The sequence below is a fragment of the Uloborus diversus genome, unplaced genomic scaffold (assembly GCF_026930045.1).
Source record: "Uloborus diversus isolate 005 unplaced genomic scaffold, Udiv.v.3.1 scaffold_15, whole genome shotgun sequence".
NCBI classification, from domain to species: domain Eukaryota; kingdom Metazoa; phylum Arthropoda; class Arachnida; order Araneae; family Uloboridae; genus Uloborus; species Uloborus diversus.
This window is the reverse complement of record NW_026558209.1, coordinates 1,979,004-2,110,850: the sequence shown is the minus strand read 5'-3', so window position 1 is coordinate 2,110,850 and position 131,847 is coordinate 1,979,004. Positions and strand designations below refer to the sequence as shown.

At 32.1% G+C, this 131,847-nt stretch overlaps 2 protein-coding genes across 2 annotated transcripts in view; one reads left to right on the top strand and one right to left on the bottom strand.

Moving 5' to 3' along the window:
* Positions 1 to 10,939: 10,939 nt before the first annotated feature.
* Positions 10,940 to 106,647, top strand: LOC129233029 (F-box only protein 11-like). The gene is made up of 20 exons (XM_054867113.1): positions 10,940 to 11,145; positions 20,530 to 20,724; positions 24,605 to 24,755; positions 29,282 to 29,411; positions 37,756 to 37,836; positions 40,162 to 40,291; positions 42,111 to 42,217; positions 47,400 to 47,511; positions 54,484 to 54,590; positions 58,917 to 59,054; positions 65,288 to 65,505; positions 72,978 to 73,063; positions 75,538 to 75,632; positions 79,430 to 79,552; positions 82,089 to 82,174; positions 83,645 to 83,865; positions 86,125 to 86,343; positions 93,611 to 93,719; positions 98,879 to 98,977; positions 106,383 to 106,647. Exons 1-20 carry the CDS (start codon positions 11,049 to 11,051, stop codon positions 106,510 to 106,512), a joined length of 2,634 nt encoding a protein of 877 aa, XP_054723088.1. The 5' UTR covers positions 10,940 to 11,048; the 3' UTR covers positions 106,513 to 106,647.
* Positions 106,648 to 129,429: 22,782 nt separating this feature from the next.
* The window catches only part of LOC129233039 (zinc finger protein 345-like), a 5,005-nt gene continuing 2,587 nt past the window's right edge, over positions 129,430 to 131,847 (bottom strand). The window contains exons 2-3 of the mRNA XM_054867121.1: positions 130,505 to 130,582; positions 129,430 to 129,458 (exon numbers count right to left, since the gene is read on the bottom strand). Coding sequence (XP_054723096.1) covers positions 129,430 to 129,458; positions 130,505 to 130,582 — 107 coding nt within the window. The remainder of the gene's footprint in view (positions 129,459 to 130,504; positions 130,583 to 131,847) is intronic.

The following is a 131,847-nucleotide window of genomic DNA, read 5'->3' as shown; positions in this document are numbered from 1 at the left end:
GCATAAGTAAAGTTTTTCTCTCAGGTGTTTTCGTCCTGCCAGAATGTAGATGAGTTTTCTGGATTTGACGGGGTTATTAAGTATCAAGTTTTTGGAAAATCTAACATGTTAAAATTAGCGTAATGTTTTATAAGTCTCTGAATGCTGTAAGTTTTGCAACAATTAAATATGAATCCAAGTTAGCCAACTATTATGATGTGTAATTTTCACTAGTGCCGTACCAAGTAGCTCTTAGTTCGAGTTCAGAGCATCAACCTTGTTGACATACACTTTACCGAGCACTTAGAATGACACTAAATACTCATAATACAATATACAAATTATTCTTTTGCAAATATTTAATTATTTTATAGTATGAAAGAGAAAATAGAGAATGAGAAACATCCGGAGAGGAACATTTTACCGCGTTTACCTAATAAAATTGATGTAGTTTCTTTTTTACGTTCCTTCTCTGTCAAGCCAGTTTTTTTTTTTTTTTATTGCAGTATCCTGTGTTTGTCAAGTATGTAAATATATAATTCATAAATTGTTATGAAAAACAAGATAGCAAATATTTATTTCTTTATTTTAGCAGAGAAGAAAAAAACCAAGCGGAAAAATTACTGAGAAAAACATTCAGGAGGAACTATTTAAATTAATGTAGTTTCTCTTTTATGTTTGTTCTCTGTGTTTTCGACATCTTTTAAAATTATATCCTTTAACACTCAAACATATAAGGTAAGTATATCTTATAATTTAATAATTCCAAATGTGAAAACACATGCTTTATGCAGCATCAGTCCATTATTTTTGCAATTTCCTCATTTTTTGAATTAAAAAGTTTTCTTGGCTGTTTTTCAGAACAAAAATTAGAAAAGGGAGATGTTTAATTCAAATATTTTGGAACAGTTTGGACTTTTTGGTGAAAAGGTCTTCACGCCAGTTACATCTGCAATTGTGGTTATGGCTGCAATTTTCTTGAGTATTGTATACTCGACTGCAAGCTTACTTGACAATGGAGAAATAAGATGAGACCAAATGAAGGAAATAGTTCATTGTGTCTTTTCCGATATTCGGGTGAAATTACGCTGTACCGTTTAGCAATCAGATTTGTTCGTTAAACCCACGCATACTACCTTTTTTAGTCATAATTTCTGTCAATCTTTAAATATTTTCAATTTTACGAGCGAAGCAGCGCGGAACATTAAAACCATTTGAATCAAACACGCCAGCCAATAGCAGCTCATACACAGGTGGTGATCTCCTCTTATTTGTGAAGCAGGTAGGGTGAGGAAGCTAGTAAGTGTGACGTTTTATCTGTTAACACGGTTTTTCTTCTGTGTGTCGTGATGATGTCACTGTCCACTTGAGTTGCAGGCAAGTATAGTTCCAAATGTCATGATGTTATTGTAATTGAAATCCTAAATTTTTGCATTAAATTCTAAGTATTTTTTTCTGCTGTAATATGTATTAACAAAGTTCCAGATGTTGCATTGGCATTGCCAAAATAAGTATTTTTATAAATTGGTTTTCTCCCAGTATTAATCAAAATTAGGGCAACAGGTTCTGCCATGAAAGTTGTGGTTAAAAATTAGTTGCGGCACATCAAAACTTCACTAGATAAAATTAAATAAATAATAATAATAAACCTGAATTTTTGACATCTTGAATTAAAATTAAGCTTTTTGCAATCATGAGTGTGCATGTGCTGGTGCGTGTGTTTATGTGTATTTGTAAAGATATGTGAATGTTTGAAGGCGTGTGTGTGTGCGTAAAGATGTGTGTATGTTTGAAGGTGTGTGTGTAGGATACAGAAGCAACCGCACAGCAGGAGCGGATTCTGGTGGTCAGTGAATCTGGTGGTCAGAGAAGCAGGACCTGAGCCAGTCAACGGTGGTACTCCCGAGGCTCCTTTTCAAAAATCAAAGGACTAACATCATTCACCGGTGAAGTGAAAACAAGAAGCAATTCCTGATTGCTGAAAACAAACATAGATGTTTTGTCTCTGTCAAATGTTCATGCATTTGTGATGTTTTGTTTGTATGCATTTTTTTAAATGTTAGTCAATAAAAACATTTTACAGTAATTTTGATGACATTAAAGCTTTTTTCACTACGTAGAATTTAGTTAAAAAAAAAGTAGAGATTGCTGTGTGTAACTCATGTAAAGGGAAGGAGCATATAAAGGTAGGTCATTTTGCCTAGGAATATCAAAATTTTATTGAAGTTCAGTTTTCTGATTTGAAATTCGACATCTTTTAAGAGATATGAAACAAAATAAATATTTTCATATTTGTCTATTATTTTTTTCCAGATTATACATGCATTAATCACAATGCATCATAATATTTTAGTGTTATAGTTAATTCTTTTTGAACACTTATCAAATAAACTAAACTTTATTAAGTATTATGCTTTATTAAGTATAAAACTTCCAAAAAGAAAATGATACCTCAAAATTCAGAAAACTAGAATTTGGAAACTAAAATTAAATTTAATTCATTTTTTAGAGGAAATAGGAACCGTTTTGCGGAAAGGAGGGGGAAATACAGTCGAGCCCGCCTATTAGAATATCGGTTAACTGTATATCCTGCTTAATGTAATACATTTTCAATGTACAGAACCATTTATGTCTATTTTAATTCTGTTTAATAGAATATCCGGCATATTAGAGTAATTTTTGTGGAAGACTGGCTATTCCATTAGGCGAGCTTGACTGTATTTGGAAAAAATCGTAACACTGTGCAATAAAACATTTTATAGTGCACAAGTGATAAGAACTCATCCTTTGAGGATCATCAAGTCAATAGAACAAGCCTGTAAATAGAATGTTATTTTTATTAAAATTTTTGTGGCATATACTTTAAATCTATAGACAAACTTACACGTTTTAAGATTGTTTTTTTTTATCAGCAAATAAGTTATTTACAAATATTAACACTTTTATTCATAAGTATCAGGAACAGATCTTACTCATGGTGCCAAATAAGTTACTTAAAGTATTAAAGCTTTCGCACTTAACTACAGTTATTAACATTTTTCCGAATTATTATTAGCAGAGATGTTAAATTTAGGTGATTTATTCATCGACACCAAAGAGTTGCTACTTTTTAACTTGTAAAATTGGTTACAGCAAATTACTTGGAAAGTCTGAAACAGTATGCGAAAAAGTAAAAACTCCTTTTATAGGTACCCACAGGATGAAAACTCATCCTTTGATGATTATTGAAAAATGAAAAGTCTGTAAATAACTTATGAATCTAGACTTCATTTATTACTAAATTTTGTGGAATATATTTTAAAGCTGTAAACAGATTACAGGTTTAAAAATTACAATTTTTTATATCAATAAATTAATATATTTGCAAATATAACACTTATATTCATGACAATCGGTGAAAAAAATCTAGAACAGTGCAAAAAAAAATATTTTATAGGTAGGTATAGAATGAAAATTCCTCCTTTGAAGATTGAAAAAAAAAGAAGAAAAGTTTATAAATGACTTTTATGACTGAAGACTTTATTTAAAACTTATTACTAATTTTTCTGAAATATATTTTAAAGCTGTAAACAGATTACAGGTTTAAAAATTACAATTTTTTATATCAATAAATTAATATATTTGCAAATATAACACTTATATTCATGACAATCGGTGAAAAAAATCTAGAACAGTATGCAAAAAAAAATATTTTATAGGTAGGTATAGAATGAAAATTCCTCCTTTGAAGATTGAAAAAAAAAGAAGAAAAGTTTATAAATGACTTTTATGACCGAAGACTTTATTTAAAACTTATTACTAATTTTTCTGAAATATATTTTAAAGCTGTAGACAAGTTTACAGGTTTCAAAATCACAATTTTTGTGTATCAATAAATAAGTTATTTGCAAATATAACACTTTAATTCATATTTATCAGTAAAAAGGATCGTCACTGCATTGAGAAAGCAAATTTAAGATATTTTCCAAATAACTTACTTTTTAATACACAAAAAGTTGCGTGTTTTAAACCTGTAAATTTGTTTCCAGCTTTAAAATATATTTAAAAACATGAAATCTATAAAACATCGATTCTAATATCTCCTATACATCTATATGATCAAAAATCCATATCTATAAGCAGTTATAAAGACATCCAAAAGCTTTCTGGACATTACATCCTATGAATAGGAAAGAAATATCCTCTACATGTGCATGAGCTATCCAGAATATCCCCTTCATATCTCTGAGATCGCCGCAGAACGTCTGGATATTTTGGATGTCACTGGAAGTTAAAAATTTTCAACCTTTCGACCACTGGTGGATATTCAATTAGACATTCGGACATCCCATGCACATGTTTTGTATTTGGCTCATATCCAGTTCTATGGCTAGTGGATCTCTTGTAGATAACTTTTAAAGATAGGTGGTTGTCTGGGTTATTTATTGATACACAAAAATTGTGATTTTGAAACCTGTAAACTTGTCTACAGCTTTAAAATATATTTCAGAATAATTAGTAATAAGTTATAAATAAAGTCTTCAGTCATAAAAGTCATTTATAAACTTTTCTTCTTTTTTTTTCAATCTTCAAAGGAGGAATTTTCATTCTATACCTACCTATAATTTTTTTTTTTGCATACTGTTCTAGATTTTTTTCACCGATTGTCATGAATATAAGTGTTATATTTGCAAATAAATTAATTTATTGATATAAAAAATTGTAATTTTTAAACCTGTAATCTGTTTGCAGCTTTAAAATATATTCCACAAAATTTAGTAATAAATGAAGTCTAGATTCATAAGTTATTTACAGACTTTTAATTTTTCAATAATCATCAAAGGATGAGTTTTCATCCTGTGGGTACCTATAAAAGGAGTTTTTACTTTTTCGCATACTGTTTCAGACTTTCCAAGTAATTTGCTTTAACCAATTTTACAAGTTAAAAAGTAGCAACTCTTTGGTGTCGATGAATAAATCACCTATATTTAGCATCTCTGCTAATAATAATTCGGAAAAATGTTAATAACTGTAGTTAAGTGCGAAAGCTTTAATACTTTAAGTAACTTATTTGGCACCATGAGTAAGATCTGTTCCTGATACTTATGAATAAAAGTGTTAATATTTGTAAATAACTTATTTGCTGATAAAAAAAAAACAATCTTAAAACGTGTAAGTTTGTCTATAGATTTAAAGTATATGCCACAAAAATTTTAATAAAAATAACATTCTATTTACAGGCTTGTTCTATTGACTTGATGATCCTCAAAGGATGAGTTCTTATCACTTGTGCACTATAAAATGTTTTATTGCACAGTGTTACGATTTTTTCCAAATACAGTCAAGCTCGCCTAATGGAATAGCCAGTCTTCCACAAAAATTACTCTAATATGCCGGATATTCTATTAAACAGAATTAAAATAGACATAAATGGTTCTGTACATTGAAAATGTATTACATTAAGCAGGATATACAGTTAACCGATATTCTAATAGGCGGGCTCGACTGTATTTCCCCCTCCTTTCTGCAAAACGGTTCCTATTTCCTCTAAAAAATGAATTAAATTTAATCTTAGTTTGCAAATTCTAGTTTTCTGAATTTTGAAGTATCATTTTCTTTTTGGAAGTTTTATACTTAATAAAGCATAATACTTAATAAAGTTTAGTTTATTTGAAAAGTGTTCAAAAAGAATTAACTATAACACTAAAATATTATGATGCATTGTGATTAATGCATGTATAATCTGAAAAAAAATAATAGACAAATATGAAAATATTTATTTTGTTTCATATCTCTTAAAAGATGTCGAATTTCAAATCTGAAAACTGAACTTGAATAAAATTTTGATATTCCTAGGCAAAATGACCTACCTTTATATGTTCCTTCCTTTACATGAGTTACACACAGCAAATCTCTACTTTTTTTAACTAAATTCTACGTAGTGAAAAAAGCTTTAATGTCATCAAAATTACTGTAAAATGTTTTTATTGACTAACATTTAAAAAAATGCATACAAACAAAACATCACAATTGCATGAAAATTTGACAGGGACAAAACATCTATGTTTGTTTTCAGCAATCAGGAATTGCTTCTTGTTTTCACTTCACCGGTGAATGATGTTAGTCCTTTGATTTTTGAAAAGGAGTCTCGGGAGTACCACCGTTAACTGGCTCAAGTCCTGCTTCTCCAGCAAGCACGGTCTAAACCAGCAGCACTGACCACCAGAATCCGCTCCTGCTGTGCGGTTGCTTCTGTATCCTACACACACACCTTCAAACATACACACGTCTTTACGCACACACACGCCATCAAACATTCACATATCTTTACAAATACACATACACAAAAACACACGCACCAGTACATGCACACTCATGATTGCAAAAAGCTTAATTTTAATTCAAGATGTCAAAAATTCAGGTTTATTATTATTATTTATTTAATTTTATCTAGTCAGGTTTTGATGTGCCGCAACTAATTTTTAACCACAACTTTCATGGCAGAACCTGTTGCCCTAATTTTGATTAATACTGGGAGAAAACCAATTTATAAAAATACTTATTTTGGCAATGCCAATGCAACATCTGGAACTTTGTTAATACATATTACAGCAGGAAAAAATACTTAGAATTTAATGCAAAAATTTAGAATTTCAATTACAATAACATCATGACATTTGGAACTATACTTGCCTGCAACTCAAGTGGACAGTGACATCATCACGACACACAGAAGAAAAACCGTGTTAACAGATAAAACGTCACACTTACTAGCTTCCTCACCCTACCTGCTTCACAAATAAGAGGAGATCACCACCTGTGTATGAGCTGCTATTGGCTGGCGTGTTTGATTCAAATGGTTTTAATGTTCCGCGCTGCTTTGCTCGTAAAATTGAAAATATTTAAAGATTGACAGAAATTATGACTAAAAAAGGTAGTATGCGTGGGTTTAACGAACAAATCTGATTTCTAAACGGTAGAGCGTAATTTCACCCGAATATCGGAAAAGACGCATTGAACTATTTCCTTCATTTGGTCTCATCTTATTTCTCCATTGTCAAGTAAGCTTGCAGTCGAGTATACAATACTCAAGAAAATTGCAGCCATAACCACAATTGCAGATGTAACTGGCGTGAAGACCTTTTCACCAAAAAGTCCAAACTGTTCCAAAATATTTGAATTAAACACCTCCCTTTTCTAATTTTTGTTCTGAAAAACAGCCAAGAAAACCTTTTAATTCAAAAAATGAGAAAATTGCAAAAATAATGGACTGATGCTGCATAAAGCATGTGTTTTCACATTTGGAATTATTAAATTATAAGATATGCTTACCTTATATGTTTGAGTGTTAAAGGATATAATTTTAAAAGATGTCGAAAACACAGAGAACAAACATAAAAGAGAAACTACATTAATTTAAATAGTTCCTCCTGAATGTTTTTCTCAGTAATTTTTCCGCTTGGTTTTTTTCTTCTCTGCTAAAATAAAGAAATAAATATTTGCTATCTTGTTTTTCATAACAATTTATGAATTATATATTTACATACTTGACAAACACAGGATACTGCAATAAAAAAAAAAAAAAAACTGGCTTGACAGAGAAGGAACATAAAAAAGAAACTACATCAATTTTATTAGGTAGTCGCGGTAAAATGTTCCTCTCCGGATGTTTCTCACTCTCTATTTTCTCTTTCATACTATAAAATAATTAAATATTTGCAAAAGAATAATTTGTATATTGTATTATGAGTATTTAGTGTCATTCTAAGTGCTCGGTAAAGTGTATGTCAACAAGGTTGATGCTCTGAACTCGAACTAAGAGCTACCTGGTACGGCACTAGTGAAACCTACACATCAAATACATACAATGTGAATTTTGAAGCCAAACTTTTATGAGTAATAGTTGGCAAACTTGGATTCATATTTAATTGTTGCAAAATTTACAGCATTCAGAGACTTATAAAACATTACACTAATTTTAATATGTTAGATTTTCCAAAAACTTGATACTTAATAACCCCGTCAAATCCAGAAAACTCATCTACATTCTGGCAGGACAAAAACACCTGAGAGAAAAACTTTACATATGCACTCTCATTAACCTGGCATTTTTAAACAAAACCACTTTTTAGTCAACAGTGGGCTGAGTTTTCAAGCAAATATAATACCATTTGAATTTAAATAAAACAATCGGGAAATTGAAAAAAAAAATCATGCCAAAAAATGCTTATTATTATGGAGGAGAAGTGAGACACTTTTAATACATTGGTAAAACCAAAATTCCAGCATATGAGATTTCATAGCTTTTAGGGAGAAATAATATTAATAGTAGTGCTCATCTTGCTAATGTAAAAGTAGAGGTGCTAAAACATGAATGCAAATAATAAACTCAGCATTGGGCCTTTTTGTGCCATCCGACAACAAGGGGAAAGACTAAAATGCAATCTTTATCTTTATAATGCAAACACATATTCAAGCAATGTGCAATTGTAAAAATTAACAAACTGGATAGATGTTTTGGGGGAATGCATTCTTAAATCGAATGGTTAAACTGAACATTCATGAACATAAAAATTTCTAGAAAATAAGCCTTAAACATTTCCACAAAACAACTTTAGAGTTTTAATTCTTTCAGCAAAGTAACACAACACATGCAAAGAAATCTAAGTTAATACCTAGCCTACTTGCAAGATAGATTTTTATGTTTAAAAAAATGAAAAGTTAACATTGTGGAAGAAATGCAGATCGAACATACACGAACAGAAATCAAAGTTAGGGTACCTGTGAACTTAACTCCTCATTAGTGAAAAAATTATCATTGAGTAAAAAAAAAATACATTTACCAGAAACAAAGAAACATACCAATAAAGAAAAGAAAAACTTCAAAACAGTTTAATACTCCACTAAATTTTTAAAACAGCAAACAAAGTAGCAATGGCCGACATTCAAATCAAACGGAAAAGCGGTAGGTAACATACAAACACTTAACTTTTGCTGACCAACAAATGTTCTAAAATGTGAAAAACACAAAATCAGCAGCATCTGAAACACTTATCTGAGAAAAGAAAATAGCTATATTAATTAATGTAGTTACAGCAAAGAAAAGTATCCAGTACAAAATTGTTACCACCGAACTCACGCCGCATCGCGATCGCGATTTTGTTGATAAACAATGAAGTTTAGAAGAAGAAGTGTTAGTTTTCTTAGTTCAGCACATTTTAAAAGGAAATGAATTTAAGAAAAACTCACCTGAAATCAACAAAACTTTAAATTAAAAGAATTTTGCCACAGAGACCTGAATATAAACAAATCAAGTAATATCCAAAAGTCAAATATCTAGCAGATATCCATAAATGAGACTTAGATGGATATTTTTTTTAAACATTCAGGTTATTGAATAGCCATCCACAAGCTATCCAAATATCTATATCTAAAACATGTAGAAATCTGGATAGCTAGACGACTTGCGAAAATCCATATCCAAAACCTGGATATCCATAAGCTATCCGAATATCCACATCCAAAACATGTAACCGTTTGGATGTCTTGAAGATATACCAGAAATCCATATCCATAGACATAACCAGATATGGATATCCATCAGCTGTATGGCAAATCCAATGGATATTTGGATATGTCATGGACCTTTTTGGATGTCTAAGAGACATTTGTGGTTGTCTGGGATTAATTCCTCTGTTCTAATTTTGAATGGATTCACCCTCTTGCTCATAAAACGTAAACGAGGAACGCCATGGGTAGCTTTCACCTTGTATATCAATGACAATTTATGACCTTTGGTCACTTGTTCTACTTTGTGCGGAATATATTGTGGGAAAAAACAGGCCATTAGCCATTTTAGTTCCGTTGATCTTTCTGTGTCATTAAAATGGAACTCTTTTCCAGACTGATCTTTAAAAGCGAGCAGTCCTCCTTCGTATTCAGATTTTAAAGGTATAACTATAGTTCCGACTAGATACTGTTCATCCGTATCTAAATGCCAATCGAAAAAACAACCTTCTTCATATAAAACCAACTTGTATAACTGCAAAAAACCTTCATTAAATTCAATTTTACAGTCCAACTTGACATGCTTCGTTTCAAATGATTTCCTAACAGTTTCATCAAAAAGTCTTTGCTTTTTACAGCCGAAACTCGATTTCAACATGTGAGACTTGATTTCTGTACATGCTTCAAAATCAAAAAATTGAAACAAGTCAAATGTCAATGTGTTATTTATGACGAGAGGAACATGCTCTCCATCTGTCTGTGGTATCTCGAAAATTTCCATCTTATCATATAAAGCATTCCGATTGTTTATGTATTCTTTTAAAGCGTCCATAGTCGGTAAAATTCTAAGCACTGAAATTTATCGTGGAATACGAAACGAAGAAATAATGGACGCTCCTTCAGAGCCAACTCCTCACGTGGTTTTTGCACATGTCATTAGAGTTCACTAGGAACTCGGAAATACGCAAATCTGATTGGCTAGTTCATGGTCACGTGATAGTTTTCTGACGTCATATCACGTGGTCTTCTCGTTGTGTAGGGTTCCTTAGTTTGAACTTTTATCGCCAGAAAAAAATTTCTTGTCTTGAGTGCTTAGTGCTTGTAAAAAAAAATAACGATTCATTCACTAAGCATCGGACAGATCGGCGTTCACACCAAATCAGGTGTAAATAAATCCGTGATCAGTACTCCAAATAACGATTACCAGAGGTTGGCATAAATGCGGCGACGAGTTCGTTTTGGCGACTCTTTTGGCATGTTTCCTGTTCCTATTATCTGGAAAAATCACCCATGATTGGACTGTCAGTGCATCTTCACTTCACTTCCATCCCACCGCTTCGTTGCCACTTCATTCGAAGAAATGAAAGAAAAAAAATCCACTCCAAAAGCATGCCGCAAGCTTCTTTCGTCACGTGACCGGATCCCTCCCTCCCGATTGGCCCGAGCCCTTGTTTCCGTCTAAAGCCATCGCGATTGTTAAAAAGAATATGGCGGCCGTGCGAAATGCGCTCAAGGTTTAATGACAGCTCTTTGTCGGATCGGATATTTTAGCAACGAATTCCTCGAGCTGCAGAACTCCTAACATGTCAACGTCGTCCGCGCGATTGACCAGACAGAACGTTAGGAAAACGAGAAAAAAGAATTTCAAAAGGACTGTCTTTCCCCGTTCTAATAACCCAGGTATGTTATTATACTTCGCTGATGGAAGAAAGAAAGAAGAAAAAAAAAAAAAAGCTGTTCGATATATCGAGGTGTAGGCCTAATCTTGCTGCTAATCGTTGAAAATAAGTGTTTGATTGTCGATATATGCGTATTATTTGTCTGTGTTTGATGGTTTTTTGTTGGATTAAAATCATTTTCTGTGTTTTTTTTTATTGACATAATCGGAGGTCCCCGTTGGTAGCATTCATATTGACCCATTGTTTACATTTGTAATGATAGTTAGCATTTCTTATTTTAGTCTTTCAGAATGACTTTATATCGCCCATTAATCAACCATTTAAACGTCAAATTAAGTTAATGCATTGTTTATATTGTTATTCAACACATCTGTCATAAGCCCGTTAATTAACTTCGCTGAATTCGTTTTATTGTTGTTATTATTGTATGCGATGCTTTATATTTCATTATCAGGGTTGAAAGTAAATTATTTTCTGAAGTATGCGAACTATCCCATAGTTATATATATATATATATATATATATATATTTATTAATATTCACACAAACAGTCAAAATACAAATGAAAAAGCAAATGAAAAAAGCGAGAACATCAAAATGGAAAATGAAAAAGGTGAACTAATGCCTTTGATTTTTTTCAATTTCTTTGAATTTTTATTTTAAAATTGTCTTAAATCGTATCTCCTGTTTTATATATATATATATATATATATATATATATATATATATATATATATATATATATATATATATATGTGTGTATGTATATAAATATGTATATAAATATATATATATATATTCATATTATATGCATCGTATATAATATGATTTTCCAATATTTTCAATCAACAGTAAATTCTTTAAAAAAAAAGCTCCAATCAGTTTTTTACTTTACTACATTTTAATTGCAGTTATAGACTTGAAATTAATGTGTTTTTCATTATTGACCTGTAAATTTCATATAAAAAATTAAATAATTTTAAGGGATATTTTATGTATGATTGATATTTATAATATTGGGGAAATTGACAGTTTAGTGATTAAAACAGGGTTAAAAATAACTTTTTTTCTAAAATATGGGAACTATCCCACAGTTATATATATATTCATATTATATGCATCGTATAATATGATTTTCCGATATTTTCAATCAACACTAAATTCTTTAAAAAAAAAGCTCCAATCAGTTTCTTACTTTACTACATTTTAATTTGCAATTATAGACTTGAAATTATGTGTTTTTCATTATTAACCTGTAAATTTCATATAAAAATTAAATAATTTTAAGGGACATTTTATGTATGATTGATATTTATAATTTTTGGGAAATGTATGTGACAGTTTAGTGATTAAAAAGTAAAACAACCTTATTACTAATTACTAGTATTTCTCTTTTATTTTTTTCAACTTTAAATATTTATATGTCAATGAAAGTAACTCTATAATACTGATTGTTAAAAATACTTTTATTAATATAAATTTTTTCTTGTTTGTTTTATTGATAAGGTGAAACCAAATTTACAGTATGTGGTCAATTATTCTTATTTCACCAAAATATGGGAACTATCCAATAGTCTGATACATGCACCGTCCTATATAATATGATTTTCCGATATTTTCAATCTACATCAAAATCCTTAAAATAATGCTCCAATCACACTGTTTCTTATTTTACTACATTTTAATTGCAATTATAGACTTGAAATTAATGTGTTTTTCATTATTGACCTGTAAATTTCGTATAAAAAATTAAATAATTTTTAGGGACATAATTATGTATAATTGATTTTTATAATTTTTGGTTAATGTGACAGTTTAGTGATTAAAAAGTAAAACAACCTTATTACTAATTACTAGTATTTCTCTTTTACTTTTATCACCTTTAAATATTTATATGTCAATGAAAGTAACTCTATAATACTGATTGTTAATACTTTTATTAGTATAAAATTATTATTTTTTTGTTTTATTGATAAGGTGAAACCAAATTTACAGTATTTGGCCAATTATTCTTTATCTGACAAAATGTGGTATTCTCTGCATCCTTTATTGGTTGTGTAGCCCTTTTATGTGAAGCTTTGTTTTATTACACAATGCATAAAATTGTTGCAGCTAATATTGATCCATGAAACAAAAGTGTATGATAGGTTGTAGTAGCAATTAAATGGAGACTCAATAACATACATTAATGATGATGAACCTATTCAGAACTTTTCAGTTACTTCAATTTATTTTGTACCATTGCTATTTGATTTTCTTCGTTTATTTTCCACATGGTTAATGGTTAGTTTAGAAAAAAAAAAAAATCACCCATAATGTGCTAGAGTAAGAGAGCAAGGTTTGGAGAAGGTTTTTTTTTTTTTTTGAAAAAGCCCAGTCCTTTCTTAGTTTTTGATGAAAAACCCTAGACTTTTTTGAGGCCTTTTCCAAAAAAACTTTTAATGTTCCATGGAAGCAAAAGTTTGTACAATTTTCAGAAACTACTCATTTTTTTTATAGTGTAATAAAAGTTTAAATTAGTTCGTTTAAATTAGAATTATGGTGAAAAGATAAGTATAAATTACTACCACATCAAATGTAAAATTAGTCCTCAACTGATGTAAAATACCCGGGTATTTATTTTTAGGGGTAGATACCCAAAATGGGTATTTACCTGGGTATTTATTTCAAAAATGTATACAGTCGACGCTCGATATAACGACCATCTCTGTTCCAGAGAAAAAGGTCTTTATAACGAGTGGTCGTTATAAGAGGTATAAATTTAAAAAATGTATACCGTCATCATGCATGCCCAAGTAAATGCTCAAATTTTTTTATCATAGGAATTTTTAGAAAAGTCGTGTGCAAAATATTATGACAGAATATTAAACAAGTTTTAAAGTAGAAAATATAGGGAGGAAAATGTTACACACTTTCAAATCTGCTGCTACTACTACAACAATTTCTGAAGATAAAACCAGAAACAGAGGTCTGCCTTTTTAGCAGACGTGATGTTTGCAAAACATTATTTCCTGTTTCAGATATAGGTGATAAATTGTGTTTCACTTGCTTTCCAAAGAAACATTTAAAAGTCCCTCGAGAACCCCAAATCTTTAAAACCACTAAATTCAAACACCAAACTACAAATACATCTGTCAACTCCCTTTTCTTAGGAATCTGGAAATTTCTCGATTTTTCCTCCCATTATTTTTTCTGTGCTAGCTTTGGTGAATGGTAATCCCCCCCCCCTCTTAAAGTTGGATTTGACATTGAAAACTTCAGGCAGATGTCCATAAACAATAATCAGTGTCATTTTAGGCTACAAATTTGTTTTTTTGGAAAGAACACCGGAAATAGCGTCCGCTGAATTCGGTCGTTGTATTGGATTAGACGATACAGAACGGTCGTTATAACGAAAGCAAATTAACATAGAGTTTATAGGAACAAAGTTGGGACTTTAACCACTGGTCGTTATAATAGGACGGTCTGTATAATGTGTGGTCGTTATAATGAGTGTCGACTGTATTCAACTAAAATATTTTTCTGTATGTATAACCAACTACACTATGTATAACCAACCACATACAAAATAGTAAAATTTTGGTCAAAAATTGTATTTTGATCACATATTTAAAGAACTATTGTGTGAAACAATTTAGCAATCTAATATGATATTCACATTAAATGTGTTGGATATGCCTAATCAATGTTGATAGCCAAATTTTAGATATGAAAAGCTATTCTACAAAAAGTAAAAAGCTTAAGTGGTTACAAAAAAAAGAAAACATCAATTTTTTAAGATCCTGGTCTTTTATAACCCAGTAATATGTCCCTGCATGACATCAAAATGTCAATAAAAATAAGTTTGAAATAAATTTTCATCATGAAGTACGGGGGAGCAAATGCAAATGAGCAAGGCAACAGAAAACAATATTTTGATTTTTTTTTTGCTTATTAATGTGGAAACTGTTTCTATATTTGTCACGTTATCACTTAAACAGCAATAAAATAAATAAGATCATAGTCTTAATAACTTCTCAGTTTATTCTTCCAAACATCCCTCATGCTTCCTTTTTTTTTTTTTTTTCATTTTGGATATGACTAACCTAGATTGTGATTTTGAAATCCCGAAGTTCATCATTGAATTGCTTATACTTCTCCAATTATGACATTGAAAAGAAAGATTCTTTGGTTCACGATATGTTTCTTTCATAATTTTATCAAGTCTTTCAATAAAAAATATTATAAATTATGTAGTTATGTACCAGTTTTACCTATTATTTCATATTTAGATTTAAAAAAAAATCCCATTCCCTTTTTGCATTTTTTTTTGTAAAATACCCAGTTTTTGGGTATTTACCTACCCTCTGAGTATTCACCCGATCCACATCACTATCCTCAACACATATATAACCCCCCCTCCCCAGCAATATTATTCTCTATTTTTGTAGCCAAAGAATAGCTGTTGTACATATGATCTGTTTAGCATTGACACAAAAAATGTATTATGTAATGCACCGAGTATTCGGTTTGTGTTCAGTAAAATTGGTAAACTAGAAACATTTTTTAATACATTGAATGCAAGTTATTATAAAGTATACCACAGTATAAAATTAACTGAGATGGTTACTTATTAATTTTATCACATTTAAAGTACTTTTAATTTATTACAGATAACATTCAGAGATTAAATTTAAAATTGGTTGCTTTTTAGTTTTTGTTTAATCTTCCGCCATATTGTGGTAGCAAAAGCTATTTAAATATGATAGAGTAGCCAGAAAAAAATCATGATGTGTTAAGTAGTAATGTCAATTTATTACGACTTAACTTTAACTGCACTTGGATTGCTAAATTTACAGCCTACTTACACCATATGAAATATAGAATATTTTTAAAAATTATCTTAATTAAATAAATAATTATAATCAATCTTTTGCATTTAAAGAGGAAAAATAAAAAATATCTGCCAATGTTTGTATTTCATTGTTTAATTTTAATGCTGATACAAATGATCAGTTACCAAAAAGATGAACATAGCAGGAAATGTCTTGGATAAATTGTAATCTATAATTAAGCAACTTGGATTTGTATGTAAGGTGAATACAAGAATCTTTTTTTTATGACATGATGTTGCCATGATTATCAGCTGTCAAATCATATGTCAGAAGGGAAATTAATTCTCCATTTATGCAGAACTGCAGATAAACTTAAACCAAATTTCTCGTTTAAAATATTATTTTTTTGCTTTTGGAATGATTTGTTTTAAATTAATAATTGTATTTAATATATAAATTTATGATGTTAAATGGAAATGCATACTTAAATTTCCCAAAATCGATATTTTTAATTTTAAAATGGCATAACATTGAAATATTGCAGTTAGAATTTTTTAAACAAGTACTCGGTGTTCGTCCAAATGTTTGCTTCGGATCTCGACCGAATATTCAGTATTCTGAAAAATTTTTATTCGATCAACATTTTCTGTTTACTGTGTCTTTTTCAAATAAAATTTTCGTATTGTGCTTGCAGTACCAGAAAGGCAGATATTTCTCATGTTTTATTCGAGATAAGTGATATAAAGCATTATTTGGAATATTAAGAGCATCTCCTGAAGTTAACTGAAATGTTTCATAATAACCAAATGACAGCGTTCGTCAGTATATATCATGATATATATCCGATATTTATTTTAAAAATTTGATATTTTTGATATTTACAGTCGGACCTCCGTATATCGAAGTGGCAAATTGTCGGCCAAAATTTCGATATATAGAAATTTCGATATATGGAAACAATTTTATTTTATCATAAAAATCTCCTAAAACAGGGTTTGTACGCTCCTTCAAAACTCCTCCAATACTCCTTCATTTATAAAAAATTTTTGAAGGGCCCTTCAAGCTCCTTCATTTTGGTTTTAACTCCTTCAAAACTCCTTCTTTTTTAGTTGAATGCTACAGTCTTCTTCTATAACAAACTTAAAATACTTCGATTGACAACTAACTTCGTCTCTAAGGCGATTTTAATGTAGTCATTTCATGCATTTATTTTTTTAGATTTACAAATTGATCAGAGTTAATTCATAAAAGTTGAAGGTGAAATTTTTATTAGAAGACTAAGACGTTTCATAAGTGAAGTAAAACATGCTACAATGGTGCTTGGCTATTTTTTCAAGTTTTAGGATTATTGTTTTTTCCTCCTCCACCACACTCTCAGCAGCAAAAGTCAAGTTGTCTAATTATTATTTAAATATTTAAAACTGCATGAGTAAATGTACTGCATTAAGTGATTGCGTTAAGAAAAAACAATTGTTTAGTTAATTGCAGTTATGACATTGTAAAAAGAGTCATCCACAAGGGATGTCATGCATTGAGGAGGAGACGAGCTCATGACATTGTGACAAGGGGAAGAGAGAAGGTGACAAAAAGTGACATCACACAGTTATTGTAATAATGTTAGTAGAAAATATGGCATGTGACAAGAGGAGGAGTTTGGTGAAGTGTGACACTAAGTGATAAAGGGGGAAGGGGGTGTAATATGCTGAAAAAAAGTATGACATCATTTGTAATGACAGTCCATTAGTACTCCTTCAAAACCTCATTTTACTCCTTCAAAACTCCTCCAAAACTCCTTGATTTTATTTCTGAAAATGAGTACGAACTCTGTAAAACATTAAAATTAAAGCTAATTTTTGTGAATGAAATCCTATTTCTAATTTATACGAGCATCGGATTAAATGAAAATTAAATAATTACAAAATTAACAAAAATTACATTTTGTGCGCTTTCATGCACCTTCATTCTTCTGCAATTCAGCTTGATGAGCAACATTAGGGGGATTTTTGTTTTGGCAATGTAATCGGATAAAAGTAAAAAATCATTCTACCTAACTTGAATGATTTTTACTGAAGCCGAAAAGACTAGGAATGAGAATCAACAGACAAAAGGGATAACTTGAAACAGATTTTACAGTGCTACTGGTTAAAACTAAGATTTGAAATGAACTTGCGGGAATTTAAGAACTCCAGAACGAAACAACGACCTTTCTACACACCCCTCAACCCCCGATTCCTTATGAGTTTCGTAACAACCTTTAATATGCATAATTTTCTCCCCTAACCTTCGTTTTTCATGAGACAAAGTCTATAGTGGAAAAAAAAATCTACGAATGTCTCTAAAAAAAAATCGATATATAGAGATTTTTTCGATATATAGAAATACTTATTCTAAGTAATGAACATATAAATTTGCTGGATTTCGATATATAGAAAATTTTAATATGTGGAAGTTCGATAAATGGAGGTTCGACTGTATATCATTACAATTTATTCAAGTGATTTTCTGCTACATTAAACTATTCAGAAACTGATTGAGACACGAAATTCAGGGGCCACTCTAAGGATTTCGAATTGTTAGCCAGTAAATTAGCCAAATTTTAAAAGGTTAGCCAAATTTCAAAAGTCTAAGCCAAAGACTAACTTTAACTGATTTTAATGTATTTTTGTCTAGAAATATTTAATCAGAGAATGAAGTATTTCCCTATTTTCGACAATCTTTTGAGGATAAGGCAGAGAGGAGATATTTTTCAACAGAAATTTTAGAGAATTTTCTGCTTGCTGAATCAGGATATTTTTTGACGAATTTACGATTTGGGCCATTCCACCGTCATCTGCGGGACAAAAATATGCTTAAATTTCATTAACATTTCGTCATATCTTTTAATATTTTAATGAAACGTGGGTAAGCCATTTTTTTAATCTTTACATTGGATACGACGATACTCCTGACATAATTATATTTTTATTAAACAATTTTGTTATTTAAAATAAAATTCATTTACATGCATCACATGCGGGACATCCAAAGTCAACCTCTGGTCACTTGCTTATGAATAACTTGCTTATAATTGCTAAGCTCATGTTTTTGCTCTATTAATACAGCAATGTCGAAACAAATTGTAGATTTTGAAAGCTATGGCTCCAATGTAAAGGAAACATATCTCATTAGTTTAGAAATAAATATTTAAACCATTGAAAAAAAAATTCCCATTCTATTGAAAATGGTCATTTCGTCCCGCACGTGACGGTTCCTATATTTCATGAAAAAGAAATAATTTTTGAAGAAAGTTTTAGCTTAAGAAGTCACACATGCGTTTGTGATGTCTTAAGCAACAAAATTTTGTTCATCATCCTTTTAAATTATTATTTTTTATGAAATATATGAAGCGTCACGTGCGGGACAAAATTACCGTTTTCCGTGGAATGGCCCATTTTATCACATTTGGCGTAGTGGCGAATTCTTAACATGGTCCCTGAAAGTCAAACACCGTCATATACTTTATTGTATTTTCTTTAAGTGCAAAGGATTATTGAACTGCAATTGCTATGATTCATTTCAATTAGGTTGTTTTTAAACACTCTCTCCTATAGTGTAAAACTTCAGAAAGCAAAGTTTTGCGAAGTTTGATGAAGAAATTAAAGTACTGCAAATTAAATTTTAAAACTGAAACTGAGCCTTTTTGTTTGCTCGTCGGTCTACCCAAAACTATCCAATGGTTGTGCAGGGTTCGTACGCTCCTTCAAAACTCCTCCAATACTCCTTCATTTAGGAAATTTTTTTGAAGGGCCCTTCAAACTCCTTCATTTTGGTTTTAACTCCTTCATTTTTAGAGTTCAAGACTACATAATCTTCCTCTATGACAGTAACTTAAAATGCTTCGATTGGCAACTAACTTCGTCACAAAGGCGATCTTAATGTAGTTATTTCCTGCATTTATTTTTTTCGATTTACAAATTGATCGTAGTTAATTCATAAAAGTTGAAGGTGAAAATTTATTAGAAGACTAATACATTTCATAAGTGAAGTAAAACAAGGTTTAAATGGTGTTTGGCTATTTTTTCAAGTGTTATGATTACTGATTTTCCCTCCACCACTCTCAGCAGCAAAAGTCAGGTTGTCTAATTATTATTTAAATATTTAAAAATACATAAGTAGATGTACTATATTAAGTGATTGTTTAAAAAACAATTGTTTAGTTAATCGCAGTTATGATATTGTAAAAAAAGTCATCCACAAGGGATGTCGTGCCTTGAGGAGGAGACGGGCTCATGACATTGTGACAAGGGGAAGAGAGAGGGTGACAAAAAGTGACACCACACAGTTATTGTAACAATATGTTTGCAAAAAATATGACATGTGACAAGAGGAGGAGTTAGGTGAAGCATGATAGTTTGTGATAAAGGAGGCAAAGGGTCAAATATGTTGAAAAAAAAGTGACATCATTTAATGACAATCTATTAGTACTCCTTCCAAATATCATGTTACTCCTTCAAAACTCCTCCAAAATTCCTTCATTTTATGTCTGAAATTGAGTACGAACCCTGGTTGTGATGTGGTCCTGTCTCTTGCAGTGGCCCTCCTGGACGAGCCGCCCCTGCCGAGCTATGCCGCCCTCCCGGGGGGCTCCTCCCCCCACCAGTCGCCTTATGCCCTGAGGAGGAAGCTGCCCTCCCCCCAGGAGCCGGGGAGCCCAGGAGCCGAGGGGGCCCAGGCCCTCACGCGCAAGAGGCAGAGGAGGGTCTTCTCCTCCAACCACACCACAGACGGTGAGTTCCTTTCCAGTCACTGTCCATTTTCACCTTCCGCATGTTGGGTGAAGGAACATAAAAAGTAAATAAATTTAATCAAGAAAAACACAAAAATAAGTCGGTGAGTCACCGGACTTGAAGCCACGAGACTTCTTTTTGAGTAGTTCGTTTCCTTGGAGCATCACGTTTTGTAAAGCTGACGTAGAATGCAGTATTTGTAGAAATGAGTTTTTGAGATAATTGAAAAAACGCATTATGGATTTCCCACTAATTAGGAACTGTTGGAATTCGGGCCTTTTTTGCATACTTTATTTTTGGTGGAAATTGAAAAGCAAACCCTCCCAAAAATGTTTTAAAAACTAAAAAATAATAAACAGCAAATGAATGTATTTCCTGCTAATTTTCATTACTATGTTGTTCATTTAAATTCTATTATTAATGACACGCAATTTCAGCTTTTAAATTGGCCTGCTGCCCAATCTGACATAGTTTTCTTTATTATGTAATTCAGATTCTGTTTACAGGCCTACATTAACAATTAAATGACTTTGCCTCCAAACAAGAATGCATTTTGGTGTGCAATATCGCTGCAAATGTTTAAGTTTCTGAATCATACTTGATGCATTTTCTGTTGTATGGAACTGGAATGTAAATTAGCTGTAGCATCTTAGAATGTTTTCAGTCAGTTTTATTACTTAAACTTTAATGGGGAAGTTATCTACAAAATATAATTCAAGTAACATTTCTCTTCATTAAGACTTTCTTCTAAATATGTTAGCTTGGATTTCTAGTGTTGAATTTATGTTCAGCAGTATACTTCTTGCTTTATCTAGTCTTCACAAAGAAGAGTGATTCTTTAAATAAAGATTTTTTTTTTTTTTTTAAAGAAGACCTTTGAAAAAGATCTTCTTTATATAGACAGAAACATATACATTTTAAGTTAGTGGAGTAATTCTACAGTCTAAATATTTAAAATTAATTTAATGTGTTTATTTATTCAATGTTTTCGAAATGAAAATTAGTATTAACTTAAGTTTCAAAAAAGAAAAAAAAAGCACAGTCATTTTTAAATTGTTAAGCTAGTCACCTATAAACTGTTATGTTAGTCACAGCTCAACGGCCATGTCAGCACATCAGTTTTTTTTTTCTGTATCTCCCACTTTTGAAATACATATTTTGTATTTTTTAAGTAACAATTTTGATGTAAGAAAATAAAAAAGTTTTAAACAGTCTAGTTTATTTGTTTAGTGTTAAAATAAAAAACTGTTTTAAATATGTTTCCGCTGCAAAAATTGCGAAAAACCTTTTAGAGGTTTTTAATGAACATCTTCGTTAATGGGCAGTTCTCAAAAGGTGGGAACAAAAAAGTTAATTCTGAGCAATTTTTTAAAATTTTGAAATTTGACATCAATTTTGTTTTTATTGCATAGTATGTACACCTAGAACATCATATACAAACATTAAAAAACAGCAGGTATTTAAAAAAATTAATAAATAGCAAATTTAATGATCGGTCTGTAGGTAACAGATTTTGGACATCGTTGTCCAGTAGGTAACAGATTTTGGACATCATCATAATAAAAGTTTCACAATTTTTGAACTTTTGCAATGAAAATTTTATCTAGTTTTTACATTCTGCAATGAAAAATAAAGGATTTAAAGTACTTGAATGACTTTAAGTACTGGCCTTTAAATAATAAAAATTTGTCATGGTTTCGTAGAATCCGAAAAAAAAACCAACCATTTTGCCAGCGCAGGTGATGAAGTCGCCAAAACTGATGATGTTGGCGAAAACCGGTATTCTCACTGGTAACCCTTCGCTTATCGTACGCTGTGAGTTGTCGCTAATCGGAATTTGCTTGCCGATTTTTGTGCTGTTTTGTTTACTTAAATGTGTTCTGTTACGATCATAACTTGTGTTTCTACTGTTATTAATGTAATGTTCAATGCATAACGTATTAATTGTGCAAAATGTCAATGGATTGAAGGAATTAACGTTATATTAGCCTTCTTTATTAATGTTACAAGACAGAAGAGCATATTATAATATTGAATAAATGGACAGAATTATCGGCGTCTAGATCGTAACGCAATTTGGACATCTCACATGTATGTTTAAGAAAAGTGATTTTACTTCAAAGATACTGCATAAAAATATATGAAAACACTTTAAAATAATTCACAATTGATTTTGAGGATCGAAAAATACCTTTAGAACATATAAATCATATATTTAGTTCTCAAATAATAGCATTGTCCAGATCTTAACTTTTGGACATGCATCAAACTTCCAACTTCCATTTTTTCTAAAATTGTTTACAACATAAATAATCGGTCTTTAATTTTTTAATTTGTAGAAAATATTATTTAAAAAATATTCAGTTTGAGATCCATGGCCTTAATTTTTTTTTGAAACATATGGAAATAATTAAAAAAAAATTTTTTTTTTGTAATGGTACATTTGCTCGTTTAACGTTTTGGTATGTCCAAAATTGTGCCTTTTAGCAAAGAAAATATTTTTTTAAGGATATTTGAAGAGCATTTTTTCCATAATTTATGTCAATTCTTGTCTCTATACAGTATTATTATTCAGCTCAAAAATTTTTGAGCCTATTAAAATGAAAGTTATTTGGTGTTGAAGCTTCAAAGTTGAGGTCTGTGTTTGCTCCCACCTTTTGAGAACTGCCCTAATAAACTAAGATCTCTTGATCAACTCTTTTTCCGAACAAATTTTTTTTTTTTCAAAATTGGTCCATCTTTTAGGCACCAGAGTGCCATAGACGGATATGTAGACACGTCAAATTTATAACCCCCTTCCTCTGTGTGTCGGGGGGGGGGGGGGAGTAAAAATAGCCTTAGATGTAAATGTATGTAAGAAATGGAATCTTCACGAACCGTCTCTTGTTGATGTCGGGGGAAAAAAAACATTAAACTCGCAAAAGATGGAATGGTCGAAAAAGTTTAAACAAAAGCTGTTCAAAAATTTAAACAGTAAGTCGTATTCAATATCAATAGCTGTCACTTTGTTTAAATTTTGTATAAGAATATTTTTTGTGTGTAAATAAACAGATTTTTCAAAAGTTCCAGTTGTAAGTCATAATTTTCGTTTGAGTTTTTTTTACTATACATTATGGTTGATTGAAATCATTGATAATAAGAGCAAGAAGAAAAAGTGTGCATACTTGCCAACTCTACTGCTTTTACGGGAGACTCCCGTTTTTTGCTTCCATTTCCCGATTTCCCGTTTTTTACGGTTTTCTCCCGTTTTTGCAGTTTTTCTGTCAATCATCAAAAAGTTTTTTGATGAAATTTCAAAAGTCAAAAGAACAAGATTTTTTTCAATTAATAACTCATTTATTAAAATTTTTTTTTTTTTTTGGAAGCTATCCTCATTGCATGTTCAACGAAGCACGCACTTTGCCAAAAATTGCAGCAGATTTCAATCCTTTTGCATCTTGAAAATATTTCAACTATTTTGAAAGTTTGAAGTTGTTTTAACATGTGCTACGCTATACCTACTTATTTACTATTTTATTTTTATGCATTGATTTTTTTTTCGAATTTTAGTCATTAAATTTTTGTGGCTGCTTTTTTGGTAGAGACAGGGAGTGTATCATACTTTAAGCAAATTCTCCTGATCATTTGGTTTTTCTTTTGCAGTGTATTTTTCTTGCTGCTACCAATTAGCTTACATCTGCGAAAAATCCCCATTTTATTTTAATTCTGTTCTTAAATTAATTCTGTTGTGAAGATATGTCGCTGGTGAATCATCTATATACCTCTAGGGGAAATTCCTGTTTTTTTTTCTTCGAAGGTTGGTAAGTATGAGCGTGCTTTTTTTTTCATGGGAAATGTCGTACGTGTGTGTGTTGATCAGTGTTTTGCAAATGTGTTGCAGAGTGTGGGGGCGAGGCTGCCCACTACCTGCTCTACGAGCTTCCCGACGAAGTGCTGCTGAGCGTCTTCTCCTACCTCCTGGAACAGGACCTGTGCAGGGTTGCCCAGGTCTGCAAGCGCTTCCACATCATCTCCTCAGACACAGAGCTGTGGTGAGTTCTCCCGCACTGGCTTCCTATGGGGCCCTTAGGGCCCTCGGCACAGTAGACCCTCGTTCTGTTTGGTTTCCATTGTACGCGTTTTAAGATTCGACACCTTTATTTTATTTTACGCGGATGAGTTTCGGTTGTACAGGGATGTGGCAATGCAAACAGATAAAATAAATATTCCCCTCTTTCAAAATCTGAACTCCTAAAGATTGCAGATGACGCGTAATCAACTGCATTTTGGCGTGCTAATCATCGAGCTTGGGCCCCTGGAGACATTTTATACAATGGGTGCCAGAGCTCTTTCCAGAAGTAAAGTTATTAAACTCACACAGTTCAGAACTCACTGGACAAAAAGCTTTTAGGTGTGACAAAGGAGACCAAAACCAACGAGGATACCGACATCGATGACACACAACCAATAACATTCAGGTTGAAAATTTTGAAGCATTCCCAGACAATAGAAATGATCTTTCTGATTTGTTAGTAAAGGAAGATTCTATCACGGAAATGATCATGGATGCGTTAATGCTCTGCAAAGAATGACGGAGAAAAATTCTCAATGACTGCCAAAAGACGATCATTGCCAGCTACTCTTTATAAACAGAACAAGAAATTTATGTTTTCTTTATGCATGTTTTTGCATCAAAGTCTATATGAGTACACATTAAACTTATTACACAATGAGTCATCACTAGAATGAAGTAGTTTTTTTTATCTACGGAACCCAACACCTATTTTAACACCGCTATTGAGTCTCGATTTATGCGGCATTTCCGTGAAACGTATTCCTCGCGTAAAACAAGGGTCTACTGTAGATAAGTAAAGGTACTTTGGTGGGTGTGAAGGAAAATATTGGCAATTGTGGCCACAGTGTATGCATATTTATTTAAAACAAAAACAGGAAACTTAAAATTAAATGTTATTTCAACCATCAGTTCTGATAAAATAACTTCAAGTATCCAAATTTAAAAAATATACCCATATTTACATAAACTGCATATACAGATACTTTCACAAGAAAGAGCGTAAATAGAAATGAGGAACTGTCTGATTTTAAAATATCACATGAAATGGTAATACTTTTTAAAAATCTAATTAAATACGTTAAAACATGATTTTGATCCAAAAAATTAATATATACTTAGTTTTTTCTTTGTTGATCTCAAAGTTGATTTTAATGTCGTGTAACGCTGTCCAGTTTAGTCCCCCCCCCCTATTTTTCTACTTACAGTTTTGATTAGTTTGCACTAGGTATTAAATTTGACTCGACTCTTGTGCATTTATATTAAACTAGCAAAAATACCCGGCGTTGCCTGGGTTAGCAATAATTATGAGAAACAATCGTTACTTGCATTTGTTTTCTGTTTTAAGTGAAAGAACTTAAAACTCACCTTTTTGACGTGACTTAAAATCTAGCTTCTTCCTTACTCATAAAACTAAAGTAGCAGTAAGTAAAAAGAGCAAAATAGTATTCATTTAGAAACGAAAACACGAAATTTAAGCGTATACAAATTTGAAGAATTTCCGAAATATGAAATTAAACTTCACATGTTTAAAAAGATTTATCAGTTAATACTTTTTTTTTTTACATTGAGTCTTAGCTTCTCTGTATGTCTATTGAAGAACGAACTGTTTAAAAAAATGTAGCCGAGCTCCTGTAATCCCCTTAAACTTGCTTTAGTTATTTTGGAAAATCTCAATTATTGTGGGTTCTTGGTGAGATTTAAAATATTACCTAAAGTCTCAATTTATGCGGCATTTCCTCGGAACGTATTCCCCACGTAAAACGAGGGTCTACTGCAGATCTTTTTTTTTTCTTTGGTGAAATTCTTTTCATTCTAATGTTATTAGCAGTCTTGTTCGAAAGAATGTTTTATTTAAAAGCTAAATTTTGAATTTTGGCCATGTCAATTCTGACAGCATCGACCATTTGGCTGAAATTTTTTTAAATGACCCAATTGTTTCATGCAACGATTATTATTTCAAAAGCACAGTATACTTCCATTGGGATTACAGGAATCGATCGACACCATAAAATGGACGATATGATTAGAAACTAGTATGTTGTGGCCATCATGAAACTTTCTTCTATATCTTTCTTGTGAATTCTGATCAATCCCTATGCTTGAAGAGAATGCAATATTCCCAGCAAAGAAAAAAAAAAAACCTGACGGCCGTTCGAATTCCTGAATTCCCACAACGACTTGAAAGTTATTTTAAAAGCCTTGCTTGAGTTAATTAGATGTTTTATTTGTTAACAAACATAAAATGGCAACAGTTATTAATTTTAAATCATTGCAATAACATTTCTGATTATTTCCCAAAAATTAAAATCACGTGAAATAAGCAGACGACAGTATTACAATTTATCTTTCTTATTGTTGCATTTATAAAGCTATTTTTCTTTACACAAAAAGAAAATCAGCCCCCCATGGAGCGATTGGGGCCAAAATTGAAACAACGCCTGTTTACATATGGATTGACATTTATTCCAAATTTCATCCAGAATGTAGCATTACTTCTTGAGATATGGCACTTACAATGAAAAAAAAGAACATTCGATTGCGCCACCCCCTTTTCAGCTTTTGACACCGAAATAAAATCAGCTCTTCTACCCACTAAGGGCTACTTGCCGATAAATTTTTCTTTCATTCCGTTCATTATTTCTTGAGATACAGCAGTCACAATTAACGACAAAAAACGTTCTATAGCTCAACCCCCGTTTGAGTTATTGACACCAAAATTGAATCAGCACCTGTTCCTGTTAATACCAACATATGGACCAAATTTTGTTTGATTCCGCCAGTTACTTCCTGAGGAATAGCAAACAAGCGTTACTCAAAAAACGTCCCATTGCTCCACCCCCCTTGATGGAATTCGCGCCAAAAACCAATGGGCACAAGTCCACATAGGGGCACATATGTGTACCAAATTACGTTCGATTTCATGCGGTAGTTTTTGCTGTAGAGTGGCCACAAAAAACTGGCCACACACAGATGTGACACACATACACACAGACACAGACATTTTCCAAAAATAGTCGAAATGGACTCAGCACACCTCGAAACGTTCGAGTCCGTCAAAATTCGAAATTCAAAAATTTGCACAAATCCAATACTTTCTTCTATATATTAGATATAGAAGAAAGTAAAAATGAGTTTAAACTGAGAGAAGATAATTACGTTCATCGTTGAATCCATCGTGACCCTTATCCATGCTTTTGTAGACGGCCAAAATTCATATTCTCTTCCACCGAAATTGACCCTTTTGCCGTAATACAATACTATTTGCAAAGACTAAAAATACTTATGTGATAAGATGCATTAAGAATTTGCATTTAGAAAGTTTTTCAAGTTGCTACTATTCCCGATAGCAGAATACTGCTAAATTTGTGACGTACCTCGCAGCATGGATGCCTGAACTGCAGAACAGTTGCATTCAAATGTGCTGCAGAAGTTCCACAGATTTTTTTTTCCAATTAAATGTAGCTCTACAACTTCTGCTAATGACGATTGTTCAGTTGAAAACTCGTGTTGAGTTTTATGCATCACTAGCGGTACCCACACAGCTTTGCCTGCAGTAGAAAATGAAATGGTCATTTTGTTCGCCTGTCTATTTACAAATAATGGATGGTGAATGTCTCGCCGATTGACTTGTACCCATGCGTCGTGATAACTTGGTCATCGACTCGTTCATCTCATGATAATTTTGCTTGGTAAAATGTTCTTGAAATTGGAATAGAAAAAGAACAAAATCGAATTTTCGAAACATCTCTTCGATGTGCTCACCCCCATGCTAAGAACTAATTTTGTGCTTAATTTCATGAAAATCGGCCAAACGGTCTAGGCGCTCTTATGCATTTGTATTAAATTAGTTTTACGTCACGTTTTCTTATTGAGTATATAACAGTTATGCAGTTTTTAAATATATCATTTTCAAGTTCCGTTATGTTTATGAATGTAAATTAATTAATCCTTAGAGTTTCTTAAGTCTCAATTAAAAAAATGTGTAAGATGTCTGATTTAAATGTAAAAAAACATGATTTTTTCGTACCCTTATTAATGTCCTCACTCAATCTTTAGCGTAAATAGAAATGAGGAACTGTCTGATTTGAAATGGTAATACTTTTTAAAAATCTGATTTAATACGTTAAAACATGATTTTGATAAAAAAATGAACTTTATATATATACTTAGTTTTTTCTTCGTTGATCTCAAAGTTGATTTTAATGTAGTGCCCCCTATTTTTCTACTTACAGTTTTGATTAGTTTGCACTAGGTATTAAATTTGACTCGACTCTTATGCATTTGTATTAAATTAGTTTCACGTCACATTTTCTTATTGAGTATATAACAGTTTTGCAGTTTTTAAATATATCAATTTCAAGTTCCGTTATGCTTAGGAATGTAAATTAATTAATCCTTAGAGTTTTTTAAGTCTCAATTAAAAAAATGTGTAAGATGTCCGATTTAAATGTAAAAAAACATGATTTTTTTGCACCCTGGTTAATGTTTTCATGCAATCTGTAGGAAAACGCTGTACCAGAATGTGTACGAGTACGATCTTCCACTGTTCAACCCCTCTCCGACCAAGTTCGAGTTCGCCCAATCGGAAGACTGCAAGTGCGAGAACCCCTGGAAGGAGAGCTTCAAGCAGCTGGTGAGTTTTTTTTTTGAAAAAGCGAAAGAGGTTTTAACATTGGCGTGAATGTTTTACGCTTTTAATTTGTAAATGGATATCTGTTCGAAATTGTAAAATAAGAGTTGAGATATTTTGTGTTCGTATTTTCGACATACCAGAAATTTTCCCACTAATTAACAGGGTTGGCAAGTTTTTGCCGGAGGCGGAAAAAACCATGGGAAAAACCACGGTTTTTACTGCCCGGCAAAAATAGGTTTTTGCCAAAGCGGCGGAAAAAACCATGGAAAAAACCATGGTTTTTACTGCCCGGCAAAAATAGGTTTTTGCCAAAGCGGCGGAAAAAACCATGGAAAAAACCACGGTTTTTACTGCCCGGCAAAAATAGGTTTTTGCCAAAGCGGCAAAAATAGATTTTGTGTTAACGACTTACGGGCAGTTTTTTTTCCTTTTACATAAAAGTCAAAGCATGAAAAGATTTTGATAAAAGGCTTTGCCATTTTCTGTAGAGTGAGCTAGAATCACTAAAAAGTAGAGTGAATATAGAATGCACATATTGATCAGCTTTTTTTTTCTTCTTTTTAAATTCTTCTCTTGGCTATCCATTTTCCCAGTAAGTGAGAAAAAATGCATTATTTCTTTAGTGAGGAAAAGTTAATATTTTTCTATATTCAAGTAAATATTCCGTTATTAATTAAATAGCTTAAAAATCTTAGTGGGATAAAAAAAAAGTGATTAATTAAATATATATATATATATATATAATTAGAATTCAAACTTTTTATTAATTTACTAAGCTTAAGTAAACATTCTTTGTTTTAGCATCGAAGGAATTGGCTCATTCTGAAAAAATTGTTTTAGCAAACATTTAAAATCTTAAGTTATGCAATCCCAACATTTGTTTTTTATTTATTTTTCACCTTATAAATTAGAAGTAACATGGAGAGACATAACTAAAATATTAAAGTGCATTATTTATATTATATTGTCACTATTTCTTGATTAACACTATAATGCTACTTTATTTGCAATTAGGTTTTTGCCGTTTTTCCCATTTTTGCCGGTTTTTTTCCATTTTTGCCATGGTTTTTTCCACTGGCCCGGCAAAAATACCTTTTTGCCGGCAAAAAACCCAACCCTGTTAATTAACATAATTCTTTTTTTTTTTTTTTTTGTAGTTTAAGGTGTCACAGTACCTTTTAAGCATTTTTTTTTAAATTTAAATAAATTTTATAATTCTTTGAAACCATAATATGCATACTTATTTCTTAATCAATAATTTAATTTCAAAATTTAAAAATATTGCCTCCTTTTTTTAAAATTCAAAAAATTAAGGAACATTTCAATTTTTTAAAATCCCTAAGGTTTTTTTATTTTTTCAGTAATTTAAAAAAAAGTTTTTTGCTAAACAATTACTATAATCATCTCTAAAAATCTGTGCATTCATTTGCCTATGAGTTTATTAGAAAATTTTCTGTGATTAATTATGTAAAAAACATCTGTTTTTTTATGACGTCAAGCAGCTGGTGAGTTTTTTTTTTAGAAAAAAAGGAAGAAAACAGGATTTAATATTGGTGTGAATGTTTTACACTTTTATCCAAAATCTTATATAATTAAAAACTGAGCGTATCTAAGCTGTATGTCCAAGCTTCTTCTCCCGAAAGACAGTGAACCGACCATCGAACCAGGTATCGATGGATTCGTCATCTTCCCGTCTTCATGTTTGCATACTTGCCAACTCTACTGTTTTTAACGGGAGACTCCCGTTTTTTGCTTTCATCTCCCGATTTCCCGTTTTTTACAATTTTCTCCCGTTTTTGCAGTTTTTTTCAATCAATCATCAGAAAGTTTCACTTTTTTCTCAATAGATTGCGTCCTTTTCTAGTCTACCAATGTCAGGGAATGAGAAATTTTCCAATTAATAACTCATTTAGTAAAAATTAATTTTTTAGAAGCTTTTTGCATTGCATGTTCAACAAAGCGCATACTTTGCCGAAAATGGCAGCAGATTTCAATCCTTTTGCATCTCGAAATTATTTCAATTATTTTCAATATTTGAAATTATTTTAACATGTGCTACCCTAAACTTAATTATTTTATATCGTATTTTCATTATATATTGATTTACTTTTTTTTTTCGGATTTTAGTAATTAAATGTTTGTAGCTACTTTGCTGGAAGAGACTGGAAAATGTACGAAACTTTAGGCAAAATCACTCCTTATTATTTAGTTTTCCTTTGCAGTATATTTTTCTTGCTGCTACCAATTTGCTTACATCTGAAAAAAAACTCCCCATTTCACTTTAAATTTAGTATTCATGTTATTTAAAAGCATAATTTAATAATTCTGTAGTGAGGGTATGTCAATGTTGAACCACCTATATACCTCTAGTAAAATCTCCTGTTTTTTTTCCTTCGAAGATTGGCAAGTATGTGTTTGGCTATTTAGCATAATCCTCCTATAATAATGAGCGGAGATATCTATTAAAAACTATTAAAATTATGACTCTTAGATTTCAAAATGAAATCCCTATTTTTCGAAGGCTTTCCTCCATTCAAATCATTATCCAGTGCTTCATCTCCACTTTCAGCAAAATGCTTTTATTAAAATTCGTAGTTGTAGCGCGAAGAAAATCGTTAAATGTGAAAGATTTGTTGCCATTTTTTTTTCTCGAATATAAACAAAAAAAATTTTTTTTTTTTTTGTTTTGAGGCTTTTTCTGCAATCGGGGGTTTTAAAATGTTCACTTTTTGGTTATTTTCCCGCAATCTGCCGCAAGATTTTACTGATTTTTTTTTTTGTTCGAGCCTGAGTGTTGAACTTGCGTCACTAGACATAACTATTATTTTCCAGGTGGACCGTGCAATGCCGGGCGACGCAGCTAGTTGTAAAGTAATAGTCGAGATATTTTGTGTTCGTAGTTTCGACATATACCAGTAATTTTTCCACTAATTAGCAGATTTTTTTTTTTTGTAATTTGAAGAAGAATATAGAAATTAAAAGAAAAGAAAAAAAAAACCCTCATGCTTGAAAAAAAAACTATTCTTGTTCAACACTTATATGTGTTCAAAAAAATATAATTTAAGAAACTTTTTTAGTCAATAATGAGTTCAGCAGAGTCTCAAAAATCTGAGCCTCGAGAGTCCTAGGTTCCGTTTTCTTCGAATTGCTGTATTTATGTTTTAAAGTACATTAATTAATAAGTGAAAAATGATGTGCCTTAAAATAAGATAATAGAAATCTTTTGCTATTGTAAAACTTCCTTAGCTACATGTAATAAAGTAATAAACTCAGGTAGCTGTGCGCACTCAGCTGGTGGTATGAAATATTCATAGACTACTAGAGATGGATTAATGAATGACCTTGTAATGAAAGACCTTGGAGATAATAATTTGGAGTGAAAAAGGACTTTTTTTTGAACATTCCTTTGCCTTGAAGAACAAATAATGTCGAGATGTTTTAGTAAAATTTTTTACTATATTTTCATTTAATGTATGTGTGTATACATGCGCATACATGTATAAATGCGTGAACAAGTTTGAAAGCGTAACAAATATTTCGGTTTAAAATTTGACGATTGCTTAAAAATGTCACTTTTCCAATTTCCGTTAAAAAAATTCAACGCACTATTTTCAACAATCACATTTTATTCGAAATGAACGGTTGAATGACGATCAGAACAACTTGAATTGTTTTCAGTGTTTTGAACAAAGGAAGCAACATGTAAAATTTTTAAATGCGTTAAAAATTTTCCTGTACATTTCTGTTTAAAAAAAAAAAATACAGATTGCATATATGTTTTGAAATATATGTTTTCTAATGTAATTTTTGATGTTTTCTATGGAAGTATAATTTGGGGCCTGCTCTGGCGATTTCCAATGGGGTGGTTTCCTTCGGGGCGGTTTCCAATGGGTTTTTTTGAAAAAACCCATTTAAAAAAAACCATTATTTAGCCCACTTTTGGGTTTTTTTAAATTTTCTGAGAATTTAAAAAAAAAAATAATTAATTTAAATACTTTCACAATTTAAACTTCTTTCTTATTTGTTCTTTACCGCAGACAATGAACATAAAAAATGAATTTTGAACTTTAATAGTATTTCTTAACTCTTAACGGCATTAAAAAAATACTTCAAAGATTTTAAATAAATGTATTTAACTTTTTTCTTGAACTGGTCAATAAATAACTCAAATTATCTCGACTAACTCCTGTCACATCTGATTTTCTCAATATGTGTACAGAGGGAACTAATCTAGTTAAAAGGCTTTCATGTGAATTATTTTCTGCTAACCAACACGTCACAAATCTCGAATAAACACGAGGTATATTTTTTAGAAATAAACAGATTTTTTAAACAGTCGGACAGAAAACAGAATAGGATGTGCAGTATTTTCATTATCTTACGAAGAAGTTTAATATTTCTTACTCTGTACGCAGAAACAGAAAAACAGGCAACATAAAATTCAAAGAAATGTCTTGATTAAGCTGGAATTCAGTAAAAAGGAACTTAAACTACTTGAGGTTCTAGAGTAGTTTTGCATTACAAAATAAATACAATAAAGTAAAATGCAAAAAAAAAAAAAAACGTAGTAATTAAAAACGAACAATAGATTTTATCACTCGAGAAGTAACTTTGCCTTAACTGTTGGTAATAATGAAAATTAAAAAACCCGAAACTTCACCATACTTAGGTTTTTTCGTCTTTCATACTTTTCTTCAGAAAATGCTGAATTTTAACTAGTTTTCCAGCTTTTTTTCCCCGAAGACAATTTTTCCACCTTGTCCATATACTTACGCTACAATATGCTGCAAGTACCCCACATTTTCCCTAAAAAAAGACAAAAAAAAAACCACATTTCTTTTAAAAAACCCAACTTTAGTTGGTTTTTTTTGGGTTTTATTTAAAAAAACCCAAAAAAGCCTGGGTCCATGGGCTTTTTTTTAAAAAAAACCCGGGTTTTTGCCAACCCTGGCCCCCACAGTAAATTTTTATAAAATATACGAACTTTCTTGGGTTGAATATATCGGAAATATACATAGTCCGATTTTGAAAACAAGGCGTGGTCTTTATGACGTCACGAATGATGCATCTTTCTACCACGGTTCCGCGTTATGATAATCAAGCAGCCAATTAAAATTGCGCTCTACGCTTGCTATCAACCCCATCGTTGCCAATACACGCGAGTAAAGATGCGAATAAAATATTTCGTTCTGTGAATGGCAACATTGAGTGGCGTTTCATCATTTGTGATGTCACACGACAGAAGGGTGAACAACGAAAGCACACAGATTTCAGTAATTTTTTTTTTAATATCAGGGCCCAATACAGGCTGATTTTGCTACCGTTTTTTGGTACCTTCACAAAAATCTTGTTTTGAAATCGGTACTTTCACAAAAATCAAGTAATCAGGTAGCTTCACAAAAACATCAAAAATTTCAAAAATTCACATTTTAAAATATAAAATTTATTTCTCTGTTTAAAACAAAATTTACTCATAAAATTCTAAGCTGGTTTATATGAACAATCGCTTAAATAGAAACCTTTTTGTAGTATTTTAACTCATTTTTAGCTGTTTCTCGCCAAATTGTATTTATGCAATAGTATCGCAATCTTTCAACATCTGTTTTGGAAAACCGTTTTTCTCATCATTTCCTGTATTGTACACAGTACATAGACCATTAAGCTGAAACTACGATATCATTTTTTGTACTTCTTATGTTTTTAGCTCCCTCCCCCCCCCCCCCAAAAAAAAGAAACCTGTTAAAAATAATACTAGGTGACATTTACACTTTTGGAACTAAAATTTCACTTGTTCTACTTCTCTTTTACAAAAATGAGGATACCTCTTTCTAAAATTTCACAAAAACAGTGCAAATGATAAAAAAAAAACTTTCACAAAAATAGAATGATGCAATACTTTCACAAAAATAGGTAGCGAGAAAAAAATCCTGGATTGGCCCCTGAATATTAAGCTCAAACAAATTATTTGAAAAATGGTCATCCTATGTTTTTAAGCATGCTCTTTCAGAAAAAAAATACTTTTAAAATTTTGGAAACAACCCTATTTTTGGTCAGTAAATCCGCCAAACTTTTAAAATATTTGCTAGATTTCAAAAGTGTTAGTCAAAAACTAATTTTAACAAATCAGAGGAGAAAGAATTATTTTAGAGAGTATAACATGGACTTGTATGTTTTAAACAGGCAGCATACTCATGTTTTAAGATAATTAAGACACTTGCGTAGTGGGGGTTACTTAACAATCTCATGACGTGAATTTCCTTTGGAATTTCCTCCCGGCCAATACTTTAGCCAAATCGAAGTCTGTTCTGTCGAATTTACGATTCTATCGTGTTTGGCAGCGTGGCCAATGGGCCATGTTGTTATTAAATTACTTCATAAGGTAAGGCACCATTAGTGGCCACTTTAAGTTTACTTTTGTACTTTGAAGAAAGAAGTGAACAATAATAATGTGATTTTTTTCGTTGATACACAATGTAACTATCCTATTGAATCTATTTCGTTCATCCGTTATTTGAATTTAAAGCGAGTCATGTAAATGCTTTGAATGGGAAAATGTCAGGTGGCCACGACTGAAATTTTCAGATTTTGGAGTAGCCACTGTCGGATCCGATTTGAGGTTTGAGAAAAAATTGAAAAAGTTGAAATTCTGGCATTTTTGGAAAGTGTGACGATTAAAAAAGAGTTGGGCTCTGATACGCTCATTGAGGGGCAATTAATATTGTAGACCCACAGTCAGTGGCGGCTCATGCCTTGTAAAAGTGAGGGGGGCCGGATCATGGGTGCACTTGCACCCCCCCTCCCCCGGTTTTTGAAAAAAAAAATTATAATAATATTTTTTTAAATATTAAAACTTTCTTAAATTATTTTTTGTGTTAAATTAATAAAATCAAAAGTAACTCACAGAAGATATTAACCTCATGTTTATGCCCATGATTGTCTGACTCAAAAATAAAATTTAGTTAATCAGATAGGGAAAAGCTACAAAATATACCACGAAATTTATTAATCTAAGGTTTATGTCCAGTACACTTTCCGTCGCTGCAGTAAGGGACCGGTAAGGGACTGCAAGGGAGGGCCTCTCACTCCCTGACTTTTCAAAATAAATAAATTTTAAAAAGCAATATTAATCTTATATTTTTAATAGCAATGTTATTTTTAATCTTTTAATAACTAATTATTTTGAATGAGTAAAAAAATTTTTTTTTAATTTTAAACAAGACCAGATTACAAAAGTGCAAAAATATTGTGATCAGAGGAATATGTAAAAATTATGAATTAATTAACTTTAACGAAGATGAAAATACGTCTCAGTATTCTCTTTAAAATAAATGAAATAAAAATAGATAAGCTAAATAAAAAAAAAAAAACTAAAAATAAATAAATTAAAAAACGTGGTAAAAAAAATTCTTAGTGATCTACATGCGGGTGTACCCCTTCTGCATATGAATCTGCTATCAGGCAGAGAAAGAAGAAAAAAAAAACGAACTCTTTTTATCTGCCTCAAATTATTGATAACTTGTCACATTTTCTTTAAAACTACATGAGCAGTAATTTAAAACAAGTAATAATTTCTGTGTAACAATGGGAAGACAATTTTTGAATAAAAAAAATAATCTTGTAACGATATATGCACACACATACATACAATACAGCAGACAACAGTGGCTCAACTTAAAAATAATTTTTTAGGAGGATGGCATGGTAGGAAAAAAGTTTCATCAATTTGATTGGTCATCATCAAATCTATCCATTTTGAAACTTGTAGTTTTAAAAAAAGATTTTATTTTTAGTGCGAAACCTCACACTACCAAACCTCACCCACGAAAATTTTCTAAAGTAATTAATTTTCCATACCTCCTGAGGTATTCTTGGATTGCTGGCCATTCTTTCTCTTTTTCGACAGTGAAGCTTGGGAAAAATTGTAGTCTATGTAATGTGAAAATTATAGCAACAAACAGCATGATTTGATGAAAAATATTTTCTGAAGGGGATTTTTTTGATGAATAAAACCTTCTGAAGGGGATTTTTTGACCAAAAATATCTTCTGAAGGGGATTTTTTGATCAAAAATGTCTTCTGAAGGGGATTTTTTGATCAAAAATATCTTCTGAAGGGGATTTTTGGATGCAAAAACCTTCTGAAGGGGATTTTGTGATTAAAAATACCTTCAGAAGGTTATTTTTTGATCATAACAGCCGTTTCATATGCATAAACTACCGTATTATAATTTGCACTTATGTTAAAACCAATGGCTCTGGGGGGATGTTTTCACCCCCCCCCCCCCCATGATGTGTTTGTTCTAATGTGTGTTGTGTGGTGGCGTTCTAATGATGTGTGTTTTTCAGTACCGAGGTCTTCACGTTCGCCCAGGGTTCCAGGAACAGTATGAGAGCAACCCAGACCACTTCAGGGGGAGGAACGTCTCGGTAAGTCACCCCTCCTTCACCCAAGTTTTCCAAAAATTATTTTTATAAATATGTTTGCAATAGAAAAATTAGATCTTGATAAGTTTATTCATTTAACATGAAAAAAATTAAAAACTTTAAAGGGAAAAAAAAACTAAAGCTGTGAGCTTACTGCTGTGATAAACACAACAGTATTAAACACAGTTAAGAAAGATATTAATGTATTGGAAAGGGTTCAAAGGCGGGCTACAAGGCTACAAGTGGACTTTCCCACTTAGATTATGATTCCAGGCTCAGAAGGCTAAAAATGTACAGTCTCGAGCAAAGAAGAGACCGAGGGGACGTGATTCAGTTGTTTAAATTTATTGAAACGAAAGATGTTACGGGGCTGAAGTTCAGCACTGAAAACAGGACGAGGGGTCACTGTTTTAAGCTATTTAAATCTCAGGTTAACATCTACGTTAGGAAAAATGATCATTTTAGCAGGGTAGTGGAACCTGGGAACAGCTTACTGGAAGAGGTGGTCATGAGCAAGGGAGTAGATAGTTTTAGGAGGGCCATTGATCTTCACTGGGGATTGTAAACTGGCTAGGACCAGCCTAGCTGGGCCCAGAGCCTGTTGCTGGTCGTCACTTTTGTATTTGTATTTATTTGTATTTGCTGCTCAACTCAAAAAAAAAAGATTGATTTTTAAAGTTTTACGCCTGCCTCCATATTTTTATCTACTGCTAAGTCGTTAATAATTTTGTGTCGACCATTATTTTCGACTCTTCCTTTATTTTATCTTTTGCTGAGGACTCGCACGCTCATCGTTTTGCCACACGTGTCTAAAAATGTGTGGCCAATTATATACTAGTCATGGATAAAGTGAAAAAGGGGGAAGAAAAGGTTTCACTTATAGGGGGGTATTCTAGTCTACAGCCTCATATTTTATCAGTTTTTCATTGATACTTGAAAAGTATAAAAATCTATAATAGTTGAAAAAAAAATCAAAATTGAAATTGATAGAGGCGGGCAAAGTGGGGACTAAAAAAGGGTATCTCCTATTTGACGATGTTCCAATCCTCCTATTGATCTGAAAAATAAAATTAAGGTTTTTTCTGATTAAACAAGGATATAGAATTATCTGCACTTAGCCGATCTGAAAAAAAAGCACAAAATGCTCTCTTTCGAAAAAAAAAAAAAAAAAAGTGGGTCATGTTATGGCGTCCTTTTTTCAACATAGGTAATTTTTTAAAAATTGTTTTTAAAAAAAATTACAAAAATATTGATAGTATTAATTGAGTTTGTGCCAAATTTCAAGTAAACCGGTGCATTTGAACATGAGATATATTGTGAGTCGTATCGAATAAAGTAGTTTCAAGAAAAACAGGTTTGAAGTTTGCAATCTCATTTCGTGGTTTGATAGTATGTTATGCTTACATATTTTCTATCAGCCATCCCTGCCTCATTCAATGTGCCTTCCTCCACATCAAGAGCAACATTTTCGGCAGATCTTTTAGCCCCCCATGGAAACCGATTTCAATACAGATCAGAGACATTAAAATTTGACATTTTCAATAACTTATTCATTAATGGCTATAAAAGGAATTTTTATACATTTTTGCAAAGAGAAAAGCACTAAAAAAAAAAAGGAAGTTCTCATTTCTAAGGCGGTCTTGAGCCCCCCCCCCCCTTGCCCCCCTGTATGGGCGCCCTTGGTACTACACAGTTAAAGCAATACCAGATAGGTGGAGCTAAAAGCTGAGTAAATATTTTCCTTTTTTTTTAAAAGGTTTTTCGGCAGTTTTCGAGATATATATGATCCTGTCGAGAAATTGTGCCATTAATTAAAATAAAGTTTCATTATTTCAAAGTCATATGAATAAAAAAATTAATTTATTTCGGCGACATGCCAGCATCAAATAGGTGCATCCCCGAAAATGACTCGCCGTGTTTGCGGGATTCAATCCTTTAACATCCCGCAAATATTTCATTTCTTCTCAGAGTTGCAAGCTATTTTACAATACGCTACCTTTAATAATCTCAATTGAATATTTATTTTAGGAATTTATTAATTTTTTTTTAAATTAAATAGTAGCTGTCTTAATAATTCATTATATTGTGTCCTTTAAAGTATTTTGTACTATATTTCATGATGTCCTAATGCGGGGTTGCCATGCCACAGGGAAACTTGAAGAAACAGGGACTTCAAAAATCAACACAGGGAAAATCCAGGGAATTTTGAAATTTTGCATGTTCCCCTACATATTTTTTGATAATAATGCTGGAAAACAAACTGTGATTTGTGAGCTTGTATAAAGAGTTTGGTTTATGTGGGAATATATTGTGACATGTCTGTTTCAGTACTTTGACACCATCGAGTCTGCCTTCAACTACTCAGAGGAGCTGGAGAACCCCCTCATCTTCATCCATGCGGGGCTCTACAAGGGGGAGTTCCTCATCATAGACACAAACGTTGCCCTGGTGGGCGCAGGTGAGTTGCAAACAAACAATGGAGCTTTTATCTTTATCTTATATAATTAAAAACTGAGCGTATGTATCTATGTATGTCCAAGCTTCTTCTCCCGAACGACAGTCATGCATGTCTATAAGGGAATGCAAAGCATCTTATATAATTAAAAACTGCGCGTATGTATCTATGTATGTACCTATGTAGTCATCTATGTCCAAGCTTCTTCTCCCGAACGACAGTGAACTGACCATCGAAGCAGGTATCGATGGATTCGTCATCTTCCCGTCTTCATGTTTGGCTGTTTAACATCATCCTCCGATAATAATGAGCGGAGATATCCATTAAAAACTATTTATTATGACGCTTGGATTTGGGTATATAATCCCTATTTTTCGAAGGCTTTCCTCCATTCAAATGATTATTCAGTGCTTCATCTCCACTTTCCTCAACAACGCTTTTATTATAATTCATAGCGGTGAAGAAAATCATGGAGATGAAAGATCTGTTGCCATTTTTTTTTCTCAAATATAAACAGGTTAAATTCCTGTTTTGAGGCTTTTCCTGTGATCATGGGATTTAAAATGTTTACTTTTTGGGGGTTTTTCGCAATCTGCCGAAAAATGTCACTGACTTTTTTTTTTGGTTCAAGCCTGAGTGTTGAACTCGCGTCACTTGACCTAACTTTTATTTTCGAGGTGGACCGTGCAAAGCCGGGCGACGCAGCTAGTAATAAATAAAAGTACAGCTTCAAAGAAATTCTGGAAGGAAGTCTGTAGCGGGCCTGCACCCAGAAGACCCCATAGCACCTACAACCATGAAATTTTGTACAAAATGACTTCGAGCCCCAGGGGTGTGCACCTGGGGTTTTATTTTTTAGAATTCGAATTAGTTTTCTTGTGATTCATTTATTAAGCTCAAATTTTGCACCTGTCATTGCCCATTAAAGGAATGAAAAATTACTTGCATACGTTAATATGATATAACGTTGGAAAGGGTAGAATTTTCCGCATTCTACCCCATTTGTTTCAATGCTCTAACTTAAATACAGCGGGAGTTATTTAAAGGTCAAGATTCAGTTAGGCGTTCAGTTAGTTTATTCATTTTCGAGTACAGTCGGACCTCCATATATCGAAGCAGCAAATTGCCGGGAAAAAATTCGATACGTAGAAACTTCGATATATTGAAACAATCTTATTTTATCAATAAAAATCTCCTAACAGATTAAAATTAATTTTCGTACATGAAACCCAATTTCTAATTTAAATGAGCATCGAATCAAGCGTTAGTTAATAATTAAAAAAATTACATTTTTGTGCCTTCATACATCTTCATTCTTCGGCAATTCAACTCGATCCGCAACATTTTTGATTTTCGTTTCGACAATGTAATCGAGGGAAACGTAAAAAGTCAATCTAAACTTGAATGATTTTTATTGAAGCTAAAAAGACTAGGAATGATAACCGACGGACAAAAGGGATGACTTGAAACTGATTTCACTGTATAACTGTTTGCAAATAAGATTTGAAATAAACTTGAGGGAATCTAAGAAATCCGGAACGTAACGACCTATCTGCACATCCCTCAACCCCTGATCCCTTGTGAGTGAGTTTCGTAGTAACCCTTAGTGAACATGATTTTCTCCCCTAACCTTCATTTTTCATGAGACAAACAGTTAAAAGTGGAAAAAAACTCGAGAAAAATTTCGATATATGGAGATTTTTTCGATATATAGAAACAATTTTTCTATGTAATGGACAAGTAAGTCTGCTGGGATTTGGATATATAGAAAATTTCGATATGTGGAGGCTCGACTGTAATGTCATTCTTTCTCTCTTTCCAGCTGCGGGCAATGTGGCGGAGAACGTTGTCCTGGAAAGGGACACAGAGTCCACCATCACCTTCGTGGAAGGAGCCAGGGAAGCCTACCTGGGACACATCACCCTCAAGGTGAGAGACAGCATCCAAGGGCGCCCATATGGGGGGGCTCCCCCCTTGGAAATTAGAACTTCCTTGCTTTTAGTACTTTGTTCTTTGCAAAAATGTAAAAGTACAGTAGAAGACCATTATAAGGATCTCCTTGGGACCAGAGTTTTTGCGTTATACAGGTTTTTGTGTTAGACCATTTCACAAATTTTGAAACTTATATTCAAAATATATCTATATATTAGCACTTCAGAATAAGTTTTATCTGCACTGAGTATTAAAGCACCAACATTACAATGAGTCATTCGCAAATAAATATGTTTCACATTCAGAATCCTGCACGTCTGCTAGCTTCATGGTTTGCATAACAGTTGCCTACCTGGGGTAAAGACCCTATACCTGTACTGTACAGTAAACTGTAGGGTAAACAGTATAACCAGTATACTCCATATAGGGGGGGGGCTCGAGGCCCCCCCCCCTGGAAATTAAAACTTCCTTGCTTTTAGTACTTTTTTCCTTGCAAAAATATAAAAATATTTCTTCTCCAGCCATTAATAAATAAATAATTAAAAGTGTCAAAATTTAATGACTCTAATCTGTCCTGAAATCTGCCTCCATGGGGAAAATATCCTGCTAAACCGTAGTTAAACTTTCTGAGCCCCCCCCCCCCTTACAATTTTGCATATGGGCGCCCATGGACACAGCGGCTACCTCAGGGTTTCAAATGACCTGTTTTTTTCCCCTTATTCCTACTATTACAGGACTGCCACTGCCGACTAAAAAAGTGACTATTACAACTATTTTGAAGAGTTGCAGACTATGACGACTATTTTAGTCTAAACTAAGACAAAAACGACTATTTTGTAAAAAAAAAATAACAGCTACTATTTCAGCAGAAAAGCGACTAAAATATAAAAAACATGACTGATGTAAAAAAACTTTTTAAAAAAAGATGCTTTAGCTTTAAGTATCATCTGCTGAACTAACTTTGAACTCACTTAGGGCTTCCAAATTACGGCAAAAGTCGCTAATTAATAACCATTACAATTATATCCAAGGGCGCCCATATAGGGGGGCTCCAGGCCCCCCCCCCCTGGAAATTAAAACTTCCTTGCTTTTAGTACTTTTTTCCTTGCAAAAATATAAAAATATTTCTTCTCCAGCCAGCCATTAATGAATGAATAATTAAAAGTGTCAAAATTTAATGACTCTAATCTGTCCTGAAATCTGCCTCCATGGGGAAAATATCCTGCTAAACCGTAGTTAAACTTTCTGAGCCCCCCCCCCCCCTTACAATTTTGCATATGGGCGCCCATGGACACAGCGGCTACCTCAGGGTTTCAAATGACCTGTTTTTTTCCCCTTATTCCTACTATTACAGGACTGCCACTGCCGACTAAAAAAGTGACTATTACAACTATTTTGAAGAGTTGCAGACTATGACGACTATTTTAGTCTAAACTAAGACAAAAACGACTATTTTGTAAAAAAAAAATAACAGCTACTATTTCAGCAGAAAAGCGACTAAAATATAAAAAACATGACTGATGTAAAAAAACTTTTTAAAAAAAGATGCTTTAGCTTTAAGTATCATCTGCTGAACTAACTTTGAACTCACTTAGGGCTTCCAAATTACGGCAAAAGTCGCTAATTAATAACCATTACAATTATATCCAAGGGCGCCCATATAGGGGGGCTCCAGGCCCCCCCCCTGGAAATTAAAACTTCCTTGCTTTTAGTACTTTTTTCCTTGCAAAAATATAAAAATATTTCTTCTCCAGCCAGCCATTAATGAATGAATAATTAAAAGTGTCAAAATTTAATGACTCTAATCTGTCCTGAAATCTGCCTCCATGGGGAAAATATCCTGCTAAACCGTAGTTAAACTTTCTGAGCCCCCCCCCCCCTTACAATTTTGCATATGGGCGCCCATGGACACAGCGGCTACCTCAGGGTTTCAAATGACCTGTTTTTTTCCCCTTATTCCTACTATTACAGGACTGCCACTGCCGACTAAAAAAGTGACTATTACAACTATTTTGAAGAGTTGCAGACTATGACGACTATTTTAGTCTAAACTAAGACAAAAACGACTATTTTGTAAAAAAAAAATAACAGCTACTATTTCAGCAGAAAAGCGACTAAAATATAAAAAACATGACTGATGTAAAAAAACTTTTTAAAAAAAGATGCTTTAGCTTTAAGTATCATCTGCTGAACTAACTTTGAACTCACTTAGGGCTTCCAAATTACGGCAAAAGTCGCTAATTAATAACCATTACAATTATATCCAAGGGCGCCCATATAGGGGGGCTCCAGGCCCCCCCCCCTGGAAATTAAAACTTCCTTGCTTTTAGTACTTTTTTCCTTGCAAAAATATAAAAATATTTCTTCTCCAGCCAGCCATTAATGAATGAATAATTAAAAGTGTCAAAATTTAATGACTCTAATCTGTCCTGAAATCTGCCTCCATGGGGAAAATATCCTGCTAAACCGTAGTTAAACTTTCTGAGCCCCCCCCCCCTTACAATTTTGCATATGGGCGCCCATGGACACAGCGGCTACCTCAGGGTTTCAAATGACCTGTTTTTTTCCCCTTATTCCTACTATTACAGGACTGCCACTGCCGACTAAAAAAGTGACTATTACAACTATTTTGAAGAGTTGCAGACTATGACGACTATTTTAGTCTAAACTAAGACAAAAACGACTATTTTGTAAAAAAAAAATAACAGCTACTATTTCAGCAGAAAAGCGACTAAAATATAAAAAACATGACTGATGTAAAAAAACTTTTTAAAAAAAGATGCTTTAGCTTTAAGTATCATCTGCTGAACTAACTTTGAACTCACTTAGGGCTTCCAAATTACGGCAAAAGTCGCTAATTAATAACCATTACAATTATATCCAAGGGCGCCCATATAGGGGGGCTCCAGGCCCCCCCCCCTGGAAATTAAAACTTCCTTGCTTTTAGTACTTTTTTCCTTGCAAAAATATAAAAATATTTCTTCTCCAGCCAGCCATTAATGAATGAATAATTAAAAGTGTCAAAATTTAATGACTCTAATCTGTCCTGAAATCTGCCTCCATGGGGAAAATATCCTGCTAAACCGTAGTTAAACTTTCTGAGCCCCCCCCCCCTTACAATTTTGCATATGGGCGCCCATGGACACAGCGGCTACCTCAGGGTTTCAAATGACCTGTTTTTTTCCCTAATTCCTACTATTCGACTAAAAAAGTGACTATTACGACTATTTTGAAGAGTTGCAGACTATGACGACTATTTTAGCCTAAACTAAGATGAAAACGACTGTTTTGTATTTAAAAAAAAAACGCTACTATTTCAGCCGAACTAAAATATAAAAAAATATGACTGATGTAAAAAAAAAACTTTAAAAAGAAAGATGCTTTAGCTTTAAGTATCATCTGCTGAACTTATCTAACTTCAAACTCAATTAGGTCTTCCAAATTACGGCAGAAGTTGCTAATCAATAACCATTACAATTATATGGGTAATAATTAGGGATCCAAATACCAATTAATCGGCTGTCTATAATCAGCCGAATGATCCTAATGATTATTTATAATACTTCCAATTTCTCCGTCCTATTTTTCTCAAACAATTTCGATTTCAGAAATGATTAAATCATTTCTCAGAAAAAAACTATTATTTTTCCCCAGTTTCCTAATTTTCCGAAAATAATTTTAAAATGTCATTCAATTTTTTTTGAGCGACTTTTCATATTATTGCTCACTAAATTACATTATGTTAACGAAACATGAAAATTTAGAAGCAGGCTAATTTAGAAGCACCTTTAATTTAAAATTATTTTTTAACTAGGGGGAGGCCCAAACGGGTAGGTCTTCGAAGAACGCTCGAAAATTGTAGTTTTAGGATTTTTATCAATTTTAACAATTTTGGTTTTATTTCCTAGCAGGGCTCTCTTGAACTTAAAAATAAAATGTGATTTTTTTATTATTTCAAACCCAATATTTATTTATTATCAATTTTTTCAAACATTTAGGGTCATGGGGATAAGCGTACAAGTTATCATTTACAGGGTTCAATCATTAGGATACTTGCCAACTCCACTGTTTTTAACGGGAGACTCCCGTTTTTTGCTTTCATCTCCCGATTTCCCATTTTTTACAATTTTCTCCCGTTTTTCCAGTTTTCAGTCATTTATCAAAAAGTTTCACTTTCTTCTCAATAGATGGCGCCTTTTTCTATTCTACCAATGTCAGGGAATAAGAATTTTTCCAATTAATAACTCATTTATTAAAAATTAATTTTTTGGAAGCTTTCCACATTGCACTTTAAACGAAGCACGTGCTTTGCCGAAAATTGCAGCAGATTTCAATCCTTTTGCATCTTGAAATTATTTCAATTATTTTTAATGTTTGAAGTTATTTTAACATGTGCTACCCTATACCTACTTATTTTATATTTTATTTTCATCACATATTGATTTTTTTTTTCGGATATTAGTAATTAAATTTTTGTAGCAACTTTTTTGGTAGAGACTGGGGAATGTACAAAACTTGAAGCAAATTCATTCCTTATTATTTGGTTTTTCCTTTACAGTATGTTTGTCTTGCAACTTGCACACATCTGCAAAAAGTTCCCATTTCACTTTAAATTTTGTATTCATGTCATTTAAAAGCATGATTTAATAATTCTGTAGCGAGGATAAGTCGATGGTGAATCACCTATATACCTCTAGTAAAATCTCCTGTTTTTTTTTTCCTTCGAAAGTTGGCAAGTATAGTCAGGCAGAAAATGTTATTGATCTGGGTGTATTAATAAATCAGGACTTCAAGTTTAGTCAACAGTGCAGTATTGCTAGTAACAAAGCCAACAAAATGTTTGGGTTTATCAATAGATCTATTTCAAACAAATCCCAGAAGGTGCTTCTGCCTTTATATAGAAGTTTGGTAAGAGCCCATTTGGAGTATGCTGTTCAGTTTTGGTCGCCTCATCTGAGGAAAGATATTTCTGTGTTGGAAAGGGGATTCAAAGAAGGGTAACTAGACTAGTACTGTCTGACCATCTATTGCATGGAAAGGCTAATATCCGGTTTATAGGCAGAAATGGACGTATCTATTAGTTTATAGGGCTGTTAACCCTGGGGGACTAGCTGCTGGTTGTTACATTAGTATTTGAAAATGTTGACTGTTTGAGTGTCATATTTTTTCTGTGTTTCAGTTCACGCCGGACATCACGTCTTCTGTGCCCCACCACAAACACTACTGCCTCGAAGTGACGGAGAACTGTTCGCCCACCATCGACCACTGTATCATACGCAGCACATCTGTCGGTACGTTTGTACTTTTTTTTTGGTCTGTACCTGTACAGTTGGACAAAAATTTGGCTGACATTTTCCGCCTAAAGTTACCATGATATTCGAAATTTTTGTCTTTATGGTAGGGTAACACCCCCAGTAATTGGCAGGTCACCAGTGATTGGCACTTCCGACAAAAATGTTCTTAAAATAAGATTCGTATCCTATCTTTAAAAAATAGAAGGCTATGTACGAACTGAATGTACATTTCATAGACTAATAGTAAGAGTAGACCGAGCTTTCTCATTCTTGCTGATGAAGAAAATTGGTTCATAGATGTATCATGTGACTAGTGGAAGGGCTTGGCGAAGACTTTGGCAGCATGGTTGCTAGATGGCAACATTATCTATAGTTTGGCACTCGACATGTATTTTAAGACAATGTGTTTTCATTAAAAAAAAAACTTCCAGGTGCAGAGATTGAACTGTTTTTCATTTAGTTATGCATTATTTTGACATTAGTAATAGTTTTTGATCAGTTTTCGGCAACTTTTATTTCATTTGAGCCGTCAGCGTTGGCGTGAACGAAATGGCGTAAACGTTTTGCGTTAACGCAGAAATGTACTAATCGGTGTCTTAAATTGAAATTGTAGGTAAAAAATCTTACCGTTTGCCGATTCTTTTTGGGCGCTCGCATCTTTAATTGCTTAGAGAGTTATTGAAATTGACTAAAGAAAATGCACAATACTATCTAAACGAAAAACTCACTATATTAACAAAATATTTACCACTTAGAATAACAAATTTACAACTCGGACTCCATAAAAGATCATTCTTAAGTGTTCCATCAATTCTATTTATTTTATTTCTCGCGGGCATTGATCGTCTGCTACGATCAACGTCCGCTGTTGCTGGGATATCCGCCAGTCACATGGTTTGGTTCATGAGCAGCAAAAGGGTTGCCATAGCTCGGTCTACTCTTATTATTAGTCTATGGTACATTTACTTTAAAGATTATATCTTCAATTCATGTTACTAAATGGTAGCAGTGTATAGGAAAGAGAAACAATTGTGGCTTGTGTCAAATCAGCCATTTTTGTTGCAAAAGCTTCTTCTCTGGCTTGAGGGAAGCATGCGCATCAATCCATTAAAATCCGACTTAAAATATATTTTAAAATTTTCGTCGTCAAAAGTTTTGTTTAGTTGAAATGTGTTACTTTGAGTGAGTAGAAATATAATTTTGTCCCTTTTTGGATTTTTGAAATAATGATGGGTGCCATTTACAGGGTGGCGACAGATCAGGGAGATCAGGGAAAAGTCAGGGAACTCTATTAATCAGGGAAATATCAGGGAATTTTTAAAAAATTACACAAAATCAGGGAAAATTGATTTTATGAAGATTTTTTTTTTTTTTTGCTTTGCAAAGTTAAGTACTCTAAATTCCCTATGCATTTTCCGCCAATTATCTAGCTGGTGCAGTCCTCGGATGGAATAACTGAGCTGGTGGTGTATTTTAATTATTATACTGTTTGAAAATTTAGTTCAAAATAATTTCAATTACTTTTTAGTTCGATCATAAATACACATATGTTTTTAAGAGTGATTTTAATAGTTTCTTAAAATTCTTATGCCAAGTGGTTTCTGGAAGTATTTTTTTTAAAATAATTTTTCTGTAATCTTTCCATGTAGAAAAATTTAATTTAGTTCAACAACTGTACACAACTTAAAACGTTTAAAATACTGCATTTTATACAAACATACAATGGATTTCATGTAGAGCGAAGAAAGAAAACTATTATCATTGGTAACGTAAATCAGGGAAATTTGGTGAACTTAATCAGGGAAATCAGGGAAAAGTCAGGGAACTTTTTTTCACAGTTTCTGTCGCCACCCTGATTTAGTGGTGCTTCAGTTTCGCTAGTCTCCAGTCATTGGCACATGTGCCTTTAAACACTAATGTGTTGTGTAACATGTCACTAGTTTGATTTCTGATAATTTTACAGCAGCTATATTATATGGGTTCTACTATTGATTTGAATTCTGTTAAATTTTTAAGAGAAACAAAAAAAAAAAGTATGTTTGGCCATCAGTCAGATATTGCGACTGTAGAGAATCGGTGAATTTTTTATGATCCTTTAGAATTATAGGGTCAATGTTCCCTTTTCTATGGAAACATATATAATTCGTAACATCGAAACTGCATACCGACTAATAAAACAGCAATAATCTCGATATTTTTTCTCCATGCAGCACTCCAAATTTATTTTTATTTCTCTAAAATACTTTTCAACGTCAAGATGTGTGATTTAACGTTAATTTATGTAAAATTACCTACTTTAAATTAGCATTGATTATGTTTCCTATGATGATAAAATTTGTATGTAATGTAAATTGAAAATAAAGGGATTTTCCAATTCTATTAACATGTGCCAATTACTGGATCCTTAAAGTGTCATATGCTTGTGTGTCAGGTGCCAATGACTGGTGATTTTGGTAACTTTTGACACATATATTTTTATAAAAATATCAATTCAAATATTTTTGATTTTAGTGAACTAAATAGATGCACAGATGTGCATTCTTGAATACAAAAATATTTTTTTTTTTTTTTGTGAAGATTTAAGAGAGTGATTTAAGATTTTGTGAAGATTTTTAAGTGAATATTTTTTTTTTTTGTAAGTAATGGAAACAGAGGTAAGTTTAGGGAAAAATTTTTTCCAATAGCATGGGCAAATTACGCATTGTATTTATGTACAATTTAGCTTTGAATAATATTTATTTAAAAACTAAATCATTTTTTTAATGGTTTTCTTTATGTTTTTTCTGTGGTATGATAGTATTTTTGATCTAAAAATTATTTTTTAAGTTTTTTTTTTTACTTAGCAGTCGGTTTTTCACGGACTTAGTTCAAAAAAAAATTTTGGCTTAAAAAATATTTAAATTTGTTTAAACGCAAGAGTATGAAAAAAAAATCACATTTTAATTTTTTTTTCCATATGGTTCCACCTTTGCAAAAAAATTCAAGAAGATTCCTGAGTGTTTTTTTTTACAACAGAAAGCAAAATTTAAATTTCAATCATCCTGATATTATTTCAATTTTAAAGAATCCTTTATTTCCTCTTATTTTTATTTATTTGTCCCCCCCCCCCCCCCCCCCCCCCCCCCCCGTGATGAATCATATAATAAAAAATTAGGCGTATGTATTATCTATGTATGTCTAACTTCTCTGAACGTCGTACGGGAAATAATCTTTAATTTAAGATTGTCATCGTCTATGTTTACCATATAAGCGCCATATATTACCATATACAAGAGAATAAAAAAGGAATTAGAAACATACAATGCATTTAAGTGTATTTCTAACGTGAGTACATGCGTACACACGCCCATTCCTTTTTATATTTCGAAAAATGTAGTGGTACAAATTTTGTAACTATTTGTCATTTCTATGTTTTTACATGATTCGTTAGTTGCAATCGCGCTCAATTTGGCGTTTATTCCGTTATTTTTATTCAAAATTACGCTAGTTTATAATACCTTACCTGTTAGCAATGTGACAAGTTGTCTGAGCATTTAACACTAAAGCCTACGGGCTTGGCGAGAAATGAACGAAATATCGCCAAGTTGGCATCGTTTTTGGCAACTCATTTCAGGCGCCAAATTTGACGGGAAACTTAAATGTCGACAAACTTGGCGAGGTTTGGCGACTTTTTGAACATAGATCGTCATGGATATTTCTGGAAACTTCCAATGCAAGAAAATCTATTATAATTAAAAACTGAGTGTATCTATGTATGTACATATGTATCTAAGTCCGAGTTATTTCTCCCGAACGCCAGTGAACTGGTATCGATAGATTCCTAATTTTACCGTCTTTATGTTTGGCTATTTAACATAATCCTCTGATAATGATTATCGGAGACGTCAACTAAGAACTATTCATTAGGACATTTAGATTCCGACACAGAATCCCTACTTTTCGAAGGCTTTCCTCCATTCAAATTACTATTTAGTGCTTCATCTCAACTTTCCGTAACAGTGCTTTTGTTAAACTTTGTAGCCTGAAGAAAATCATGGAGAAGAAAGATCTGTTGCCATTTTTTTTCTCGAATGTGAGCCTATGAAATTATGGCTTTTGTTTTAAAGGCTCAAAATCGAGGGATTTAAAATGTATACTTTTTGGTTGTAATTCTGCAACCTACCTCAAATTGTTAGTTTTTTTAAAATTTTTTAAAATTCAAGCCTGATTGTTGAAGAGGCGTCACTTGACATAACTTTTATTTTCGAGATGGACCGTGCAAAGCCGGGCGACGCAGCTAGTCAGGATATTAATGTCCTCATGCAGATATAGGTGTTTGCTCGTTTGTGATGCTGCATATTCATGCAGGGAATTTTCCCCCAGAATTGTTTGCTGCGCCCTGATGTAGTTCTGTGTCAGCCCTGGCTTTAAGGCGTAGCTTATTCCTTTTTATCGTTTGGTTTCTTTGTCAGGTTGTTTTTTTTTTTTTTAATTGAAGTGTCATCAACCAGTTTTCAGGGATGAGATTTTTCTGGCTTTTTCCGCAATTCCGGCTTTTTCTGCTGGCTTTTTAAACCTTTCCTTCTTTTCCTCCTTTTTTTGCCTCTTTCAGGCCTTATTTTTCTCGAATATCGAAGAAAAAAAAACGATTTTTTAAAAGTTTAGTCCCCGATTTCTTATTCTTTCTATTCTTTCCCCTCGAATCTTCATCCTCCGCGATATCTGCCAAAAACGTACGTTTTGGAATCGTGCCAATGACGTCAAACACATGCTGCGCCAAAAGTTGCATGCCTCGTTTGAGATTTCAATCTTTTTGCATCCTGCAAGTATTTCAATTATTTTTAATATTGGGTGGTTTTTTACTATTTGCTACCTTATATCTGCTTATTTTATTCGTCATTTTAATAATATTTTCATTACTTCAATTTATTTTAGAAAAAATGCAAAAGTTATTATGCAGCTGCAAGTTGTTCTCTTGATTCCGAAATTTTATTTGGATGTTTTAAAAAAAATTTCGGGTTCCAATGCAAGGAAAAAGATAACCAATCGTTTCTATGCATATATATTCATTTATTTTCAATTCTTACTATGAAAAGTATGTTCTACCACATAAAGAAATTTTAGATTTTTCTCTCTGTTGTAAATTTTTACTTTATTAACTACTAGCTGCGTTGCCCGGCTTTGTCCGGCCTATTTTGAAAACAAAAATTGTGTCAAGTGACGTATATTCAACAATCAGGCATAAATAAAAGAAAAAAAAATCATCATGCAAAATTTCAACTCCAAACAATGACGACTGATATTAAAATACTTTTAAGAAATTAAAATAAAATGAGAAAGATGGATTTAAAAAGGGTAACCATGGAAACACAAAATAAAATAAGTTTCAGAGTTGAAAATGAGAAAGATAGAAACAATGGATTTAAAAAGCGTTACCGTGGAAACGCAAAATAAAATGGTTAAAAACTTGAATAGAGAACAGATTTTTGAACTTCATTTCATTCGCTTGTAACTTTTTTCCTAATGGAGATAGAGAATTAAACTTCCGACCCTGGGTCGCGTTAGATCTGGAGTAAAAAAGGTAGCTCTTTTCAATGGTGTCAAAAAGAAAACTGTAGGACAATTCCTTTACTTTTTATTGATGGATTTAATTAAGAAAGTATTGCCTAAATTTCAGCTAAGCCTAAACAAATTCGAGCTAAAAACGTAAATAACTCCCGCCGCAATTAAGTTAGAGCGTTGGAACAAATTGCGTAGAACGCGGAAAATGCTACCCTTTCGAACGATATGTAATACTATTATTTGCGAGTCATTTTTCACCCCATATTTGAGAATTTATGTGAAAATTGGGCCTAAATTGGAATAAAAAAAGAACTATTCATCGAATTGTTTTCGAACTGGTCTGCAAACCTTTTCAGGACTTAAAGGAACAAATTAAAAATTTCAGCGCAATCGGCCGGGTAGTTCTCGAGTTTTGCGAGTTCAAACAAACAGACGCTTTTTGGACACTTCATTTTATACTATGTAGAGATTACTAAGTACTAATTTTAAAATTTATTTCTCACTCGTTTAACACTATAAACTCAAATGTTTTTTTTTTAAAAATGTATTTTTCTCTAAAAAAAATATGAAAAGTTGACAGTATTGTGTAATGCAGCCAAGATTGACCTCTGGCTCCCCCAACCCTTTGTTCAAGCACTCAGGGGTTAGAAATTGTTGCCTCATTTTCAAAATTTAGATTTATTTGGGAATAAATACTCGTACAAGAAATGGTACGATGCAGCAAATTGTACATAATTATTACTTATACAGTAGAAGACCGTTATAACGCACACTTTGGGACCAGAGCTTTTGCGTTATACAGGTTTTTGCGTTATATAGATCATTTCACAAATTTTGAAACTAATATTCACAATATATCTATATATTAGCACTTCAGAATGAGTTTTATCTGCAATGAGTATTAAAGCACCAATATTACAATGAGTCGTTCACAAGTAAATATGTTTCACAATCAAAATCCTGCACTTCTGCTAGCTTCATGGTTTGCATAACAGCTGCATTTTCAAGAGCCATCTGGCATTTTCTGTTTACTATGAGTACAAATTTAAAATTTAAAAGCTTTGAATTAAGATGGAAAGATGAAAAACTGTTTAAAAATTTAATTTGCCTAACAATTTTTATGTTTGCAAATCAAAACAGAGGGATTTTTCAAACTTCAAAACCTATTGTTTCACTTCTGAAAAGTGGTGCGGTTTTAGAGAGTTGCGTTATATAGGTCGGCGTTATAAAGGTATTCTACTGTACTTAATTGAATACGTATTACCGTTAAAACTGGTAAATTAGCCATTTTTTGTTGAATTTTTGAATATCATGGCTTCCAGGTTCTATTTTGATGTAGTTTTAGGTATCGTCCCTTTTACGAAATTTTTTTGAATTTACTCCTTTTTGCTCTCTGACTACTCTCAACAGTTTTGATCTGTGTTTCAGTGGGTGCAGCGGTCTGCGTTAGTGGGAAAGCAGCAGAGCCTGTGGTCAGGCACTGTGATATCAGCGACTGCGAAAACGTCGGACTGTACATCACAGACTATGCACAGGTGAGTCAATCCTTCCTAAAAAAAAGATGCAGAGGAATGTGGGGCAAAGTGCAATGGCAAAATAAATTTCACCGTCTGCAACGCCACCTATCCGTGAATATGTTAACTATGTTCTTAGTCATATAGTTGATTCAAAAATAAAGAGCTCTGAAGACCAAGGGAAATAATAATGAAAGTCATTTTAAAAATTTGATGCACGTAATGTAAAATTTTGTAGCTTATTGAAAATATTTTATGTTATTATAAAATGATCAAGTTTTTGAAAGTTACATTTTTTTAAGTATTAATTGAAATCTACTGATGTCTAATTTAGCTAATATTAGACATGTTTTCATTTTATATGTTTAATGGGTCATTCTAACTTGTAGATTTCTAATTTTTTTATGTCAAAATATTTTTTTTTTTTTTGTCATAATTTTTGCCTTATGTTAAACCTGTTTTTGTGTGGTCTTTTTTTTTTTTTTTTTTTTTTTTTTTTGTGTGTGTGTGTGATTTTTTTATGCAAATTTCTTAAGTGTGGTATATGAAAATCTCAATCAGATTGGGACTGAATTGATGCAATTATTTATAAAACGAACGGGATTTTTCATGCATTTTTTTTTAAAATGTGGTCCCTATCCACCGCACAAAAACAGGTTTGAGTGTATAATGTTTCAAGTTTAATAAATAGATAGCAGCAGAGCTTAATGTTTAGTAGTTAAAGCAGAAAAATGTGTAAATGAGAGAATTTTTAACCTCTGTTACAAGACTAAATGTTGAATTTTCTCATATGTAAAGACAAGTTACAAAAATAACTTCGACTCGCAAAAGTATTGAATAACTTTCTAAAAATCCTTTTCGTCTCCAAGTTCTGCTGTCGATAAAGATCCATGAGATTCGACAGAGATAGTGAAGTCGTGAATTTGAGACGTGGAGGTTTTCGGGAAAATTTATTTCAGATGAACATGGAAAGATGCATTGAAGTTATGCTATTAAGCGCAGGGCTATCGGTTTTCTGTAGTACATTGCAGATGATTTAGCTGACGGCCCATCCCCCCTCCAAAGCGATGGCAGCCCCCCCAAAAAAGAATTAAAATGTGAATTAAAAGTAGTACTACAGGGGTGATTGTGTTCCGGTATTTTACCGAATTTCCGGTATTTTCGGAGGTATTTCCGGTATTTTTATGTCCGAAAATACCGGAATTATGTTTGTTTTTTTTTGTTATGCTTTTATCTTCCTACCTCCGCAATTTTTTTAAATTACATAATACTCATCAAATATATCTGCAAGAGCCTTAAGATGGACACCTATCCCTGAAGATGGACAAATGTCAAGATAATTTGTATAACACCAGCTCAAAAGTAACTTTGTAACCCCATTAAAAATTTAATCACATGTACACACACTATTTTGACTCAGAACTATTTAATACTATGGCAAAGGTGCACTTAAGTAATAGGGGTCAAAGATTACCCCCCCCCCCCCCCGTTCTCGCTTTGAAACTTTCAGGTTTTTTTTGATGAACTCACAATCACCCCTGGTTACAGTACCTCAAAAATGATCAAACGATGGAAAAAAATTTTATTGCTTATTTCAAAACTAAAAACCACTCCAAACACAAGGAAAAAGTTTCATTGCTTTAGTTCACATATTTTAAAAGTTATGAGTGGTTTTAGGCTAAGCTCGCTCTGTGTTCTTATGCAAAAGAAAAACTTTAAGCTGCTTTTTCTCGACGATCATTTTTTTTGTGTTTTCATGTTATAAGAATCCCTAAGGCTTTTTTTTCTATTGAAGATACAGCTTTAAAGTAATACTCTTTGCAATTGGGATAACACATTTGACAAAACTGTGCATGGGATTAGCATTTTATAAATTAATCAAGTGTTTACAGCATGTTAAATCTTTAAAAACCATATTTTTATTTATTTTTAAATACGATTTTTTACATAATGAATCACAGAAAATTTTCTGATAAACACAAAAGCAAATGAATGCACAGATTTTTAGAGATGGTGATTGTGATCGTTTAGCAAAAAGTTTTTTTAATATTAGTTTAAAAACAAAAAAGCCTTAAAGATTTTTAAAAATTGAAATTTTCCTCAATTTTTTGAATTTTCACAAAAAAAGTAGGCAATATTTTAAAATTTTGAAAGTAAATTATTGATTAAGAAACAATATGCATGTTATGGTTTCAAACAAAAATAAAATTTACTTAAATTTAAAAAAAATGTTTGAAAGCTACTGTGACCCCTTAATGCAGGGAAATTGAAAATTTTTGACGTAGAGAGGTTTTTGAGGTGGACAGGTTTGACTGTCGTATTTCTCGGCATTGCCGCCGCTCATCGGAAGAGTCTAAAATATCGAATTTGTAGGAACTATTTCCCGTAGTTGGAAACAGTTTTGAATTTGAATGTTCAGCCAACAAAGAGAGTTCATCTTTTAGTAAGAAAAGTAACTAAATCAGGGTTCGTACGCTCCTTACAAACTCCTTATAAACTCCTGCTTTTTAAGAAAAGAAAATAAGGGCCCTTAAAACTTCTGACTTTTGCTATTATCTCCTTACAAACTCCTTATTTTTTTATTCTACATGAACTTAAAGATGTTTTTCTATCGCCAATCTGATAGGAGTGATTACGTTGTACCTAATTTTACCAAAATTCCGCTATTTATTCGTCTGCTAATACCGGAAATCTGATTTTTTCATTAGACAAATTCTTCCCCACATCCGAATTTTTTTTTTCAAATTTATGACGATTATGTAGATAGTTATTTGTAAAATAACATCTTGTAGATTTGTTAAAGTACCATTCTAAAGTTCTTTTTTTTTTTTTGCTTCTATAAATTCTTTTAGTACCCCCCCCCCCCCCCCCCCCCTTGCATTTAAATTTGATACCGAGGCGGCTCACGTCAAAGAGAATGCAGTAAATGCATATTTTACTATAATTTTAATATGTTTGTGCGTTCAATGTTTTGTATGAAAACAATAATAAATAATATTAGAGTTGTACATATTTTTTCTGAAATAAGTTTTAAAAAATACATCTTTAACCAGGAAACTAGTCCTTAAAAAATAAAATGAACTCCTGCGAAACTCCTTAAAAACTCCTTACTTTTGATTTTCAAAGTTGAGTATGAACCCTGTAAATACTGTAACGTCACGTGCTGTATTGCATGTTATGTACATAAAACCACTTTTTACTTTCTTCTATATCCAATATATAGAAGAAAATATTGGATTCGTGCAAATTGTGTATGTGTGTGTCTGTGTGTCGCACCAGTTTTTTGTGGCCGCTCTACAGCAAAAACTACCGCATGAAATCGAAAGAAATTCAGTACACGCATGTGCCCCTATGTGAACTTGTGCCCATTGGTTTTTGGCGCTAATTCCTCCTAGGGGGGTGGAACAATGGGACAGTTTTTGAGTTACGTGTGCATGCTATTCCTCATTAAGTAACTGGTGGAATCAAACAAAATTTCGTCCATACATTACCCTTAACAGGTACAGGTGCTGATTCAATTTTAGTGTCAATAGTTCAAAGGGGGGTAGAGCTATAGATCGTTTTTTTTTTTTTTGTCGTCAATTGTGACTGCTATATCTCAAGAAATAATGAACGTAATCAAACAAAAATTTATCGACACGTAGCCCTTAGAGGGTATAAAAGTTGATTCTATTTTGGCGCCAATAGCTGAAAAGGGGGGGTGGCGCCATCGAACGTTCTTTTTTTTTCATTGTGAGTGCCATATCTCAAGAAGTAATACTACGTTCTGGATGAAATTTTGAATAAATAGGAATCTATATGTAAACAGGCATTGGTTCAATTTTAGCACCAATCGCTCCATGGGGGGCTGATTTTTTTTTTTATTTGTGTGAATAAAAAGATTTACAATTGCAACAATAAGAGAGATAAATCGTAATGGACTGTCGTCTGCGTATTTCTCGTGATTTTAATTGCATCGGAAATATTATCTCAATGATTAAAAATTTTTAACTGTTACCATCCTGTGTTTGTTAACGAATAAATGTTTGTAATTATTTTAAACAAGGCTTTTAAAATAATTTTTTAATTTTCATTCTTTGCTTTGGAGATAAATCAGGAATTGGGATGGTCGTCAAATTTTGGCATGTGTAATGTTGTTTTTGGTTGGGAATAGTGCTTCCTCGTTAAGCATGGGGGGGGGGGGGGGTCAGAGTTATAAGAAAGATATAGAAGTAAGTTTCGTGATGGCCACAACATACTAGTTTTTATCAAACGTCATTCTGTTTTCCCAAACAATATTTTCAAAGATTCCAACTACCCGTATTTTGATTGGCTGTTAGTTAAAGTATAGTGTGTCTCTCTCCGCAGGGCATCTACGAGGAGAACGAGATCAGCCGCAACGCCTTGGCGGGGGTGTGGGTGAAGAATCAAGCCAACCCCATCATGCGCCGAAATCACATCCACCACGGCAGAGACGTGGGGGTCTTCACCTTCGACAACGGACTCGTGAGTATTTTTCAGATGCCATCCTAACCTGGCAGCATCAATTTCCCGTTTTTTTTCAATCAATCATCAAAAAGTTTCACTTTCTTCTCAATAGATGGCGCTCTTTACTAGTCTACCAATATCACGGAAATAATGTCAAATTTATTACCTTGTCATACTTGCCAACTTTACAAGTTTTGGCGATAGACTCCCGCTTCCAGCTCCCGATTTCCCGTTTTTTACGATTTTCTCCCGTTTTTGCAGTTTTTTCAGTCAATCATCAAAAAGTTTCACTTTCTTCTCAATAGATGGCGCTCTTTTTTAGTTTACCAATGTCAGGGAAATAATGTCAATTTTAATACCTTGTCATACTTGCCAACTTTACAAGTTTTGGCGATAGACTCCCGCTTCCAGCTCCCGATTTCCCGTTTTTTACGATTTTCTCCCGTTTTTGCAGTTTTTTCAGTCAATCATCAAAAAGTTTCACTTTCTTCTCAATAGATGGCGCTCTTTACTAGTCTACCAATATCACGGAAATAATGTCAAATTTATTACCTTGTCACACTTGCCAACTTTACAAGTTTTTTGCGATAGACTCCCGCTTCCAGCTCCGGATTTCCCGTTTTTTAAGATTTTCTCCCGTTTTTGCAGTTTTTTCAATCAATCATCAAAAAGTTTCACTTTCTTCTAGATAGATGGCGCTCTTTTCTAGTCTACCAATGTCACGGAAATAATGTCAAATTTATTACCTTGTCATACTTGCCAACTAAACAGTTTTTGATGGGAGGCTCCCATTTTTTGCCTCCATCTCCCGATTTTCCGTTACCCACCATTTTTGCAGTTTTTTTCAATCAATCATCAATAAGTTTCACTTTCTTCTCAATAGATGGCGCCCTTTTCTAGTCGTCCACCAATGTCAGGGGGAAAGAATTTTTCCAATTAATAACTCACATTTAGCAAAAATGTATTTTTGGAAGCTTTCCACATTGCATGTTAGACGAAACGCGTGCTTTGCCGAAAATGGCAGCAGATTTCAATCCTTTTGCATCTTGAAAATATTTTAATTATTTGGAAAGTTTGAAGTTATTTTAACATGTGCTACCCTATACCTACTTATTTTATGTTTTATTTTCATAAAATCTTGATTTTTTTGGGGGGTATTAGTAATTAAATTTTTGTAGTGACTTTTTTGGTAGAGACTTAGCTTACATCTGCGAAAAATCTCTATTTCGCTCTAAATTTAGTATTTATGTTATTTAAAAGCATGATTTAATAATTTTGTTGTGAAATATGTATCTGGTGGATCAACTATATATCTTTAGTGGAATCTCCTGTTTTTTTTTTCCTTCAAAAGTTGGCAAGTATGGGATCTGACACTTTTGGACTCTTTTTAGGGTGTCTTGTGCAACAAATGACGAATCTATTAAAATAGGAACTGAGCAACTATTCAGGATTGAAAATTTTCCTCACTTTTGCAGAACTCTGCTTTTTTTTAAAGGTTTTTCGGCAGTTTTCAAGATATATATGATCCTGTCGAGAAATTGTGCCATTAGCATACTTGCCAACTCTACTGTTATTAACGGGAGACTCCCGTTTTTTGCTTCCATCTCCCAATTTCCTGTTTTTTAAGATTTTCTCCTGTTTTTTCAGTCAATAATCAAAAAGTTTTACTTTCTTAATAGATGGCGCCCCTTTCTAGTCTATCAATGTCAGGGAATAAGAATTTTTCCAATTAAGTTAGTTTAACTCCGTTAGTAAAAATTAATTTTTTGGAAGCTTTCCACATTGCATGTGCAACGAAGCACATGCTCTGCCGAAAATTGCAGCAGATTTCAATCTTTTTGCATCTTGAAAGTATTTCAACTATTTTGAAAGTTAGAAGATATATTAGCATGTACTACCCTATACCTACTTATTATATACATTATTTTCATTATATATTGATTTTTTTTTTCGGATTTTAGAAATTAAATTTCGGTAGCTACTTTTCTGGAAGAGACTGGGGAATGTACAAAACTTTAAGCAAGTTCACTAATTATTATTAGATTTTTCCTTTTCAGTATGTTTTTCTTGCCACTACCAATTAGCTTACATCTGCCAAAAATCCCCATTTCACTTTAAATTTAGTATTCGTGTTATGTAAAAGCACAATTAATAATCCTGTTGTGAAGATATGTCGCTGGTGAATAACCTATATACCTCTAGTAGAATCTCCTGTTTTTTTTTTCTTCGAAGGTTGGCTAGTATGCATTAGTTTAAATAAAGTTTCATTATTTCAAAGACATGTGAATGAAAAAATTAATTTATTTCGGTGACATGCCAGCATCAAATAGGTGCATCCCCGAAAATGACTCGCCGTGTTTGCAGGATTCAATCCTTTAACATCCCGCAAACATTTCATTTCTTCTCACAGTTGCAAGCTATTTTACAATATGCTACCTTTAATGATCTCAATTGAATATTTATTTTATGAATTAATCAATTATTTTTACAAATTAAATAGTAACTGTCTTAATAATTGTGTCCTTTAAAGTATTATTTACTACATTTCATGATGTCCTAATGCAGGGTTGCCACACTACAGGGAAACTTGAAGAAACAGGGACTTAAAATCAACAAAACACAGGGAAAATCCAGGGAATTTTGAACTTTGCTCAAAAACCTGGAAAATACAGGGAAAATAATAATTTTTTTAATTGAAGTGGCAAAAATCAATGCCCAAATATGTCAAGTACCAAAAAATATATCGATTAATTAATAGTAATGATGATATTAATGAAGTTCAGAAATAAAGTAATTTTTTTTTTTAAAGTGAATATTAAAATGTTGATAACAAATCGGAATCTTTTTATTGTTTTACTTAACATGTAGCTTGAATTTCATGATAATTTTATTTAATTCAAAGTGTATGAAATGAGTTCTCAATATTCATTGTTATGGTTAAGAAAAATCTTTTTTTAATTAACTTGCATGAAAACTTAAATATATTCAGTCACCATGCTATTATATTTCAGTTATTAGGAATTCTTATTTGTTTCCCCTTATTTATTTTTTGTTTCGATTTTATGCTCTGTGGGGAAATTATCAAGATATATATCCTTATTTTCAAGCATCAGTATTTGCTCGTTTTTTATGTTACATTTTCATACAGGGAAAAAACACGGGGAATATTTTTCCAAAATCGTGTGGCAACCCTGTAGTGTTTGCTCATCCTTTTCGTTGTTGATCTCTGCTTCTTTCAGGGGTGATTGTGTTTCGGTATTTTACCGAATTTTCGGTATTTTCGGGCGTATTTCCGGTATTTTTATGTCCGAAAATACCGGAATTATGTTTTTTTTTTTGTTATGCTTTTATCTCCCTACCTCCGCAATTTTTAAAAATTATATAATACTCATCAAATATATCTGCAAGAGCCTTAAGATGGACACCTATCCCTTAAGATGGACAAATAAATGTCAAGATAATTTGTATAACACCAGCTCAAAAGTAACTTTGTAACACATTAAACATTTAATCACATGTACGCACGATATTTTGTTTCAGAACTATTTAATACTATGGCAAAGGTGCACTTAAGTAATAAGGGTCAAAGATCCCCCCCCCCCCCCCGTTCTCGCTTTGAAAACTTTCAGGTATTTTTTGATGAACACACAATCACCCCTGTATTAATGAAGTTGATAGTAAAATAAAAAATGTTATTCTTTTTTCCCTAAAGTAAATATTAAAATTTTGATCATAAAAACAAAAAAAATGTTATTCTTTTTTCCCTAAAGTAAATATTAAAATTTTTGATCATAAAAACAATCTTTTTATTGATTTATTTAACATGTATCTTGAATTTCATGATAATTTAATTAAGAGTGTATGAAATTAGCCCTCAATATTCATTGTTCTGCCTAACTTATACACTTTTAGGTCCAAATAATGAATGTTTATGAGAAGTCTTTTTTTTTTAACTTGCATAAAAAATTAAATATATTCAGTCATCATGCTATTATTTCATTATTATGAATTCTTATTTAATTCCCCTTATTTATTTTTTGTTTCGATTTTATGCCCTGTGAAGAAATTATCAAGATATTAGTGTTCTTTTTCAAACATCAGTATTTGTTCGTTTTTAATGTTTTATTTTCATACAGGCAGGGGTAGAAGTAGTCCTATATTTCCTATATTTTCAAAAAAAGCATCAAAAGTGTCCTGTATTTCCTGTATTTTTGCCAATTGTCCTATATGTCCTATATTCCCATAGTTTGTTATAATGATTTATAGAAAATGACTATTGAAAAGCCTTTAGGTTACTTGACTTGCACTTTATCTCGCAAGTTGACAAAAGATAATTCAAGACTGCTTAAAAACAAGATATATTAGTATCATTTTTTTTTTTTAAATGTCTGCCGGTAAATGTCTGTTTAAATTTTGTCGTAAGTGTCGAGTATTTTTGACAAAATTTAAAAATTGTTTTAAGAGAAAGCTTCAGTTAACCATATTTGGTGACAAGCTCTCCAAACTTTTGATAAAGCACTTTGTTAAAGAATCTTCACTAACACCAAAATGCAGTGAAGATTCAGCCATTATTGACAAAAAAATAAATAAATAAAAAGAAGATCTATTTAAAATATTTAAATGTAGGTAATTATTAAAAAAAATAGAGAGAGATTAATGTATATATGTTTGAGGAATGGGGATTTGATGTACTTGGCAAAAGATGAAATGCAGAAAAATGTTTGGAAAAAGCTTTTCCAAAGTATAAATAATTAATGATTGTAAATAGTTGTATTAAATGTAAATAGATTTCAGATTGTCTAAATTTGTTTTAAAATATTTTCGTATATAAGTAAACTTATTTTCGTATTACATTATTCTTTCAGGAAACTCATTCTAAGTATCATTTTTATTTGAGTTTTTAAACTATATGCAGTATGATTCATTGATAATAATTGATGCGAAAATAATTAGAAAAAATAAACTATGTATTGTTTATTTTTTCACATCAAAATCATTCATAAAACATGCGTCCTATATTTGTCCTATATTTTTCGTGGAAAATGTCCTATATGTTACAAGTCGACCACTTCTACCCCTGTACAGGGAAAAACCACGGGGAATATTTTTTCCAAAATGGAGAGGCAACCCTGTAGTGTTAGCTCATCCCTTATGTGGTTGATCTCTCAGGGTTCGTACGCTCCTTCAAAACTCCTCCAATACTCCTTCATTTAGGAAATTTTTTGAAGAGCCCTTCAAACTCCTTCATTTTGGTTGTAACTCCTATAAAACTCCTTCTTTTTTAGTTCAAATACTTCGATTGACAACTAACTTCGTCACAAATGTGATTTTAATGTAGTCATTTCGTGCATTTATTTTTTTTTTTTTCGATTTACAAATCGATTTACAATAGTTAATTCATAAAAGTTGAAGGTGAGAATTTTATTAGAAGACTAAGACATTTCGTAAGTGAAGTAAAACAAGGTTTAAATGGTGCTTGGCTGTTTTTTCAAGTTTTATGATTACTGTTTTTTCCTCCACCACCCTCTCGGCAGCAAAAGTCAAGTTGTCTAATTATTATTTAAATATTTAAAAATACATAAGTAGATGTACTATATTAAGTGATTGCGTTAAAAAAAAAACAATTGTTTAGTTAACTGTAGCTATGATATTGTAAAAACGGTCATCAACAAGTGATGTCATGCCTTGAGGAGGAGACGGGCTCATGACATTCTGACGAGGGGAAGAGAGAGGGTGACAAAAAGTGACATCTCAAAGTTATTGTAACAATATGTTTGTGAAAAATATGACGTGACAAGAGGAGGAGTTTGGGGTGAAGTGTGACACTTTGCAATAAGGGTACAGATGGTCAAATATATTGAAAAAGAGTGTGACATCATTAAATGACACTCCATTAGTACTCCCTCAAAATCTCATTTTATTCCTTCAAAACTCCATCATTTTATTTCTGAAACTGAGTACCAGTTCTGAACGGGCTGTCTGGTATACTGTATGTCGTTCTGCCTTAGCCTTAGGAGTGGTAACTCACTGCTAAATACTGTTGATTTATTTCTTATATTGTTAACATAATCTAGAGATTTAAAATTAGGTTTTTTTAAATATTAATGCATGAATACAATTTTATATTTTTATGTAATATATATTTATGTAAAAATGGCATAACAGTATGGAGTGGCAACCCTGTAGTGTTAACTCATCCCTTTCGTTGTCGGTCTCTGCTTCTTTCCCCAACCGACTTGTTTCTGTTCCAGGGCTACTTCGAGACGAACGACATCCACGACAACCGCATCGCGGGGTTCGAGGTGAAGGCGGGGGCCAACCCCACGGTGGTGCGATGCGAGATCCACAACGGCCAGACGGGGGGCATCTACGTGCACGAGAACGGGAGGGGGCAGTTCATCGAGAACAAGATCCACTCCAACAACTTCGCTGGGGTCTGGATCACCTCCCACAGCAACCCCACCATCAGGTGAGAGAGAATGGAAAATTACGGGGATCATGCTGTGCCAGGTTGCATTTTTGCATGACTTTGAACATATACAGAGATGCATCGACACACTCATGCATTTTGCACCTTGGCAGAAACTAACTCTGTAACCACATGAAATACAGTAGAAGACCGTTATAACGCCGACCTATATAACGAAATTCTCTATAAACCGCAGTGCTTGTCAGAAGTAAACAGTAGGTTTTAAAGTCTAAAAAATCCCTCTGTTTTGCTTTGCAAGCATAAAAATGGTTAGGCAAATTAAATTTTGAAAGTTTTTCATCTTTCCATCTTATTTCAAAGCTTTTAGATGAAAATTAGTAAACAAAAGTAGTAAACAAAAAATACCAGATGGCTCTTGAAAATGCGGCTGTCACACAAATCATGAAGCTAGCAGCAGTGCAGGATAATTTACTTTTTTAGATTGTGAAACATATTTGTGAATGACTAATTATAATATTGGTGCTTTAATACTCGTTGTAGATAAAACTCATTCTGAAGTGCTAATATATAGATATGTTCTGAATATTGGTTTCAAAATGTGTGAAATGACCTATATAACGCAAAATCCTGTATAACGCAAAAGCTCTGGTCCCAAGGTGTGCGTTATAACGGTCTTCTACTGTAGTGTAATAATGGAATAAATTCCAATAGATTTTCCTTTTGACTCATAGACCATTTTCACCTCTCGAGGAATCTATTATATTAAAATCCGAGTGTATGTATGCATGTGGACCACTTTAAATACAGAGAAAATTCATAACAGGAGGGGTTTACTAGCATGAGAACGGGAGGACAGTTCATTGAGTCCATTGAGACTCAGTTCATTGGGAACAAAATACACTCCAACAACTTCTGGGTCACCTCCCACAGCAACCCCACCATCAGGTGAGAGAGACATTCATAGACTAATAATAAGAGTAGACCGAGCTATGGCAACCCTTTTGCTGCTCATGAACCAAACCATGTGACTGGTGGATATCCTAGCAACAGCAGGCTACGATCAACGATCGCGAGAAATAAAATAAATACAATGGATGAAACACGGAAGAATGATCTCTTATGGAGTCCGATTTGTAGATTTGTTATTCTAAGTTGTAAATATTTTGTTAATATAGCGAGTTTTTCGTTTACATAGTAGTGTGCATTTTCTTTAGTCAATTTCAATAACTCTCTAAGCAATGAAAGATGCGAGCGCCCCAAAAGAATCGGCAAACGGTCAGATTTTTACCTACACTTTCAATTTAAGATACCGATTAGTACATTTTTTGCGTAAACGCAAAACGTTTACTCCATTACGTTTACGCCAACGCTGACGTAGTAGTTCCGAATGAAATTAAAGTTCCTGAAAACTGCGATCAAAAACTAATTACTAATGTCAAAATAATGCATAACTGAGAGGAAAACAGTTCAATCATCTCTGCACCTGGGAAAAAAATTATAAAAAAAAATACATTGTCTTAAAATACATGTCGAGTGCCAAACTATAGATAATCCTGCCATCTAGCATCCATGCTGCCAAAGTCTTCGCCAAGCCTTCCACTAGTAACATGATGTATCTATGAACCAATTTTTTCATCAGCAAGTCTGGGAAAGCTCGGTCTGCTCTTATTATTAGTCTATGTGTCGAAGCTTTGAAATTTAAAGTATCGAAAATATTTTTCAAATCTAAAGATTATTTCTGCAAGCTTAGCTCGCACTAAAAATATTGAAGAAAATGAGCACATCATTTCTTGAATGTTGCAAGCCTTTGCTTTATTTTCCCGTCCTTTAAGAATTTGCACATTTTTGTATGGCAACAGTGGATATGTTTTGTTAGAACAGCCAAGTTTTGATTTGAAATGTTTTAAGCAAAGTTTTAAGAAATGTTATAAGAAATATTAAGAAATAAAAGTATATGAATGGACAAAGTGGTGTACACTTAATGTCGTGTCTAACATTGAATATAAAATTGCCGTTGCACTTGAAAATTGTCGTTAATATCTTGATATCTAGGCATTTAGTTATTTATTGTAAAAAACCAGTAAAATTTAAATAAAAAATTGAAAGAAGTATAGTACAGAGAAAGAATTTAGGAACTACTTTGATATACCCCCCCAAATCGGAAATTTGGCGACTTTTTTTCTCACTCATTGTACAAAATACAAGAAAATACTAAATTTTGGCAACAGCAAAAACCTAAAGGCTGAAAAAACCTAAATTTGCAACACAAAAATAAGAAACAGCAACCCTAAAATGTCCGTAGGGAATGCCCATAGACTAATAATAAGTGTAGACCGAGCTATGGCAACCCTTTTGCTGCTCATAAACCAAACCATGTGACTGGAGGATATCCTAGCAACAACGGGCATTGATCGTAGCAGACAATCAACGAGAAATAAAATAAATAGAATTGATGGAACACGGAAGAATGATCTTTTATGGAGGCCGATTCGTAAATTTGTTATTCTAAGTTGTAAATATTTTGTTAATATAGTGAGTTTTTCGTTTAGATAGTGATGTGCGTTTTCTTTAGTAAATTTCAATCACTCTCTAAGCCATTAAAGACGCAAGCGCCCAAAAAGAATCGGCAGACGGTAAGATTTTTACCTACAATTTCAATTTAAGACACCGATTTTTTTGCGTTAACGCAAAACGTTTACGCTATTACGTTCACGCCAGTTCCAAACAAAATAAAAGTGACTGAAAACTGTGAAAAAAAACTAATTACTAATGTCAAAATAATGCATCACTAAAAGAAAAACAGTTCAACCTCTGCACCTGGGAAAAAAATTATTATAGAAACACGTTGTCTTAAAATACAGGTCGAGTGCCAAACTAGAGATAATCCTGTCATCTAGCAACCTTGCCGCCAAAGTTTTCGCCAAGCCTCCCACCAGTCACATGATACATCTATGAACCAATTTTCTTCATCAGCAAGTCTGGGAAAACTCGGTCTACTCTTATTATTAGTCTATAGATATATTGCTTGAAGAACAGAGAATGAAAAATTACTGGGATCATGCTATGCCAGGTTGCATTTTTGCATGACTTTGAACATATACAGAGATTCGTCGACGACACATTTGTCCGTTTTGCACCTTGGCGGAAACTAACCCTGTGTAACCACATGAAATAGTGTAATAATGGAATAGTTTCCAATAGGTAGCAGTCAAAAGAGCAAAGTGATTTTTTTTTCGTTTGACACATAAATCATATTTTTTTCTAGTGTATTAAAATCCGACTGTTTGTATGCATGTCGACCGAAATTTTCAAGAGTGCCAGAGAATTGATGATCAAACCGTGTATCGAAAGTTTTGAAAATATCCGTGTCACGTTTAGGCTGGTTGCACTTTTATGTAACACATTAACTGTGGAGAAAATCCATGACAGGAGGAGCCTACTAGCTTGATAATAAGAGGGGCCAGTTCATCGAGAACAAGATGAAACTAATCGTATCCTGAAATCCAGAACTTTTTTCCTTAAATTTTTTTTTTTTAAAAATAAAGATTTAAAAAAAAAAAAAAAATTCCTTTTTTTTTCTGTTTTAAAAGTTCAAAATTGTTAACATTCGATAATTACTTGTTGAAAGCACTTAACCTTTCAGTTCTTTTTTTTTTAAACTTTTTTTTTTTTGATTCCACATGCTATGCCTAAATAAGCATTTTGCTGTTATTATGCGGCAATCTTTTAACATCCACTTTCGGTTAAGGATCATTCTTTTTTTCTTCTTATATGTATGCAATATTAAGTTTATTGGACAAAAATATAAAATTATTTTTTTTCTACAATATGATTATTTATCATATTGATTGTCACATTGCGTAATAATGAAACGTGACATCCGCGTTCTACACGCCGCAACAGATTATCTCTGACCTTTGTTTTAGAGTGATGGAGATACTTTCATTTTGATTGATAAAAAATTAATAATTAGTGAAATCGAAAAAAATTGTTAAGGACTTTTAAGTCCGAATGCAAAAACCGGAAAGGTCGCGGTCCCAAGTGTTCTGGTTTAGATGTTCCGTACTGTTCGTATGTTGCTCGAGCTTCTCGAGAACACCAGAGAATGGACGATTGAATCAAGTATCGAGACTTGAAAATTTAAAGGACCATGTTTAGCCAGGCAGGGTTCGTACGCTCCTTCAAAACTCCTCCAATACTCCTTCATTTAGGAAATGTTTTTTGAAGGGCCCTTCAAACTCCTTCATTTTGGTTTGAACTCCTTCAAAACTCCTTCTTTCTTAGTTCAAGACTACATAATCTTCCTCTATAACAGAAACTTGAAATATTTCGATCGACAACTAATCTTCGCCACAAAGGCGATTTTAATGTAGTCATTCCGTATATTTTTTTTCCTCACAAAGATGTGATTTACAAATTGATCATAGAAATTATAAAAGTTGAAGGTGAAAATATTATTACATGACTACGACACTTCATAAATGAAGCAAAACTTGCTAAATTGTGCTTGGCTATTTTTTCAAGTTAAATGATTATTGCTTTTCCCTCCACCCCACTCTCAGCGGCAAAAGTCAGTTTGTCTAATTATTATTTAAATATTTAAAAATACATACCGTAAAATCCCGAAAGTAACCCCCCTATCGATTATAGCCCCCCCCCCCTTGTTTTGTGGAAAGTGAAATCACTTTAAAATCCTGAATATACCCCCCCCCCCCCCTTCACCTGAAACTTTTCCGATCATCTTCATTTGCCACTCCCTGCAAAAAAAGGATAACATTTTCTGCTTTACTTGGAAAGCATTTACAAAGGTTTAGTTTCCCCCTCCATGTGCAGTTTTGCTTTTCTAAAAAAAAAAAAGAAAGAAAGAAAACACAATGATTTAAAGAAAACAAAAATGGTCTCCATAGTTTATTCCTTCCAAAATGTCTAGACTCCTTTTGATGCAAGGGAACCCTTTTTTTTTGTTCATAAGTATTACAAAAGAACTTTATACGGTTGTACTGCTTTTTATTCCATTTGGAAGGAGCATTTTTGTTCTGATTTGTGAAACTGAACGATCTTCAACACGGCGCCATTTTGAAAACGTGACGCCATTTTGGAAACGTGTTGCTTAAAAAGTAGCGCGAAACTTAAAAATAACCTTTTTTAAAGGAGAAATAATGTAATTGAACGAGTTTAGGATCATCATAAATGTAAACTTTACTAAATCGAGTAAGAGATTTGTCTGTGTTTGCGTTCGCGATTTTTGTAAAGCTCAGTTTTCGAAATTACAATCTTCGTGACGAATTTACGGCCGTGATTGCGATTTTCGCTTCTTTTCTGAAACAAGAACATTAAGATTTTAATTCTTTTAATGTAACCTTATTACTTTCAGTACATAATGAATTTTCAAGCGATAAATTATATGGGTTTTGCCAACTTAAGGTGCAAAATCCTTTCTTTCGAAAAAAAAAGTGCGCCCTCATGCAATTTATTACTACTAAAAAATTATGACAAGTTTTTATTAATTAATTTCTCTTTCTTCATTAATAGTAACTCTTATTTACTTATTATTTCTTTTCTGTACTCTAAAATTAATACTACTAAAAGCAATTATTTTCACTAATTTTTCTGAAAAATCTCGATTATAACCCCCCCTTCTGAAATCAACAAGTTTTGTTTTGAAAATAGGGGGGGGTTACTTTCGGGATTTTACGGTAAGCAGATGTACAATATTAAGTGATTGTGGTAAAAAAACAATTGTTTAGCAAATCGCGGTTATGATATTGTAAAATGAGTCATCCACAAAGATGTCATGCCTTGAGAGGGGAGACGAATTCATGAAATTGTGACAAGGGGAAGAGAGAGGGTGACAAAAAGTGACATCACGCAGTTATTATAATAATACGTTTTTAAAAATATGACATGTGACAAGAGGAGGAGTAAGATCGAGTGTGACACTTTGCGACAAAGGTGAAGGGGATTGAACATGTTGAAAAAAAAGTGTGACAACATTTAAGGACAGCCCATTAGTACTCCTTCAAAATCTCATTTCACTCCTTCAAAACTCCTTCATTTTATTTCTGAAATTTAGTACGAACCCTGCCAGGTTGTGCGTTTTGACTCCAGACAAATGACTTCGAGACCAGCAACATCCATGGAGATAAATGACAGTAAAAATTCATTTATTGTCGTTTTGAAAGAAAAAAAATTTATGCTTTCATATATTATTTGAGATGTTTAGTATCAAAAACAGCTCAATCCATGAATTTTCAAAAGTGAATTTTTTTCTACCATAATTTCATACTTTGTCCATTCCATCAGGCCGCTAAGCGATTTTTTGAATGAAGCCCTTTCTATCGAATCAAAATCTGCCTCCAAAACCGGTTCAATCTATTGCTACCATAAAAATTTAAGAGTAACAACGTCAATTTTTGTAATCAGTGGTGTAACCAACTTTTTTTTTTTTTTTTTTGATCACATAGGCTAGTACCTGGCACAAAAGAGGTTAACCGTGTGACTTGAATTTAAATTTAAACTTTAAAAAATAAAAATAATATAAGGCCGATCAGCTTTTAAACCCCCCCTCAGTATAAATTATTTTTATTTAAATTATGAGATGATATTAATCATTTTAAAAAGAAAAACATGCATGGAGTTGCATGCTGAATGTTTTCAAAAGAGAAAAAAAAACTTTTTGAAAATGAAGTTGGCTGAGCGTGTACGAGAAAGAACTTTTGGAAATCATTGCTTCAGGAATTTAACACATGTTTCTCGAGCCATTAAATCACTAGTATTCTTCGTTCCATTTTTGATTTAGAGACCGAAATAATTTTCAAGTACTTTTAAAAAGTATTTTTAGTACACGAAAAGAACTTTCATAGTTTCTAATACACATAAGTAAAACCATATTTTTTTGCAAACATGTGCTGCACAATGAACATAAGCTTCGCTAAAAATTCTGTACTGTGTTACAGATTTCAATCCTTTTGCATCCTGCAAATGTTTGAATTAATTTAATAGTTGCATGCTATGATCACTTGCGCTGCTTCAAAATAATTTGTTTTAATTTTTATTTTAATAATTTATTTATTTTTTCATCCTGATATTATTTATTACTAAATTAGTAACAGTTGCAAATTTTTGTGGAAATACCAAACTTTAAACAGATGTGTACTTTGTTGTATTTTTTCATTTGTTTTGAGAAAAAAAAAATGTTTTACGAAGTTGAAAGATTTTTTTGTACTTAAACTTGATTTCCATGATGTTATGCTCAAACTGAAATAATTATATCATGGAGGGTACAACTAGGTAACTACACATAATTAATTTTTTTTTCTTACTGCTTCAAAGAAAATGCAGTAGATTAATGTGTTTTCTGTATTTTTTTAAGAATTAGGACTTCACTTAAATGTTATTAAATTACCGTTACTAAGTTCATAATTTTGAGTTTCATTGTGACGCCTGAAACCATTTTAAAGGACCTCTCATCGACCAATCATATGGTTTCTGAACCTGACTTTGATTTTCAGGAGGAACGAAATCTACAATGGCCACCAGGGAGGCGTGTACATTTTCGGAGAAGGGAGGGGACTCATAGAGCACAATAACATTTACGGTAAGTAGCCTTTTCTCATTTATTTGTCATGCATGTCATTTTTTTTTCGCCGATATTGCAGTTCCGAATTTTCCATCTTTAGGATCGCAGAACTCCATTATTATTTTAATTTCGAGAAGGATAGAATTATGGAACTTTTGTTAACTCACAATAATTTCAAATTGCATGTTTGTTGTGTATTTTTTGTACTACAATAATCCACCTGAAAGTGCACCCCTTACTGGCACTTATGGCATGCTGTCCCTCGTATAACGCGATACTTGTACAACATAGTTTTAATGTTACAGGGTAGAAAAATTGAATTAAATACTACACGATTTTGAAAATGGGATCTGATTTTCATTCAATTGTATAATATTGAAAAAATTATGTAATACTAACTCTTAAAAGGTTTTTATTTTGTTCACGTGAAGCTGATACAAGATATTGTTGTTTCTGATACAGTGCAGAACCTTTTATCCGGAAACCAAAAAACCGGGAAACCAGAAAACCGGCAACTTTTTCCCAATTTTCCCGCCATTTTTTAAAAATACGCCATTTTGGCAATTTTTAAAAAACTAAGCATTTTTTCTGAAATACCAAAAAGAATATCAACGATTTCCTAATAAACACCATATTACCCACGGAAAACTCGAGAAAATATTTGCAAACACTAATTGCAAATGGTTCCCCTTTATGCGGGGCAAAATTTCTGAAATATTTTCTTGAATTAAAAAGTACATTCGTAAGTCTGAAATTTTCGTGTTTTATTCTTGCTGAAAGCTAAGGAAAGGATTATTGCCACATTCTAATGCAGTATTTTATTGAATGGGCTCTATTTAAAGGCGTTTGGCGTAAGTGACGTCGCAAAAGTGTGGAAAACGCCAAAAACCAGATTCGCGAATTTTCCGGATAGTTAGTTGATCGTGAAATCTAGAAATCCATTAAACGCAAGACTAATAACGCTGCAAGAACTCATAAATCAAATTTCTGTTAATATTAACGATATGCAAAAGCATTAGTTATCAATAACTACTGTAATCGAAAACACAAAACCTTTACAAAAAATTTAAATAAAAAAAAAAACGCGATCATGAAAGCGAATTCTTTTATACACTATAGTAGAAAAATCGCACATTTTGGTTCAAAAACTTATTTTTTGTCTTTCCCTTTATTTTCCTTCATCTTAAAACATAGAAAAGTGGTGGATTTTTTTTTTTTCTTTTCCTAACAGAATGTGAGGGTCTCAGGTATTATGAATAACTTAAGTTTTTTGGTGTTTAAATTATTCTCTCACTATTAGTTTTTAATCTTTCGATATTTATAAGCCTTTCTAAACTGTTTTCTTCTTATTTTAATATGCATAACTATTTATTGTAGTAATTTAAGTTTTACTAACAATCGGCCAATAGCGCTTTTTAGCGATCCAGAAAACCGGAAAATTCTGATATCCGGGACAGCGATGATCCCGAACTTCCCGGATAATTGGTTCTCTACTGTACAAAACATTATGCCTGTCTCTGGCTCCAAAGTTTGGTTTGCTTGTATAACACAATTTCCTTTTAACTTTTGAAAGCTTCATTTATTTTTCTTTTCAGTGCTCTAAATACAAAAAGATGAAACTAATTCGTTTTTAATACATACGGTATAACTTCAATTTGATGATTTCCCCAATTTGATAACCGGTCCTTTTCACTGGTCCCGATTTCACTGCATTAAATGTACAATTGGCTCTCTATTTAACGACTTTCAAGGGCCCACAAAAAATCGTCGAGTAGAAAGCGTCCTTAAATAGAATGCTTTTAACACTATAGTGGACCATCTGGGATCGTGAAAAGCCGTCGTTAAATAGAGCAAGTCGTTAAATAGCGCGTCGTTAAACAGAGAGCCAACTGTATATGCTTCTCGATTAGACGATAACCTTGATTTAAGGATAACTTTTTTTCAGTCCCTTGTCAATCGTTAAATCGAGGTTGTAATATATTATAGTAAGAAAATGACATGATTAAACATAAACATAATTTATTTTTACATTGGTGTTGCTCAGATGAATTTTATATAGTTTTTGTTGTATTTCAACAAATGATTTTTTTTTTTTGTCATGGAAATAAATAGCATGTTTTGTATGTTTTATTCGAACAAAATTTCAGCTATCATAAATTTTACATTTTTTGACTTGACTTGGATCTAACACATTACACAGCCTCGATTATAAAAATGTTTCTCATAAAACAGTTTTGATACAACACGGTACATATTGTCCAAAATAAGTAAAATGATAATTTTAATAAGTAAATAAAAAAGTCTCATATTACATGCTTTCAATATAGCAGGGGAGGAATGAACCGTGTTATATGGGGCTATAGCTGTAAATATTGGATACTTAAATTATTTTATTAGAAATTTGAGCCGTCAAATCAGCTTAAAGTGTAACAATAACTTTGATTTTTGCATCGAGTGACCGGGCATTTATGGAAATGTCTCTCTCGTCGCAGGCAACGCCTTAGCGGGAATCCAGATCCGGACCAACAGCGATCCCATTGTCAGGTACAACAAGATCCATCACGGTCAGCATGGGGGTATCTATGTGGTGAGTGATGATCTTTTAGTTACTTTTTACAGAGGCGATGATACTAAAAAGCATCTCGCAAAAAAAAAAAAAGAAAGAAAATGTGTGCACTACACTCATTTTGTGCTCTTTTATTTACGTTGGTTTTTCATTTTCTTCATGTTTTAGTGCAAAATATTTTTATAACCTTTTTTTTTTTGATAAAATATATTGTGATTCATAGACATGCAGAAATCCGGAAAATTTGAGGTGGCAGAAAGAAAAGTTTTTTTCTGTTTTTCTGGAAAAATTGGAAAAAATTAAAAATTGATTTTTTGCAAATTAAATGTAGTTTACTTGTTTTATATTCTTAAAAACATGAATGATGTTAAATATATGAAAATGTTGCAATTCATATTGTTCTTTCTTTTTAACACAAATATATGTACAATTTTTAAACCTGATAAAAAATTAGCATGTATCTTTCTTTGTTCAAAACACCAGAAATTATCCAAATGAATCGAAAGTATCAAACAACTGTTGTATTTAAATGAAATGTGATTTTTGAAGATAGTTCAATAAATTTTTTGACTGAAATGTGTTTTTTTTTTTTTTTGGAAATTGTAAGATTTTATATAGAAGTTTGCTTTTCTTTTATTTTATGAGTAAAAAGTATTAAAACATAAGTACAGTTGGCTCTGTTTAACGACTTTCATGGGACCACAAAAAATTGTCCTTAAATAGAAAGCGTCCTTAAATAGAATGCTTTTTACACTATAGTGGACCATCTGGGACCGTGAAAAGCCGTCGTTAAATAGAGCATCGTTAAACAGAAAGCCAACTGTATATTAAATTAAAATTACTTTTGTAAATAACAAAGTTGACTATACAGTTGGCTCTCTGTTTAACGACTTTCATGGGACCACAAAAAATTGTCCTTAAATAGAAAGCGTCCTTAAATAGAATGCTTTTTACACTATAGTGGACCATCTGGGACCGTGAAAAGCCGTCGTTAAATAGAGCATCGTTAAACAGAAAGCCAACTGTATATTCAATTAAAATTACTTTTGTAAATAACAAAGTTGACTATACAGTTGGCTCTCTGTTTAACGACTTTCATGGGACCCCCAAAAAATTGTCCTTAAATAGAAAGCGTCCTTAAATAGAATGCTTTTTACACTATAGTGGACCATCTGGGACCGTGAAAAGCCGTCGTTAAATAGAGCATCGTTAAACAGAAAGCCAACTGTATATTAAATTAAAATTACTTTTGTAAATAACAAAGTTGACTATACAGTTGGCTCTCTGTTTAACGACTTTCATGGGACCACAAAAAATTGTCCTTAAATAGAAAGCGTCCTTAAATAGAATGCTTTTTACACTATAGTGGACCATCTGGGACCGTGAAAAGCCGTCGTTAAATAGAGCATCGTTAAACAGAAAGCCAACTGTATATTAAATTAAAATTACTTTTGTAAATAACAAAGTTGACTATACAGTTGGCTCTCTGTTTAACGACTTTCATGGGACCACAAAAAATCGTCCTTAAATAGAAAGCGTCCTTAAATAGAATGCTTTTTACACTATAGTGAACCATCTGGGACCCTGAAAAGCCGTCGTTAAATAGAGATAGTCGTTAAATAGAGTGTCGTTAAACAGAGAGCCAACTGTATTGTGAATTTCTAAATGCATTATTTTGTGCTAAAACATTAAAATTTTTTACTGAGCAAAATAAACCCCTTTGGGGGGTGGAGGGGGGTGGGGAGTTCCCTCAAAATTTCTGGGTTTTTTCCTCGAAGAAAACAAGTTTTTTCTCCGTCTCAAGGAATTTTCGACTCATTTATAATAGTGAAAGGAGTGGATTTTAAATTGTTCCTTATCGAGTGCAATATGGGAAAAATTTAATACACATGTTGTTTTTTCAGATTAAATATATATATATATATTAGGGTGCGTCTTATTTTTAAAGGTGTTATTTTTTCATGAGGCACCCTCTCATTTTGTTCCTTTGGATGAAAAAAAAATTCTCATGTCTGAAAAATAAAAATTGAATAATATTTAGAAGGCGCTACCACTGCTGCAAAATTTGTCAAATCTCTCTCTCTCTTTTTTTTTTAAATTTATTTATTTAGTCTGGATAATAAGTAGCATTCAGTGAAAAGTTTGTATTGTCACAAAGAGAAAAATTACAATATTGCTGAATGTAAAAGACCGAAAGCGTAAACCTGTGATATAATTGGCATTACCGAACTTTCGGTTGTTTTTTTGACATTATTACATAAAATGACAACCGTGAAATGCTTATTGTTTTCTTGTATATATTAGAAATAGGTACTTGCGTTATGTTAAATCCAACCAACCTAATTTCATGTTGATTAAAAATGTGACAAGATATATTGGGAAGTTGATTTTTACACCATTTTTTTCACAATGAATGTAATTTTAATCACTGGTAGCACCCCCTAAATTATGATCAAATTCTATGAAACTTTTATGTGTGTATTTTTTCATCAAAAGGAAGCAATTAAAGGGGTGCCCCATAAGAAATTCAAAACTTTTTTAAAAAGTGCATTATAAGACACACCCTAATATATATATATATATTAACATTTTTAAAAAATTCAAAATCAAAATACAATTTTAATGAAATTGAAATATTAATATGATATAACCTTGCCAAGTGACATATCATGTGAAAACCTATTCAAAAATTAAAAAAATGACACCTAGTATAACACTCCAGCTCCCATAACAACTCAGGAAAAAGGATTTTTGTATGTACCGAAATGTTACTTTTTGTCATTTTCCCAGTACTTTGGGAGGTCTCACTCAAAAAATAACTAACTGTTAAAAAATCTAAAAAAAAAAACTATTTTCTTCAGTCATCTGGTGGGTAGGCTCAAACCCGTAAACTTTGTTGAACTCGATGATGGGTCAACTTCAGAGGCTCGTTGATTTGGTGTGGAACACAAATGTATAAAGAGCAGAATTAGGGTATCAATAATATCAATCAGTGAAAATATTTAAGTAAAATTTTTAACGTATCTTTATTTAATTTGTGTAAAAATGGCAACTTTCTGTAAAATCACACAATTTACAGAAAAAAAATTTGTCAAGACATGTGATTAACACTTTTCAAAAATCAGATCATACTCGAACTCAATAATTGATTGGTGATTTGACTAATTTAAATAATTTCTGGCGTTTTGAACAATGAAAGCTACTGGTTAAGTTTTTAAGTTTTATAGTTGTTAAATACATTTTAATATAAAAATTCAACTTTTCCAATTTTTCGAGAAAAAAATAGAAAAAAAAAATTTTTTTTTTGCTGCTGTTTCAAAATTTCCATGAATTTTTCTTCTCTATTAATTACACTAGGTCCATGCTGATGACCAAATAATTGATAATTCATAGTTACGTTCTTAAAGGTACAGCATATACTCGTTTGGCAAGAGTTTTTTTCTCTAACAGAAATTTTAACAATTTTATGACATAATTTTGAGGATAGTATTTTTTGTTTCTTTGGGAATGTTCGGTGAATTTTGATTTTCCCAGATCAGAGAGTTTGTTCCGTCGAATTCACATTTTTATTGCATTTGGTGTGGTGCTTGGTGTGGACTCTGATACATCGAATATGAAACTCTTATGATGTGCCATGAACCTGCAATTAATTCCTTAATTGTGATGCTGTAAGAGCGGAGAAATAATAATGAGCTTAAAAGTCCTTTATTTTGATTTCCGTTTTGGATCGGTAGCTCTGTAACTAGGTCTCTTTATGTCATAACCGCATTGCTCAGCGTATCCATCATCTGAACAATAATGGTATTTTCGATTTTCAGCACGAGAAGGGCCAGGGCCTGATAGAGGAGAATGAGGTGTATGCCAACACCCTGGCAGGTGTCTGGATAACCACCGGAAGCATTCCAGTGCTCAGGAGGAATCGGATACACAGCGGGAAGCAGGTGAGCATTTTTCCCGATAAAAATTCCAACTACGCCGATGGAAAAAATTAAAACAGATAGCAACGTACTTGCCAACTCTACTGTTTTGAGTCCATCTCCCGATTTCCCGTTTTTTACCATTTTCGCCCGTTTTTGCAGTCAATCATCAAAAAGTTTCACTTTCTTCTCAATAGATGGCGCCCCTTTCTAGTCTACCAACGTCATTGAAAAAGAATTTTTCCAATTAATGACTCCGTTAGTAAAAGTTAATTTTTTGGAAGCTTTCCACATTGCATGTTCAACAAAGCACGTGCTTTGCCGAAAATGGCGGCAGATTTCAATCCCTTTGCATCTTGAATATATTTCATTTATTTTGAAAGTTTGAATTTGTTTTTGCACGTGCTGCCCTATATCTAGTTATTTTATATTTTATTTTCATAAAATTTTTTTTTGGGGGGGTGGGGGGGATATTAGTAAGTTTTACGATACCCATGGCTCTGAGAGGAACCAAACCTAACTACATTGATGAAAAAAATTAAAATAGATAGCAACATACTTGCCAACTCTACTGTTTTTTACAGGAGACTCCCATTTTTTGCTTCCATTTCCCGATTTCCCTCTTTTTACTATTTGCTCCCGTTTTTGCCGTTTTTTCAGTCAATCATCAAAACGTTTCACTTTCTTCTCAATAGATGGCCCCTTTTTCTAGTCTACCAATGTCAGGGAATAAGAATTTTTCCTATTAATAACTCATTTGGTAAAAATTAATTTTTTAGAAGCTTTCCACATTGCATGTTCAACAAAGCGCGTGCTTTGCCGAAAATGGCAGCAGATTTCAATCCTTTTGCATCTTGAAATTATTTCGATTATTGTTAATGTTTTAAGTTATTTTAACATGTTCTACCCTATACCTATTTATATTATATTGTATTTTCATTATAAATTGATTTGCTTCTTTTTTTTTTCGGATTTTAGTAAACAAATTTTTGTAGCTACTTTACTGGTGGAGACTGGATAATATACGAAACTTTAAGCAAATTCACTCCTTATTATTTAGTTTTTCCCTTTGCTACAGCTGTATTTATTACAGCGGGAAGCAGGTGAGCATTTTCCCGATGTGCATGACTCCCAGAGGAACCGAATCCGACTACACTGATGAAAAAAATTAAAATAGATAGCAACGTACTCGCCAACTCTACTGTTTTTAAATATTACTGTTTTAAAATTACTGTTTTTAAATATTTATTCATAAATTTTTTTTTATTAGATCAAATACTTGTTAACAGGCTAGATAATAGTGCTAAAGGTGCAGATAATTAGTTTATCCATACATGTATATAACAAAAACAAATTAATACATTTTAGCTGACTTCCCTCTATTTAAATACTTTTAATGTGTATTCATTTATATACGTTATTCATTATTATATGTGTGTGTATATATATAGTATGTAGTTTGCTGTAGTATAGCATATTAAGGCTCTTGTCCCAAAAATCCAATTAAACCAACTATTATATATATATATATATATATATATATATATATATATATATATAGTCGGACCTCCATATATCGAAGTAGCAAATTGCCGGGAAAAAATTCGATGTATAGAAACGATCTTATTTTATACTAAAAATCTCCTAAAACATTAAAATTAAAGCTAATGAATGAACCCAATGTATTAATCTATGAAACCCAATTTCTAATTTATACGAGCATCGAATTAAATGAAAGTTAATAATTAAAAAAAAAACAGAAATGACATATTTTTGCGCCTTTATTCTTCGATAATTCAACTTTATCTGCAACATTAGGGGATTTTTGTTTTGACGATGTAATCGAGAGAAAAGTTAAAAAATCAATCTACTTAACTTGAATGATATTTACTGAAGCTAAGAAGACACTAGGAATGATAATCAATTGACAAAAGGGATAACTTGAAACTGATTTTACAGTGTTAGTGGTTACGGCTAAGATTTGAAATAAACTTGTGGGAATTTAAGAACCCCAGAGCAGAATAACGACCTATCTACACACCCCTCAACCCCAGATTCCTCATGAGTTTCGTGGCAACCTTTAGCGAACATAATTTTCTCCCCTAACCATCATGTTTCATGAGACAAAGTCTGAAGTGGAAAAAAAAAAATCTTCGAATGTCTTGAAAAAATTTCGATATATAGAGATTTTTTCAATACATAGAAACAATTTTCCTATGTAATGAACATAGAATTTGCTGGGATTTCGATATATAGAAAATTTCAATATGTAGAAGTTCAATATATGGAGGTTCGACTGTGTGTGTATATATATATATATATATATATATATATATATATATATATATATATATATATATATATATGCACACACACAGGTATGACATGTGTAATATGGATTAAAGCAACCGTATTTGCGGCAGATAAATTTTAGGTGACAAAAAGTTTTGCCACAGATCAATGAGGAATATTCTGCTACAGGCATATACTCCTCAATTTTTCCATGTAATCTTGCATGAAGCTGACTGAATCGTGTGTGTGTGTTTTTTTTTCATTCCAGGTGGGAGTGTACTTCTACGACAATGGCCACGGCAGGCTAGAAGACAACGATATCTTCAATCATCTGTACTCGGGGGTTCAAATCAGGTGAGAGCTTGTTACCGACAGTTGTATCTGTTACTGTACTGAGTTGTACTGATAGTTGTAGCTGTTGTTGTGGTAAAAAAACAATCGTTTGGCAAATCGCAGTTATGATATTGTAAAATGAGTCATCCACAAGTGATGTCATGCCTCGAGAGGGGAGACATGTTCATGAAATTGTGACAAGGGGAAGAGAGAGGGTGACAAAAAGTGACATCACGCAGTTATAACAATGTTTTTAAAAATATAACGTGACAAAAGGAGGAGAAAGATCAAGTGTGACACTTTGCGACAAAGGTAAAGGGGATCAAACATGTTGGAAAAAAAGTGTGACATTATTTACTCCTTCAAAATCTCATTTCACTCCTCCAAAACTCCTTCATTTTAATTCTAAAATTGAGTACGGACCCTGGTTATGTTTAAAAAAGGTGGAAATTCATTTTTGTTTAATACGTTCTGTTAATGGTTGATAACTCTAATTTGTTTTTACTTTGTTTTGATGAAACTTGGTTTCGATATTCCTCGATTCACATTATGTCTAAGTCTCGTATAACACGGTCTCGATATGACGCAATACATCTGAACCTGATTTTTTCTCATGCACAATTATTATTAAAAGTAAGTAAAAATTTTATTTTCAAAAAAGTCTCGTATAACACAGTTTCGATGAAACACGATCATGGCTGCCACACTTCCGTCCAAGGGACGGAATTCTGTCTTTTCAAAAGTTTCGGCCATCGTTGTTTTTTTTCCATGTTCAAAATGATTTTTATAGATGAAACATATCTTTACTTTTGAATCTCTCAAAAAAGGTCTTATTCTTCCGAGGACAAAAAACCGGCCCATCTGCTAAAGTTAAAAAGATAAGCTGTTTTTTTTTTCCAAAAAATAACTAAGATACTCAATGTGTTGATTTCAACCATTCTTATCTTAATCTGAAAAGTTTCGTTAAAGTTTTTATCACAATGCATCTTATAGCCAAGAATCTCATACCAGAATTTTTTTTAATTACTTTTTTTTGTATGAAATATGAACTATTTATGTAACATGAACTATACAATCTGAAGCTTTTTTTCTGCAGTAGCAAATAGCAAGTTTTTTTAATTGTATTTTATTATTAGTTTCTTTTTCAGCTTTTACCTCCTAAAAATCTTGGACAATGATATGTTATTTTTTTTATTTAGGTTTTAAGTTTTACTTAATCTTACAATTTGGTTTTACTATATAGTTACAGCATCAAAAATTAGCATTATATATGTCTGAAACATCAAACTAAGCGCTAACATTTTGGTGGCGAAATGGAGCCACGCGCTTTTCAGTCCTGGCCAATTTTTAGAGTGGCACCCATGAACACGATACATATTCACATTTTTACTCTGCACATGGAAGGAATTTAACCGTGTCTTACGAGGGACGCCTCTATACGCCATATCAAGTGTGACTGTGCTGAAGGATCGTTTGTTTCTCTCCCCCCAGGACGGGCAGCAACCCCATCATCTGCCGCAACAAGATCTGGGGGGGCCAGAACGGGGGCGTGCTGGTGTACAACGGGGGGCTGGGCATCCTGGAGCAGAACGAGATCTTCGACAACGCCATGGCCGGGGTGTGGATCAAGACAGACTCCAACCCCACCCTGCGCAGGAACAAGATCTACGACGGGAGGGACGGAGGGGTCTGCATATTCAACGGAGGGAAAGGTGAGACGCTCTTTTTCTTTTTTGAGATCGGAAATGTCGGATTTTTTTTATTTAAGCCAGATTTTCTATTTTAAATCGGAAAAGTCGGATTTTTTATATGATTTTTTTAAAAAATCAGAAAAGTCGATTTTTTATTTAAATCGGATTTTTTTAAATTATTTTTTTTAATCAAAAAAGTCAGATTTTTTTTATTTAAACTGTTTTTGATTTTATTTTTAATCAAAAAATCCGATTTTTTAATTTTTTTTTTTTGAAAAAATCAAAAAAGTCGGATTTTTTATATGATTTTTAAAAAAAAATTAGAAAAGTCAAATTTTTTTGATTTAAATCGGATTTTTTTATTATTTTTTTTAATCAAAAAAGTCAGATTTTTTAATTTAAAAAAATCAAAAAGTCTGATTTTTTAATTTAAAAAAATCAAAAAGTCTGATTTTTTATATAATTTAAAAAAAAATCAAAAAAGTCTTTTTTTTTTAAATTTAAATCAGATTTTATTCACTTAAATCAGATTTTTTAAATTATTTTTTTAAATCAAAAATTCGGATTTTTTAATTTTTTTTTAAATAAAAAAAATTTGGATTTTTTTTTTATTTAAAACATTTTTTTTATTAAAAAAAATTGAAAAAGTTGGATTTTTTTTATTTAATTCGGATTGTTTTAATTTGAATCAGATTTTTTAAAAAAAATTTTAATCAAAAAAGTCTGATTATTTTTTTTTAAATTTTGAATTGAAAAAAAAATTGGATTTTTTTTATTTAAATCAGATTTTTTTAAATTTAAATCAGATTTTTTTATTAAAAAAATCAGAAAAGTCTGATTTTTATATATATTTTTTTTAATGAAAGAAGTCTGGGTTTTTTTTTTATTTATTTAATTTAGATTTTTTAGATTTGACTCGGATTTTTTTAAATTATTTTTTTAATCAAAAAAGTCAATTTTTTTTTAAAATTTAATTTGGCTTATTTTTTAAATTTAAAAAAAAATTGGATTTTTTTGGTTTAAATCGGATTTAAAAGAAAATTAAATCAAAAAAGTCGGATTTTTTAAAATTTAAAGGGTTTTTCTTTATTTAATTCAGATTTTTTTTATGTTCAAAAATTTGTGGATATTAATTACTTTACATTTACAGTAAACTCCCGATTATCTGCGATTTTTTTTTTTTCAGTAACTAAATGCTTTTTAAACTTGATTGTTATTGTATTGATTGTTATTGATTTATTGTACATTTTTAGCTTTTACATATGTATATTTCTTGCATTCAATGATAGTAGATGGAATGTAGCAATGTTTTTAGCAAAATTGTAAATATATGTGCTTAACTATTATTCGGATTATCTGCAGTTACCATGCCACCCTATTCTGTGGATAATCGGGAGTTCACTGTATAAACATAATATATTTCATACAATAGATGAATCCATTCAACTTACTTTTTAAATTAAGATAAGTTCTCTATAACTATTCAGTAATGTTTTAAGATTTATCAATACATTATAATGCTTAGATAAGATGCGATTTTGTTCTATGCTTTGCTTAAAGATAAGGTTTCCATTATCATGTACGTTTTTAATGTAAAATAATATGCTGAGTAATTACTTTTCTGAACTCTATCAGTCATGGTGTGCCATAAAAACTGCAAAGTTTTATTTGGCTCTGAACAGAATTGAACTGTAATTTTGGAGTAACAGCAATATTGCAAGAGCGTGAAAACCTGTTAGACACACAGAAAGATAAATCTCTAGTTTTGCCAGTTGAAGTTAAGATTGTGTAATGCAGTGTAGTTAAATTTAGAGCAACACATTCTAAAAAGGCAAAATGAATTTATAAAAATAAAATCAACTGATTTCAATCAATGATTTTGTTATAAAAAAATTTAAAAAAAACTTGGTTCAAATCAATGATTTAAAAAAAAAAAAAAACTTGGTCCGAATCAATGATTAAAAAAAAATATGGTTCAAATCGATTCAAAAAACTATTTGGTTTTAAACTGTGATTTCGGAGTAAAAGCAATAGAGTGAAAATCTGTTACACGCACAGAAAGAGGGATATTTTGCTTGTTGAAGTTAAGATAGTATAATGCAGTATAGTTAAATGTAGAGCAATACATTCTAAAGAGGCCAAATGAATTTATACAAGTAAAATCAACTGATTTTAATTAATGTTTAAAAAATCACTTGATTCAGATCAATTGGTTTAAACCGATGATTTGAAAAAAAAAATGATGTCTTTAAACCCTGGCAAACTGTCCTTGTCCTGCAGGTGTCCTGGAGGAGAACGACATCTTCCGCAACGCCCAGGCCGGCGTCCTGATCAGCACCCAGAGCCACCCGGTGCTGCGGCGCAACCGCATCTTCGACGGGCTGGCGGCAGGGGTGGAGATCACCAACAACGCCAGCGCCACCCTGGAGTACAACCAGATCTTCAACAACCGCTTCGGGGGGCTCTGCCTCGCCTCGGGGGTCAACCCCATACTCAAAGGTACGCTCTTCCCCGTTTCTGCAGTCAATCATCAAAAAGTTTCACTCTCTTCTCAATAGATGGCGCTCTTTTCTAGTCTACCGATGTCACGGAAATAATGTCAAATTTGTTACCTTGTCGTACTTGCCAACTTTACAAGTTTTGACGAAAGACTCCCGATTTCCCGTTTTTGCAGTTTTTTCAGTCAATCATCAAAAAGTTTCCCTCTCTTCTCAATAGATGGCGCTCTTTTCTAGTCTACCAATATCACGGAAATAATGTCAAATTTATTACCTTGTCATACTTGCCAACTCTACAAGTTTTGACGATAGACTCCCGCTTCCAGCTCCCGATTTCCCGTTTTTTACGATTTTCTCCCGTTTTTGCAGTTTTTTCAGTCAATCATCAAAAAGTTTCACGTTCTTCTCAATAGATGGCGCTCTTTTCTAGTCTACCAGTGTCAGGGAAATAATGTCAAATTTATTACCTTGTCATACTTGCCAACTTTACAAGTTTTGATGATAGACTCCCGCTTCCAGCTCCCGATTTCCCGTTTTTGCAGTTTCTTCAGTCGATCATCAAAAAGTTTCACTTTCTTCCCAATAGATGGCGCTCTTTTCTAGTCTACCAATATCACGGAAATGTCAAATTTATTACCTTGTCATACTTGCCAACTTTACAAGTTTTGACGATAGACTCCCGCTTCCAGCTCCCGATTTCCCGTTTTTGCAGTTTTTTCAGTCAATCATCAAAAAGTTTCACTTTCTTCCCAACAGATGGCGCTCCTTTCTAGTCTACCAATGTCACGGAAATAATGTCAAATTTATTACCTTGTCATACTTGCCAACTTTACAAGTTTTGGCGATAGACTCCCAGCTCCAGCTTCCGATTTCTCCTTTTTTACGATTTTCTCCCATTTTTGCAGTTTTTTCAGTCAATCATCAAAAAGTTTCACTTTCTTCTCAATAGATGGCGCTCTTTTCTAGTCTACCAATATCAGGGAAATAATGCCAAATTTATTACCTTGTCATACTTGCCAACTTTACAAGTTTTGGCGATAGACTCCCGCTTCCAGCTCCCGATTTCCCGTTTTTTTACGATTTTCTCACGTTTTTGCAGTTTTTTCAGTCAATCATCAAAAAGTTTCACTCTCTTCTCAATAGATGGCGCTCTTTTCTAGTTTACTGATATCAGGGAAATAATGTCAGATTAATTGCCTTGTCGTACTTGCTAACTCTACAGTTTTTGACGGGAGACTCCCATTTTTTGCCCCCATCTCCCGATTTTCCTTTTTGCACCATTTTTGCAGTTCTTTTCAGTCAATCATCAAAAAGTTTCACTTTCTTCTCAATAGATGGCGCCCTTTTCTAGTCCTCCACCAACGTCAAGCGAAAATAATTTTTCCAATCAATAACTCATTAAGTAAAAGTTTTTTTTTGGAAGCTTTCCACGTTGCATGTTCAACAAAGCACATACTTTGCCGAAAATGGCAGCAGATTTCAATCTTTTTGCATCTCGGAAATATTTCAATTATTTTGGAAGTTTGAAGTTATTTTAACATGAGCTACCCTATACCTACTTATTTTATATTTTATTTTCATCACATATTGATTTTTTTTTTAGGGTTTTAGTAATTAAACTTTTGTAGCTACTTTTTTGGTGATTGGGGAATGTACGAAACTTTAAGCAAACCCACTCCTTATTATTTAGTTTTTCCTTTGCAGTTAATTTTTCTTGCTGCTAGCAATTAGCTTACATCTGTGAAAAATCCCCATTTCACTTTAAATTTAGAATTCATGTTATTTAAGAGTGCAATTTAATAATTCTGTTGTGAAGATATGTCGCTGGTGAATCAACTATGTACCTCTAGTGGAATCTCCGGACTTTTTTCTTCAAAAGCTGGCAAATATGTTGAAATTAAATGTTGTGGAAACCGAAAAAATTGTTATAACTTGCCAACTGTGCTGTTTGAATCGGTAGATTCCCGTTTTTCAGCACTTTTTTTCATTATCAATCTTTCAAAACATTTTACTTTCTTCACAATAGATGGCACCAATATGGAGTAGAACTCCATATAGTTTAAAAAATATGAACTGAAACCAATTTTCCTCCCCAGGGATAGGAATTTAACAGCTACTCCAAAATAGATCTGTAGCTACGCCAACTTGCAGCAAAACAACATTTATAGGCAATAACGTCACCATACTTTTTCTTTGAAAACATGGCAAAGTCCGAGTTTATTGGTGTCAAATTCAGTGTACCGAAGCAATTGGCTTGCTTAAGAATTTTACTTTTAATATTTTTTTTCCAATTAATAGCTTGTTTAATAAAAATTTATTTTTGGAAACTTTTCCACATTGCGTGTTCAACAAAGCACGTGCCTTGCCGAAAATTGCAGCCGATTTCAATCCTTTTGCATCTTGAAAATATTTCAATTATTTTTAATGTTTGAAGTTATTTTAACGTGTGCTACGCTACATCTACTTATTTTATATTTCATTTTCATTATATATTGATTTTTTTTTTCTTTTTGATTTTAATAATTTAATTTTTGTAGCTACTTTTTTGGTAGAAACTGGGAAATGTACAACACTTAAAGCAATTTCATTCATTAATTGGTTTTTCCTTTGCATTATTTTGACATATATGCTACCATGCCTACTTAATTTATATTTTATTTTGATAATTTATTTGTATTTTTATGCTTGATTTTAATTATTAGTTTTTTGGTAGAGATTGGGGTATAAACTAAATTTTAAGCTCTCTTCGTTATTTGATTTTTTATTTGCAGTCATTTGTATATTTTTCTTACTGCTACCAATTGCTTATATCTCAGCAATCGATATTTCCTATTAACTTTTTATTGCCTCTGAAATTTCTGTATGGATTCTCTCGTTTCGTTATTTTTTTGTTTATTTATGCCTTCATTTCGGTGGCGTATAATAGTGTATCGTAGATGTGTGTCTCAGTGCAGTAGTGTCCAACCTACGGCCATGTAAAGTCTGAAGCTATTCGATGTGGCCTGCTATGTTTAACGTAATGAATCGAAAACCATTTTCTGTAACGTTCCAAAACGATCGATCCTCTATTGATTGGATGCCTCACTTGCCAAATCGATTTTAACTCCTTAAAACAAAATGTCGAGAATAGCTATGAAGAAGACGGTGTTATCCACCGAAGGGTCAGAAATGTACCGAAAACTTTAATACAGTTGGCTCTCTGTTTAACGACACTCTATTTAACGACTTTCTCTATTTAACGACGGCTTTTCACAGTCCCAGATGGCCCACTGTAGTGTTAAAAGCATTCTATTTAAGGACGCTTTCTACTTTAGGACGATTTTTTGTGGTTCCTTGAAAGTCGTTAAACAGAGAGCCAACTGTATAAATTAACATGCTAAGCATAAATAAAGCTGTGTTGCCAGATGGTGAAATCCAGATTTCCCCAATTCCCTTCCAACTTTCCCCCAAAAAGCGATGTTTTCTGTCGAAATTCCCCAAATTCAAAAATTATTTTTCCACTAATATTTTCATAAAATGAATCGACTTCCTCTGATATTTTTGTCTCTTGAAAATTTATTTTCTCCCCAAATAGCCAAATTTTCTTATAAAATTCCCCAACTTTTTTTCCTTCCCATTTCTGCTTTTTTTTTTTTTGTCTTTATTTTTATCTTTTTTTATCTTTACTAATAATAAAGCTGAAAGTCTCTCTCTCCGGATCTCTCTCTCTCTCTGTCATTATCTCTGTGACGTTCATAGCACCAAGACCGTTCGACCGATTTTCATGAAATTTGGCAAAGAATCAGTTTGAAGCATGGGGGTGTGCACTTCTAAGTGATTTTTCACAAATTCGGTTTTGTTCTCTTTCTCTTCCAATTTTAAGAACATTTTTCCCAGCAAAATTATCATAAGATGGACGACTAAATGACCAAGTTATCATAATGTGGAACTATAACGTGGGCAAGCCAATCGGCGAGAAGTTCATCGTGCATTATTTGTAAACATACAGGGGAACCGAAACACCTTTTGATTTTCTACTACGGGCAAAGCCATGTGGGTGTCACTAGTCATAAATACCAGCGCCTGACTGAGAGATAAGAAATAACCAAATGTTTTTTTTTCTACTTGCATTTACTACTCTGCCTCTGTATGTGCATTTAAACTATGATTTTTGAATATATTTATCCAAGAACCTTCTTCATCACACTTATTTTTGCCTGTTTCACTTATCAACTAATAACTCACGCAAAACTATTGACGCAAATTCCGTAGCATACTATTCCACTTAATACGAAATGCTAACTCCATAAAGTTGAGCAAAGCTAAACCAACGCTGTTTGATACAAACAATGTAACTACCAGATTTCAAGACGCAAATTTGGTTAATTTTTTTTCTCCCGAGGTTTTTTTCCCCAGGTTTTCCCCAAGAAAAAAAAATTTCCCCAAAGAATTCCCCTCAAAACCCATTTCCCCGAAATGGGGAAAATTCCCCCAATCTGGCAACACTGAAATAAAGCACTGTTCAGGGGTGATTGTGTTTCGGTATTTTACCGAATTTCCGGTATTTTCGGACATATTTCCGGTATTTTTATGACCGAAAGTACCGGAATTATGTTTTTTTTGTTGTGCTTTTATCTCCCTACCTCCGCAATTTTTTAAAAATTATATAATACTCATCAAATATACCTGCAAGAGCCTTAAGATGGACACCTATCCCTTAAGATGGACAAATGTCAAGATAATTTTGTATAACACCAACTCGTAACTTTGTGATCCGTTAAAAAGTGAATCAAGTGTACACACACTATTTTGACTCAGAACTATTTAATACTATGGCAAAGGTGCACTTATGTAATAGGGGCCAAAGACTAACCCCCCCCCCCCCGGTCTCGCTTTGAAACTTTCAGGTATTTTTTGATGAGCTCACAATCACCCCTGACTGTTAAAGCAGAAATGAGGATTCTTTTTGAAAGTTTAGTTAATCGATTTGACAACTGAGGCATCCAATTAATGGTGACAACGGTTCTTGGTTCGGAAATATTCTCTCCTTTTTCACATTTTTCCATGCTATCTAGGAAAAATAAGTGCATTTGACTTTTGTATGGGTCTGGTCTTCAATATTCATCTTAATGTGAGATGCCAGGCGAAAAAGGTTGGACACCACTGTCTTTGTTGCTATGAATTTAAAAAAAACGAGCACATGACTACCTTTTACACCAATTTAATGTCATTTCCCCCATTATTGGTGATTTTAATGTGATTCAATAGTTAACTCTCTAAATATCACCGACAGTGGCCAAATTGAAACCAGATTTAAAAAAAAAAAATCCGCAAAATTTGTCGCCAAGTTGGCGACCAAAAGCCTGGCGATATATCGCCAAGCGTCCGCCAAAATATAACACCACTTGAGTTTGCATCGATATTAAAAATGATTTCCCACCAAAAAGGTGTTAAAAGACCCCCTTAGGAACATCTGAATGCAACCAAAAGGGGGAGGTGCGCAACTAGAACCCAACAGGAGTCTAAATATCAAATTTCAACTTTCTAGTACGCACTGTTCTTGAGTTATGTGACGGACATCACGAGAAAACTCGTTGTAATTAACTCGGGAATCGTCGAAATGTATGCTTCGGGCGTCTATAATTTCTTAGGCACCTATCCATGTGTGGTCGGGTCGAAAAAAAAAACACTCGACATTAAAGGGAAGTATTGTGTTTGCGAAAAAAATTTCACTCAAAAATCGACCTTCGTTTCCATTTTTCTCACCCCCCAATGAATGTTGAGTTTTATTTTCCACTCGACCACACGTGGATATATGCTAGTGATTTCCGGATATCCGTATCCGCGGATATCCGAGGAAAAATAAAGATCTGTATCCGTATCCGTTACTTTTTTGACGGATCTTAAACGGATCTTTTCTATTCTAAAAAATTTTAAATATTAGAATAAAAGACTCTTAAATTTCGTTTAAATTAGGTTTTATTCCCTATTTAAATTATAAGGTATCATTTCAGAAGCCAACCGCCATATGCGTTATTATTATTTTTTTTTTTTTTAATTTTTAGTTTAATATTAGTTTTTGTTATTGATGTGGGGTTTCTGTTTTTCTTCATTTTGGTTTTTCCCGGCATCCTTCAAAAAAAGTGAAACTAAATACTCTATTTGCTGTTTATAAAAGTGTTCCCGGCTCCGTTATTTCGTCGGTCGGAGTCATCTGGGTGGAATGGGTCAGCGCTGCATTTATGCTGAAATAAAATGCGAAAAATTATTTCTAGCCTATCTAGTAGCAGCTTTACATTCTTGCTCCTGTATCCTACACTACCAAGCAAGATAGAAATAATTTTTCACATTCTGTTTAAGCATTCAAGCATCGCTGACCCATTCCTTCCAGCTCTCCCTCAATTTTTACGGCAATTTCTTTAAAGAGTAAATTATAGTCATGACTACATTTTCGTCGTAGATGACATTTTTTGAAGAAACTGCCATTATTCTGACGGGAATACCTTCCGTAATAAAATTTACATTTGGATAGTTGAATTGGGCAAAAACATTTTGAGATCCGTATCCGTATCCGCGGATCTTGACACTAATGATCCGGATCCGGATCCGCGGATCTACTTTTTTACCGATCCGGCACATCACTAATATATGCCTAGGAACCTATAGACACCCGAAATATCCATTTCGACGACCCCCGAGTTAATTACAACGAGTTTTCTCGTGATGTACGTATGTATGTGCGTATGTGTGTCACATAACTCAAGAAAGGAATGTCCTAGAAAGTTTAAATTTGGTACGTAGACTTCCTATTGGGGTCTCGTTGTGCACCTCCCCTTTTGGTTGCATTCAGATGTTCCTAAGGGGGTCTTATGCACCTTTCTGGGGTAAAATCAGTGCTAATTTCAATGCAAACTCAAGTGCTGTTATAATTTGGCAAACACTTTGCAATAAACCGCCAAGCTTTTGGTCGCCAGCTTGGCGACAAACTTGGCGTTTTTTTTTTTTTTAATTTAGTTTCAATTTGGCCATATTTAGAGAGTTAACCGTCGAATCACATCAAAACTGCCAATATTGGGAAAACTTATCTGCATAAAACGCTTTCTTTGCTTCGGTTCGCGACAGACTCGGGGAGAAAACATTTAAAGTGTTTCTTTGCTCTCTCCGAGGCGATATTATCATTAAATTGGAGTCAAAGGAAGTCATGCGATGCACACATCGGCTTGTCGTAAGAGAAAGTGAAAAAGAGTCGGTATTTTTCGAGATGACAGGACTCTTTTGTTCCTTTGCAGGCAACAGAATCTTCGAGAACCACAACGCGGTGGAAAAGGCCGTGAACAGCGGCCAATGCCTGTACAAAATTTCTAGTTATACAAGTTTTCCAATGCACGACTTCTACAGGTGAGTAATATCCAAGACTATTGTGACTATTTTAGAGTGTTTTAATTTTAGCTTTGTTCATATTACAGGGTTCGTGTACAGGTCATCGAAATCCTGGAAAGTCATGGGGGAAAAAAATAAACAAATTTCAGAGCTGGAAAAGTCACGGAAAAATGACTTGGGCAGTAAGAAAGTAACCTTAGCTGAGAAAGAGCATTAGGAATTCCTGCGTGTAAAAGCTATTAATTCCAGAAAATTGAATGATCTTAAAATCAAATCTGAGTTTTGGAATCCCGTTGCATTCGCTTCTGCAGGGGTCGAAGTGGTCCTATATATTCTATATTTTCAAAAAAAGCATCAAAATCGTCCTATATTTCCTATATCCCTGTTTTTTTATCCAATTTATTTCTTTAAAACAACAGTAAATAAACTATCTGACTTCGGATTTTTCGTCGAAAGTACGTGTGCAAACGAATTTCAAGTTAAAAAACGCAACTGACTAAATCTTGCAACAATTTGCAACTTTCTCTCATTGGCTACAGCAATATGATGTCACTGTAGTGGGTGGAGTTTCGAGAACGAATCCTGAAGTCAGTATTAGAATTTTGTGTTTGGCAACAGCCATTTGTTTTGTTTTCCAGCGTGGTTTTCGTTTTCGCTGGTATATTTTTGTGTTCAGTGCATTTTCTGATCAAAATGTTCTAATATTCTTTTTGTAATCTTTTCTTTTTGTGAAATTTTATAGCACAAAATATCTGTATATTTGTACTACAAAGCATTGGTTATTTCCCGTTAGTTCTCAACACAAAGACGGTTTTTATTTATTAATATAAACTATATTTGTGTCACTTCTGTCCCTGCAAAACTTGTGAGTTGCTGCATTATCTATCAATAGATTTCACTTTGTTCACTTTTTTTTTTTTTTTGCCTATAAAGTACACTGTTTTTTCAAAAATTATTCTTTCAATTACAGGAAAGTTGTTTCCGGCATAAGTTATAATTTTATTTGAGGGTTTTTTTTTTAAACAAAATCATTGATAAGAATAACTAAATAACATATATATGTATGTATATATATATATATATATATATATATATATATATATATATATATATATATATATATATATATATATATAATTTCTTTTATCATTGCGAAACTATTCATATAATGTGTCCTATATTTGTCCTATATTTCTTGTGGAAAATGTCCTATATGCGACAAGTCGATCACTTCTACCCCTGCTTCTGTCACAGCCGTCCACCTTCTTTTGTAATTTGATTTCACTGCTGGGACATCACTCATTTTCAATTCATCAATATTTTCAGCTCTCCTTATATCTTATGTTCTATAGTAGTGGATTTGCGTGTTCTTGATTTTACCACACCCACTCAAAAAGTTTCATTCAATTGCAGGGTTGCCAACTGCTCCGAATTTTGCGGAGTTACTCCGCAAAAATAGCGAAACTCCGCGGCTCCGCAAAGAAGTTATTTTGCTCCAAAGTTTTCTAGCTGAAATTTTGCTATTTTATCATGCAAACATGTAAATATGGGAAATGAAAGATGCTTGTACTCAAAGATTGAAATAGTGTTTAAAGCTGTTTTATTAATTTAAAACTAATTATTTTTTTACTCGTGCTTAAAATGATTTATTAAAGCTGTGAAACAGTTTAGACAAGTGGTTTTAGTTATTTTTATTGATTTTTATACAAAATACCGAACTGCTCCGCAAAATTTTCAATTGCTCCTCAAAAATCACCACAGATGCTCCTCAATTTGTTTCTCTAAGGTTGGCAACCCTGCAATTGCTTCCAAGTTCGTTTCAACCACCCGTAAAAAAAATTAGCATTATTAAACTTAGCAGAGTTTATCTTTATCAGGCTTTAGAAAGTAAAGACTTCAGTCAGGTGACAAAACTTAGAAATAGGGGGGAAATTTGGATATCCAGTGCTTTCAAGCTTAAAATTTGCCATTTTATCATAACAAACATGGAAAGATAGGAAATTAAAGATGCTTATACTCAAAGATTGGAATAGTGTTTAAAGCTGTTTTATTAATTCAAAAATAGTTACTTTTATGCTATTGCTTAAAATGATTATTAAAGCTCTAAAACAATTCTAGATAAGTGGTTTTAGTTATTTTTATTGATTTTTATACAAAATATCAAAACTGCTCTTCAAAGTTTTTAATTGCTTCTCAAAATCAGCACAGATGCTCCTCAACTTGTCCCTCCAAGGTTAGCAACCCTGCACAGGAGAGAATTGTGACAATAAATTAGCGGAAATGTTCAAGTTAAATATATATATATATATATATATATATATATATATATATATATATATATATATATATATATATATATATATATTCCTTGTAATGTTGGCACATTGTTGGTGGTAATGTTGGTGTATGTGTGTGTACACATTTACGTACATGCATGCTGCAAACTATTTATAGGAAATGAAAAAAAGGCTCCTGTTTAAAAATCCCACAACTTACGAAAAAAGAAGAAAAAAAAACTGACAAAAATTTGATTTTCCAATTTATAACACCTTGCTCAAAATGAATGGCTGAATTATAATTTTACCAGTTTAGATAATGTTTAGTGTTTTCAAAGAATCACTGGCAGTCAGAAAACAGAAAATGTTTCTAATAGTAAAAGTTTGGCACACATTTCTAAGAAGTAAAAATAATATGCAGCAGAATCTAAATTAGCCGAGGTTTCTGTTTACGGAGCCGATAATCAAGTTCATGTTGAACAAAATAAATTTAATAAAATGGGCGATTCTCGAAAAAATGTCCAGTGTGTGACACTAAGTTTTTTTATTTTATTGAAGTAATTATTAATTAAATATGGGATTAACTGTTATGCTTTGATAGTATATCAAGGGGTTACAAGACCTTTTGAACATTTTTTTTTAAATTTAAGTAAATTTTATATTTCTTTGAAACCATAACATGCATGCTTATTTCGTAATCAATCATTTATTTTCAAAATTTAAAAATATTGCCTACTTTTTTTTAAAAATTCGAAAAATTGAGGAAAATTTCATTTTTTGGAAATCCCTAAGACTTTTATTTTTGCCCTAATTTAAAAAAAATTTTTTCGCTAAACGATCACTATAATCATCTCTAAAAATCTGTGCATTCATTTGCTTATGAGTTTATTAGAAAATTTTCTGTGATTAATTATGTAAAAATCAGTTTTTTTTTCTATATTTTGTTTTTAAAGGTTTAACATGCTCTAAACATTTGAGTCATTCATAAAATGCTTATCCAATGCACAGTTTTGTCAAATCTGTTATCCCAATTGCAAAAAGTATTACTTTAAAGCTGTATCTTTAATAGAAAAAGAATCCTTAGGGATTCTAATGACATGAAAACACAAAAAAAAACCATCATCGAGAAAAAGCAATTTAAAGTTTTTGTTTTGCATAAGAACACATAGCGTCACATAGTGGCCTAAAACCACTCATGACTATTTAAATATTTGAACTAAAGCAATGAAACTTTTTCCCCTGTGTTCAGATTAGTTTTTAGTTTTGAAATAAGCAGTAAAAATTTTTTTGATCCTTTCATCATTTTTGAGGTACTTAACCCCTTAAGGCATGTATTGTTCCCGAACAGCAGTATTTTTTGAAGATTTTCGTTAGCTGGAAAAAATTAAAAACTTGGCGTTACGCATTTTTTCGAGAATCGCCCAAATGATGAATTTTCAATTTGAAAATAAAGATATTTTCTAGAAACTTGCAATTTTTTAAATGCATCTTTCAATATTGAACTTAACATTGTAAACGATTCAATTGACGTTATTTTTCCTGTTTTAGTGTTTTAACTATAAGACATTACTTTTTGTATCTTTATTTTCATCTTTGAAAAATATTGCATTGTGTTTTTAATTAACACATTTTAAAAGTTTGCGATCCTGTCAAGTTTTACATAAATCAGATAATCAAAATTCTGCAGTAAACAGCAAATATTTTTTAATGCTTAGCACTGTGAGAAAATATAACTATTCATCTGCATTTTAATTCGTAAAATATTAATTTTTCCACATTTCTTTTCCATGGCTTTAAAATTTCTGGAAATTTATGACCCAAAGACATAGCTGCCAGCTTGTACGATTTAGCCATACATTGTAAGATTTTCGGACACTTTGTACGATTGTACAATCTTCTGGCAGATTTGTACGATTTGTGCGAGAACTGTGCATGTCTTAATCAAATAACAGCATGCAGAATATTTTAATCTGTAAGAACTTTTTTAAAAAAATGTTGTTTTGAACAAGTTTTTGATAGACAATTTTCGAAAGCTGTGAAGTCAGCAACTTTTTTAAAGTTTAAGTTCAAAGAAATGAAAGTTTATTTACTTAGTTTAAATTTATTTATTTATTTATTTGCTTATAAAAGTGCAGATCAAGTAAAAGTAAGGATTTGAAAATATTATAATACTTTAAATCTTAATGCTTTGCTTTATTATGGTCAAAAACGTATAGAAATATAGCCACCAAATACATTGTAAGATTTTTTAACACGGTTGGCAAGGTTTTGTACACTACGGTAAAAACCCTGGTTTTTACCGTCCTGTCCAAAACCCTTGTGTCCAAAACTGTCGAAAGTGTCCAAAACTATATTTTTAGAAAAATTGTATTTTGTGAAAAACATTAAAAACAGAATAAAATGTATCAAAGTAATGCTTTATATTGAACATTTATTCAACAAGAACATTCAACTTATTTGTGCAGCTGATTTAATCTAGTTACATAGAAGTTGAATAATTGATTACAATATCAATTTGTATGCATCAGTTTTTTTCTTATAAATTTATTTTATCATTATTATTATTATATTTTTAATAATAACCAAATTTCCCTATTTTTATGCATGTGTGCAAATGAAAGCAGGATTGGCAAGGTTTTTACCATCTTGTTTAAAACTCTTGGGTCTGAAAGAGTTCAAAACTATTATTTGAGAAACTATATTTTGTGAGAAAATATCAAAAATAGAACAAAATGTCAAAATTATTTTTTTTTTTTTTTGACTAATTAATATATTTATTCCACGTGAACAAACCAAAACCCAACCCTGTTTTTCAAGTTGGCATGTTGGCGGATGTGCAAAGAGCACTCGCTGTTGTCGTTTCTCTGTTTCGAGAGTGAACGTTTCTTTCTCTGTTCCCAGGTGTCGGACGTGCAACACAACCGACAGAAACGCCATTTGTGTAAATTGTATAAAGACTTGCCATGCTGGACATGATGTGGAATTTATCAGACACGATAGGTAAGCCCCCCCCCCCCTCTCTCTTTTCGCTTTCGAGACGATCGTTCTTCGTCTGAGGAACGAACAAGACTAGCCTACTTTCCCGTATACCCATACTACTTTCTAGTACCTGATCAATATTCTCAAAAATAGCTAAAATCGCAAATTTTTTCAAACAAATTTTTAAAATACTTTAAGCTGATTTCTAGGAATAAAATATTCCTCACTCACCTAAAAAAATTAGATGCGTAAAAATATTTTTAAAAAATAAATAAAAAAAAAAAGCAGCAACTTTTAAACAAAGCAGCTAATACACTTTTTTCCATTAAAAAAATCTTTAACAGCTTTCAAAATGAAAAAATAATAATTAAAATTAATAAGCTCATTAAAATAAATACATCATATCAAAAAAAAAAAATCGTTTCTTTTTCCCCTGTTGCCAAAAACAATTTTTTAAATGAATTAATGCACTTACCAAAAAAAATAAAAACAATAAAATGTCAACTTAAAGAAATAATTTTCATTGTCAAAAAAAAAATCGTCTCCGCATATCTTTATGTAGAAACATAAATGACTTCGAGTTTATTCGCCGAAAACTGAATACCTAAATTAAAACTCTAGCGTGAAAATTAAAACAAGTCATATCAACAATAATTATTTCACAGTTAAAACCATAGAAGAGTAGTCGGAGTCAATCTCATTTTCAGATAAAGGAGTCGGAGTCGAATATTTAAGAATCGGAGTCAGTCATTTGTCCTCCGTGTACAAATTTTTGCCAAAGCCACGAAGTCAGAGTCGAAGTCGGGGAGTCGGAGTCCGATGAATTGTCGGGCCCAGGAGTCGGAGTCAGAGTCAGGTGCCCCTCAATTCTCGGAGTCGAAGTCTGGAGTTTGGCGTCAACAGCTATTTCCAACAAAATTTGTTTGAAGTAAATCCGCCTTCAAGTACGGAATCTACATTGACTTTCAGTTTCCTCGTAGTCACTAATATTTAGGGATTTGAACTGTCCAAAATTGAACGGAAAATTGTTCAAATCAAAAAGATGTTTTATATACAAGTTTTTCATCAAAATCTTTTTCCTACAAAGTTTGTTTGAAGCAAATTCGCCTCACAGTTCGGAATTGCCTCGAATTTCCCCGTAGGCGCTAATTTATTTTTTTGAACTGTTCAAAATTGAACAAAAAATAGTTCAAATCAAAAAGTGAAATATGGGAATGAGGTGTCCTTGTTGAGATCTTTCGAACAAAAAAAAGTTTGTTCGAATCGGACTATTCATTCAAAAGTTATTAGGGGGGACAGACAGACATTTTTCCCCCGTCTCAATACCATTTTTTCCAATTTTTAATTTTTCGATATTTAATTATTTTATTTATTTTTGACTTTTTTTTTTTTTGTTTTTGTTTTTTGCAATATTTTTAAGATGCATTAAGCCTTCTTTCATGTTTTTTTTCTTCTTTTTCTGACTTTTACTGGGAAAGTAGGCTAAAAAGGCTGCCGTACGATGATGCACATGTCAAAGAAAATGTCGGACCCAAATCCAAAATGATTTATTAAGCTTTTTATATTTTCCCCTTTTTGCCTTGAATTTTATTTCCCGAGTGTCATTCTCAATTTGTTACGATATTTTTAAAAAAAAATCCACATTTTGTTTGTTTACTTTTTGATTATTTTTAGATGACATTTTTTGATTATTTTTAGATGACATTTTTATTCATTAAATTCATTGAAATGTGTACACTTTTTACAGGGCACTTAGAAGCTAATAAGTTTAGTTATTTGCTTATAAAAAGGACAGACTGATATTTATAATGAAGAAAATGTCTTTTCAGCTTTAGAAATTACATTGAATATTTATCTGAAATGGGGTTACACATTCCACGTGGTCACAGAAACTAGATCGAAATGATTAATTTGTGAAAAGTATTTTATTTTTATTAATTATAAAAATATATCAATAACACTTTAGTTTCTTGAGGCCTTTCTTGTGCAGAATATTCTTTCATAATGTGTTTAATTTATAATTTATTAGTCAATTATTTATTTAAAAAAAGGTAGATGTATAAAAAAATTGAATAATTTAAAATTATTTAGGCATCAATTATTCAGCGTTAAAAGAGGTCTTAACCTTAGCTAACATCTGATTGGCGGAGAGTGAGAAACGCATTTGCATAGGATGATTTCAGTGAACCAATCAGGTGTTGGCTGGAGATGTCTTTGTGATTTCCATTGATTGTCTTGAGTAACCATGTGCTCTAGTCTATTCTGTTCTGCAATGATCAGTTTGTTTTTTAGATACTTTATTGTTAAAGATATGTCACTTGGTGCATTTTCTATTTTTAGAGGGTTTTAATTTATTTTTTGCCAATTGCTTTAAACAGCTTTTCTATTGTCGTTGAGGCTAAACGAGTCGCCTAACCGAGTGACGTAACCCTGATGGAAAAGTATCGCGGAATTAAAATTGTTGCTCGAATTCAAAAGTAATAAGTGACTTTATTTTATTGTAAAATCAAAGTAACTTATCTGTTTTAAATCAGCAGAGTGTAGAACCTTTCTGTAAAAAGCTTTTATTCAACATAAAACACAGCTTGCTTCTTGCAAGATACAGCAACTGAACACATAGTGGAAAAGCAAAACATGTAGCTGAAAGCCAACGGTTGTCATTGCAATGACGTGTACAGCCGACAAACGGATGGGTCCATTGACATCATCCTATTTAAATTAGGTTTTAGCTCTTGACCTGTTGGCTACAGTTAATTAAGATACTGAATCCGTAATCTTTACTAATAATAAAGCTGAAAATCTCTCTGTCTGGATCTCTGTGACGCGCATAGCGCCTAGACCGTTTGGCCGATTTTCATGAAATTTGGCACAAAGTTAATTTACGGCATGGTGGTGTTCACCTTGAAGCGATTTTTTGAAAATTCGATTTTGTTCTTTTTCTATTCCAATTTTTAAAGATCATATTCTCGAGCAAAATTATCATAAGATGGATGAGTAAATTACAAAGTTATCACAACGTGGAGCCGTAACGTGGGCAAGCCGATTTGCGAGAAATTCACCAAACATTATTTGTAAATACTAGTCGACCCGTGCGGAATTCCGCACTATGCTTCGAATTGTTTCATAAGGCATTTCGCTTTTTAAAAATTTCAAAGGAAGAACATTATGAAGAAGAACCGAAAAAAAGTAGGCGCAGAAGAGAAGGCATGTAATTTAAAGGCATCAGTAACAAAACCTCGTTAAATACAACGCTGTGATAATTTTATCATCGCTCACCTTTTGGCCGTACATATTTTCAATGCAAACATAAATGTCATTAAAAGTGTGGCTGAGTATTGACTCGTGAAAAAGCAATATTTGTGCATGTGAAAAAACAGGTTGTGGCAAATTCAGTCCTGCCCATGTGAGCATCTGACAGGAAAAAAAAAAACATTAAAGAGATATTTTTTGGCACGGATTCGAATTGGCGCCATTCTGATTAACAGCCCGACACCCCAACAAACCTAGCCATTGCGCCTTCCTTTTCGAAAACTATTCATTGAAGGAATGCGTAGTAAAAAACAGCAAAATGCTTTTTTCCAAAAAAAAAAAAATAATAATAAGATCATGCTTTTTAAAATTATTCGTAAAGCATGGAATTTGATAAAAGAATGACGAAGATCTCACGTAGCGATTGAAATAAGCATTCTAGAGAAGTAATAATTTAGATTGAAAATACGTGTTTTTATCTTTGAATATTGAACTATTTCACATAGAAGATTGCTTTAACCGTTACGGCTTAAATGCCCGCACATGTTTCTCTTTTAATCGAACACTTAAAATTCAAAACCAAAACCAGTTGAACTGAGTCCGTTTTTTAAGTATAATTTTTCGAACGTAGACAAAATGTATTTTTTTTTTTCAGCAGAAAGCAGAGGAGTAGAAAATGATTTCTTGCTAATGAAGTTGATAATAATTTTAATGCTTTATATCGTATTTGCGCGAATAAAAAATTAAAGGTTTACTGGGTGAAACTCGTAGTTTTAATTTGGCGTAGTATTTTTTCATTTGTACAAAAGGTCGAACACTGCTATTAGAATCATCTACATTTCAGCATACAATGAAAATGTTTTTCTGCACAAAAAAGATTTCCTATAGTTAAATCTAATACTTTTTTATGCTTGCATTATGCTGAGTGATCTGGATGTAGTCAAAGCTTAAAAAAAAGGAAGAACACCCTTCGATTAACAGTCAACTTATCCGAATGATAACTGTAGCCTGCATAAAGGAGTCGAAACACCAAGTAGCATTCCCACTGCATTTATTTTATCACGTGTGTATGTTATGAGTACATGTATTGCGTAATACTAATATACATTTGATATTATGTCGGACAGCCCAAGCTTGCCCGAAGTTCAGATAGTTTATACCCGAACGCTCTACCGAAAAAAACTTATCAATTTAACCAAACAACTAATTCCAGTGCTTTTAAGCTTTATTAAAATATGAACGTACACACACACACAGGCTTTTTTTTTGCCGAAAGCGACGTAAAAAATTGGAAAACTGCATTAGAACTTTGCAAAAAAAAAAAAAAAATGCATAAGAACTACAGGCCGCATTAAGAATTTCAAACAGCAAGGTGCGTTTTCGAAAACTTGATTTTTCGACCGTAAGTCTATTTTTCGTCATTAGCCAGTCTGATAAGTTTTAAAATGAGAAGGGAATAATATATAAGATAAGATATTGAAGAGAAATGTTTTTATTTTTGAAAATTTTTACAATTCGTTACCGCAGGCTGCTTGAACCGTTATAACTTAGATGGCAGCACTTGTTCATCATTTAACAGCACGGTTAAAATACAAAATAAATTGAACTATGCTCTATTTTAAGCGTAGCTTTTCGAACGTAGTAAAACTGTGAAAAGCTTTTTTTTTTTTTTTTTGCAAAAAGAAGAAAAACTATATATTTTACCATTCAAATTGAGGTGGTAATTTTTTATTTGTACAAAGAGTAACTCATTAGAAGAATATATATTTCAATATACGATTTATTATTTTTTTCTGAACAAAAAATAATTCTATATTGTAGTCTGAAATCTTAAACCTGTTACTTATATTTTCGCTTACATTATGCTTTAATTTTCTTACCAGAGCCAAAGCTTAAAAAGAAAAACGTACAATTCCGAAGTAATTTAGCACAAAGTCACTTCAAGTTTTCATGTCAGCAAGGATCGTTTCCTTCTTACTTATTCTATTCCTCCATAGTTGTTATTCACTTAATTAAGGGTTCATGTAATTTTTTGCTGCAGATTGTCCGGACGTGGGCCCGAAAACGGATTCTCCTGGTTACGAAGAGAACGCTCTGCCGATCAAGCTACTCAGCTCTGTCGGTCATAGCGCAAATTAAATTTATAAGTTTGACCGAAAACCTCATTCTGGTTCTTTAAAACAGGTTTTTCGGCTAAAAGAAACAATTTTCAGACCTTGGGTCTATTTTTCGTCAGTAGCCAGCACCATAAGCTATAAAATAAGCCGTAAATCAAAGAAATCGATCAAGAATTGAGGGAAATTTGGCGTAGAAACCAAAAACAGGCTACAGAAATAATATATAAGGATACAGGCGAACCAAAAGACCTTTTCGTTTTCTACTACGAGCAATGCCGTGCAGGTACCACTAGTTTTAAATAACGAAATACTTTAATTTTATATCTATTATAATAGATATTAATTTATAATATATGTTTATTAATTAATATCTATTAAATATTAATAAATAATTATTAATATTTAATAGATATTATTATTTAATTATAAAAAATAAAAATAATATCTATTAAATAATATTATTAAAATTATTTTATTAAAAATTAATAATTTTAATAATATTATTAAATGCATATTATTACTATTTTTTATAATTAAACAATATATTTATATTTATTATTTATTAATAAAAAATAATTATATTATAAGTAAAAAATATATATTTATTAATAATTAATTATTAATATTTAATAGATATTATTATTATTTAATTATAAAAAATAATGATAATATCTAATAAATAATAATATTAAAATTATTTTATTAAAAATTAATAATTTTAATAATATTATTTAATACATATTATTATTATTTTTATAATTAAATAATATATTTATTATTTATTAATAAAAAAATAATTATATTATAATTAAAAAATATATATTTATTAATAATATATGTTTATTAATTAATATCCATTAAATATTAATAATTTATTATAAAAAATAATATCTATTAAATAATATTATTAAAAATTAATAATTTTAATAATATTATTTAATAGATATTATTATTATTATTTTTTATAATTAAATAATATATGTTTATTAATTAATATCTATTAAATAATATTAAAATTATTTTATTAAAAATTAATAATTTTAATTATATTATTTAATAGATATTATTATTATTTTTTATAATTAAATAATATATTTATATTTATTATTTATTAACAAAAAATAATTACATTATAATTAAAAAAAATGTATTTATTAATAATATATGTTTATTAATTAATATCTATTAAATATTAATAATTAATTATTAACATTTAATAAATATTATTATTATTTAATTATAAAAAATATTAACATCTATTAAATAATATTATTAAAATTATTTTATTAAAAATTAATAATTTTAATAATATTATTTAATAGATATTATTATTATTTTGTATAATTAAATAATATATTTATATTATTTATTAAATACATATTATTATTATTTTTTATAATTAAATAATATATTTATATTTATTATTTATTAATAAAAAATAATTATATTATAAGTAAAAAATATATATTTATTAATAATTAATTATTAATATTTAATAGATATTATTATTATTTAATTATAAAAAATAATGATAATATCTATTAAATAATATTATTAAAATTATTTTATTAAAAATTAATAATTTTAATAATATTATTTAATACATATTATTATTATTTTTTATAATTAAATAATATATTTATTATTTATTAATAAAAAAATAATTATATTATAATTAAAAATATATATTTATTAATAATATATGTTTATTAATTAATATCCATTAAATATTAATAATTAATTATAAAAAATAATAATATCTATTAAATAATATTATTAAAAATTAATAATTTTAATAATATTATTTAATAGATATTATTATTATTTTTTATGATTAAATTATATATGTTTATTAATTAATATCTATTAAATAATATTAAAATTATTTTATTAAAAATTAATAATTTTAATAATATTATTTAATAGATATTATTATTATTTTGTATAATTAAATAATATATTTATATTATTTATTAATGAAAAATAATTATAAGAAAAATATATTTATTAATAATATATTTATTGTTTATATCAACATGAAAGGACACTCTGTGTTTCAGGTTCTTCTGCGACTGTGGCGCAGGCACCCTGAGCAACCAGTGCCAACTCCAGGGGGAGCCCACCCAGGACACGGACACCCTGTACGACTCTGCGGCCCCCATGGAATCCCACACGCTCATGGTCAACTAGTCAGGACATCTAGTCAGTGCGCCCAGAGAACACTTTTATACACGCACCTCTTTTTATCACCAGCATTGTACATACTCACATATCAATCATGTCGATACAAATTGTATTTAAGAAAAAAAAAATGTAATTAACAAATTTTCCCAGTGAAGCCCCCCGTGTCCTCATTTCCCTTTCCATTCCGGGATTTTCCAACGACTGACGACTCTGATATTCATTCGTGTGCATACAGTAGAAGACCGTTATAACACACACCTTGGGATCAGAGCTTTTGCGTTATATAGACTATTTCACAAATTTTGAAACTGTTTGAGAATTATGCAAACCTTAATATTGTTCAATATCGTCAAATATCGTGCATAGAGATTCACTCGAGGGGATGGCACAGATTTGTTTTCCCAGGAAAAAACTTAAATACTAAGTACTAATAAATACTAATATATAATATATATAAAAATAATATATAATAATATATAATAAAAATAATAAATAATATATATAAAAATAATTATATATAATATATATAAAAACTTAAATACTAAGTACTTTAGTACTAATTTTCAATTTAAAAGCTTTGAATTGAGATGGAAAGATGGAAAAACTTCCAGTAGTCAAGACATCTAGTCAGTGCGCCAAGAGAACACTTTTATACATGCACCTCTTTTTATCACCGGCATTGTTCATACCCACATATCAATCATGTCGAGACAAATTGTATTTAAGAAAAAAAAATGTAATTAACAAATTTTCCCAGTGAAGCCCCCCGTGTCCTCATTTCCCTTTCCATTCCGTGATTTTCCAACGACTGATGACTCTGATATTCATTCGTGTGCATACAGTAGGAAAGGGTTATAACGCACACCTTGGGACGAGAGCTTTTGCGTTATACAGGTTTTTTTACAGCCTTGTATTAAGTTGCTGCTCCCTGCACAGTATATTAAATCCTTTCTCCTAAATCGGCAAAAAAAAAAACTTTGACGAGCTCTCACATTTTTCCTCGAATCTCGGAAAAACAACCTTGGTGTAATATTGACGAATGTTGTTGATCGACATTCAATCTCATCCTAATGTCTAATACAGTAGAAGACCCTTATAACGCACACCTTGGGACCAGAGCTTTCGCGTTTTACAGGTTTTTGCGTTATATAGACTATTTCACAAATTTTGAAACTAATGGTTGAGAATTATGCAAACCTTAATATTGTTCAATATCGTCAAATATCGTGCATAGAGATTCACTCAAGAGGGGATGGCACAGATTTGTTTTCCCAGGAAAAAACTTAAACATAGCTTTTACAGAAATCAAGGAAGCAGAGTCCGACGGTGAGTGTCTCATTTTTCGCAACTTTTCTCTTTTGGAGGCATTCAAGATTGACAATTGGTATACAGTAGAAGACCGTTATAATGCACACCTTGGGACCAGAGCTTTTGCGTTATATAGATCATTTCACAAATTTTGAAACTAATGGTTGAGAATTATGCAAACCTTAATATTGTTCAATATCGTCAAATATCGTGCATAGAGATTCACTCAAGAGGGGATGGCACAGATTTGTTTTCCCAGGAAAAAACTTAAACATAGCTTTTACAGAAATCAAGGAAGCCGAGTCCGACGGTGAGTGTCTCATTTTTCGCAACTTTTCTCTTTTGGAGGCATTCAAGATTGACAATTGGTATACAGTAGAAGACCGTTATAATGCACACCTTGGGACCAGAGCTTTTGCGTTATATAGATCATTTCACAAATTTTGAAACTAATGGTTGAGAATTATGCAAACCTTAATATTGTTCAATATCGTCAAATATCGTGCATAGAGATTCACTCAAGAGGGGATGGCACAGATTTGTTTTCCCAGGAAAAAACTTAAACATAGCTTTTACAGAAATCAAGGAAGCCGAGTCCGACGGTGAGTGTCTCATTTTTCGCAACTTTTCTCTTTTGGAGGCATTCAAGATTGACAATTGGTATACAGTAGAAGACCGTTATAATGCACACCTTGGGAACAGAGCTTTCGCTTTATACAGGTTTTTGCGTTACATAGATCATTTCACAAATTTTGAAACTAATGGTTGAGAATTATGCAAACCTTAATATTGTTCAATATCGTCAAATATCGTGCATAGAGATTCACTCAAGAGAGGATGGCACAGATTTGTTTTCCCAGGAAAAAACTTAAACATAGCTTTTACAGAAATTAAGGAAGCCGAGTCCGATGGTGAGTGTCTCATTTTTCGCAACTTTTCTGTTTTGGAGGCTTTCAAGATTGACAATTGGTGTACAGTAGAAGACCGTTATAATGCACACCTTGGGACCACAGCTTTCGTGTTATACGGGTTTTTGCGTAAAGTATTTATAAATCTTTAAAATTTATTGAATAGTTTGAGAACTTATCATAATTTTAAGAGAAAGCTGAATGGATTCAGCTTGTGTATGAAATATATTATGTTTGATAAAAAGTAAATACAGTAGAAGACTGTTATAACGCACACCTTGGGGCCAGAGCTTTTGCGTTATACAGGTTGTTGCATTATATAGATCATTTCGCAAATTTTGAAACTAATATTCAGAATATATCTATATGTTAGCACTTCAGAATGAGTTTTATCTCCAATGAGTGTTAACGCACCAATATTACAATTAGTTATTCAAAAATAAACATGTTTCACACACAATCAAAAGAAAGTGCATTATCCTGCACTTCTGCTAGCTTCATGGCTCGCATAACAGCTGCCTTTTCAAGAGCCATCTGGTATTTTCTGTTTACTATGAGTGCTCATTTTCAATTTAAAAGCTTTGAAATAAGATGGAAAACTTTCAAAATTTAATTTGCCTAACAAGTTTTATGTTTGCAAAGCAAAACAGTGGGATTTTTTAAGCTTCAAAACCTATTGTTTACTTCTGAAAAGTTGTGCGGTTTATAGAGAATTGCGTTACACAGGTCGGCATTATAACGGTCTTCTACTGTATTTACAATCATAAAAAACAGACTTCAGCTGTTCATTTCGTGTCGTCTTTTCGAAGACGCCAGGGAATGGATGATCAAACAGGTGATGGTAGGTTCTTAATTGCTGGGGATCATGTTTGGCCAAGTTGCACCGTAGTACAACTTTAATTTGAGGATATGTCAAAAACGTTTCTCCCAATCGTAAATCTTTGTTGGAAATCTCATTTCTGCTTACAGCGGAGTGGATGAGAGGAAAAAGTCGACCTTGGAAGTGATTCGAGCAAAAGTGGTTTAAGTAAGAGGTGCGTCATGCCAAAAACTAAAATACAGTCGACTCCCGCTACAACGCGATTCGACTTACGCGAAATGGCTATAACGAGAGTTTTTCCCGAGGAAGGAATTTTAGGGCTAACGGTAATTCCTCGTGTGCAACACGATTTCTTTTTTGGAAGGAAGTATCGGTTTCGTTATTGGGTCCTAAATATTGATTTCGTGAATATATTTTATCCCTGTTGCGTCACTGATAGCGAAAGTTCCCTTCACTATAGTAGTCCACGCATTGCTTTATTAGTGCATCAAGTAACCACTCGGCATATTTCTTTCTTTTTTTTCTTTCTAAATATTAAAGTTGATGAAATAAAATGGCACCTTAGTCCACTGCTTCATCTAAAGTTTGTAAAGATGTTGAACAACTAAAACGTAGCACGACATTAAGTATAAATGATGTACGTGCCATGTTGTTTTATTTTGTGCATCTTAACAGTTTTTTTATGTTGAATGAAGCAGCTTTTCTATTTTTTAAGTACAGGAAAAGTACAGTTCTTAATTATAAGAAACTTAAATGTTTTGTTGAGTTTAAAGCAGTTCGAGGGGTGTTTATAAGTGTCAAAAGAATTTGATATGTTTCAAAAAAAAATTGTTGACATACAATTTTCTACAACGCGAAATTTCAACTTACGCAAAGAGTCTTGGAACGTGTTATAAAATTCAAAATTACTTATCTGTTTCAAAGAGTAGAAACCTTTCTATAAAAATCCTTTATTTAACATGAACACCACTTGCTTCTTGCAAGAAAAAAAGGCAACTGAATACATGGTGAAAAATAAAAACATGTTGCTGAAAAACTAACAGTTGGAAAAGCAGTTACATGTGTACATACAGTTAGAAATGCAGTTACATGTGCATCACATGTGTGCCAACACCTGATTGGTCAACAGCCAGGAGCTAATTTGAATATCAATGGACCAATCACATGTTGGCTACAGTTAAGATACTAAAAAATTAATTTATATTCAATCTAATTTTATGTTAATTTTAATAAGTAATTAAATATATATTTTATTTATTTATTTATTTTTTTTTTTTTTTAACATGAAAGAATACTCTACAGAACGTATCCCTCGCGTAAGTCGGGACTCGACTGTACTGTTTTTTATTAATGCACCCTGGCAAGAAATTGGCCCTGAAATACATCTCTGTCAACAGTGTACGCCAAATCAGCATTTTAAAATGGATACCACTGCCAAAGTGCAGTGACGACTATACATCTAATGACTCAATCGCTGAGTGAGAAGAACAACTAATGCTTCTATTATCTTGGAAAATAAAGAAGAGACTTGAGTAAAGTAGCTCAGTTTATAAAACTTTTGAAAACATAAAATTGAAGGGGGCTCTGGCCAAGAATGTGATATGACACATGAGTTTTTTTCCAGTAGGCCAATTTCGAACTTTAAAAAAATTCTCTACACATATTTTATATAGATATTATACATTTTAAATTCTGCAATACTAAAACCAGATACGTTTTTCTGAAAAGGACATAATCCATTGTCCAGTTTATTTCAATTATCAAAGCAACATTTAGAACAAAAAACTTTTTTTTTTCAAAAATGTGGCTTATCACGTTCTTTCCCCGAGCCCTTCAATTGTAGAACTGAAAATTGTAAATGTAACAAGCTGATCACAATCACATGATTTCCTTTTGAACCAATTTAATGTCATTTCCCCATTACTGGCAATTTTAATGTGATTCAATAGTTAACTCTCTAAATATCACCAATGATGGCCAAATTGAAACCAGATTTTTAAAAAAAAATCGCCAGGTTGGCGACCAAAAGACTGGCGATATATATTGCAAGTGTCCTCCAAATTATAACATCACTTGAGTTTGCAACGAAATTAACAATGATTTCCCCCCAACAGTGACCCAATATCACCAACAGTGACCCAATCGAAACCAGATTTTAAAAAAAAATCGCCAGGTTGGCGACCAAAAGCTTGGCGATATATTACCAAGTGTTTGCATAGATTATAACACCACTTGAGTTTGTATTGAAATTAACATTGATTTCCCCTCAAAAAAGTGTAAAAGACCACCTTTGAAACATCTGAATGCAACCAAAAAGGGAGGTGCACAACGAGTCTGTGTACCAAATTTCAACTTAGGACATACTGCTCTTGAGTTATGAGACATACATCTGCACATACATACGGACATCACGAGAAAAGTCGTTGTAATTAACTCGGAGAATAATCAAAATGGATATTTCAAGTGTCTATACATTCTAAGGCACTTATCCATGGGGGGTCGAGTTGAAAAAAAAAACTCAACATTCATTTGGGGGTGAGCAAAATGGAAATGAAGGCCGAATTTTGAGTGAACATTTTTTCGCGAATACAATACTTCCTTTTTTGTGAAAGGAAGTAACAAAAAAAAAAAAAAAAAATTAAAGCCAAGGCTTAAAAGCTGCATACTAAAGTCATCTTGGGGTTAAATGCTGCTTTCTTCCAATGCCTGCAATGATGAAGTAGAGTTACTTATTTGGCTAATTTTAAATTTTATTTTGAGAAATTTGCAAAGAATTTTAGTTGGTTGATGGACAGGCCTATGTATGGTCTGTGGTCACCAGCATGGGGTGCATACCCACTAGGGTCATGACCCAATCAGGGGTTGATACTCATTGTTAAAGACTTCTGAGAAAGTCAAAATTAAGGCCTTTTTAAGAATTCTCAAAAAAAAAAAAAAAAAAAAAAAAACAGTTTAAGGAAACACCACAAAATAGTCGAAGAGTGCCTTTAGAAAATTCATGTTTATTATTGGATGCAAGAATTAAGTGTATTGCATATACAGTACAATCTCAAATCTCTCGTGGGGGGGATTTGCGATATCCGGTTGTCAAGGTTTAGAAAAAACTAGCTGCAAAACCCGGCGTTGCTCGGGTTAAAATACATTGCATGTTTAATGGTACATAAAATATTTAAGAATTCTCTTTTTAACGTAGATAATATAGATTTCTATTTTAAATATTGAGAGACTTAGTCGACCATTAAACATGCGATGTATAGAGAGTATAACATATTAACTAATTAATTAATTGAAATTAAAATAATTATAAGTTAAAATATGAAACATCTTAGTAAATTGAAAAGTTATGTTTTATTTTCATAATTATTTACATACTATATTGAACATACAACATAATGACAAATACATATATATATATATTACATACTATTATATGATCACTGTTCACTCTTGACTCAATTAATCTTTGCGCGACTGTAAACACGATTCAACTGACGAAAAATCACCGACTTTCGGTTTATATACCATCGAATATCGAAATTTCTACTACCAGAACAGTGTAGATGATTACAAACAGATCTTAGCAGTTCTCCACGTTTTAGAACTATCTAGATCATTCTAAATTTTTTTAGAACGTTCTAGATCATTCTGGATATTTCTAGAACATTCTAAGCCGGTTATAATGTTCACGGACGTTTTGGAACTTTCTAGATCATTCTACAACCTTTTAGAACTTTCTAGATCATTCTGGAAATTTCTAGAACATTCTTAATCGATTGTAGCGTTTGCGCATGCTTTGGAACTTTCTAGATCATTCTAGAAATATTGAGAATTTTCTAGAACAATCTAGATCGATTGTAACAGTTGCACACATTCTAGAGTTTTCTAGACTATTCCTAAAATTTTATGAACTTTCTCGTAGTTCTCATAAGTTAGAAAAGGACAGACATACTTTTTCACATTTTTGCCACCCACAACCACTCACTTCCACCCACCGCAACCAAACTCCCTTATTCCCACCAGGAGACCAAGGGGTGCTTACCACCCCAAGCAGAAGTTGATTGGAATTGGTGGTGATAGAGAAAACCCTGTCTTTACGTATGCACATTAGCATTTTATATATATATTAAGATAAGATTATACTAGTGTCTCTCACAATTACATATACATACGCTATATACATTTGGCAGTGAGAAGCCAAAGGATACAAATGGCAAAACTAAAAATTTCGAGATAACTACTAGTCCTAATGTTAGGTTCTCTGTTATGGGGCAAGAAATGGACTGATTTTCAGCAGGGCATTCGGGGCCCGGGGCACCAAAGGAAAGGGGGCACCAAATTTCTGTCGTCAAATTTTTTTTCAGGGACCAGTGTTCGGAGCCTCCAACTAAAGGGAATAAAAAATTTTTGTCATTTGACAATTTTTTTTAATTAAATGAAAGCATATCAGCCAATTGTTGCGGAGAACGATCATTTTCGCTATTGAAGAGAATTAAGTGTCCTTTGGCGTACTCTCATTTTTGATGGTAAATTATCTTTATTAGCTCTGTTATCAAGAGAAAGAAGTTTGACCTAAAACTTGATTGTGAGGACATTATAGATGAAGTTACTACAAGAAAACAAAGGAGAAAATATGTAAAGAATCATTGATGCGCAGAAAGCACATTATGATTTACCTTTACCATTTGTATCATAGTTTTTCCATCTGCGACTGTAAAAAATTTTCTAACATGAAAACCATAAAAGGGTCATTCCATGTCAAGTGATCCAAAATTTGGGAAATTTTTTCCCTCACCTTTTTGTATTTCTTTGAAATTTGGCTCATCGATTGTACCCTTCGAGGTAATCAAAAGTCCAAATTTTTAGATTTTTATCTCTTTTATTTTTTTATTTATGACACTTTGATTTTTCGAAAAACCCGCTTTTTTTCATGGATGCTTGAACATAAAATGAACGATAACTCAGCACCAAATATAGATAGAAAGATTTGGTAAAAAGCATTTTAAAGTACATTAGTTGCTGTTTATTGGGATATAAAACATGACTAATTTCAAAAAAATTTTAATTTTTAAAAATTGAAATTGAAATTTTAAATTTAATTTTCTTAGAAAAGGTATAATGAATTTTTTTTTTAAATTCTCAAAAAATTGTGAGTATTTTATCTTTATTTGTACAAAGTTTCAAGTTGGGATCTCAATGGGATCATATTTTTATGAATTTTTAAATAAAATTTGACTTATGAAATAATGGACATTTTTCAGATTCTAACTAGTTAAATATGGGGTTCCCTTACTGGGGATGGTCTAGTAAGTAGTAATTGATAATGACTATGCTTGAAATGAACTGACATGAATTTGTAAATTGGTAAGCTCCCCCCCCCCTCCCAACACTTTTAATTTTTTTTTTTTTCCTTCTTTTTTTTTTCAAAACTTTTCAAAATGTAAAAAAAAAAAAAAAAAAACAAATAAATAAATAAAAAACCAAAATGAATAGTAAACTTATTAAAAGTTGGTAAATGTTCTTCTTTAATGCAAGAAAAAGCCCCACCCCTGCACCACCACTTTTGTTATTTTTTTCAAAACTATTTTCAAAATGTAAAAAATAAATAAATGAGTAAAATAAAACAAAATGAATAGAAAACATATTAAAAGCTGGTAAATGTTCTTCTTTAATACAAGACGAAGTACATTCCGCCCCCCCCCCACCCATACGATTAACACTATACTAGTATCACGCCTCACCTGATGCTTTTTTTTTTTCAGACCAAGTGTTTCTTTTTCAATCCGAACTTCACAAAGCGTACTTGATTAATTCACTATCTGATAAAGAAAGTTATGATTCATTTCATCCCCTACACCCACTTTCAATTTTGGAGGGAGGAAAGAATTAGTTTGCCCCAAGATCATAGCAAAATAGGAGTGTTTCCCCCGTGTTGTTCCATTCTTTTCACACTAAATTAAAAATAAATCTAAGCATCAGATCATATGTCTGTCCGCATAAAACTATCTTTCTACAACATTTGGAGTGCAGCTGTTTTTTTTTTTTCTTTAACGCTAGTTTTCTTTTTAATTTCAGTTGTAAAGGAGAGCAATGCAGCGAGATCTATTTACAGATATATTAAAAGTAGTTATAGACCAAACAAATTTTGCTAGTTTGAGCATAACCTTCCATGCTGTTAAGCTTCATTCCAGATTGCCCCCCTCCCCCCTACCCTCCCACTTTCCGAAAGAAAAAAAAAAGCTGCAAATGAGTGGTTCTATTTGTCTGTTAAAGTTTTTCTGACTTTTAGTTTTTATGACCCCCCTCCCCATTTATAAGGCTTAGTCACTACTGATGTTTAGCAGCGTGCCTCTCAGTTTATTATGATTATAACTCTTACGTGCCAGCTTTTTTTTTTTTTTTAAATACAGTTTTGAAAAAAAAAAAAAAAGATAAAAAGTGGTTGTGGGGGGGGGGGGGGGGGGGGGGGTACTAATCAACAAATTCATGTCAGCTCATTTCAAGCATAGTCATGATCAATTACTACTTACTAGACCATCCCCAGTAAGAGAACCCCATATTTAACTAGTTAGAATCTGAAAAAATGTCATTATTTCATAAGTCAAATTTTATTTAAAAATTCATAAAAATATGATCCCATTGAGATCCCAACTTGAAACTTTGCACAAATAAAGGTAAAATACACACAAATTTTTAAGAATTTTTTAAAAAAAATTCATTATACCTTTTTTGAGAAATTTAAATTTAAAATTTAAATTTCATTTTTTAAAAATTAAAATTTTTCTAAAATTAGTCATGTTGCACATCCCATTAAACAGCAACTAATTTACTTTAAAATGCTTTTTACCAAATCTTTCTATCTGTATTTGGTGCTGAGTTATCGTCCATTTTATGTTCAAACATCCATGAAAAAAAGAGGGTTTTTTGAAAAATCAAAGTGTCATAAATAAAAAAATAATAGAGATAAACATCTAAAAATTTGGACTTTTGATTACCTTGAAGGGTACAATCAATGAGCCAAATTTCAAAGAAATACAAAAAGGTGAGGGAAAAAACTTTGGATCACTTGACATGGAATGACCCAAAATTATTTTAGATTTATATTAAAGGATTTCTTTGCAAAACATCTTAATTATTAACTTTTTTCGTATAAAATCGATATTTTAAAGTTTTCTTTCGATCAAAATAATATCCACCACTTACCTTCATATTTTTTGTGTGGGGGGGGGGGCACCATATTTATGAGTGCCCGGGGCACCCAGGTATGTAAATCGGTCCCTGATTAAAGCTGGTATTAAGTTATATAAAGTAGCTGTGGTAAGTGCTGTTACACAGTGAGATTTAGAAAAAAATTTCAATAAGACTCGACCTAGGATCTGAACTAATAACGATAATTGAAAATGACATAAATAACAGATTTTGACTGCTTATTTGTGGTAAAAAAAGTTTGATAGGTTTTTTTTTCTTAAATTCCATATTTTTTGCTAAAAACTACCATTTTCTTAACACCAGACTTAGATAAAATGAAAAGCTTTCTGCAAACACAAATCCTAACTGAAAAATTTTCTGCAAATAATTATTTTGCCTAACTTACCCTTGAATAAAAAATTAATTTTATATTCAAATATGAAAGAGACAAAAAAAAAGTGCTTTAAATTATTTGATTTTTATTATTTTTTTTACAATAACATATAGTTTGCTTATTTTTCACCAACTGAAGAAAACTGCCAAAACCATTATTTTTTTTACACATGTGCTTGAAAAGGCTTTTGGAGAAAGGCAGAAATAAACTCTGGGATTTTCTTGAAAATTCCCTTTTTTTTTAATCAACGTTAGCAGTTTGAAAAAAAAATTCTGCAGAGCCAAAAAAATTCTGCGAATGCCATTCGCGCGTTTGTCTATATTATGCAGGACTGCTTAACACTTCCAGTGCCTTCATTTTTTCATAATAAAAAAAAAAATTTGTCTTTGTGAGATACCAGAGAGTGATATGAGCCTTCAATTTGACAATAATCAACTAAAAACAGGTTTTATGGGTAAATGTTTGAAAATTTCCCCCGAAAAACTTGCTTTCTGCCCTTTAAGTTAAATTGATCATTATTTCAAAACCACATATTGCATATACATTAACTTTTCGAGGTTTATATCGCAGTATTTTGTTCAATTATCATGTTTGCAAAGTTTCAAATCTTTAAAGTTAATACTTTTTTCGCTAGAGCTGTTGGCGTAGATGAAAACTTTGAAAACGTGGTTATGAGAAAATCAAGAAATAAAAAGTAAATTTCAGTTATAAGCAGTGAATTTGAGTTTGGTAATTTTTTTTTTTTTCCAGTTTTCTCAATAACTCATCAATTAAAAAAAAAAAAAAATTGTGGATTTAGAAAGAACACTAGAAATCTCAAACTTTCTCAAAATCGATTTTTTCTTTTTTTTAAATTTTAAATTAGGGTGTTCGCCTACCGTAAGCAAAGTTGATCGAATTCCTTATAGTCATCCCTAGGCTGGTACTGTTTTTATATTTCAAAAAGAAAGCTTGATATTTCACCTGGATTGCTTATTTTGTTTTTAATCTTCTATACTTGCTTTGAATAGCTTCTTTTCTATACCATTCATCCTGAAATTCTTCAAAAATATCTGTGGTTGAGGACTAGTGGACGTACCTATTTTGCAAATCAAAACTCTTTTTAAACTAACTTCTAAGATGTGGTAGCGACATGCTGAATACAAAAACCTTTTTTGTAACAACTGTACTAAACTCACAAAACGCAAGTTTGCACTGCAGGAAAATGCCATAAAATGACAGGGTTCGTACGCTCCTTCAATAATCCTTCATTTAGGAAATTTCTTTGAAGGGCCCTTCAAACTCCTTCATTTTGGTTTTAACTCCTTCTTTTTCAGTTCAAGACTACATTATCTTCCTGTATGACAGCAACTTTGAATACGTCGGTTGACAACTTTGTCGCAAGGGATTTTACCATTATAACGCACACCTTGGGACCAGAGTTTTTGCGTTATACAGGTTTTGGCGTTATATAGATCATTTCACACATTTTGAAACTAATATAAAGAATATATCTGTATATTAGTACTTCAGAATGAGTTTTATCTGCAATGAGCATTAAAGCACTAATTATACAATGAGTCATTCACAAATAAATATGTTTCTTCATTACAAGAAAGTGAAATATCCTGCACTTCTGCTGCTTCATGGTTTGCATAACAGCTGCATTTTCAAGAACCATCTGGTATTTTCTGTTTACTAAGAGTAAATTTTAAATTTAAAAGCTTTGAATTAAGATGGAAAGATGAAAAAGTGTTTCAAAATTAAATTTTCCTAACAATTTTTATGTTTGCAAGGCAAAACAGAGGGATTTTTAAAACTTCAAAACTTATTGTTTACTTCTGAAAAGTAGTGCGGTTTATAGAGAATTGCGTTATACAGGTCGGCGTTATAACGGTCTTCTACTGTAAGGGCGATTTTAATGTAGTAATTTCTTATATTTATTTTTTTCATCAAGGGGTGATTTACAAATTGATCATAGAAGTCATAAAAGTTGAAGGTGAGAATTTTATCAGAAGACTAAGACATTTCATAAGTGAAGTAAAACATGCTTAAATGGTGCTTGGCTATTTTTTCAAGTTTTATGATTATTGCATTTCCCTCCACCACACTCTCAGTAGCAAGAGTCAGGTTGCCTAGTTATTATTTAAATATTTAAAACTACATAAGCAGATACTTAAAATACACCATCAGCTCAGTTATTCCATTTGTTTTGGCTCTCTTGGCCCCCTTAAGAGATTTTTCGCCTCCAGCTCACGTGATTCCTATTCCGGGCTGATGAGTGCTAAAAAGCACGAAACTGCAGTCCTTGGATGGAATAACTGAGCTGGTGGTGTATTTTAAGTATTTCTGCCTTAGCCCTGGCTTTAGGGCGGTAACTTACTACAAAATACATAAGCAGATGTACCATATTAAGTGATTGTGTTTAAAAGAACAATTGTTTAGTTAACTGCAGTTATGATATTGTGAAAAGGGTCATCCACAAGGGATGTCATGCTTTGAGGAGGAGACGGGCTCACGACATTGTGACAAGGAGAAGAGAGAGGGTGACAAAAAGTGACATCACACAGTTATTGTAACAATGTGTTTGTAAAAAATATGACATGTGACAAGAGGAGGAGTTTGGGGTGAAGTGTGACACTTTGTGATAAAGGGTGCTGATGGTCAAATATATTGAAAAAAAGTGTGACATTTAAGGACAGTCCATTAGTACTCCTTCAAAATCTCATTTTACTCCTTCAAAACTCATTCATTTTATTTCTGAAATTGAGTACGAACCCTGAACGACTCACTTTAACGAAAGCCGTATCAAGTCCCCGCCTAAGAACACAGACCACCCTTTCCTGGGAATCGTAAATTTTCCTTTCTCTAGGTAGTCGAAAGTCCTTAGAAGACTGGGATTTTTAAGCAATTGTTTAGCCGCCGACCAAGGAGGAAAGCAACGTTCTGTATTTACAAGGGTGATTGTGTTTCAGTATTTTACTGAATTTCCGACGTATTTATGGTTTTTTTTATGTCCGAAAATACTGGAATTATGTTTTTTTTTTGTTATGCTTTTATCTCCCTACTTCCGCAATTTTTTTTAAATTACATAATACTCATCAAATATACCTGCAAGAGCCTTAAGATGGACAAATGTCAAGATAATTTGTATAACACCAGCTGAAAAGTAACTTTGTAACCCATTAAAAATTTTATCAAATGTACACACAATATTTTGACTCGGAACTATTTAATACTACGGCAAAGATGCACTTAAGTAATAGGGGCTAAAGATTACCCCCCCCCTCTCCCCGTTCTCGCTTTGAAACTTTCAGGTATTTTTTGATGAACTCACAAACACCCCTGGGTTTATAGCCCCTACAGCTAATTTCATAAGTTTTACACACAGTTGTTTGTTTTAGGTTCGAGTTTTAGAGACGTAACTACAGTACAGTGAAATCCTGTTACAACGAACTTCGAATTACCAGAAATTGTGTTCGTGGTAACGAGGATTTAGTAGCGAGGAAATTCATGCAATGTAATAAAAATCAAATCGGGATCGAAAATTTCTTCCGTTGATTCGGATATTTCGTTATATCAGTATTCGTTGTAACGGGATTTCACTGCATATATTTCTGATAATATTGCTGTGATGATTTAACATTGTAAGGGGTTACAACCTTTAGCTAAAACAACTTATACAATTTATATTATAATGATTCATTCTTTTTAAGAGATTTTGAGGATATTAGTAACGACCTGACTTAAAAAATCCTGAGTTATGATCAATCAATTTTTACAAGAATTTAGATGAAATTAGACTTAAAGAGAATAAAATTCCCTATAAAATGAGACGAGAACGAAGTTTCTAGAATGAATAGTTTTGTTTTTACAGATGAAAAGCTATTTTTCGCGACTTTAGCCTCTTTGCAGCACGTGTTAATATCATCGAAATGACTTGAAACTTTGCAAATCAATTTTCTACTCTATTGGCACATTTTAGGGGGGTGCTACAAAAGATAAGTTGAAAAAAGTTTTCCCCCCATGCACCTTGTGACCACCCTAATGTGATATGCACACATCAGAACCAATAAATACACAAGGAGCATTTCGAGAGATATATTTATTAATCAATCAGTACAGATGTAAAGTCTGGAATCAACTCATGTTTCAGAAACCACAACCACCGACTGTTACAGAATCGTTAATTACAAAATTAGTGAATTTGTTAGGCACAATTTTTTTTCAATGGCAAAAATCTTATAAAAATAAATACAAAACTCTTCAAAACAACCATTACAGTTTCGAATGATTTTCCCAGAGATTCCCGATCTGAAGCAGAACAATAAAAACCAAAAGATTACCTTCACAGGAACACAAAATTTGATTTACTCACTTATACGCTTGCTCAGAAGCAAAAATTACTTTTAAATAAAAAAAAAAACCCCAGGAACTAAAAAGCAAAAAATAATTGATTACACTTACATTCTATTTCCTACCCAAACATAGAAATGAAATTTATTTTACAATTCCAGTACAAAAATTAACTAAATTAAACACCGAATTATAAAATAAACACTGATTTAAATGACTATACGATGAATTATTTTAAATACCTAATTATATACGATCTCTTGATTTTTAATAACCTTTTGAAGTCGGGACCTCCTATAAACAACTACATAACGTAACTGACAACCCACCGAATCCCGAATTAAACACTAATTCAACTATACGCGAAATTAGTCTTTGAAACTAAACCTACTCAGTTACGCTAGGTAATAGTTTATAGGAGGCCCCGACTTCAAAAGGTTATTGAACTGGCGGCATCGTGAAATAGTAAATCCAGAATATTGGTCAAACTTCAAAAATCATACACAGTTATAATGTATATTATTAAAGAATATAAATTAAATCGTGGGGGAGGGGTGTTCTGTATTCAATTCCCCCTCAATTGAACACTAAAAATTGTAATATTAAATAAATAACTTTATATTTTAGTGCCTAAATTTTATTTAGTGTTATTTTTTAGTAAATAAAATATTAAGGTAATTGATTCAACTATTAAAGTAGCAAAATATATTTAATGTACTGCCTTGCTACGCAGTAATAAATACATTAGTAACACCTATAATAAAAAATTACCATGTGCCGCAAGAATTAAATATCGTTCAAGAGAAAGCCAAAACCTTAAGGTGTGAAAATACACTGATCAGAGCAACACCACGTGACCGTGATGTATGAAATTTAAAGTTTCTCGGATTTCTCCGGGACCCCTTATCAGATCCAGACAAAATTACAATGGGACCATCTGAGAAATAAACCCTTCCAAACAAAAAAAAAAATTCAAATCGGTCCAGTAGTGTTGGAATAACTCGAAAACACACATAAAAGGCCACAATACGAAATCATAACCTCCTTTTTTGAAGTCGGTTACAAAGAGAAAAAAGCAGACAGTTATTTTACAGAATCTGCGAACCGAATTTTGCTAATTAGAGGAAAATTCGAATGTTAATGATCTGGGTGTCTTAATAAATCAAGATTTCAAGTTTAGTCAACAGTGCAGCATCGCAAGTAACAAAGCCAATAAGATGCTTGGGTTTATCAACAGATCTATTTCAAACAAATCTAAGACGGTGCTTCTGCCTTTATATAGGAGTTTGGTGAGACCCCATTTGGAGTATGCAGTTCAGTTTTGGTCGCCTTATCTGAGGAAAGATATTTGTGGATTGGAAAAGGTTCAAAGAAGGGTTACTAGGCCTGGCCTAGGGCCCCCCAAATGGCTGAAATTACTTGAGTCTATTGCTAAAATTGATTCAGCCGACGGCTTAAGTTATAAAGTTTGAATACAAGGGGCTCCAAAAAAGTATTTGGCCTAGGGCCCCTCGATATTTTAATCGGACCCTGCTGATAAGGGGACTTTCAGATTTAGATTATAATACCAGACTTAATAGGCTTAATATGTATAGCCTGGAATAAAGGAGGGTCAGAGGGGACATGATTCAGTTGTTTAAATTCATCAAAATGAATGATGTTAATGGATTGAATTTTTGCACTGAAAGCAGGACAAGGGGTCATTGTTTTAAGCTATCCAAAACTCAGGCTAACCTAAAATGAGGAAAAACTACTACTTTGGTAGGGTTGTGGGCAGGGTTGCCAGATTTAGGAACAGTAAATATGGGACAGGCTTTTAAGAGTGAAAAGAAGGGGGGTGGACTTAGTTTTCAAAAGTTGCTGTAAATTCAATCTCAACAAAGCATAAAACCTCAAAAGATTTTGCCTATCTAATTATAAAAACACACACAAACCAAGTTAAAATTAAAACTTTTTTTTTTTTTGTTCGATGTCACATCATTTTCTTATTGCTCATCATTTCACTTTTTTGTTTATTTTTTCCCTTGAAATAATGTCTCCTTCTGTAAAATATTGTTATCAACTAGAATACGGGACCTGAACTGTCCCGTATGGAAGTTCCCCGGGACGAGGGACACTTTTTCAAAATACGGGACTGTCCCTTGAAATCTGGGACGTCTGGCAACCTTGGTTGTGGGCACTTGGAACACTTTACCAGAAGAGGCGGTACTGAGCAAGGGGGTAGAGTCTGGGGCCCCGTATTAAAAGTTAAATTTTGTATTTTTCGACTCATTCTTATTTTTGCTTCAAACTTTCAATATCTTAACTCTGCATCTGATTTTGAACATTTTTGCAGTTGGAAGTATGCATTTAGGACTAACGGTTGCGAAAATAAAGGTCTCGCAGGTTAAAACAGAACACCCTGTATACATGTGCCACAGTGTTTTACATGTTGATTTTTTTTTTAATTGCAAAGGATGCTAGGACGGATTATTATTTGGAAAATTACAGTACAAATCTGCTTTTGAGATTGTAATGCTTTTTTTATTCTCAAAAACTTTAGGCTTCTTACAAAAAAAACTTCCCAGTTAAGAAATAGTCTACAGATTTTTTCTGGAATCTGATGACTGTTGCATTTTGTCCTACCTTCTGCTATAACTAATATTAATCAATAAATAAAATACTATGTGAAAGAAAAATCGTTCTGGAATAGAATATTATTAAACAACTCACAATTATCAAAATAATTTAATTATGTTTGCAGTAAGTAGAAGGGTTGAAATCTGAAACAAAGCAAAAGAAGTTTCTGAAACGGGTTTAACGTTGGACTGTTTCCAACATAATAGAAAATTTACTTAAATCTGAGTTAAATTTAAAAAATGCAATAAAAATGCCATGCAGCATTCTTTAAATTTTCATGAACATTATTCCTATCATTTGAACAAATCAAAATTTTTGAGATAAATTTGAGGAAACTCGCTTTACAGCACAACTGGTACACAGCAGCCGCATCCCTTGTATGAAAGAAAAGAAATTCCCTCACCTTTCCAGAAATTTCGACGATTTGAGACTATCCTTAACAATTCCATATTTTCCCTGTTTTCTAGGTGCATAGCTACCACTGCATAAATGCACATCCATTTAACATTTTAATTAATCTACACCAGGGTTCGCCGATATATATCACAAAATATATCCGATATTTATTTTGAAAATATCGTGATATTTTCGATATTTATTTTTTCAGCTACAGTATCTTTTCAAAGTAAAAATAAAATTAATCATAGTAATATTGTTCATTTAATGCTAAAAATAACCAAAAAGTTAAGTACTATTTTTTTTTCTTGTAGTAATACATCATTAATATAACAAAGTAGTAATATAATATTCTTTTTTTTATTTTATATTCATAAAACTATTAGTAATGTAACAGTATTAATTCATATTAAAAGTGCCTAATTAAATATTAAACATTGGTCAGGAAAAAAAAAAAACAAGAAAATGTCTTATGACTGTGCCCCGATTAGTGCATATTTTTTATTTCTGAATCATATTACTGTATAAAAGTAGCTAATGGAAAAAAAAATTAGTAAAACAGGTAATGCTAAATTAACGCCATTAAAATTGTTAAATGAAATATTAGATACAGTGGCTCCCAAAAGTGTTCGTACACCTTGAAAGTTTGTAGTAAAACCAAAATAACGCAAAACTGAATTCGAATATGAAGTCCAATTTTTTTTTCACATCATTCCTATGCCATCCTGAATAAAACCCAGCAGTTTTTTTCAAAATATTGCCAGATTTTATTTTTGAAATTTGTAAAAAAAACGAAGAGACAGAGAAAAAATATGCCACAAAAGTCATTGTACGCTGAAATATTTTCGAATAAATTCATGATTAAAATTATCATATGTGGTTTTTTTTTATTGTTTTTGTATTGTAGTGACACTGTAAAGTCATTTGCCTTTAATTTTTTGTTTATTTATTCCCTAATATTCTGCTTACTATTTTAAAATGGCAGGTATGCGTAGAAAACAACAAATACGATTCGAAATTTGATTTTTTTTCCTCACAGTGTCCAAAAATTGGTTTGAAATGTCTCTAAATTAGTTAATTTATACCATTCCATAGTGAAGTGTCTGATAAAATGCTTTAAAGACAAGAATCGGATCGAAAACAAGGTAAGAAAAGGTCAACTGGCAAAGTTAACAAAGCGTGATCGAAGGTTTACAGTTAAAAATATTATGAAAAATACACATTTGATTGCTGAAAAAGTTTCTGCAGAATTTAATGAAACATTTTACGTTTAGTTTTCACGTAAAATTGTTCGCCAAGTTCTCTGATTAGCTGGATTAAAGGGGCAGAAATTTTCTTGTTCCTGCAAAAAAATAGTAAGCTTACGCTTTCCGTTATAAAATCAATGATAAATAAGCTCAAAACGTTTTGGAACAACGTCTTACTTATGGATGAAAATTAATTTAATATTTCGGGTTAAATTGTTGTATAACTGTCAAGAGAAGAAAAAATGAGGAATTTAATCTTAAGAACTTAGTTGGATCAGTTAATCAGGACGGTGAATGCGTTCTTGTGTGAGGATGCATAACAGCATCAGGACTTGGAAATTTGAAATTTTTTAATGCAATAATAAATCATGCTGTTCATTTAAATATTTTAAAAAATAATTTTAAACTATTATCCCAAAATTTGGTAATTGAAAACAACTTTGTTTTTTATCAAGATAACGATAAGAAGCACACGTTTGCGTTTGGTGCCTCAAAAATTGTCCTTAAGCTTAGAAATATCTTCTCAATCGCCAGATTTAAACTTAATGGAACATATTTGGAGATATCTGGTGACTAGACTACGAAAATACACCATTGAAACGAAAAGCGAACTAGAAACAGTAAGACTCGAAGTGCGGCTGAACACTTACTCAGAAATTGCATTAAAAAAGAAAGAAAAAATAAAGAAATCTATTCCCAGACCTTTAAAAGCTGTTGTTGATACTGTATGATATTCTTCTAAATAATAATTTTGTAAAAAGTTAGACTATTTAATAATTTTTTGACATTTTTTCAAAGTGTACGAAGATTTTTGTGAGATAAAATTTCTGGCACTTTTTGGTTTTTGATTTAAAAAAAATTAAGTTTTAATGTTTTATTAAACACTTTCGTGCAGTTTTCTTAAAAATAGATCATAGATCTCGTAATTAAATACCTATTCCGAAATATTAATTCTAACCAATGGATAATGGCCAATTTAATTGAAAGTCGTAGGTGTACGAACACTTTTGGGAGCCACTGTATAAACAATGAAAAAAACCTTAATTTTAAGTCTTAATATTGTAATAAAATTGTAAGAAAATAAAGAGTGATTAGAGAATGTATCTACTACTTTGAAGACTTTAGTTAGTGCTGAAAATATCGGATATATATCAAAATATCCAATGATGTACTAATACAACAAGATATTGGATATTTTCGAACCCTGATCTAAACTAAGTTTAATTTTTAAAAATGGGAAGGATTTTTTTGGCTGCATATTGAAAAACCAGCAAATGATTGACTTTACAAACTAATGGGTGTTTTCCCAGCAGTGGCGCACCGATGGGGGGGGGGGGAGGGGACACCCATCCCCCCAGAGGCATTGGTTTTAACATAAATGCAAATTCTAATACAGTAGCTTGTGCAGATAAAAGGAATGTCTTGATCCAAAAAACCATCTTTAGAATGTATTTTTGGTGGTTCTAGTGTTTCTCGGGCAATTGTCAGGGCCGGATTTAGGGGAGGGCAGGCAGGGCTACTGCCCCAGGGCCTCCACAACAAAGGGGCCCCCACAGTAAAATTTTTACAAAATATCCTAACTTTCATGGGTCAGCAAATTTTACGTTTTTTTCTCCCAGACATTTTAGATGGATGATATCCAAAACCGCATCAAAATAGAATCTGTAAGCCAAGATATTCAAAAATTCAACAAAAAATGGCTAATTTACCAGTTTTCAAGGTAATACATATTTAATTAAATATAAGTAATAATTTTGTACAATTTGCTGCATTGTACCATTTCTTGCAAGACTGTTTATTCCTAAATAACTCTAAATTTTGAAAAAGAGGCAACAATTTCTAACCCATGAGTGCTTGAACCCATGAGTGCTTGTGGGAGCCAGAGGTCAATCTTGGCTGCATCACACACTAGTGCCAATTTTTATATTTTTTAGAGAAAAATACATTTTTTCATTAAAAACATATTAATTTATAGTGTTAAACGAGTGAGAACATAAATTTTTAAATTAGGGGGGTGTGTTTGTAAAGTAAAAATTTACAGCAGAGAAAAAATCTAAAATTTCTTTATGTGGTGTAGAACATACTTTTTATAGTAAGAACTGAAAATAAATAAATATATATGTATATAAACAATTGGTTATCTTTTCCCTTGCATTGGAACCCAAAATTTGTTTTTAAAAACTTCCTAATATGATTTCAAAATCAAAAAGAACAACTTGCAGCTGCTTCATTCAATCATGAAATCTCAAAACTTTTAACCGGCTGTAAAGGCTAAACCATTTGAGATTCACCATAAATACTTTCTACACTTTCTTAAACACTCATAAAAAGTAACCATGCCAAGTTTTAATAAAATTCGAGACTGTGGGTGCTAAGCCACATTTTTTGATTGACTTTTGCATTTTTTCTAAAATAAATTAAAGAAATAAAAATATTATTGAAATGACGAATAAAATAAGCAGATATAAGGTAGCATATAGTAAAAAGCCACTCAACATTAAAAATAATCGAAATACTTGCGGGATGCAAAAAGATTGAAATCTCAAATGAGGCATGCAACTTTCGGCGCAGCACGTGTCTGACGTCGTTAGCATAATTCCAAAACATACGTTTTTGGCAATGAAAACTGGAGGGGGAAAAAATAGAAAAATAAGAAATCAAAGATCAAAAATTTAAAAAAAAAAAACTGTTGAATTTTCAAAATTAATTTGAATTCTGAAATTTTGAATTCAAATTACAGTCGGACCTCCGTATATCGAAGTAGCAAATTTCCGGAAAGAAATTCGATACATAGAAACAATCTTATTTTATCCTAAAAATCTCCTGAAACATTGAAATTAAAACTAATTTTCGTGTATGAAACCCAATTTCTAATTTATACGAGCATCGGATTAAATACAAGTTAATCATTAAAAAATAATAGAAATTACACATTTTTGCGTCTTGATACATCTTCATTCTTCGGCAATTCAACTTGATCCGCAACATGAGGGGATTTTTCGTTTTGACAGTGTAATCGAGAGAAAAGTAAAAAATCAATCTACTTAACTCGAATGATTTTTACTGCAGCTAAAAAGACTAAGAATAATAATCGACAGACAAAAGGGATAACTTGAAACTGATTTTACAATGTTACTGGTTACAACTAAGATTTGAAATAAACTTGATGGAATTTAAGAACTCCAGAACAAAACAACGACCTATCTACACAGCCCTCAACCCCATATTCCTTATGAGTTTCGTAGCAACCTTTGGTTGAACATAATTTTCTCCTCTAATCTTCATTTTTCATGAGACAAAGTCTAAAGAGGAAAAAAAAAATCTACGAATGTGTTGAAAAAAAAATCGATATATATAGAGATTTTTTTGATGTATAGAAACACTTTTTCTATGTAATGAACATAGAAATTTGCTGGGATTTCGATGTATAGAAAATTTTGATATGTGGAAGTTCGATATATGGAGGTTCGACTGTATGTTTTTCGCAATCACGAGTTGCGATAGGACCCAACTCATTGGTTACTACCCCACTCGCTTGTTTCTAGCAACGGTTCCTGTCCCTCCTCTTGGGCATGTGTATAGTTGTGTATGTGTAGGCTTGTGTGTGTGTGTAGACCTGTGTGTGTGCACGCTGGCGTGTGTGTGTAGGACATGGATGCCAGGAGGAGTCTGGCCTGCAGAGGATGGTGGAGTTGAAAAAGGAACCGGACATCAAGGACAATCGCCGCCTCTGTTCAAACCTGAGCAAACAAGAATATGTCCTTGAAATCATATAATGGCCTTAAGAAAATATGGCTTTTCATTAGTATGTGTCCTCAAATGAGGCAATGACAAGCAAAGGGATGTACATGTCAAAATTAAAAATTTGGAAATAACCAAACAAATAGTAGGTACTGCTCTACAGCATGGTTTTGATTTTTTTGTTTTTTTTTTAGAATGCCTACCTAGGATCTGAACTTTATATGTGATTTACTCAAAAACTTTAAGGGGAGTCACTATCCCCTATACCATCAATGTCAATTTTCACAGGTTTATGTACCTTTTTCTAAAAGTCTATTTAAGATACAATTTTGAAATTTTTTCTGTATCTTTAAGTAGACTTTTTTCTCTTTACTGAAATAAAATTTTACAGATATAACGCTTAATTTTTTTTAAAAAAAATTCTAATATATAAGTCACTTAAAAAAAATGCTGTTTTGCAATACAAAATCAGCTCTATAAAAATATAATTTTCAAATATGAGAAAAAATTTACTTCAGTAAATGCAATTCGATGTATGCAATAGGCGGTAAAAATTTCAAAGCCTAACATGATTTAGTTTCTGAGATAAAGGAACATTTAGTTTCAAAAATACCATTTCGATTGCAATTTAAAGGGGAAAATCATACCTCTTCAAAATAGGTATACATTCCTTCAAAGCTTATTTTAACTAACTTCTAATATGAGCACGATCAAGAAGTTTGTATCGTTAAAAACGTACTCCCCTTAAATAGTCCACTTACATCCCTTTGCTTCTCACTGCCTCAAATGTGAGCACATACAAAAAGCTTTTACAGCACTCACGATATTACGTTCTTTTCACTAGTGTGTTTCCTCAAATGTACTTTCAAACCCGAACTCTGGGTAAATGTGCTTTTGCAATGTTCACAACAATATGGTTTTTCATTGGTGTGTATCCTCATATGTACTTTCAAAATCGAACTAGCAGAAAATGTCTTCTTACAATACTCACAAGAATATGGTTTTTCATTCGTGTGTATCCTCAAATGCGTTTTCAAATGAGAGCTCGTAGAGAAAACTTTTAGACAGTACTCACAAGAATACGGTTTTTCATTGGTGTGAGTCCTCAAATGTATTTTCAAGCCTGAACCATGAGAAAATGTCTTTTTACAGTACTCACAAGAATACGGTTTTTCATTTGTGTGCGTCCTCAAATGTTTTCTCAAAGCCGAACTGTCGTAAAACGTCTTTTTGCAGCACTCGCAAGAATACGGTTTCTCATTCATGTGCATCCTCAAATGAGGCAATGACAAGCAAAGGGATGTAAATGTCAAAATTAAAATTTTGGAGATAACCAGACAAATGGTAGGCACTGCTCTACACATGGTTTTGATTTTTTTTTTTTTTTAAATTTTAAGCATGCCTGTCTAGGATCTGAACTTTAAACGTGATTCACTCAAAAACTTTTAAAAGTCCACTTACATCCCTTTGCTTCTCAATGCCTGAAATGTGAGCTCCAGGGTTTTTGAAAATATCATGAAATTTTCAAAAATATGATATTTTCGAAAAAAAATATTGGATATTTTGATATATATCCGATATTTTCAATAATCACAAACTGAAGTCTTCAAAATAGTAAATGTGTACTCAAATCATTCTCTATTTTTCTTTACAGTAGAAGACTATTATAACACACACCTTGGGACCAGAGCTGTTGCGTTATACAGGTTTTTGAGTTATATAGATCATTTCACAAATTTTGAAACCAATATTCAGAATATATCTCTATATTAGCACTTCAGAATGAGTTTTATCTGCAGTGAGTATTAAAGCACTAATATTATTAGTCATTCACAAACAAATATGCTTTACAATTGAAAGAAAGCGAGTTATCCTGCACTTCTGCTAGCTTCATAGTTTGCATAACAGCTGCCTTTTCAAGAGCCATCTGATATTTTCTTTTTACTGTGAATATTAATTTTCATTTAAAAGCTTTGAATTAAGCTGGAAAGATGAAGAACTGTTTCAAAATTTAAATTTCCTAACAATTTTTATGTTAGCAAAGTAAAACAGAGGGATTTTTTAAACTTAAAAACCTATTGTTTACTTTTGAAAAGTTGTGCAGTTTATAGAGAATTGCGTTATATAGGTCGGCATTATAACAGTCTTCTACTGTATTACTATTACAATAGTAATATAGGAAAGGGAGGTAGACTTAAAATTAAGGTTTCTTTCATTTTATTTATATCTAATACTTCATTTTATATATATTTTCAATTTTAATGGAGTTAATTTAGCATTAGCTGTTCTACTCAGTCATACTACAGTCACAAGACATTTTATTTTTTTCTGACCAATGTTTAATATTTCATCAGGCACTTTTAATATGATTTAAAATTGTTACACTAC

Excerpts from the sequence above, each read along its gene's own strand:
- LOC129233029 (XM_054867113.1), top strand. The coding sequence starts at position 11,049 with ATGTCAACGTCGTCCGCGCGATTGACCAGACAGAACGTTAGGAAAACG. Across the intron at positions 40,292-42,110 it reads CGTTGCCCTGGTGGGCGCAG|CTGCGGGCAATGTGGCGGAG; the intron begins GTGAGTTGCAAA and ends CTCTCTTTCCAG. Across the intron at positions 82,175-83,644 it reads TACTCGGGGGTTCAAATCAG|GACGGGCAGCAACCCCATCA; the intron begins GTGAGAGCTTGT and ends CTCTCCCCCCAG.